This window comes from Pholcus phalangioides, unplaced genomic scaffold (assembly GCF_987345545.1).
Source record: "Pholcus phalangioides strain wild (caught in Gottingen) unplaced genomic scaffold, Ppha-v1.0 ptg000001l_1, whole genome shotgun sequence".
NCBI lineage: Eukaryota > Metazoa > Arthropoda > Arachnida > Araneae > Pholcidae > Pholcus > Pholcus phalangioides.
This window is the reverse complement of record NW_028301594.1, coordinates 26,477,679-26,598,526: the sequence shown is the minus strand read 5'-3', so window position 1 is coordinate 26,598,526 and position 120,848 is coordinate 26,477,679. Positions and strand designations below refer to the sequence as shown.

At 35.1% G+C, this 120,848-nt stretch overlaps 7 protein-coding genes across 10 annotated transcripts; 3 read left to right on the top strand and 4 right to left on the bottom strand.

Moving 5' to 3' along the window:
- The first annotated feature begins 1,446 nt into the window (after positions 1–1,446).
- Positions 1,447–9,223, top strand: LOC149090225 (muscle-specific protein 20-like). Its single transcript, XM_089232987.1, has 4 exons — positions 1,447–1,700; positions 5,731–5,840; positions 6,039–6,246; positions 8,732–9,223. Exons 1-4 carry the CDS (start codon positions 1,656–1,658, stop codon positions 8,930–8,932), a joined length of 564 nt encoding a protein of 187 aa, XP_089089113.1. The 5' UTR covers positions 1,447–1,655; the 3' UTR covers positions 8,933–9,223.
- A 5,918-nt stretch (positions 9,224–15,141) lies between these two features.
- On the bottom strand, positions 15,142–29,124 carry LOC149090224 (uncharacterized). 2 transcript variants are annotated; one of them, XM_089232973.1, is made up of 5 exons: positions 28,895–29,124; positions 21,019–21,782; positions 18,585–18,673; positions 16,850–17,063; positions 15,142–16,662 (listed from the first exon to the last, which is right to left on the bottom strand). In XM_089232973.1, the coding sequence occupies exons 2-5, from the start codon at positions 21,773–21,775 to the stop codon at positions 16,349–16,351; spliced, it is 1,374 nt and encodes a 457-aa protein (XP_089089099.1). In that variant the 5' UTR covers positions 21,776–21,782; positions 28,895–29,124; the 3' UTR covers positions 15,142–16,348. The 2 variants fall into 2 exon arrangements, with proteins under 2 accessions (XP_089089099.1, XP_089089091.1); XM_089232965.1 differs by lacking the exon at positions 28,895–29,124 and having other exon boundaries at positions 21,019–21,869.
- Positions 29,125–37,392: 8,268 nt separating this feature from the next.
- LOC149090223 (D-aspartate oxidase-like) lies at positions 37,393–49,907 on the top strand. Its single transcript, XM_089232904.1, has 10 exons — positions 37,393–37,745; positions 39,169–39,292; positions 39,816–39,895; positions 41,229–41,294; positions 42,441–42,495; positions 43,681–43,782; positions 45,713–45,771; positions 46,210–46,327; positions 48,996–49,094; positions 49,199–49,907. The coding sequence occupies exons 1-10, from the start codon at positions 37,546–37,548 to the stop codon at positions 49,316–49,318; spliced, it is 1,023 nt and encodes a 340-aa protein (XP_089089030.1). The 5' UTR covers positions 37,393–37,545; the 3' UTR covers positions 49,319–49,907.
- A 1,325-nt stretch (positions 49,908–51,232) lies between these two features.
- LOC149090222 (protein C19orf12 homolog) lies at positions 51,233–66,541 on the bottom strand. The gene is made up of 3 exons (XM_089232952.1): positions 66,365–66,541; positions 64,403–64,569; positions 51,233–58,090 (listed from the first exon to the last, which is right to left on the bottom strand). The coding sequence occupies exons 2-3, from the start codon at positions 64,560–64,562 to the stop codon at positions 57,825–57,827; spliced, it is 426 nt and encodes a 141-aa protein (XP_089089078.1). The 5' UTR covers positions 64,563–64,569; positions 66,365–66,541; the 3' UTR covers positions 51,233–57,824.
- Positions 66,542–66,610: 69 nt separating this feature from the next.
- TP53INP (Tumor protein p53 inducible nuclear protein) lies at positions 66,611–79,904 on the top strand. 3 transcript variants are annotated; one of them, XM_089232919.1, is made up of 4 exons: positions 66,611–66,859; positions 73,460–73,583; positions 74,144–74,653; positions 75,998–79,904. In XM_089232919.1, exons 2-4 carry the CDS (start codon positions 73,469–73,471, stop codon positions 76,180–76,182), a joined length of 810 nt encoding a protein of 269 aa, XP_089089045.1. In that variant the 5' UTR covers positions 66,611–66,859; positions 73,460–73,468; the 3' UTR covers positions 76,183–79,904. The 3 variants fall into 3 exon arrangements, with proteins under 3 accessions (XP_089089045.1, XP_089089054.1, XP_089089063.1); XM_089232928.1 differs by lacking the exon at positions 66,611–66,859 and adding an exon at positions 66,873–67,101; XM_089232937.1 differs by lacking the exon at positions 66,611–66,859 and adding an exon at positions 71,294–71,444.
- Positions 79,905–80,939: 1,035 nt separating this feature from the next.
- LOC149090220 (uncharacterized protein F13E9.13, mitochondrial) lies at positions 80,940–96,749 on the bottom strand. Its single transcript, XM_089242044.1, has 7 exons — positions 96,729–96,749; positions 95,867–95,936; positions 86,456–86,538; positions 83,732–83,918; positions 82,758–82,908; positions 82,139–82,266; positions 80,940–81,280 (listed from the first exon to the last, which is right to left on the bottom strand). Exons 1-7 carry the CDS (start codon positions 96,747–96,749, stop codon positions 81,087–81,089), a joined length of 834 nt encoding a protein of 277 aa, XP_089098170.1. The 3' UTR covers positions 80,940–81,086.
- Positions 96,750–109,733: 12,984 nt separating this feature from the next.
- On the bottom strand, positions 109,734–119,811 carry RpS13 (ribosomal protein S13). Its single transcript, XM_089232893.1, has 5 exons — positions 119,678–119,811; positions 114,807–114,855; positions 114,309–114,387; positions 113,873–114,143; positions 109,734–109,814 (listed from the first exon to the last, which is right to left on the bottom strand). The coding sequence occupies exons 1-5, from the start codon at positions 119,698–119,700 to the stop codon at positions 109,781–109,783; spliced, it is 456 nt and encodes a 151-aa protein (XP_089089019.1). The 5' UTR covers positions 119,701–119,811; the 3' UTR covers positions 109,734–109,780.
- Positions 119,812–120,848: the final 1,037 nt, after the last annotated feature.

Sequence of the window (120,848 nt, the reverse complement as noted above, 5' to 3'; positions counted from 1 at the left end):
CTCTGCGACGAACGGGTGAAGATGTTCCCCCTCCCCCCGCCACCCCGATAGCATCTTTATCAGGAAAAGACATCGAAAATATCCAAAATTACTTTTGGGGGGTAAAACGTGAAGATGAAGCGTAATAATGAGAAAAAAAAGATGGAGGAAATTTCATCTCCCCATTTTTTTTTTCATTCAATCCATTATTAAATGCATAGCTTAGCATATGTGTGTGCGAATGATTCTTTAACCCTTTATATCCGACATTGTGAAAAGTTAAATAAGAAAATTGTAATAACTTAAAATAAAAGTATAAATGTAATGATAACAATAAATAGTAATCACGTAAATTATTTGGTAAGTCATTTTAGTTCTAATTGAAGACAAAAACAAAGCAAAAACCATGTTTTTGAAACGATTAGTTCGAAACAAATTATCTAACCTGGTACTTTAAAGTACCGTCATAAAGGGTTAAAATTCACTACTGCAGCCAGTTTGAAGATAAAACATTCATTATCGCCTTTGCCAAAGGCGTACGCAGGATTTTCTCAAGGAGAGGGAGGGGGGTATTCAAAATTTTTTTTTTCTGGGGGGGGGGGAGAATAACGTTTTTTCGCCCAAAATAACGCTATAATCTTTGCTCAAAGAGGGGGTATAATCCCTTAACCCGCCCCCCCCCCTCTTTGTGAACGCCAATGACCTTTGCACATAAGATGAAGTCATATTCTATAAAATTTATGTTTCGAGTTTGCGGGTAGATGTCCCAATTAACGACAACTCTTTGTTTGTTGCAGAGCACGTGCGGCTGTGATTTCACTAATTTGTTAAATAAAAAATGTTTGCATTTCTTTTCTTCTTTTTTTTTTAATCTTCAATTCTGCAACCCGAATTTTTTTTTTCTTACTGTAGTTTGAATCACAAAGAAGGTAACTATACATTTGGAAAGTAATATTACTCCGATAAGTTCATTTCATATGCGATTTTTGAGGCTTTGCATGTCTTCAGTAAGGCCCTGTATAAACAGTACAATTCAAAATGGATTTTTTAAATGATTTTTTAGGCTTTCTATACGCGTGTCATTAACTATGAAAAAATATCATCAGCTCGAAAAAGAAATTTAGTGTTTAGGATTTAAAAACTTTAACTCAAAAAATTAATTAATAACTTTTAAATTTTCTATAAAATGTCTTGATGTGGGACTTATATCCTCAAGTTATTTGCAGTTTTTAAAATTACTATCAGTGCGAAAAGTTCTTTTTTGTCATTTCTCCAGCCACCCAATCAGCTAATACTAACGGTCAATTCACAAATATCGATCTTCACACCACAAAAACAAAGTGTGAGGGGAATAATATGAATATCACTCCATAAGAAGCCAAATAGTAAATGGAAACGAATTTAGACGATAGTCCCCGCCATCAAACATCACGAAGAGCTGAAAAAGATCAGCGTTTCTTTTTTCTCGTTATTTTTCTCGGGTATCCTAAACTTATCACGTCTTCGTGTTTTTCCACCCTGTTTATCCCGGGTATATCCTAAAGTTTTTTCGCTCACACAAGGCAAGACAAACACACAGATACCCCGAAAGAGCTCGAACGTACATACACTGCGACTAGTTGTGCCGTTTTGTATTACTCTGGTGGCCATCGGAGATAGATTGACATTCATTCTAAATGTCGGAAGACAAAGACGCTGTTCATAAACTTCTCCCACACGAGGTAATCGTATTCAATTCCTTGTTAATGCAGTCAAAGTGCGTATAATCCTAAACGTGCTTATTTTTTATGTATATATTTTCCAAAGGTTGTCTTAAAAGAGTTAATTATGAGCTCAGACATCAGCAAATATTTAGAATTCATGTCATGGATTCGAAAACTTCAACCCTCTATAGTTCACCCCGTAATGTATTTTTTATGGAGGGTGATTTCATCCGCGTTTATTTAAAAAATAAACCCGGATTTTTTTTTCACAAACGGATGTAAACTGATGCTATTGTCATATTTTTAGTTAAAGCAATTCACAGCTATTTAATTAATAAGAGTGTAATTTTTAAATAAATGAAATTTCTAATTAAGAGTGATATTTTGTCAGTGAAGCTTACTTTAATTTATAATCTTCACTAAAATCGGGGATGAAGCTAATTACTGTAGTTTATGAATTGTTATATAATGAATAAGTCACGGTAAAAATGTGATAAACCTGGTTATTATGCATAATAACGAATGAAGATCTGCTTTGCTCTCTGCGGAGACTTAGCTGGATATAGCTACATACAACATATCCTTACTCTTGAAAATCATAGTACCGGATCTCATCATGTAGGCTCCCCCATGCTCCCCCCCCCCCACATCCTGCCGCAGAGGTCCCAGAACTGGGATCTTTGGCGGGCGCTTGGCCAGACTTCTATAGTGAATTTATACCGCGAAAAAAAATTGATGAGAATGTAGGCCCTCCCCAGGGATGGAACCCTGTCATTCCGACCCTTGTGGCCCCCTTTGGGCACGAGTCATATGAAATAAATCATGGATGGTTCTACTGGGTTTTGAAAATGATCACGCTTTCCCACCCACCATATTTCACTTTATTCATTCAGAAAACTTAATTCACATCTGATTTTTTTTTCATGGTTCCCCTTTCCACTTAATTTTCACCCGTGGCCCCCTCCCCCCTTAGAATAACCCAGGCCCCACAAAGTCAATAATCACTGACGTAGCATATGAAATGTGTATGGAATAAAATTCGAAAAGGTTGAAACCTTTCTAGTGGAAAAGGTTGATCAGCCATTCGAGGGAAGAAGGAAAGATTAAATTAAGATTATTACATTTTGTTGGTGCATGAACTTCAAAGAGAAAAAAAAAATGTATTGAAACTTTGGTTTTTTGAAAAACAGATTAGGTTATGTGCTTGAGAAAACACCTGAATCTTTTGTTTTTTTTCAATTTCCTTATTTTTTTTTTTTTGCTGTGGTGTGTAGGTGGATGATTCCATTAAGATCCACAATTTCCGGGATCACAATTTCTTTTTGGTTTTTCATCGCGTTCGTCGCTTACGAGGCAGACAGACGTTCGATGCCTCCATCCAGTACTAAAAATATAACTCAAGCATACAAATGGGAAGTGAAGTAAAAGAAGAGTGACTGCCAAAGGAATTATAGTGTCAACAAACAAAAAAAAAACCAGCATAGTAAGCATCACGTCATTGAATATAGAGGGAGCTAGTTTTTTGGAAAAACTAACAGAGATCGGGAAGGAGAGTTTTTCGAGATCTTCCAGGGATCGTAGACTAAAATGTAAATGACGTAAATTTCGATATCGAACATCACGAGTTCAGCACCGAAGTGCAACTTCGATCTAAATGCGGCTAATCTTGGCACTAATTATTTTCCTAAATACGCGTATGATTACAAAATGGATTATTGTATTTATTTTCCTACAACTCGCGATTATAAGAAAGCTTCACCTATATAAATTTTCAAGATTTCAATTAATAACGCACCAGAGCTGCTGCTACTACTACTACTGCTACTTTACGACACACAAACCCCTATCATATCACCATGCAGCAATTTGCTACCGATCGAGTTGGGTCAAAAATCTTTCTCTCCAGAAAAAGTCATGGTCCACTTCTGTCCTTGTCTTCCATGGAGGGGGTTTCCAGCGATAGCATATCGAATCACCCTATATTGGTGAAGGCTTCAGATATGGTAGGGAAAAAACTTGTCTATGTCCTTCCCCGCGGACCTTACGTTAGACTATGTGGTGGTAGACGAGCATCTTAACCACTGCACCACTCGCACCCCAGCAACGCACCAGGGCCTACTTACTTACCGAACACAGCCAGACTCTGTCCCTTGCGCAATTTAAGCACATTGTCCTGTGGAGGGCTGGACAATAGGCAAATATTTTACCCAACATGCCCGGGCATATGAAATTTTTTGCTGGACATGTTTATTTCTCATCCACATGCCCAACGAGGGCATATTAAAAAATAATAATAATTAAACTTTTTTGATGCGAATACGTCTTTTAAATCATCTGACAATTCTTTGAAGACCGGACACACCCCGTTTCACATCTCAGTAAAAAATACAGTGACAATACTGGATGCATCCCCCAAAACTTTGCGTAATGAAATCCTAGAAACGCTCAGATTTCAGGAAGCATTTAGAATACATTTAGAGTTTTTGATGCCTGTATTTAAGATCTCGTTAAAAAAAACCAATGATACCCTATCGGTGTCAGTACCTTTTTTGGTCTGGGCACCAGCCCACGACCCGCATTCGTAACGAATTTGTTTTACGTTATATATATATATATATACATACCACACACGGTATACTCTATACAACTACCACACGATTCAAGGTACGAAGAACGTATATACGTCTGAACTTGCGGCCGTGTCTATGACAGTCTACTCGAGTTTTTCTTTTTACTCATCGGCAGCGATGCAAGTGTTCCTCAGGCATCCCTTTATTGGGAAAGTTGAAGAATGTCACAACCCCTGAAGTTGTGAAAAAATGACTTTGAAAAATATTTATTCGTTTGCAAATCAAATGCAAAGCATTTCGTGGCAATCGGTTAGTTTGTTCTTTTAAAATAAAAGAAAAAAGTAATTAATAACAAAGTTAAATAATTTTTAATTTGATTTGCAATTGAATGATTCAAAGTTTGAAAAAATATGTATATAAATTTCATATCACATATTATAAATTTTCATCATCATCTTATGTATGTATGTTTGTTTGTTCTTTACACAAATCCACACCGTTGATCGTATCACTCCAAATTTTTTTTAGGATTCTTTGTTAATGTATGAAAGGGGCCGTAAATGCATCAAAAAATATTTTTATAAAAATTTTTTTATTGCATAAATTTCTCGAAAAAAAAAAAATTTTATTTTTTCACTATTTTTCCATGTTTTCAATCAGATGTAACAATTTTTTCCCAAATTTTTCCTACACAAAAGATGCGCATTTCAATGGGTCTTCCATTTCAATCAGAATTTTAAAAACCGGTCAACGAATAATGGCGACAAATAGGTTTTTGTTCAGCGCCAAATTTATGAGTGCAAGTGTTGATGCGATCAATGTCTTTTTTTTAAAAAAACATAAACAAGTGATGCTGCTTTGCTTAGAAAATAATTAATAAAAACAAATCAATTTTTGAACTTCAAAATTATTAAACTTTATTGTCACTCTTAACAATACTGAATCACTTTCAGATGAGCCTGGAAAATACCGGCTAATTGAGCTACAGATACTTGAATTTTTTACTGGGCAGGCAACGTCACTGGGTATCAGCTAGTATATTATAAATTTCAAAAATCTGAACCTTTTTATATTAGGCAATTGAGAAATTGAAAAAGTCATTTTTGAAAAATTGACTTCAGGAGTAGTGACAACCCTTAAAACAAATATTTTTTTTTCGTTCTGAAATTACCGTAACAAGGCCGACATCAGCCCTTTTCGTGGCCCACCACTAAAGTTGATAAGTATAGATCACTCAAGTAGCTTTGACACGTTTCGAAGCCAATGAAATAGTCCGCACTCTGGAAAAAATTGAGCACATTTGCCTTGCTTAAACCAATAAGGATCTTGATTGTCAACATCGATGCAGATGCAAATCTGGATAAAAATAAAGTGTAAATAAACATATAACACATACATGATGTCAAAATTAATACCATTACACAAAAAGATGCACGATTTCGTTTATTTATTTATTTTTTTCTACAACTATATTGTAGCGTGACTGGACGAAGGAGAGCCAAATCTTGCTATGGATTTGGAATTGCCTCGGAGAAAATAGTAACTTCGATTTTGAGCAGTATGTAAGAGATGGAGTCCTGTTTTGCAGGTAAATATTCATTTAAAAAAGCACTTGTTTCGGCCAAATTCCGAAATCCGGCCAATCCGTGGTGTGCCTAGACTTTCGAGGTTGTCTGTAACACATACATTATAGGATAAATTTTTAAAAAAGAATGCTGAAGAATTTTTTCTATTTAAAAGAAGATAAAATACTTATTTCGATCAATCCTTCCGTTTGTTTACGAAGACTGATGAATTATATAAAACCCGGATCCATACCAGGAGAGATCACAGCCGGAATTGACCTTAAGCACAAGCGGAAGAACATTTCGAACTTCCTGAAAGCGATCAAGGAATATGGTGTGTCCAAGGAATTGCTCTTCGAACCCGATGACTTGTTGCTCCTACAGAACTTACCCAACGTCACGCGGTGCATGTTCGCACTCGGAAAATTGGTAATAATTGATTGACAGTTTCATTTTTATTATACCATTACGCATAGAAGTATCCGTAATTAATCGTTTATTGAATTCAATATACAGGGTGTCCTATTAGTTCGTAAATATAATTTAAAAATTCATGAAAATTGAAGGAGTTGGTATATTTGAATGTGGTTTTGCGAAAAAGTTATTCTCATGAAGGAGGATTTTTTTTGTACAGAAAACAATTTCATTCAAATTTTTGTCGATAGAGGGTACTGCATTAAAGTCCAACTGGAGTGATTGGACCTGAACCTTTTTTCAATATCTTCTTCTATGTACGGAACGTTCGTAAAGCTTTAGCCGGCGATTCATGGGCTGAAATGAAACAACTTCATCAATAGCGCTTTATCTACCAATATCGACATCCTCAGGAAAACCTTATGTAGACACCCATAACAGGGAAATTCAGAAATGAGCTGTTGATCGTGCAGCCTACGTTTCATAGGACTCTGATTTTACATATTGCCTGGGACTTTTTTTTTTACGCATCGCCCTTTATCGAAAAACATTGATCTTGACTTCTTGCCTATCTAAAATACGGTATATATATATATGTATCTCTCTCCGTTAGAATAACTTTTTCGCAGATGCATTCAAATACACAAGATTCTTTGAGTTTTTATAAATGTTTACACTGTTTATGAATTTATGAAACACTTTACTTTTCAAGTACAGTTATTTAAAATGGCTAAAAAGCAAAAGTTTCCAACGCATGGCATCCGGGCCATATTTCGCCCTCGGAGCATCGAAAAAATAAATCTGTGCGAGAACGATGTAATTTCTGATAGAAATTATTTCGCAATGAATTAAAGAGTAACTGCATTATTATTGTAAGAAATGATTTCAAAATATATTAAGAAGGAAAATAATTCCAGAATTATACCCCAACGAATAATTACAGAATCGTTTAAAATGATTTCAGATTAAAATTAGTCACAGGTATAATTAATTTAACCAGAAATTAATTAAAAACTTTTAAAATTAGTGAAAAAATTAATTTCAGAACTAATCGAAATTTATAACTAATAAAGAAAACAATTTTAGAGTAAATAAAAGTCTAATTTTTTTTTTGTCCCTCTTTGACTCGGGGCCCTTCTATTAAGATGTCACATGAGTTGGTGACCCTAAAAGTGTGACCCTAAAAGTGGTGACCCCTAAAGTTAAACAGAAAAAACATTAGTTCAATTTTTGTCGATAGAGAGCGCTGCACAAAAAGCAAATCACTGAAAACATGCAAAGCAGTCTCATAAATGCAGGGTGAAATCCAAAAATTCCATCTGGCAACAGTTCATATTTCCTGTTACTGGAGCTTACAAAAGGTTTTTATTGTGAGTGATGTTGTTATTGGTAGATAAAGCATTATTGGTGTGAAGTTGCTTTACCTCAGCCCCGGAACACCGGCCTTTACGATCGTTTGGACACACAAGAAATTGATGAAAGGTTCAAAATTCTGTGATTTGCTTTTGTGCAGCGTTGCATACCTCTATCGGCAAAAGTTTAACTAAATTTCATTTGTCCCAAAAAAAAAAGTTTTTCCCCTTCGTTCCTAACTTTTTCGCAAACCTCATTCAAATACACCAATTCTTTTAATTTTTTTATGAATTTTTAAACTATTTACGTAGTTACGGGGCACCCTGTATTTAACATTTTTGTAATTCGCAAGTTTACTTTATTAGAAAATTTCTAGTAATATAAATAAGTATACATAGCATAGAACAGGGATCTTGAACACATGGACTGCGGGCCGAATGTGGCCCACGGAGGTATTTGCCACGGCCTGCCGACTATTTTGAGAAAGTATCGATTCAATAGTTAAAAACGAATAATAGTAAATGAAAAAATTATTCGATAATTCAGCAGATCACTGGTAGGTTATACTGCGGTATTTAGAACTATAAGAGATGTTTCTAGATTCACCAGTAACGTTGTATATTCAATAAAATCCCAGAGCCGTTCAAAAAAGTGAATTTTTATGTTTCAGAAAAGTCGGCATCCAAAGAGGTATATGCTTTCAGAGATTTTATCGAAACATTGAGATACAACTTCATGTAAGAAATTATTTCAGAGTTTTTTAAAGAATCATAAATGATAAAAAATTTCATATTCGATGAAAAAATATTTCTAGAATTTTTACTGAAAAAAAAATAACTACAGAATTAATGATACTTCATATTTAATGAATGAAATAATTTCAGAATAAATAAAAGTCTTCAATAATTTAGGACCTCCCCCCCCCCCCTGTTTAACTCGGGGCCCGTTAGCCTGAAGACGTCACTGTACATGACATCAAGTCCTTCGAATCTTAACAGTTTTAAATATGCATTGTAGAGTTATATGACTGCCCGCGGGCTTCACGGAAAGCTTTAATTTGTCCCTCAACGCGCTTGAAATGTTTGAAGACTCTTAGCACTAGTGTAATGTATAATTGTAATAATCGCAACTTTATCCTTTCGTGCAGGCCGAGAGAGATTCGAACTTCAAAGGGCCTTATTTGGGAGATGAGCCGTACGAGGCGGCCAACAAGTCCGGCCGTCGACGCGGTGGAATGCCGATAGGAGACGACATTTACGTCGCGCACGTCAACTTACAAAATGTCATCAAGCAGCTACATACACCCCCGAAGAAAATTGTCGAGTTCTATAGGCCACTTATATTTTAGACATAGATGATTACGATTGTGTGATCTGGAGATTCACACTTCATCGAAAGAAAATAGATGCCGGGAACAGCCGAGGTCCGATTCCCATCACACACACACACAACAACGGAAATATGTGTTTTAATATTTTACGCGGTTGAAAAAGAATCCTCTTCATAAAAACCATTCATATTCACCAAAAATGCAGGCTATTCAATGCAATCGATAAAAAAAAATATCGGTGATTTTGCCGTTGGAGCGAAACTTCTATGAACAGAATATGAATAAAGAAATTTTGTGAGTGTTTTTGAATTAGGAATGAAATTTTGTTGTTCATTGTGTCTAATAATTTCCTGATGCAGTTTTACAAAGAACTAGAAAATTTTTGTATGTATATGTTACGGTACGAGGCGGCCAACAATTAACCACTTCATGATCAAAGGACGTAATATTGCGTCCTAACGCTTATGGAATGAATTCAAACAAGAGCTTTTCTTTCCTCTCGCTTTATCATCCCAAAGCTTTTTTGCATAACTTTACAATTTTTTTTTTCTTTTCGGTTTTTTGTACACCCGGATAGTGATTTTTTTCCTCACATATGATGTATCTTTCTTATAAGAGTGAAAGAGAACAGGTAGGGTGTGTATGTGTGAGGATGTGAAAGGAAATCTAAAAAACTTGTACCAACATTCTTATCTCACCTTATCTTTTATACTGTCTTACTCTTTTATTTGTGTTTTTTTTCTTCCCTTTTTCTAATGTTCGGTTAGGTTAGAGCACAAGGTTACTACATTCCCCCTGTCGAATTTCCCCTGCCGAATCTTACTGGCGAACTGTTGATCCTAGAGGCATACTTTCAATTACATATTCAATCCCTGCGTCATTCATGTTGCAAAAAGGGTTGTATTAGTTATGAAAATATAAAAATCTACTTTTTTATGCGGTCACCCTATCCTCAAAAACTCAATTAAAAAGGTGTTGTCCTGTCTCTCCTGAGGACAACAAAAAAATTTCTAAGTGCAGTATTCGCTGAGATATTTGAATTCAAAAATTCGGAGAAAAGTTGGGGGGGGTGGGGAAATAACAGCGTAAATTAACGGACACTGCTTCTTTCTCTTGTTTAGGCTGTTCTTTGCCCAACTTTTCTCAGATCTTTGAATTCAAAAATCTTAGCGATTTTTTTTTTATTTGGCTTAGGAGAGACACCAAACATGGCCCCTGCTCTGTCCCTTGAAGGATATAAGCAGATCACCTTGCGGCTGGGCCATGCTGGCCAAAAACACTCCCGGTATCCAGGCCCAGCTGGCATTTCGATTCAAGAGCCACAGGGCGCAACCCCGCAGGGGGCGGTGGTCCCCTACGGGGAGAGACAGAGCAACAACTTTCTAATTGGGTTTTTAAGGACAGAGTGTCCGTGTATTGTTAATTTCTTTTTAGTTTTGACTAGCTGATACCCGGCGACGTTGCCCGCCCCGTAAAAAATTTATATATGTATAGCTTATTAATTATTTCTTACTCAAAAAAATTTCTGCATCAAGTAAGAAAAAATTACTTTTATTTTTAAATATTTTAATTAAAATCTTCAGGCAATCGCTTGTGGATACACAATATTTTTGTTTGTCCATCTGGTGTGTAGATGTACAAATTTTTGCTATTACCAACACGTGAACAGGTGACGAAAAGGTGTCCGTGTGAAAAACAGGGCTCAAGTAGGTTGATACCTGCCACTGCTAACGACTGGCCTTGCGCTTTGTTGATTGTCATGGCAAAAGCTAAATGAATCGGGAACTGTGATCGCTTGAAAGTGAATGGCATTTCTTCAGTGATAATTGGGATACGTGGAACGAAGACGTCTTCTCTCCTTTGGCACATCCAGTTAGAATCGTCGCTTCAATGATGCAATTGTGCAATTTCTTCACGCAGAGTCTGGTGCCATTGCAGAGTCTCGGTGTGTCCAAATTTCTTAAAAGCATTATAGGTGCTCCGACTTTGAGGGTCAAATTGTGTGGTGGCACACCCGGAATATCCAAAGGAGTTCAGAAATTCTGCAGGATACAGAGCTAAATGTCTGCGCTGTGTCTGTGACAGTGTCAACCGAATTGTAAGATGTGGAGTCTCCTGGAATAATTTTTAGGATTTTTTCGTTGATCTTGTTCACACTGTCATTTTTCGGTGCCAGAATCGCTCTCAGAAAGCCACTCATGGTTTTGGTAATTTTTGGAAAGACTTTGTCTGCAAGTTCTTGAACTGAGTTTAACAACTGGCAAAATCCATTTGGGAACGTAATCGGTCCAGTGCTTGGGGTCTACTGATTGGTCAACTGATGTGAAAATGATAGCGGTGCTGAGTCATTTTGCAGTTGAACTCGCATGTTGGTGGATAATGATAATTTTTTAACTTCGTGCCAGAGTGCTGATGATTTGAGGCAAGCATTGAGTTCATCAGTTGGCGTTGAACATTTTTATTCCCAGTTTTGTCAGCGTAGTTGTTGTTCTCTGTTGTTAGCGACGTCATACGTCCAGCTTGTGCAGCGAATATTATTCAAACGCCTTTTACGCATTTTTTAAATTGAAACTATACCTATACGATGGGCGGTTGATGAGATAAAGGCCGCATTATCACTTACAGGATTACAGAACAACCTGTATATATGCTAGCAGAAATACCCGGCGCTTCCCGGGTTTTCTGCAATTAAATTGGAAAAGTGACAAACCGTTATAAAAGAATAAACTGTTATAATAACAGAATTAAAGGTGTGACAAACCATTGTAAAGGCATATATTCCCGTCTGAAACGCATTGTTGGAAACCACGGTAACCAAAGTAAACGTTCCGAAAGTGATTGTTGAGGCCCCAAAACCATTGTTGCCCGACAGTTTTTTGCCCATTTCGGGCATTTGCCCAGCTCTGACGAACTTTTAAAGTAGCCTACGGTTCAATCCCGGACCTGTTTGGTATATATGCAAAATCTGGCGACGATCGGTCTAAAACTGTAGATTTGTATAAAGAGCATACATACATACATACATACATACATACATACATACATACATACTTTCACATTTATATATAAGATAACTATGCAACCCCTTGCAACCTTGCAATATGAATGACGTGTCTGAAATCTGCGCGTTTATTTGGATAATTTTGTAATTGGAAATGTGAATCTAGAACGGTGATTCTCAACGTGGGACCAAGCTCCACAAGAGGACAATTTGATTTTTTAGGGTGGCAATATGAGAATGATTTATGTTTTGTTAAGAGTTAGAACTCTGAAGAACCCCTACCATTTTTACATCAGTTCAAATTTATACTTTTTAAACAATTTATTTTTGATTACTTCTTTCTTTTAATTTCTCTCTCAGTATTTTCTTTGAAAATGGTTTAACCAAGGGTACTTAACGTTTTGTATTCCACGGACCCCCTGTGACAATAAAAGGAAGTAATATGCAAGCCATGGACCCATTTACAAAATAATATTCTGTATGTAGCAATATATGGAAACAATGAGTTAATTGTTATCTCATCCAAGCTCACGAAACCCCCCATACCCCAAGTCTTTTAACTACATAAATAATTTTTTGCCTACCTCAACGTGAATAGGACTACTTTTAGAGCAACTGGAATTACAAGATATGGGGGGAAAGACAGAACTAGAGAGGAGGGGGCAGAACTAAAAACCCCGGATTCAAAATTTGATGATGTAAAGCAAAAACATTTTCTACCTAACACGAAACTTTGTCATGGAACTATGAATTTTCAAGGGGGTGGGTACCTCTCCTGACCAAAGTTCTAGTTATGACCCTGACGGGAGGATATCAGGATTTCAGATTGTCTTTGGTGGGGGCATAGCCTAAAGATTGGAACCACTGCTCTGGACTGCTCTCTAGACTCAACGGTTCGCCAATAAAATGCGGCAAGAGGCATCAATTAATCACCCCATAATATAGGTAATTACTAGATTCCTCTTGCCGCATTTTAATTATGTAAAATTGATTTTCCGTCTTGTCTATATTTTCAATACAAATCTATAATTTTTAGACCGATCTTCCCCAAATTTTGCATGTATACCATAACAGGGAGTACCCGACTTGAACGATAGACTACTTCAAAGTTCCTAAGAGCTGAGCAAATGCTCGAAATGGGCGGAAAACTGTCGGGCAAAAATGGTTTGCGAGCCTCAACAATGATTTTTGGAATGTTTAATTTAGTTACTGTGATTCCCTAACAATGCGTTTCAGACACGTTTACAATGTTTTGTCATGTCTTCTATGTTCTTAGCATATGGAGGAAACCTGCTTGCCGGTTATTGTCAAACGCAAGGAAATTGATAATCATAGGTAAAATATTGCTAAAACAATTTTTGATGGGCGGGAAACAGAAAAGCTACCGGCTCATTAAAATGTACTTCACGAAAACAAAACACGCCGAATATACGACAAATATGCGAAATTGTTATTTGTATTTATAGCCATAATTATCAAGTTATATGAAAATAATTTTCGTCCTTGATTTCAATAAAGAACAAACGGGAAAATTCGGGAACATCATTAATACATGAAACAATCGTTAATTAATAATAAATGAGAGCAAACGATCTCGTACTATAACAAACAACAATATTTTCTTGTTTTAATTCGCGAATAATGTACTTAGATACGTATAACATTCAGACACGCAAAGAACGGTTCTTTCTTCCATGGAAAAGGAAACATTTTCTTGCTATCAGGATACGACTTTTTTTCTCCTTTCTGTCAAAAACATGTATATTAAGTATATATATAGTAAAAAAAGAAAAAAAAACACACACACAGGAATATAGCCTGACAATTAAAAAAATTGACACATGCGACAACTTGAACGATACCAACAGCATTCTTGTATCCGTACGCAATGATTAGTAGATTGGTCTTAATTCGGTGTATTTTTCAAGAGAGTGTGTGTGTGTTTATATAGTCGACTGCGGTGCGATACAAAAACGTCTATCATGTGCTCAATACACAATTATACCGATTATAAGCAAGGGTTACGGGGATTTTTATATTCTTAATTTTTAAATAATATTACCTATGGAAATTTTATAAGTTCTTGATTTGAAAAAAAAAACAACTAAATTTATAGGGTGTCTATATTACCACCGTATTTTCATGCGTATAATCCACGAAATAATATGTTAAGAAACATCGGAATTTCTTAGTGCGGATTATATAGGTCTACTGTTGTGTCTTATCTGAAGCTTTTCTTTTTTGAGATTGGAATAGAAATAAATAATTTTAAAATGAATTTGTGAAAAGTAATTTTCAAAATTATAGATGTATAGGTTTTGGATGGAAATTTTCACGTGTGGATTATAAAGGAAATTACATTTGTTTGAGTTAGAGTGTTCTGAGCTGCGATCGGCTTTAACGATCCACCAGAAAATTTTTGGAGAATTTAGGAACGTGTTAACCTCTTTACGTACAGGGACGAAATACCTCGCCCCGAGCTCAGGGGGCGTAAGCAGGGCGACCTTTGGAGGAGGCACAAAAGGCTTGGGGGGGGGGGAGGCGCACAAAAATTTTCTTCCTGTTGAAATTTCGAGTTACTACCTTTCAAAAAGCATTTAAATTAACAGAAATTAGTAAGGGTGTGTTCTTTCGATATTCCAGTTGTTTCACCGAAACATCATTGGTCGGCTTGAGGGAACACGTTTTCCCTGAGTACCCTCCCCCCCTGTATACGCCTCTGCCCTAACTAGATGGAAGAAAGCTCGAGTTCTCCTTCCTTTCTTATCCTCTTATTCGCAATCCTCAATCCTATTCACTGGAATCTCTTTTTTCTTCTTTTACCTCAGTATTACAGTATTATTGTTTTTCTTCTCCCGCTTGCTACTTACTACCAGTACTTGACCGTACATGCACGTCGTACGTGTTCCTCTCCGGAATTTCTAACGAATCAGTACATGATGGAACATGTTGTGTATGTATATGCGGGGCCCTAACTTATTTACATTGTCGAGCTTGTTTCGTGTTCTTGCTAGTGCTGCCACCTGTCTTCCATGCGTTCAAGTAAAGATGGTGAACGCTTGAATTTTCTCTCGTTTGCTACAGTTTGATGAGGGAAAAACAATATACTATCACATATTTCTTTGGAGTAAAATAGGCTGGGGTGGGAGGAAGAATGGCAAACCTGTGTGTGTTCAATGCATACCCCCCCCCCCCCCCGATTTCTTCAATTTCAATAATTGTGACTTTCATAATTTCTTAGATTGGTATTTCAATGGTATTTCGCTGGTATTTCAATTGTATATCGTTCAGATTTGTTGCCAAAAGTCTCTACGTAAAGGTGTTAATGAAGGGATGGCGAAAACTTTGTAAACTCTTTGAAAGACCGAAAATTTGGAGCAGAATCCATTTTCGTGTAGATGTTTTTAATAGCAAAGCATGTTCTTGCGTTACATTTGAAGACATACTCTATTTAATGAAGAAATCAGAATGTGGGAACGGTTCGGCTGGAGATGTTCAGATACCCTGCCAAGAAGCTTGATCACTCAGCATGTTTTGCCTGTTTGCAATAAAACCGCGTGTATACCACGATTTGCATAGGAAACACCCTCTCGTGGTGAGTGACGGAATTGATTTTTTCTTTGCTCTCGATTTATTTTTCTCATCCCTTTATTAAGATGTTGCCTAAGAGTTTCATAGCTTTCTTCTGATGGGTAGTTAATGCTGCGTAGACAGCTCGGAACATCCCAATTTCAATCATGGGCACTCTGTATCTAAGGAAGTACGCGTAGTAAAGTTAAGGTTAATTCTCAAAAATTAAGAATAAATAAATAGTTGAAGAAGTAAATAATTTTTCATTGCAGTCAGACTTTTTTAACTACCTATTTAAAACGATTTGTGGACTGCTCGCGGATAACAAGATTAGCGAGTTTCGAGATAGTCAACTGAGTGGATAATCGGAAGAGATATTAAAGTATAGAAGTAAAGACGAGAAGAACAATCTATGCTGAAAGCATGTCAGACAAATTGGAAGTAAACCAGTTGATGGTGGTGGCTTGAATGCAACTATCAGTATGCATTTTGGACGTGGCTCGAGGGAACATAATCGCGCAAAATTGCTATTACAAATCCTTTTATAGGAGCAGCTTTGGCTTCACACCATTCAAAAATCCAATAATTCCCACCAACGCGAATACAAATCGTATCAAAGCAGTTAACAAATAGCTAATGGAAGGTTTAAAGAGATTTCGGACTATCTCTTTTTGCATATTTAATGTTCTACTACGGAGAGATATATAATTATTCTTTGGTGCATAGCCATCATGTTAATTATGTTATTGGTCGTGGTGCTTTCGTTAATTGATTTTCTATCATGGAAGCATTTCCAAACACGTAAAGCTAATTCGGATTCGTTTGATAACAAAACTTGCGGTTTGTGTGGAAGCGTTTTTTTTTTATAAAACATTTAGATTGTCACACGACTTTGTCTTCAGGTCGCATTTCTGCAGGAACCTGTCCATGAGATCCCTGGCTTTGCTGGTCGTGAAGCGGAGAGACCTCGCTATTATATTCTTGCTGCTACTGCTGGTATTTGTGCCACCCAGCGGTCGATTATCTGGGCGATGCTGATCGACGTTCTCGGTCTTCTTCTTTTGTAAGAGTCTTAGTTGCGTAACTATCCCCACCAGTAGCTCGTCGACGTTATGGTTGAAACCGACTGAAGTTTCGATGTACTTGACGTTGTAACGATCAGCCAAACATCGTCCTTCTGCAAAGAAAAAAGTTTCAAAATTTTGTGCTGCTTGTTTTATTCGTAAGTCATTAAAATAGGAAAAATAGTTATATAACCATCCTCTAAAGAATATTCGTTACAAAACCCCATTAACAATTAAAAGTTTTTTAATTAACTCTTACTATCAGTAGTTTAAGTTGAATAGCATATGCAGAGTACTTACCTTCAGTGGATATAAGACGACATCTTGCGAGATCAATCTTATTGGCGACTAGGATCACGGTCTTAATTGGCATCACAGAACGAAGGAAGTTAGATTTGCTCTTCATCTTCCGCAGCGTCCTCAAAACTTTCTCCGCAAACTGAAAGCTCCTTTCGTCTGTCACAGCGTAAACGACTACGAACGCGTCGATGGAAGAGTAAACTGATTCGTCCACCTGCAATTAAAAGATTTTTTTAAATAGTGGAGAGTATAGTCGAAAATAAATTAATATAGTGAAATTGTCTAAATTAATTTCTTTTAAAATATTCGCATTCATTTAAAATATTCTTTTCAGAAAATCGAGTGAGAGCCGAGAGCGATTAAGATTAGTCGGACATCGAATCCACTTTTTTGGCCATCCATTAGCGCAGTGTTCCGAAATTGGGCAATATTGTCTTTTCGGGGGGGGGGGGGGTGGTTGGAACAGATTAGGGGGAAATAGTAGAAACTACAGATACGTGATGGAATCCTATGAATGTTGGCCTAGCAGGGGCGGAGGGAAGGGGCGATGGGAAAAAATTTGTGTGATAGGGGTGAAACAAATAAGTTTGGAAGACTGATTTAGCAGCTCATTCCACGTTGTAGGAGGAGCCCCCAAAATTGAAGCTTGCCCCGACTGTCCAAGTATCTAGTTGCTGAAACCCCAGAGCAATATTCCTTCTAAGCTGCACGTATGCGCATACAAAATCTTAGAGAGAGAGCGAGAGAATCAACCTAAAATTAAATTAGTGTTCCGATATATATATATATATATATATATATATATATATATATATATATATATATATATATATATATATATATATATATATATATATATATATATATATGACAGATAAACATGCCGAGTATAGAAAAAAAATAAGTTCACGCAGGTAACACAAAAAACAAAAAGAGGAAGGAAAGTATGTTCAGAGCACTTGAAACTCCTGTTAACCATTATTTATTCGAAAAAGTTAATTTTTGGAATATATTACTGATACATGAGGATATTTGTCATCTTTGATTGGATATCCAGATTGGGCCAATAATAAAAATTAATCGATGTGTGAAAATTCATATGCAGTCCTCTACCACAGTGTTATCAGCCACTAGTTCGCGAAACATTTCGCCAAATTCTTGAAGGATCCTATATGCTTCTCTCTCCTGTTCCGATATTTTTGTACAGAACAGAAATACACATAAATACGTACTGATTGAAATAGAGAAACTATGAAAATAAAAACATATTAATGAAAATAAAAACTATATCATACTTTTCATTTTCACGCTGCTCACCGGTTTAAAACCAACACTCAATTTTACTTTGCAAATTTTTTTTGCTCTGTACGTCGAAAATATATCTAAATTATCTGCATAAAAACATAGTGATCGGTATTATGACACATAAAATTTACACCAGTATGCATCATGGAAATAAAGTATATGGTATCGGGTATATGGTATCATACCATATACTATTCATTGTCATGCTGCACACTGGTTGAAAACCAACAACCAATTTTACTTGAAGAAATATAACAAATGTAGTTTTGTTTTTATTTGGTAGGTGGCAGCAGGCATCCCAGCTCAACGCGATGGTTCTCACATGATAAATTATATAATGAGTTGAAAAGCTAGAAAAAATTTTCCTTCTACTTTTTTTTCATCGGTTTTTCGCCAATAATTTGCAGAATTTCGGCCACCGTCAACTTACCTCATACGAGTAATAGGTGGGATCTTCACAAACAAGTTCAGATTCCTCATCATCCACTAGTAAACAGACTGTCCTCTCCTCCGTTCCATCTATAAGAATATAAAGAAGATCAAAATGTCTACCTTTTTAAATGGTTTCATGAAGGAAATCACGTCAATCACTGTTGCATAATAAATGTCTGGTCAATGGTCTCACTAGGTTCTAGACTAACTCTGCTGCCTGCAGGCTAATAAAAATCCATTCTACAGTGATTTGCACGTATCGCGAATTGTTCGAACCTAGCTCATTTTTCATTCTTGTTGATTGCACACGTGGTTTTTTTCAGCTACAATATCGTGGTGCGTCGACTTGAGGCTTTTAGTACGAGCCGCCAAAGGCAAGGTGGACAACAACCTCGAATGCGTCAAAGCTCCTTTTACGGCTTTCGTAATGCCCTCAGTTTGGGGCCATTTTTATGTTCAACCTCACGACATTTCATGATACTATTCCAATCATTATAGTCGAAACGGTGAAATCAATTCTACACTGAGGTTTTACTCAGAGGGCATTTATCCCTTCTTTTGGGGAAATCCTCAATCTTTGATTCTTTTCTGCTGCAGGCATCACCTCAGAAAGCTCAGACTTCATAATTACAAGTGGTGTGTGTGTCTGTGATTGCGGTTAAATTGAATTTTGTCCTTGCAAATCCATTTCCGCAGCCGTTTGGGAATGAGAGATAGAAAATACATGATGCCTAACAGTGTCAGAGAGAGACCGAAAGGTAGGCGTCTAAACCAAGTTCCTAAATTTGCTGCCCTGTGATATATCCCATCTTGTCCCCTGTAAAAACGCCTCTGAACTAAAGACGTGCAAGACCCACCATAACTGTTTATTTGGCAACATGTATTGGAAAAGAAATCGTAATAATAATTGCTCGGCTTTAAATTGGCACCGATATGCTGGATTGGGTGGTTTGTGCAGCAGACATGTTTTTTTTTCCGAGGCTTTACTAACCAAACTCAGTCCTAGTCTATCACCACTGATTCGATTTACTGCATATTACCTCCGAAGAGGTGGCTATGTCGGAATTAGTTTCAGCGGGACCCAACTGTGCATTCATGTAGGCCTATGTGATTCCTTGCGTGTATGTGTAAAGGTATGTTGCCATCTGTCTTCTAAAGATTAAATTCACAATGTATAAATATTTTTATGTGTGCAATTTAAATGTTGTGTGGTCGGTAGTTGCGTGGCGATTTTTTTCGAAGGGGGAAACCGGCTCGCATTCATACCTCGAAGTTTGGAAGCCATGGAGAACCGACTTCAGCCGGTCAGCACTCGGCCGCCTGCAGGGATCGAACCTAGGACCTCGCGATGCGAATCCAGATCACGTTCTCGCACTAAAGCACAGCAGTTGCTTTTAAAGGCTAATTATAGAGCCGACTTCTAAATAAATTCGGTGACAGACAAGAGTTTGAAGTTCACGCTGATTCCTAGCTATTGTTCGAAATTCGGATATTGGCCAACCAGTTTGCGAGGTGGCTGGTGATCCCTGGCTAAAGTCCGATAGCAAAAGACATGAATCGGGACCAGTCAAGTTGGCGTATTTTTTCGTGATAATTATGTACGCGTTAGTTATGGCAACCCATTAAACCACAGTCACGATGCGATAATCATTTTTTTTTTCATATGATTCTTTTTTAATGTATGTTTTTTATATAATAATTTTTATAGTTTTTCTCTCAAATTACCACTCTTTTTTTTCCTCTCGTCACATGAAGCTAATCCAATGTACAGCTGCTATGTATAGACATGTATCACACGTTGTCGATATAAAGAAATGGATTTGTCTCCTACCGGGCTGTCTTATAAGGGGTCATTCAAGTATTACGTCAGCATCGAGAGGGGGGGGGGAGGAAGTTTCGGATTTGCTGACTTTTGGTGACGGGGGAGGGGGGAGGTTTGAAGTTTGCTTACGTCATCAACCACCCCTTTTTGAAAATATGAAATATTCTAAGCTGCTGACGAGGGGGGGGGGGTCAAAAATGGCTGAAAATCTGCTTACATAATACTTGAATGGCCCCTAACAGCAAATCGAGCTTTAGCCATGGATCTTCGGCCACTTTGCAAAATGGCCAGTCAAAGTCCGAATCATTTCTGCAATTCGGACCTTGGCTAAGTTCGCAAAGTCACCGTCGCGAATTGGCCGCTTTGTCAGTAACATATATAAGGGATAAAACACATACGGGAGGGTGTGGGATATGGTTGATAAAAAAAAAAAGAAATCTACTGTACTCATCCCCCCCCCCTTGCATTTCTAACATGCGATCAAGGAAACCAGTTTTAGAGATTTATCACCAATACTTCAAATACAGATCGCCCACATTTTTTGCCAAAAGCCTGTAAGCGAAGAGATTAAGAAATTAGTGATATAAAATAAAACTATATAATGGCGTACCGATCGACGCTTGTGGATCCGTCATGCTGGTCAAGCTCTCTGAGGTCATGAATTGAGCCAATATGGAAGTTTTTCCAACTCCCTCGTCTCCCAAGAGAAGGACCCTGTACTTGTTTCTGGACTCCTCTTCGGCGCCAACATCCAGTATGTCATCGTCGACCATTTCGGGCGGAACTGTGGCATCGGAATAAGATCGGGCTTTCAGGAAATCGCCGAGGTTGACGACACCTCTGGACGTGACGCTGAAACTGCGCAGCCTGTAGCAACCCTCGGGCGTATCGGTGTTATCCGCTATGCTACCCGCCGCCACTTGCCTGTTTCTGTTCGGGGACACGGGCTTCAGGTACTTGTTGCGGAATTCGGACCACGGATCCTTCTCGCTCTCGAGCCACAGCGAACTTCGCCGGTATTTCCCGGGGGAGGCCGAGGGGTGAGTTGCGCGCCTCGGCGTTGTGTTGTAGTATCCGGTAGCGACGCTGTCGGTGCTGCTGCCTCCATAACTGCTGGTGGAGCTGAGCCTCCTGTACTTGATGGCACCAGTCCTCCTCGACGAATCTTGTTTCGACGGGCTCGAAGAAGGAGTCTTTTTCGTGGCGACGGGACTTCGACCCGGAGAGGGACTAGAACCGGCATTCCTCAAATCCGGAGCACTTTTGGTTGATTTCTTGGGGCTCCGTTTAGTTTTTAGTAAAATATCGCTATTGGTTGAATATGGAGCAGGATCGGAATGGCGTTTAGGAAAGGGCAAATATATCATCTTCACGCTGTAATTAAACAAGGAGGTTTCATTAAAACAGGTTGGCATGTAGAAAAAGTGTTGAAGAATAAATCAAATAACACGAAATATATAACTGAAAATCTAATAGGACGGCGACATGACCGCACAAAAAAGATTTCTACCGCACGGAGTCCCACACCGAAGGGTTAGAGCGCCAACCTCTCGGTGAATATGTAAAAGGCTGCCGTTCGGAATCGGCAATAAATTGTGGGTCCCGGTCTAATTAGCCCTCGTGTGCAGAAAATGACCGCGGTGCGACAAAAATGATCAAAAAGATCAAATTTTCTTCGAGTGGCAAGGAAATCACAGAAGCAGGTATTAATATGCTTTTATTTTATTCAAATTTTTGAACCAAGGATTGCGAAAGGCCGATTGACCTGATCTGTCATTTTTTTTTTAAATTATATCAATGGTTTCTTTCATTAGTCAATGATAAACTGCTATTTGCTATTCAGGAAGATTCCAATTCGATATTGAAATCTAAAGAATGAAGGGGATTCCAATTTTTTCCACTAGATTTTTTTCGGATTTGTCATTCACGAGAATCCGCACTTGTTATACAACAGGATTCAGTTTGATATTCAGGAGGATTCGGATTCACCATTCACGAGAATTCGGACTTGCTATACAACAGGATTTCAATTTCCCATTCATGAGGATTCGAATTTTTTATACAGAAATATTTTGATTTGCTATACATGCAGAAGGGGTCTGATTTGATATACAGAATGACTCCTATTCAATAATCAGGAGGGTTCGAATCGGGTTTTACTGAAGGATCAGTCATGTAAATCAGGAAGAGAGAGAGAGAGAGATTCGAGTTGACCTTTTCCGAAGTATCCGTAATCTAAATCAGGGGAGTTCGAGTGGGCTTTACTGCAGGATCCGTATTCAATTCGATGTTCAGTAGCATTCGGATTCGCCATTCACGAGAATCTGGAACTGCTAAACAGCAGGATTCCAATTTCCTATTTACGAGAATTCGAATTTGCAAAAAAGAAGAATTCTGATTTGCTATGCAGAAGAATTCTGATCTGATATGCAGAATGATTCTGATTTGCTATGCAGAAGAATTCTGATCTGATATGCAGAATGATTCTGATTTGCTATGCAGAAGGATTCTGATTTACTATACAGAAGGGCCAAATTCAATAATCCGTAAGGTTCGAGTTGGCCGTACTGAAGGATCAGTCATTTAAATCAAGAGGATTCGAGTTGGCTTTATTGAAGGATCCATATTCAAAAATCAGGAGAATTTGACATGGCTTTACTGAGGGATCCATATTCAATTCGATATTCAGGAGCATTCACATTCGACATTCACGGGAATCTGCACTTGCTATACAGAAGGATTCCAATTTCTTATTCACGAAGATTCAAATTTGCAGAACAAAAGGATTCTGATTTGCCATCCAGAAGGATTCTGATTTGCCATGAAAAGAAGGATTCTGATTTGCCATAAAAAAGAAGGATTCTGATTTGCCATGAAAAGAAGGATTCTGATTTGCCATAAAAAAGAAGGATTCTGATTTACTATACAGAAAGACTTCAATTCAATAATCAGAAAGGTTCGAGTTGTCTTTATTGAAAGATCAGTCATCTAAATCAGGAGGATTCGAGTTGACTTTTTGGCTTTGCTGAAGTTATCCCTATTCAGTAATCAAAAAGATTCGAGTTGCCTTTACTCAATCCTTCCAAATTTATCCCTAGTCAATGATAAAGAAGATTCGTGTTTATCTCACTGAAGGATTCCAGGGCAATATTCAGGAGCATTCCAATCCAATACTCAGGTGGACCCTTGATTTGCTATTCTAAGGATAGATTTAATTGAGGCGGAGGTTTGCTTTAGCTTAGCCAGTAGTAATTGAGAAAGAGTGAATAATGATTAATTATTTTTTATAAGTATTTCGTTTTTACATTATAAACATTTTGTCTCATTCACTCAGTAACCAGATTTCTCAATACAAAAGGAAAAAAAAAATTTAAGCAAAGCAACCCAATCAATGTTAGATCGTGGAAACTTTGTTTTGGGATGAAAAGTGTGGGCATTTTTTTGCAGACACGATTTCCTAGCTTTGCAGAATCCGAGAAGGAGGGGGGGGGGATGATTTCATGATGCAAGGCGTATGAATAAAGCTTTTTTTCCACGGTATCAAACTTGGTTTAAATCAGAGCCGCACTCTGGTGTCGACAGGTGTGGCCACACAGAGCTCCGCGGTTTGAGATAGCCCCGCACTCATCACTCATGGTAGTAGAAGTAAAAAAAATACAAATGTATCAAAAATACAGTTCATGCAAAAAAAAAAGGTTTCTCAACTTCTGGATGTTCATCATTTCTGGACTTCATTACTTCTTTCAAAAGTTCTGGGGGAATCACTTCTTTATCAATTCTAGAAATATTTCTTTCATAAATTCTTAATTTCCATCCATTCTGAAAATGTTTCTCTCATTAATTCTGAATTTTTATCGATTCTAGAAATTTTTTCTCTCATTAATTCTGCATTTTCATCAGTTCTGAGGTTTTTCTCTCATTAATTCTAAAATTTTATCAATTCTGAGATTCTTTTTTTCATTGATTCTGAATTTTGATCAATGGCAATATTTTTCTCCCATTAATTCTGAAATTCGATCAGTTCTGAGATTTTTTTTTTTTTGTGTGACTACTCCTTCATTAGTGGATGCTAGAAATATTTCCCATTTTTAATTCCTCAATTTTAAATCAAGTGCAATCAATTTTTTTCGAGTGCCAAAATCTCATAAACCATTATATAAAGAGAGTTTTTCCTACATTGCCCCTAAAATATTAAACGTTTTTCACACTGAAAATCAACTTAATAATAATAAAAACATAGATCATATAATACATGATTTCGTTAGAAGCACAGATTACGAAACAATTTCGATGAATGTCTTGTAAGAATATATGACAGCAATATTGAACAGAGCACAATAAAGAGTACAATAATAAAAAAAAGAAATGATGCATGATAATTATATTATATTGAGCTTTATTATAAGTAACTTAATTCTGAACTTTATTCAAAATATACACAAAAAGGCAATACATATGAACACATATCTAATAAATATAATAACGCTGTTGCTAAAAAAAATATTTACTAACTAATTCCTTTAGACCTGCTGGAAGGACTTTTCAGTCCCTTGAGACTACAAAGTGTTTATATGAATTGTGCATGTTATGCATTTGTTTATTATGTATTGGTATTTGTGTCTTATGTGCTTACATTTGTGTATTATATGTTTGTATTTGTGTATTATATGTTTGTATTGTGTATTATATTGTGTATTATATATATTTTTACATTGTGTATTATATGTTTGCCGCTGTGGTGGTCGAGTGGTTACAGTGCCGGACTCGTGATGCGAGGATCCGGGTTCGAACCCCACAGTGGTGGTCGGCTGAAGTTGGTTTTCTGTGGTTCCCAACTTCAAGGCGCAAATGCGAGCCGATCTCCCCGTTAAAAAGTCTCGCCACAGAGAGCAACAGTCCTACAACGGTAAATCATTCAACCATAACACTTCACTCATAGTTAGTAAAACTGGGGGCAGATGACAGCACTACACATAACAAGCATTACACAGAAAAAACAAAAAACTTTACGTCAGGTTGCACTACGCGTACACGCACATTCCCGCATGTATCGATTCGTTGGGGGGTTCCGCGGGGGGGGTGTGGTGTAGCAGTAGTAGGTAGGGGCTCGGGGATCTTTGATGCAGCCACCTCGTTGGGCAATTTGCCTGTTGTGGCGTTGTATTTGTGTATTATATGTTTGTATTTGTGTATTATATGTTTGTATTTGTGTATTATATGTTTGTATTTGTGTATTATATGTTTGTATTTGTGTATTATATGTTTGTATTTGTGTATTATATGTTTGTATTTGTGTATTATATGTTCGCATTTGTGCAAAATATGTTGAATTTGAATAAATTATAATTATTACGCGGATCCTTAGGCCTTAATATTCGTTAGTTTGGAATAATTTCAGTTTAAAATTTCCTTTTTTTTGTTCTGAATTTTCATAAATTCAAAATTTTCATTAATTTTTGGATTAATTCACATTTAATTGTGTCTATAATTTTTTTTTTTTTTTTTTGAGTGGATTTTTTTCAGCATTCATGAATGTTTTTTGATAATGTATGAATCTATGGATGCCGTCCCCCCTTCCACAAAATATATGAAATTAGGGTTAAAGAGCCCCGAAATTATTTTCACACCGGGCCCCCCCCATGTCTGATGAGGACTACCCTGGTTTAAATAAAAAGCATGACTGTAAAATAGTGAAGATATGAACATGCGCGCTGTTGGAGGCATTAATGATTTTTTCTCGATCGTTATTTTTTTATAATATATGCGGATATATTATAAAAATAATAATAATAATAAATGATATACCTGAAATTATTTACTATTTTTAGTTATAACTCTCAACTATCATGTTAATTAAAACGGGTAACTTCTTGAAGTCTGGTCGATATTGTGATACGAAATGAACGTCCCTTATAAAATTGGAATTCTCTTATAAAAGTCTCAAGTAAACAATTATATTGATTAGTTTCTAACGATATCACTGTTGCTAGCGATATTGTTGGAATATAACGGAATGTCGGAATATGTCGTCGCTCACGTCTATCGCTAGCAGGTTTACGCACGGGTTTTCCATTCTATTGATATTTCATTGAGGAAATTCTCAACCCCCCCCCCCCCCCCCCCCCACCACCGACGTCACAACGTTGGTCTCCAATGAATAATTCATGGCATATACAAGTGAAAGTCCAATATAACTATCATCTCGCTATAATGAGTGATTGTCAGAGAGCTGACGCTGAACATAAAAATATTCGGTTATAACGAGTTAAAAATTACGAAGCTTTCGGTATAACGTAGAAAACATTCTCCAAGAAAGGTCAGTTTTTCGCTGTTTCCTTTGAAGAATTGAACTAGAAGGATGAGGATTACTATCGCGTTTACGATCCCACACGCTTCTTGTAAACATTACTTTGAGAAGTACAGTACTTCTAACAAAAGATGGACTCGGAAAGTCACATTTTCACCCCCTCCCCCACCTCACCCTTTTCATATTTTTAGGCTTTGGCTTTCCCAGTAACCAAGAGACCGACGGTCACTGCCAGGGCTTATTTGACCCGAATTTGATGTTAAAGTCATTTCGGAGCGGCCGGACAAATCATGCTAAAAAAACTTCCGATAAGCATAACAAATATTAACGAGTCCATAAAGCCACGGAATTGAGAAGTTAAAATTCTAATTGTTCGGTCAGTCCACTAAATCGTTTTTTTATAACGGTTTCTTGGACGTCGTTATAACCAAGTTCAGCTATGTTCAAAAAAATCACTAAAAGAATTAATTAAAAATGTGAAAGTTGATCATTTAAAATTCTTCCATGTAAGGCAAGGGTGTTCAACCTCCAGGGGAGTGCGGGACAGTTCGTTGATGTGGAAATTTGTCACGGGACGCCTAATTAAGAGATCTGGAACAGCGCTGCTAATTAATCAAGTGATCTATGAATGTGCCACGGGTGATATGGAACTGTGCGGTGGTCCACTCAAGTGATCTGGAAATTTGTTGCGGGCCATTTGAATGATCTGGAACGGTGCCGTAGGTCACTTAAGAGATTCTGGAACTGTGCCGCAGTACTTAAGGGATCTGCAAATGTGGCCGGACGCTTAAGTGCTCTAGACATGATTAGAACTGAGCCGTGGGTCTTTCAAGTAATCTGTAAATATGCCGCGGATCATTTAAGTCAGTGTTTCCCAAAGTGGGCAATATCGCCCCCAGGGATAATGGAATAGTCCAAGGGGGCGATAGAAGCTACGGCTAGGATCCTATGGGTACGCTTGAGTTGAGAGGCGATGAGAGAAAAAATTTTCTGAAAAAGGAGGGGGGGTGATGGAACAAAGAATTTTTGGGAAACTATGATTTAAGTGATCTGGAAATATGCTGTGGAACACTTGAGTAATCTGAAGATGTGCTGTCGGCCACTCTCAAGTGCTCTGGAACTGTGCCACAGGTCACTCAAGTGATCTGTGAATATGCCGCGCGTCACTTAAGTGATCAGGAAATGTGCCGCTTAGTGCATTTTTACAAAATTAGGTTTGAGGTCCCTCATCGTTTCTAGATCATGTCCCGCCGCTCCGTCTCAATGCAGTGATGTTAGCAGGTGGTCGAAGAAGACATGGGCCATGCTGGAAAATGCGCGTGTATGTTTGTGAACCTGACGTGAAATGTGTTTCTGAGTGATGATTTATTCCTGGTGATAATGAAATTTAGTACAATGAGGAGAGAGAAAAACATTAGGGTGAAAGTTAGGTCTGAGGTCATTAGATGACTTCGAGGGTGCATTTCACCCGTGAGCCATAGGTTGAGCATGCATGATTTAAGGAAATCCTGTAAAAATAGAATAAAATGCCGTGATTTCCTTTAAAAAAAAAAAAAAAGAGTCGTTACGCGATTGTGATCTTCTGTATGTACGACATTGACTTTTTCAGGTGCGCCGCTTTAAAAAAAAAGGGTAAAATATACGATACAGGTAATGGCAAGTGTGCTCTTTGCAGAACGTCATTGATAATTTCCAGTAGCATCGAGATTAAACATGGTCCGAGCAAAAGGGAGGAAACAGAGACGACGAATGCCGGGAAATCCGATGCTAAATATGGAAAGATTAATCCCAATGCCGTCATTACCGGGATTGGATACCTTCCCACGCTAACATTACACAAGGAAAATTGATAAAAAATCGAAACTTTAATTATATAGATACTCCCCTCCCCGACCTTATTAACAAAGAAAATAATTTATAAACACATGTCATGCGAAATAAAAAACTAATTTCTTTTCAATATAAACAGAGATTATTAAAACTAGATAAATTTTTCAAGAATAGTATTCAAAACACGAAATTTTATGTTCACAAAGCCAAAAATTATCAGGAAATTTGTCTTCCACAGTTCGATATTAAATATAGTTGTAACGTTGAAACTTTATTAAAGTTTTAAGTGGAATTAACGAGAAAACTTTAAATAATGTTGCAAGAAGTTGTTCTTAATGGTACTACTTACCGGTGTCAAACTCCAGGGCTCATAGAAAAGCAAGGAGAAAGATGGCGAGAGAGAGAGATGGAAATTTGCTCCTTTTAAATTTATTTGTGTGGATACTTCAACCTCCGCAAAGAGACGGGAAGATATTCATACATATGCTTGCGTGTATGTAATGTCCTAAAAAGAAAGACACACACGCTTATACTGTATGAAATGCAAGTTGTCGCTATCGCCACCGCCAAGTTGCGGCTCGCTTGGCTCCTCATCGAATGACGGAAGCCCGGGACTTTCCCAGGATATTTATAAATCCCCACAACCTTTTCACGGCCGATCGATGGATTCCAGGACTTTTTTTTTCTTTCCGAAATGAAACGCTGCCTGCTGAGTAAAGATGATGCTGTGGCACGTGGCGAGTTTGAGAGTCACAAAACTTTCACGAAAATCCTCTTAATCTTTTTTTTTTGAAAAAGCTTCTCGTCTTGCTTTAGGTAAAAAGAGAAAAATTGGAAAACATCAGTACACATTCGCGAAAATGTTTTCCCTCTTCCCCCTCTGGACTTCGTATCGACTTTTGTCGTCTTCGTCTTCTTTCCCCAGCCGATGTCGCCAATACAACGTTTGCAACCTGTTGCAGCCTGAGTAACTTTTTCCGCTAGACATGAGTTTTAAGAAATGCAGTACAAGTCCTTTATATAACGAGCATGGCTTAAACGAGGATCTCGCAATAACGAGGGATAAAGTGATGATTGTCGAATAGCTAATATTACATATGCAAAAAATATTCGTTATAAGGAATTGAAAATTAAGAGGCATTCGCTATAACATCAAAAAAAATCTTAAAAATGCTAAATGTTTTCCTTCTCTCTCTCTTCAAGAACTGAACATGGTGACACACTTATCATTGCATATGTTCCTCATAAAAACCCCTCTGGGGTATATGAAACAAAGAATGGGCACAGAAAAGTCAAATTGTTTTAATCCCCCCTCCCTTCCTATTTTTGGGCTTCCCCACTATACACATTGGGGTTTTTTGGGCAAGACCAAGCAACCACAGAATTTGCAGTTTGAAGTAATTTCTGAATGAATGACTTGAACAGTGATACTAAAAAACTTTCCGATTATTGGGCAACGTTGATTGACGAGTCCAAAAAAAAGCTAAGTACGAGAATGCTTTCGAGATATTCGTCACAAATTGATTTATATCACTCATGGGTTTGAGTTTTTAAGGATCTTCATTTCAGTCAGTCACAAATCAGTCATTTTTTAAAATAACATTATAGGGTATTTCACAACTAAATCCTTTAAAATTCCTTACAAATTTTTCTTGATTCCTAATTTTGGATTTCAGAATTTCTCAGTAAGTAGCGTTGTTTTAAATTGGTGTATGATATATTTTTCGCTCATTAAACTCAGTAGATATTATCTACTTATATATATATAGTTCGGCAAATACTTGACACAGGGTGTCCAAAAAATGACTACTCAACAGAGAAGGTGAACATCGGATAAATAGTTAGCGATAGAAAATAGATAAGGTTTTCGTGGCCGTTATTAGATAAAAATTGGATATTTGGGATAGAAGCCCTCTCGTTTATTCGAAGGTCTCACCGTTTCGCCAACACTAGTGGTTGGCATCTTAAAGAGAAATAGTATTACTGGATTAACTTTGTTTCATTTCTCCTTAAGATGCCGCCCACTAGTGCAGGCCAACACAACCCTTGGTCTCTTGGGGGTCTCGCAGAACCTTTGATAGTTATAAGGCTATTCTGCGGAACCCTTGATGATAATGAAGCTGTCATATGGAACTCAAACAAATTTTTGAATATTTATCCAAAAAAAGTATCTCTCTATTGCCGTCTAACGGCATCATATCCAGTGCAAAATGAAAGACGGCTTTGTCACCACCTCTTCTTAATATACATATTTATTGTCATTAATCATTGCACCGAATCTTATTATGGAAGCCCCAATTCAACTGAAGTCACAGAATACCCCCCCCCCCCACAGGGGAGTGGGGGCTGACAGGGTTCCAGCCCGAAGGCAAGAGATGATTTCGTCATTTTTGTTTTTTAATCACTATAAATTCTTAATAGAGGACCAGTGAAAGAATTTGACCTGGGGTCTCACCAATAATTTCAGCCTAGGGTCCCTACTGCGGGATGTGGAACCATGGGTCTCTTTGTGCCGTGGCCATTTGAACTCATAGTTGGCACTCACGAGGTTGGAGCCCTGGCAGACTATTGAAGGAGTATATTCACACGAATCAAAAGCTTTGATTATAAACATTAGCACATACAAGAACTCTGCTACATGCTTTAACTGAAATAATCATTATGCTAATCATTGTATCATAGGGTGTTCATCTGGCGCCGGCGTTGTATATCTTAAGTACGAAATTAGCATCTATTCCGAATGTTTTAAATGAGCACCATGAACCCTACAATAGCAGAGGACCAGAGAAAAATTTCATTATTATTACTTTTTTTACACCATAACTTCAATATAGAGGTGAACCCCACCACAGATAGTAGTCCATGGAACCCGGCTCCAGGATGAGGGGTGGGGGAAGCATGATGAGCATCGAAATGCTCGCGCGGAAAGGAAAAAAATTTATTCCAACTTATGAAATGTGCTGCCCTCTGACGTTTTTTTCCAGATGGGGGCGCGTTGTCTTTTATTTAATCTGCATAGACCTATTGCTCTGCGCACAGAATTTCGATATCTGTGCGGAATGGCAAAATAACCAGCTACCTTATACAATATAAGGAATTTGCTTCTGCGCAGCAAAAAAAATCTTTGTACAGGGATTCATTCTCGGTCATTCTCAGACTCTAAACGTCCGTATTTTTTAACGTTATTCATCATGAAAAAATGATGCCTTTCTTAGTTACTTTTACCCATAACCAATAAATGAGTAAAAATAAAATTTTATAAGCAAAGATATACGCCTTATTATTTAAAATAACTGCACTGTACAGCATAATATCACATGTATCAAACGCCATTGAACTGGAACTCCTGCTATCACCTATAAAAAAAATACGACTGTTCTAATTCTTGGATTGAATTTGGTGACCGGTTTTCGATTAATGTACCGCATAGAGAAAAGAATATGGTATGATATTAATAAATATTTTATGAGCACAGTAACATTAGTTAAATTGTTGAGTTTACCATGAAATTTTAACAGTTGTTGTTTTTTTGCTGTAAAATAAAACAAGTAAAATCCACCAACAGTCTTACTATGCATTTTGTAAATGTTTTCGAAGAGGATGCAGACAAGAATCAAAGTGTTCCTCACCTGGACACTCTTTCACGACAAATAAAAAAAGCCAAATGAGAATTTGGGAACTTACTTCCATCTTTGGGAATTTACTTACATTATTTTACTGCAAAGAAACAACAACTATTGAAATTTCGTGGCAGATTTGACAATTCAATTTATATTATTACTCAAAAAATATTTATTAATATCATATCATATTGTCTTTTTATGCGGCGCGATAATTAAAGAGTGGTCTCCAATTTCAGTCGAAGAATTATAACAGCTGTGTTTTTTATTTGATAGGTAATAGTAGGAGCTCTAGTTCAATGATTTTTTTTACATGTAATATAATACTGTATTGAGGGGGGGGGGGGGGTCTTTAACGCATGACACGCCGGTCAAATGTGAGCCTCACAGCTTTTTGCAGTGGCCCGCGAAAAAAATTACTACTTAACATTGAAAGGGAGGATTAAATTAAGATCCGTTATTGAGAGCTGTACTGTGGTATTTATAACTCTCTGTAATATGCTCTTCATACCATGCTCGTAGCCAGAAATTTCGTTCGGGGGGGGGGGGGTCACTTTCATTTTGGGGGAGACCAAAGTGATAGAACAATAGATTTGGCCATCTTTTCCTTTTTTTTTGGTCATTTTCTCACATTTCGGGGGGGGGGGGGAGAGGGGAACCAGATCCCCAAGTCCCCACCCCCCTCGCTACGGCCGTGTTTGATACGCTAATAGAGCGCCGTACTAACGAATTCGGAGGGTTCGAGGCCCAACCCCTTTTGAAGATCCTGATTTCATATACTACTAGGGGGGCTCTGCCCCCCCCCCCTGTCGCCTTTGCCGGCCAACCCCCACTTCTCTTCACAACATATCTTGTTTATTTCGTCCCACTTCATCCGCGTGCTATGGAAAGGGACATGTGAAAGCACCAGCTTACTGAAAAAGCGAATTTTGCAATAATAGAGCAACAAAAAACAAATGTGATTCATCAAGTACCCCCAGAAAACTTGCCCATGGGATCCCCAGACTCCAATTCGCTGAATTTTAGTGGGGCCCCTGACAGGATTTATCTCAGGCTACCGATGTGTTGTAAATTTTACAATGTTAAACAACAAAAATCAATGAGATTCATCAAAGGACACCCAAAATGAAACATGTCAACATTTCCATGGGGCGCCGACCTGGAGGCTTGTCGGACATCTCCTCGGTGAGGGGCCACAAAAATTTAAAATTTTTATCAATTTTACAACGATTGAAATCCAAGGCCCCATCCAGTAGCGGGGACCCAATACTCAGATATTTAGTGGGGAATCCAGAGTGGATTTATCTCGGTGTTCCACTGTTGCAAATTCTACAAGTTAAACAAAAAAAAAAATCAGATTCATCCACGGCCCCCAAAATGAAACCTGTAAACATGGGGTCCCCCCGACTTGGAAGCTTGTCGGTCATCCTCCGCTGCGAGTGCCATGAAAAATTTTCATTCGCATTTGTTTTTCCAACGAATAAAACCCAGGGCCCCAACCAATTACCCGGGACACCAATTCGCATACTTTTAGTGGGGCCCCAGACTGGCTTTATCTCGGGCTTCCGCTGTTGCAAATTCTACAACAGAAAAGAATGAGATTCATCCAGGGCCCCCAAAATGAAACCTGTAAACATGGGGGCCCCCGACTTGGAAGCTTGTCGGTCATCCTCCGCTGCGAGTGCCGGAACGATTCTTATCACTTTTTGATTTTTCACACTATAAATTAACCACAGAGGAGGGGGGGGGGGCCCTTGAAAAGCTGGTTTGGGGGCTCGCCATCTAAATTCCAGCCTAGGGGCCCTGCTGTAGGATGTGGTAGCCTCTCGGTACATGCACATAACATGATCCCGATGGGTCAAATGGGTCAAGATATATGCTAGAGTTAAATGAATACTTGACCCAAAATCGTAACCGACTTCCGTAACACAAAAACGTAACAGATTTCCTTCACTCAAAAAACGTCACCCACTTCCGTAACATAAAATCGTGACTAATTTCGGTTGTTTAGAAACAGGCCCTTTTTGAGTTTGTGATTTTATACTATAGAGTAGATTTCGGGAGGGAAATTCAGAATCCAAAAGGTATAAATAACAACAGAATTGCGGAAAATCACCTTGATTGAAGGAATGAGTTTTAGAATTATAGTATTTTTTCGAAGTATTTTAAATATAAATGCGAAAAGAAATGATTTTATGATTAATTTTACGGAAAATCTTTAAAGTTATTGAAAAAATAATTTCTGACTTGCTTTTAGAAATAGATTCAGACTTGAGAGAGAGAGAAAGAAACAGTTTCATAAATTACTTTCTAGATGCGATTTCATGATTACTTTTAAAAATTATTTCACGATTACTTTTAAAAATTATTTCACGATTACTTTTAAAAATTATTTCACGATTACTTTTAAAAATTATTTCACGATTACTTTTAAAAATTATTTCACGATTACTTTTAAAAATTATTTCACGATTACTTTTAAAAATTATTTCACGATTACTTTTAAAAATTATTCTGTAATCACTCTTAGAAATGATTTCCTAATAACTCTCAAAATTAACTTCAGATATCTTGAAAAAAATAATTTCATAATTACTTTCATAAATAATTTCAGAGTTTTTGTGCTAGAAAATTTTTTTTTCTAATTGTAAATTTTCACATTTCACAATTGTGAAATTTCATGAGTAATTTTCGAATTACGTAACCGAAGATAGAAAAATCCAGAACCGGTGAGAGAAATAATTTCAGTTTTGTTGAAAATTCATATTTAATGGAAGAAATTCTTTGACAATAAAACTAAGAATTGCTTAGTTTTATTGCTAAATCAGAATAAATTTCAGAGTAAATTCTTCACTAATTCAGGGGCCGCTTGCCCATCCATTTACACGCCACTGTATATTACATTAAATTCTGTACACTGTGTTTCTGCCACCGTACATTCACTACAGACAAGAGTCTGTATGCCATCTTACAAGTAAATATCATGGTATGACTTAATGGAAATTTTTCATTTCGCCTGTCTGAAACGTTGAAGACCCCCTTCTGTACTGTATAGTTATTTCCAATATTTTCTAGAGGGAATATTTTTTGCTAATATAGAATTTTATTTTCACCCGTTTATTGGTTGTGGCAAAAATAACTAAGAAAGACCATTTTTTCATGGTGAATGAGTTTACAAAATATGGACGTTTAGAAACTGAGAATGACTGAGAATGCTTCCCAGTACAGAGTTTTTTTGCTGAGCAGGAAAAATTTCCTTATATTGTATAAGGTAGTATGTTAATTTGGTCAGTCCACACAGATATCGAAATTCTGTGAGCAGAGGAACAACAGGTGTGTGCAGATGAAATAAGAAAGAATGTGCCCCATCTAGGAAAAAAAGGGGGAACTTTTTGGTACCTCTTAAATAACAAAATTTTTGGTACCTGAAATAACAAAAAAATAATAATAATTACAACTCAGCAAGATATTTTAAGCAGGCTGATGTGTTTATTATTTTTTATGATTCATAGATGACAGCAGAGGTTCCAATGTATTGATATTATTTATCATTTACTTTCTTAATATGCGAGAGAACTCAATATGCGGTGAAGTAGGGCAGGGCCGTAATTAGAACTTTTGCCCCCCACCCTACACAACTTCAAAAATTTATAATTTTATAAGGGCGTTCTTTGTTCCCACCTAAAACTGCCGCCCAAGGCAGTTGCCCACCCCCTCTAGATCCGGCCCTGAAGTGATCCGGTGAACAGAAATTTCTAAACGTGGACATTCTGTTTCAAGAATGGCCTCGAGGAAAAGTCTGCCGTAAGGACTCGAAAAGGCGCACTACGGCCTTGCCCCCACCTCAAAAAGTCGATCCTGCGTATGCCCCTGCCACAGTGTATATATATATTCGGACCAATATTAAAGAATATCCCCCAAAATGTTAAGAAAAAATTGCTTTAAGCAATGTCGGAATTTAAGGGGGGAAGGGGGACAACTGCTACGTTCAGCAAAATTTAGGGAGCAGTAAATTTTAGGTGGAACAAAAATACCGTTATAAAATTTTATAATCATCGAATTTTATGTCTTTTAATCTTGTTTACAGTAGGAAGGAGGCCAGTGCCGTCTTAACGCATGAGCCCACCCGCGAAGGAGGTCGTGACAGGGGCCGGTTATATAGGAGGTCGTGGTCCGGGTCAAAGCTCTTGAAGAGAAGCAAGCGCTTTGGTCCGGGTGGGCTCATGCGTTAATGCCACACTGCTATTACCTAATAAGGAAATACGGTATTGACCTCCCAATTTATAAATAATGACTCTGGAAAAAAAATCTAGATCTATAGATCTCATGGGCGGAGATACGGGGAAAGGACTGCCCCCCCCCCCATGTCAAAGGCAAAGCCGACTGATCTAATGTGTATGCGTATATACGAAATGACATCCTCATCATCATGCTCCCCCCCCCCCCCCAGCAATCATCCTCGTCATGGGCGGAGATACGGGGGGGCGTGGGGGGCATTGCCCCCCCCCAGCACCAAAGGTGAAGTCGACTGATCTAATGTATATATGTATAGATGAATCAACATCATCATCATCTTGCCCCCCCCCAGCAATAATGACAGTGCCCCCCCCAGACTTCCAAGTCTATTCCGCCCATGATCCTCGTACCCCCACTCCCGCAGACTTTCAGGTCTACCTCCACCTATGGTAAATCTCATTATCATGAGCCTTCCTCTGCACTCGACGCTTCTCAGCATTGCCTGGGTAGGCCCATGCGTTAAGGCGGCGCTACTGTTTCTTTCCTGCCATTCGGAATTGACTGGAAACCACAGTGCTACTTTCATTGCAAACGCTATTTAAAAAAAGTTGAATCGGTTATTGTTTATTCTGTGCTTTTATAACATTTTTTTGTAAGCAAAAAAAGTTTAGTAGTAACAGTCAGTCTCTCAGTACGGAAAGCGTAGTGAAAAATACCGTTATCGTTGTGGCGCCATCTGTTAAAAACAGAAGTAAGTGGGTTTTGTAAGATCTAATCAATTCACAGGAATATGTGTTCTGATTTGTGCTGCCATCTACATGTTAAATTTGGACTCTTCAAAAATATCTGTTTCCTTTCCCCCCCCCCTCCCCCATAAATGTAACAACCCACTCTGATTGGATATCCCGGTCAAAAAAAACAGTGATTGCAAAAGATCAATGTGCAAAGTCACGTGGTCCCAAAATCCTTAGTAATCATGAAACGTAAGTTCAGGCCGTCCATATCAAAACGTAAACAAAAACAGCTAGATCTGGAAGTAGATAATATTCGTTGATTTCGCGAAGAGGGGTTTTTTTTTTAACTTTTTCACTTGATAAACGTGTAATTAAAAGAGAGCTGCTTATAATTAGTTTTGAAAAAAAAAATGGAGATTAAACGGGACAAAATAGCCGTGATTGGGGCTGGCGTCATCGGTTTATCTACAGCTGTTTGTATCAAGGATCGCATTCCCGATGCATCGATCACTATATTCGCGGACAAGTTCGAGAGCGAAACTCTCAGTGACGGCGCGGGCGGATTGTTTCGACCTGAGGCAAGCATCGATCCTGATCTATCCAAAACTCGGTAAAAGTCCAGGTTTTACTCCACACATGCTCGGCCTGTGGGCCAAATGCGGCCCTCGGAGTTATATAATGTGCCCCTTTACCAAAAATCAAATTTTGTAAAAATTAACTAAGCGGAATAATACCAAATCCCCCTAAGTGACGCATTCTCATAACAATTGAGTGGTCTACGTCACATCACTCAAACGATCTGGGGCACATTTACACTTCAATGACCTGTGAAAAATTCTAACTTCAATTTATTTGCCTTGGCAATTTATCTCTTCAATTAAGTGCCCGCAGAACAGTTCGAGATCACCTAAGTGATTACTGCGACACATTATCAAACTGATGAAGTGGCCCACACTCTTCAAAGCACCCTTGTTTTATTCTGTATATGCTCATCCCATAACCTAAGGGCCAAATGGTCCTTGGAATCATCTGATGTGGCCAAGGGCGTAGCGAGGGGGGGGGGGGGAACTTGGGGGTCTGGTCCCCTCCCCCCGAACGAAATTTCTGGCTACGCCCCTGGATGTGGCCCATGACCGCAAACCTAATTTTGTAAAAATGAATTACAGAATGGACAAAAATAAACTTGGTTCCAGACTGCTATAGTGACTCGGGCACAGTTCCAGATCATTTAAGTGACCAGTGGCATTTTTACAGATCACCACAGTACTCTTCCAGAGCACATAAGCAACCCGCAACACATTTATTCATCATTTGAGTGACCTACAATGCTGTTTCAGATCACTCAAATGACCTGTGACATGTTTTAAAATCAAAGAAATGGCCATGCACTCTCCTGAAAGTTGAACAAATTAATATTTCTTTCGACTTTTCCAGGACATAGTGGCCCCCCTACCATGGGGGTAGATATTCTGATATAAATTTCAAGTTTTTGTGTTCCTCCGACTCTTAATTCACTAACCACACATAGAAAATGGTGACCTGGTACCTGAAATTCATCAACACCCCTGTTATAAAATAACATACAGTCGACACTCGTTATAACTACCCGACATCATAGCTACTGTTCCATTACAACAACCAGTAAGGTAAGTCCCAAATGCTTTCCATGTAAGAAATATCCTATATGTATACCTTTTGATAAACACCTGTTTTCGATGGAATGGGGGGGGGGGGGGCGGGGTGTCATAACAAGTGTCGGCTGTATATGTATAAGAAATCATTATAGATCAATGATATATATGTGCTATATCAGGGTTTAACTGTATCTGTTCCATTGTATCTACTCTCTAGGGGGAATATAGGAATATATATATAGGATTCAAAAAATTATTCACATGATAAAACTTATGTCAAGACTTCTACGTCTTCTATATCACAGCATTATAGGCCTATATATCACTTTGATCAGTCTGTCATAAACTTAGAATCTATGAAATGTCATTTTGGTCTTTTTTCTTTTCTTTTCCTTCCAGCAAGTGGTGCGAATCTTCTCTAAAACATTTCCAAGCGATTGCATCTTCTGATGAAGCTGGTATTGCTGGTGTGCAAAATGTATCTGGTTATTACCTTTCCAGTACTGGCAAAACTGTTCGAAGGGTGAATTTTGTTATAATATCAATTTGAATGAAAATGTCTTCATTTTATTTTTTAATTAGACAATTTTTCATCAATTTAATACTATAAAAGCAAATCATTTCACACGCACACATACTTATTTCTATGAGAATTTTCATGTAAAGCATCAAATTCCCCCCCCCCCCATTGATGCTAACATAATACTTGAATATCCCTATGATAATAACAAACATGTGCCGTTTTTTAGGACGAAATATTTTGCAAGATTTTTACAACCTATTTTGGCAATACATCTTGGTCACTTGACTTGATTGTCACTAAAACAAGGTAACAAGGAAGTACCTTATTTGCATTAATAGTTTTTGTCCTTTCGTCATAGTTAAACAGCATATTCATGTCAAAAACAGACAATAGATTCCCCAAATGACTGAATGTTGTGTTTTTCAATGGTTTGGGGTCATGAGCTGTCTTTGATCCTATTTGACCAATTAATTATCAATACATTTTACTGATTCTCTCGCAATAATTTCCTTTTCCATTCTAGAATGACTTCCTTCAAAGTTTGCTTCCTGATTATAGAGGTCTTACAGAAAAAGAAATGGAGAAGTTTCCTGGAAAATTCAAGTAAGTTGTGTTAGGGTGAATCTCATTTTCATAGGTGCTAAATTTCAGACTTGAAAAATCTGTAAATTATCACATAAGGAAATATTTTGCTGCAAAAGAAAACATGTTGTACAAATAAAGGGAAAGATTGGGGGATTTTTTTTTCAGGACATTCCTGTATTTTCCCCCATAATATTCACCATCCTAACTTTTTATAATTTTTTTTTCATATTTTTCCCTGTATCTTCAACGGAGCCTACTTGAATTTTTATTCTGCACTAAAATCAAGGATTAAAATCATTTTGCCCGTTTATAAACTATATTATAATAATGAGAGAACATGAAAACATATCTCACATATTTGTCATGTTAAGCAGTTTTGGTTTTTTTATAGAATTCATTTTAACCCACTGTGATTTACAGTAGAGCTTCATTTCTTGCCATTAGAGCGATTATAATTGTAATTGGCTTTGCTAACTTTTGGCATTATATTTGGTGGCAATTCGCAATATAAACATATTTAGATTCCTAACTTCCCGTATTTTTCTTGAAGAAACAGGGTCAACCTAGGATTGCAAACACCAAGGGATTTTCTAGGGAATTTTTTCATTAATGAAAAATCATACATAATTTGAGGATTAAGTACAATCGAGGACCAAAAATCAGAAGAATCTAGTTTCCTACCAGAAGATTTTAATAAGGCTAAAAAATCTTAAGTATTTGCACCTATGCATTTTAACAGAAAATGGGGGGGGGGGGGAGAAGAAACTAGCCTATAGTTGTTATTCTCATTGATTTCAAATTTTTAGTTCATTTTTTAAAATTCAGATTACATTACTGTGTATATTGGCAGAGAAATTCAAAGGCTTTTGTTCATTGGTTTTGGAATCGGAAGACAAATGGCATTGGGAGACGTGCAACATGCATAACTCTGACATAATTAACTCATTACGTCTACTTATATGTACACACATTAAGGCATACACTGATTCGCTAAAATTTCTTCTTGGGAATGTTCACAAGGTACATTAAATTTACATACATAAATTTTCAACTGATTGCCTGGTGTGTATGTGTGCAGTAATTAATTGCATTGGACTGTGCATTGATTGCTACTGCAGGGAGTCTCCCATCGAGGGGTTAGCCCACCAACCTCTCGATGAGTATAAAAAACAAGCCTGCCGTTCGGAATCGGCAATAAATTGTAGGTCCTGGGGTCTAATTAGCCCTTGTGTGCAGAAAATGGCTGTGGTGCGACAAAAATGATCAAATGACTCTGCATTGTGACTATTATGTTGGCTCTGCTAGAGTTGCATGCTTTTTACTACAATTTCTCCTTTTTTTCATATGACAGAGATGGAGCATTCTTCACAACAGTTGTAGCTGATTGCAGATATTATTTACCATGGCTAAGAAAGAAGTGGGTATACATCTTTGAAATTGTGTATACATAGTCTTTTTTTTTTTTTTCGATAATGAAACATTTTTTTTGTAACAAATTTCTTACCACAACCTTCACATTATTTTTGTTACCTTAACCCTTTAACCCCTTCTTGGTCAGATTTTTTTTGAATTTCTAATCCAAAAAATCATTTTTTTTATTGCTTAAAATTAATTACATTCTATATTGAATTTTAAAATGCAAAATATTGTTGTCAGTAAGCAGTTTTTTGCTTGACCTGCTGGTAGTTAGTTGTACATGTAATATCCCAGTCACTGATCTCCAGTTTTTCTGAGATATCTTGGGATTGTCATTTTAAGGGTGCATTTACTGCATATAATCTGTAGATGCGAATGTCGTTACTTTGAGAGAAAATTTTATCCTATAGTCCACAGCAGTGTATAATCGTCATGTGCAAATGCTTTTCGTCGATAATAAAATCTTGAGGAATTTGTCAGTTCTGTTTTGAAAAAATTCCAATTTTTATATCTGCATTTGCTAATCTTTGAAAAATCATTTTTTATATTCATTTTTAAAATATTTATTCCTATCACAGCCTCTCAGGAAAAAAAAGATGCAAATAATTTACAGTTTTATTCACTAAGCCAATGTTGATTCACTTGCCGATTAACAAATCAGCAATTTGTATTTGGCAAAACAACACAAGCATGTGCCCGCATGCTCACACACAGGGTTTTCCTCTTTTTTCTTTTTCAAACATTCTGAAATCTGAAAGAAAACAGTAGAAACTTGTTAAGATGGAAATCAATAAGAATTAAATATTTTTTTATGCTGGACATAATCAAATTTCTACTTTGTCAGTTAATTACAGAATTCAGTATAAAATATTTTTGGTGCTTTTTCATCATAAAATGAAGCTTGATTATATTTCTATTTTTCTGCTTAATCCCCTTACATAATCATATATTTCCAAATTGTTTTTAGACTCAATTGTTCATTTTCAACTGTCATAATTAGTCATATGCTTCATAAGTTGTGTTCTTATGCAGTAATAGATGTAATATCATAGTTAATTTATCTTTGAAATCTTACTTATCTTGTTAATTTATCTTTGTTCATTCATCTCTAGTAGTTGGGTAATTGATTTGAATATTTATAATTTAGATTTGAAAAATCTGGTGGATTGATTGAAAGGATGCATTTATCAAGGTTGAATGAAGTAAATTTTTTAATTTTGTGGTAGTTTAGTGTTTTGTTTGAAGATGATTAAATAAATCTCTAGAGCAATGTTTCCTGAAATCTGTGATATAATTCCCTCAGTATAAATTTTCCAGAGTTTAGAGCAGTGGTTCTCTAACTTTTCTCAATCCTGGCTCCCTTGAACTGGTCAATATTCAACCAAAACTCCTCATAATAATCTAACAAAGAACCACTTCAAAGTACCAAACCAGCACATATGAATATCACCAAATCACAGCAGCACACACTTTCAGAACCAATGTTTTAGAGGAAATAATCTCTCAAAGATATGTGAGAGCCTCAGTGGCAAAGAATATTAAAATGAAATTTCAAGTGAAAATATAGTGATTTTTAAATTGTAATGAACAATTTTCCAGTTTCAAAAAGTTTATAGCTATTTTCATATTTTTTAAAATATAGGTGAATGACATTATTTTAAGATAGTGATGGACAAATTACGGCCTGCTTAGAGGTTCTGTCTGGCTTGCCGGAGATTTAAAAATAATAGTATAGAAATTTTCAATTTCTGTGTTTAAAAAAATTCATTTAAAAGGGTGTTCCATGTATAATAGTGAAAATTTGAATAGAAATTGATTAAAAACTTTTGTATATGCAAAAAATTTGACATGCCCTGATAAATATGCATTAAGTTATCAAAATATGTTTATTTATTTTCACGGTTGTAAAGGATATATCATTGTGTCTCATTTACAGTGAAACCGTGGTAGTGTTTAAAGAATGTGTCTTTCCACTTCACTTCTAAACATAGAAATTCCAATTATGAATCAATTACAGAATATGTCCGGCCTACCAAATTTTTTTGTTTTTCGACCCGCGTCTAAAAAAGTTTGCTCATTAGTGTTTTAAGAGATCTGCATCAGCTAAGAATAAATTAGGGTCAGTTATAAAAACATCCAGGTCTAATCAGAATTCAAAGCAAGATCTTCATAGATGAAAATGAATAGATTCAAGCCCACAGACCTACATTAAATGTGTTACACTTGCAAAGCTGAAGATTAGCGTATTGGCCACTTGACTGCCAGGCAGCCATTTTGATGTTTAACTCGTATAATAGTTTGTTTTTGTTTATCATCCCACAAAGAATGTATTAGATACACATAAATATATACATAAATCTAATTGTGTTCATTGTTTCTATGATTAGGTCCCCGATTCTTTCGATGTTATAATCAATTGCACTGGATTGGGTGCAAAGGATCTACTTGAGGATAACCAGCTTGTTCCAGTTCGTGGCCAAACAATAAAAGTAATAAGAAAATATCTACCATTTTCAAAATTGGTATTTATTAGCAAAAGAAATACCAGAAATTTTACATGAATTGTGTATGTTTCTATGCATATAATACAGAGTGAGAGAGAGAGAGGAAGAGAGATTGATTTTTAAGGCCTATTTATTTAGTTAGAGAAAGATCAGGTTTAAAAAGGGCCGGGTGTTTTAGACTGGTTTCTCTCATTGTACAGGGCCACAACTGAGAGTGGCTGGGGAAGGCAGGTACACTAGACCCAGGAAGGTAACTGTGCTTACTCTTTTTCCATTAAAATATGCTATAAACTGGTACACAATAGGGTATATTTACCTTCTGATAACTCTTTTCAAAATTTTGGACAGACGCCCTAACCTCTGCAGACGCAGTCTTCAATTGAAAACTCCAGTGGCCAGAAGCGACTGCTATTTTTATAGCTTTAGATGCTGTTTAGCTAGACTGTGGAACAGTCTTCCACATGATCACGTTTCTGCCCCTTATGCTGGATTCGTTTCTTCCTTGAACGATTTTGACCAGTGTAAGTGCAATCTTGCCTACTGGGTTGTGTGATAAAATAAATAAAATAAAAGCTATGGGAATGGGCATGTTGAAATAGATATTAGCCCCAGGCGACATAAATTTTTTTTTTTTAGTTGCAACCCTGTCACTGCATTTCAGTTAGTAATTTCTGTGCGAATTGAAAATACTGAAATATGTACAACATAACTTTCAAATAAATTTTCTTTAATTGTTTGTTTCTGCCTTTCAAGCATTTATTGTTATATCCTTTAAATCTAACGAATGCAAAACTTGAGATTTGAAGTATCACAGGCAATGATATTTTGAGTCCGTTACAAGTTTATTTGCCCTATTTGTAGGCTCTGATTTTACAATTGAGCCCATTTGTAACAAAGTCAGAAAAAACAGTGAAACTTTGTTATATCCATACCGACTTGGAGAATGATGCATTTTTAAGCAAAATAAATCATTTTACATGCACAATACATATTTTTCAATAACCTGCTCATTCTTAAAATAAAGAGATTAAAATAATATATTTTAATGGGGATTAAAAATTTGATTAAAACTAACTTTACGTAATTGAACATTAACACAAAAGCAAGCATCAACAAAAATATGGCAATCAATGTTTTTTTTTCTTGATATTTGTGTGGACTTGAGCGTTTTGCATTTAAATAATTTTGATCAAATAGGCATGCAAAATACAATGCCTTTTCTTTTAGTAAGAGCACAGACACTGAGAAAAAATTTTTGTTTCATATTTTCAAACCATTTAAAAAAAAATAAATTTTGAGTAATCCATAATTTTTTTTTGCTACCTCACTTTTCCCCATTTTTGGCTCTCAACCAACTGTATAGCTGTATAATTTTTGAAACAATGAATAACATTTTGCAAGTGGACATCCTCAAAATTAATTTGCACATGATGAAATCACCAAAACTAGCAACAGAATCTTTGTAGATTGAGAATGGCAAATGTGCACTAAAGTTGGTTTGGAGGTTAACTTCCTTGGAATAAATAACCTCAATTCTTTCTTTCTCTAATAAGGTTTCCTCCAAACAAAATAAGATTTAACAAAAAAAGTAGAAAAAAGAAGCAAAATAGGATTTTACAGTACCCAAAACATCCCTACTAGAATGTCTTCTAAGGAAAGAAAGAAGGCATTTTTTATCAGTTGCATAAAGGTAAATTTACAGATAAGAGAAGATTTTGATTACAAAAAAAAAATTGTGTCAGTTCTATGTTTGACAATCGGCTGAAAATTTGTTTTAATTGTACTTTGCTTAAATCTGTGTTCGTTATAAGCAATACAAAATTTGCAGGACATGGAAAAAGTTTGTTATATGTAAAAATTTTTAATACCCTTGTTCATTATAAGCAGGTTCGTATAAAGACTTTTTTATTCACAGGTGAAGGCACCATGGATCAAGCATTTTTACTATGGTGACAGTGTATATGTAATTCCAGGGTATGTTTCTCTTTATATATACATATATTTTTTTATTTAATAAACAATTATCACAACTGCTTATGACAGCGGCTATTTAGTACGCCAAGTACAACAAAAAGAAAATCAGTTGGCCATGTATATGCTGCAACCCATGTCAGAAGTCTAGGTTCTTTTCAAAGTAGTCAGTAAGTCTGGGCATCATGCAAAGTGGCTAGCTTCTTTGCAAAGGTACTAGACTTCACACTTGCACCATAATATATGTAACCAACTTAGTTTCATCATCATATATCAGAGTTTCACTTAAACTTTCTTGTAAAATCACCCAACTCTAAGTGAAACTCCAATATGTAGTAATAAAACTAGGTTAATTACATATGCATCTACTATAACTGTAGATTGTAGATACTGAAACGTACAATGATTAATTTATGAAAGAAAACAATGTCTTTCTTTCAGTTGTGATTATGTGACTCTTGGTGGCATAAAAGACTATGGGAGCTGGGACATGACTGTAAATCCATATCAAAAACAGTTCATTTGGGAGAGATGTTTGCAGTTGGTTCCAAGTTTGCAAGTAAATTATTTTTTAAAAATAAATTGCAACACACTTTTTTTCCTTTCTTAGATTATTTCATTTCACGAACAAAGTTTATATGTATGTTTTATCAATGCATAATTATCACATCGTTATTCAGTTAATGCTCATTATAATGAACCCCCGTCATTCCGTCAAAAATGGTTATAATATTGGGTGGTTATTGAAAGAAAAATATATGGGATAATCGCTTACAAAAAATTTTAGGACTTACTGGCAGCGGCGACTCGTAATGAAGGTGCACCCCCCACCCCAGGAGAATTTCTAGGCACAAGTTTGATGCCATAAGTTTTCTGAATATTAATTCAATTTCTCAAAACTGATATATATCTGGTGGGTTTATTACTGTTTGATTTAAAAAATATTCTGAAACAAAATATAGTTTTCATTTTTTAGGAAAATTATTTAGAACTTGTAGCAAAAGATTGAATTAAACGACAAGTTCAGTTCATATTTTTGGCACTGCACTTTAGGAGTAGCGCCTTGTTCCTCAGAGCTCTGTAAGTAAAGATATAGCAGCAGAGAGGAAAAGAAAAGTTCCATGCAGTTTGTTATGCCTTCCGCAGTGCGTTAGATCCCACACCCCAATGAAGGTAACTAGTGATAAATTTCCCATATACATGAAAAAAAACTGGCTAAAATTGCTATACGTAGGAATTTGCTTGACATTTGTGGAAATTTTAAGTTCATCAAACAAAAACAAAAATATATATATACATATTTTTTTAATTATACATGCAGTTCAATATTTTACTAGGGTACTTGACTACATATTTTCATCAATAGGTGGTAGCACATCTTTGAAAATGCATGTAAAAAAAGTTTCCTCTAAAGGGAAATTTTTGTTCACTTAATATCCAAAAAGTAACAAAAAAAGGTAAAAATTCAATAATTTGAAAAACATGAATGATTTAGTTTGCACAGAAAGACAAGATTTTATTAAATAACAAAATTTTGTTGTCGGAATAGTTACGTTTATTGCCAACAGATGGTGATAAAGATGAAAATATTTTCATGATGTTATCTGTCAATGACAACTGTAACTATGCAGCTATTTCATCATTGAAACTTTTCGTTATTGAAACTATTATTTTTTTGTAAGAAAACGTTACAATATGCACATACAATGAATGTTATACAAATATGTCTGTTTTACACGTATTTAATAATATCCAAATTACAAATTATTTTCTTTGGTTTACCTGATTTGTTTTTCTTCTTTGGTTAAGCTAGTGATGGGCTAACTAAGGCCTGTGGGGCAGATGTGGCCAATTAGAGGTGCTATCCGGCCTGCCGCAGATTTCAAAATAATAGTATAAAAGTTTTGAATTTCAGTGTTTTTTTCAAAAAATTCATTCAAGGGGGTTCTTCCATTTTTTACATATAGAAAATATGGTATAGAAATAATTACGTAATATTAAGTAGTTTAAATAAAAATTGATTTAAAAATCTTTGTGTATGCTACAAAAAATTGAACATAATATGCAGTTCAGCTAGATTGAGCGTGAATTTTTCTCTACTTGAACAGACATGTTGAAAACAAAATTTCAATACACAAATTATCTAATTAATTAGAATAAAAAAATTACATAAATTATATGTATATTTGTGAAAATTGACTACTGTTATCTTTGAAATTTTGTTTTGCCCCCCCCCCCAGAATATTCTACCCCCAAGCTGCCACTGCTTACTGGTCGTTGTAATGGAATGGTTGCTATAATGTGGCATCATTATAATAAGCATCGACTGTACAAAGATGTGAAGCAGCAAGTGGTTCCCAAATATTCATTGCAAACTTTGCTATGGGTACCACAATGAGGCAAGGATATTGTTTCTAATAAAATAGAAGAAACTGGAGTTAATTTGACACACAGAATTCTGATTGCCTAAGGTAGTAAGGTGCATAACTTTTTCTGTCCGTTTGCCAGATATGGCAAGATGATTACCTCTTGTAGGTCCCTTGCCTATAGCAAATATTTATTCACTGATAATTTGCCAAAATGTGTGATGGAAAAATAAAGATTCGAGTTCATTTTATTAAATTTAAAATTCACTGCATAGAAATATTTTATATTTTTCAACAATATGCAAGCCTGTGGTGATTTGTAGCAATTCCCCATGCAATTTTGTTCAGGGAAAGCACTTTAATGTAAAACCATCCATTATGAACTCTGTATCATAGACACAAATTAGTGTCACCATTTGTTTATGATCTACAATCAGGATGGGGAAATTAACCCTTCAAGCCCGTTCAGAAATTTAAATGCCAAGGCCCTATTCAAAATATTGAATTTAAAAATAAATTGAACTTTGTGCAGCTATGTTGAAAATAATTTATATCTTCAATTGTAAAATTCTTAAATTATAAAAAACAGTTATGTTATTGTGTCTATCTACTCTATGCAATAAAAATTTTACTGTGATTATTTTGAAAAAAAATTAAGGCAGTAAAAAATTTCCCTTGCCTGTGACATACCAAATACTGAGATCTGTGCAGAAGGAATAACTTTTCCAGTTATTTTTAAGGTTACAACCATGACATTTTAACATTAGTAACTGTATGGATGTAGTGTTTTTCAATATTGTACCATCAATTATCAAGATTAATAACAAATTGCAATACACAATATTTCTGTGCTGTTTTCAGAATGCTGAAGTAAAGTGGGACTGGGTGGGACTACGTCCACATCGTGCATCTATCTGCTTAAATGCTACAATCATTGAAGATTCTGGGAAATTTTTGAAGGTCAGTCAAGTGTATTGCCTTTCAATTTGTTTTCTTTTTTAATTTACTAAATAAACTATAACATCAAGAATGAATCTTGAGTGAAATGCCTCTTCTCATAACAGGTTATAAACAATTATGGTCATGGAGGCCATGGTGTTTCATTATCTTGGGGTACAGGACTGGAAGCAGCTGAATTTGCAGAGAAAATGCTCAAAGATTCGTTGATTATTTCCAGACTTTAAGGGAAAAAAAATCTAATTTTTAAAACATATGGAATTTTTAGATGTAAAAATATTTATAACGCAAAATATTTTTTATCTTGTCAGGGAAATAGATATGTACATTTTATGACCAATGTATGAAGTCTGGCTAGTGTGTGAATTGGAAGGCCAAAACTTGTAATAGTCCCAGCTTTCTGTGTAATTTGGATTTCAGCCAACACATAAACTGGCCATACTTCAAACATTGGTAAAGTTTGATATTAATATTGGTATACGTTTGGACTGGATGTTTTTCTCCTGTAAATCCTGCTTAGGTTTATAGTATTTAAAATGAATTTAGTAATTTTATATATATATATAAGACTTTGTTTCAAACTTTCTTGCCCCCCCCCCAAAAAAAAGCCTGTAGCATAACAACCTCTCTAAACAAATCTAACAATAGCAACAATTCTTTCCCCCCCCCACAAACAAATAAGCCCTGAATATATGATATTTTGTCTTTCTTTACCAATTTGTTTCAAGAAGTTTTTTTTATCAAACATGTATGTGCATGTAATATACAAAGATAAATTTATGTTAAATGTATTGAAGTAAATTTCATGTAAAATACTGTTGTGCATTGTATAAATTTTCAATACACATAGTGAATTCTCAAAAGTTTAGAGTAGTTAAGAGTTAGATATGGGTCATTGTCACAAAATTGGACAAAAAATTATCAAAAGTAAATGTCAATCTAAAAACCATCCTTAGGGATACTTCTTTACCTGCTGATAAATAAAATATAGTCAGCAGCAAAATTTATTCTTAAACTTAATTTTTTCACCATGTTAAGAGATAGGCAAATCTCATGTGGCATCATCCCATGGGGAAAATTTTAATTTAAATGTAAGTTATTGATAAAAAAAAAAGATGAGAAATATGAAGGTATACAGGTCCTAAAAATATATATTTTCGTTTTAAGGTAGGAAGTTATCATTGTAAAATTTACAAAATGTGGGCTGGGGACAGCCAAGAGGACACTTAAGAAATAAAAATTTGCTTGAGCGAATTCTGATGAAAACATTATATAGTGGTGACTTGTCAGAAACAGGAATAAAATGGAAAGTGAAGGAATAAAAAGTTTATGCCAAATATATTTAACATTAACTGCTGGGGGGGGGGGGGGACGACACAATTTAAGCCAATTTTCTAAAAATGGCCCATATATGAAATTGAATGTCATTGAAATGTGAATGTTTTCCCTCTAAATTTTTGTCCTTTTTTTATCATTTGATATAAAGAGTGGATCATGTGGCATTACCGTGGATTTTTTGGATGCTATAATATAGCTCTGTGCCTTGCTCAGCAGGGTTTCCCCTCCTGTTTAATAAGTGCTATCTGAAAATTTGATTTATATTCTTTAAAGGTGACTGGGTTTAGTATTAGAAGTCTTACCAAGGCTACATGTTAGTTGATTGCAAATTTTTGAATGTGTCAGAGACGTGAAAGTGTACTTTTGATTGTTGTCGAGACAAAGCTTCAAGAAACTGGTAAAAGAAAGGCAGGTTACAAGATGTCCATAATCTATCACCATACTTGTATAAGAAAGCATGGTCAGAGCTATTGTTATGTGTTGTAGTACTTTGTAAACCAGTTCATAGCAGTGTTGGGCATTTTGTCAGTTGTTCCAATGCACCTAATTTTTAAAATCAGTTTATGAAAAGTATCTCGGATAACCTGAAACTTGGTTAGTTAAAGCTTAGATAATCAAATTCCTACTCTAAATAAAATCAAACAAATTTTTTAAAAAAAATGCATTCCATCATTACCACACACATAAAATTAATCATACATAATTACCCAATAATGTTTGTGAGAGTTATTCCACAATAAGATAGAAAATTCTTATCTATGCTTTTTCCATTCAAATAACTTGAAAGCCATTAAAATAATTAATGGAAGTATGCGCAAAGTTTATTAGTATAAAACAAGAGATATATTCAAGTTTTATGCATCACAAACATTGTTTACATACATTTATAGATGTATTTACAAGCTAGAGATCTAAATCTTTTCTAAAAATCATTTTCATATCTTTGGACACATTCATTAAACACAACAATACAAGGGATTCAGAAATTCTGATACAATACCGAAAATAGAGGGAGAAATCAAACATATTCAGACAACCCATGAAGAGGGGAAAAAAAAACATTCAGCTTATCTGATGTTTGTTATCTCAAAAAAACTAGTATATGACTCCATCCATTTGTAATGAAACCTTAGCTTTGTCTCAATTAATTTTCTAGACTAAAACCAACCAATAGAAACAGCAAATAGCTAATAATCAACTGTTTGATCTTGCTGATTTAGCAATCCCCTTGAGGACTCAGGGCCATCTTAAGAGCATCATGGGCCCCTGGGCTGTGTTTTTCTAAGGCCCTACCTGGCAAATGTACCTGTTTGCTCCAAAATTTTCAATTACATCTCATTTTTGTGAAACCCCCGGGTGGGCTCATGTGTTAAGACCGCAATGCGAGGACTAGCCCAACACTTCACATATTGCTTAGCGAATAGAATTATCAAGTTAGATACTAAGGTAAAAATTCATGTTATATTCACTTGATCACACACAGACATGTAATCATTCTATCTGCTGAGCAACTGTTTAGAAGTATCTGGCTTGTCCTGACGGGAAACCCCAAGTAAGTGGGATCATATAGTCAATTATTAACTATTTTTTGTACTCTTAAGACAACGCTCATAGCATGATCCTAATGAGTGTTGACACATAGCAGGTCAAAACATATTAGAATTTAAAAAAACTTTTATTTGTCATTTCTCTTAGTTGTAGATTTAAAAGCCTTAGCTTCATCCAATTATTATTTTTTGTAGCGAAAATGCTCATATTTCATTAAACCATGTTGCGACCAGGATTGAAAAAAATTTGGGCATCAGCCAAATTTCTTAGTAGCCAAGGATATTTTTTTAGAGTTTTTCAAGAAAAAGGGCCAATATATATATATATATATATTTGCATTTCTGGGCCTTGGTGGCTTTTTCCCCCACACATGTTGGCACTTACATAAATTCCAAAATTTTTTTTTTGTATTCTGATTCCAATTTCATCACACATTTTTAAGGAACATTTTAGGCAGCATGGGATTTGTCAAGCCATGATCTAAAATGCTATCTTAACCTCGCCAAAACTGACTATTAAACACAAATTTTTTTATTGATTTCATCCTATGTCAAAATGCCTTTAAAATTGTTTTTCAAATTAGTTAATTGCGGTCAATATCTTTACTAGGACCAAATTAATTAGGTACCCTTACATATACCTCAATCCTTAACGTGAAAAAAGACTAATTAAAACCATTAAAAATAAGTTATATGTATACCTCTGGAACGAAGAGGTTAAGCTATCAGAAGAAAAGAAAATATTTCCTATTTTTTATTTCATTATAGATTTTAAGGAAGAATACCCCAACCCCTTTGTAGTAGGGGGGGGGGGAGATCTGTTTGTATTTATCCCAACATCGAAAAGTTGAAAAGTGTCAATGAAATTGGAATCTGAAAAAAAAAATTATGCAGACATGATTGGATTTTGTACTTCAATTCTCAAAACTTTCAACTCTCCCTTCATACATTATATTCACAGAATTCTGAGATTTCTTCATCCATCAAGGAACAATATCAGGATAATCAAAATAGTGCAAAATAATGACTAGAACGTAATCATACATTTCCCACAATTTTCAATTATGAATTGAAATTTTCTTAAACATAAGTAAGACAAAACAACTTTCAAAGAAATGGCATTATACAATAAATTACAGCCATAAGAGCATCGATGAACACACAAATTGAATAAAGGAAAAGTTATTACAAAAAAGTTTATAAACATCAAAACTAGCTAATTAAGCAAGTGTCATTGATTTCATTAATTTTTTATTTTGAATAGTTGACGGCTTCATTAGCATAAAATGCTCTGTTCAGTATATTTTTAAAAAATCACAACATTTTTTTTAAACAATGTCCTCCCTCAACATTAATTGGTAGAATCAACTGCTGTGCAATTGTGTAAAAATCTGAATTGTTTTGCATTCAGAAAGCTGGGTTTGAGCGCCATAATTGCACAGTGGTAATCAACTTAAATTAGTTTTTTTTTTAAACTTAGGAGCTAATGCAAGCTTGCTGAAGTTTTCCAAAAGTTCTTGACACGATGAGCATACCCTGCTGCATAAAAAATATAGCTATCAGAGCAGAGGTTTCCATCGCTTTCAATTGTGAATAACTCCAAATAGTTATGGGGGTTGTTTCATAGAATCCAAACAGACGAATATTTCTCTTTAAAGAATTTTGTTTTATTACAATGAAAATTTTCACAGCTTCTGATACTGCAGAATGCTGAAAGACTTGAGGAACCCCAAAGTTCCATGGAGCACTAGTTGGAAACCTTATGCATTAGCCAGCGGTTCTCAACCTTTTTTTGACTCACTGAGCCCTTTTTAATAAAAAAATTTCTATGGTGGTAAGATACCGATTTATTTTTATGATTCAAAAATATTTATATATTTTTTCAAATTTACTGTTTTTTATTTTCCTCGAGCGGCTGCATTAAGCATTCACCCATTGCTGTTTTGTTTCTAATCTGGAAGATAGATAACAGCATCTATATACTGAACACACAACAAACTTACATCACTGTTAGGTTTAACAAAGAAATATTCTGAAGCAGCTCACCTCTAGAGAGATTAAAATGCAGTAGATTGTTTTATTGTCAACAGACTGGAGTAGCGGATGGATGGTGGAAGAAAGAGCAAGAAATGGATACTATTAAATTAGGATGGATACTTTGAGAATTTTATGCATTCATTTCAGAACGAATGGTTACTATAAATATAAGATACAGTTTAAAGCAGATTATGAACATCTACTACATCATACATTTTATTAAACCAGATACAAAAATTATATTAAAAGTACTCAACTTTGTTTATTGATTGACAGGGCTTGACAAATAAAAAAAAATTGGTGGCAAACTTTTTTCTATATTTTGGAGTAAATGTAAGGCTTTCCAAAACTTAGTGAACCTTTCCCACAGTGGTGGAAACAGTTACACAATTTTCCAAAAACTTTGCATGGTATCCAGATTCCAATTTTGTCTCACACATAAAAAATTTCTGTGCCAACGCCACTTATTTTTTACTCACCATGGTGAATGGAATTTGTCAAGACTTATTAATCGATATCAAGCATTCAAAAAAATTAGCTAATATTGATGAAATGCAATCTTCTACAGATATTAAATGGCAACATATATTAAGAAAAATGACGAGATTTATTGAAACAATATACCTTGTTTATAATTTTGACCTTTGAAAAAGAAAATACTAATAATTAGAGCCCGGAAATTCAGGCAAAATGCCATAAATGCCTTTTTGTGCCTATTTTCACACTTTTTTGGTAAAATTCCTTTTTTGGGATTTTTCTGCCGCAAATGCCTATGTTGACATTGTTTTATGTTCATTCGTAAATTTTAGAGGCATTCTCTGTAGACTTCAGATATTTTTAGATTGAGAACTTGGAATTTTTGTTAAAAATCTTAATTTCCATCAGAAAGCCTTCTTCCCCTGGCCCTATATAAACACAAATAGGCATAAGTGCCTGAGAGATTGTAACTTTTATACCTTACACCAATTTTCCTAAGATTTTTCATCTCTGCTATATATATACACGTTGCTTTAATACTGTTGAATTGGCATCTAGGTATTAAGAGTTCTAGATGAAAGCAGCCCATGTACAGTATAAGAAAAGTTACGAATAAATTAGAAGTTTGTTTCTCCACATGTATTGCTCATGCATTTGTACAGCATCGTAGTCGAATAGCTGACCAGTAACTGTCCTAATACCCCTTTAGTTGACATCATACTACAAAATATCAGGATGAGAGGTGACAGGGCTCTAGCTGTAGAGCCCATGTTATTTTGATTTCGTTTTTTTACACCATAGATAAATGAACTGCAAACAAATATGGCAAGTTATTTCAGATATGCAAAAATCATGTCCAAAATTAGAGACCTTTTTTAAAATCAATGCAGACCGACCAAAATACAAAGCTTAATCTTTGAAAAATTTGAGAAAAATATCATTATTATGAATTTTTTTTTAATAATTCCATTTCAAAATGACTTTGATATAATTATTCTTTAATTTTGGCAAGCACTATTTTTGCATATTAGCCACTTATGCATCAAGTATTCGATTGAATCAAACTCCGACTTAACCTTTAGAGACCACAAACACTTTTTCTTTGGCATGATAAAATCAAATTAACCTGACAAAAAATGAAATTTTCATAATCTATTGTTGAAACAGTAGAGATTGAGTGAGTGTAGCCCAAGATTTTAGTTAGTTTTCAGACCTTTAATATCGTAGCTTTCAGTCACTTTTCTTTTTAACCAATAAATGCCTTTTTGCCTGTCTATTTTGACTATTTTTACTGCCTAAACCCCCCCCCCCCCACCGGGCTCTACTAATAATAAATCTAATTAAACAATCTAGACTGTTTGTACAAAATTTTATGTTTCTGACCAATAGAAAGACCAATATGGCATTTTTACAGAATAAGGAAACGTGTAAAGATGCTTTCAAGTAATACTTAAAAAAAAAATTAAAATTTTGACACATGACATTTTACACCAACAGAGATGATAATTTAGAAACATTGCCACTTCATTCTTCTACATGAATATGAATGAGAGCATATGTATGAGTATATATGATATAATTTTTTTTAAAGAATTTATTCCAAATAAAGTAATATTTTAAATAATAACCAGTTCTTGGTTCATTCATAAAAAATGAACTGCATCACACACAAGAAAATTAAGTAGAAAAATATCCTTAGTGAAATGAGAGACATAAATTATAGGCTTCCAATTAATTATCCCATCGAAGTGTAAACTCAATCCTGAAACGAGCTAAAATTTCAACATATCAAATAATGATGGTGGTGGTTGCATTGCGCCACAATTGAACACAAAAAAATTTAACATTGCACAAGTTTCTTTGTATCAATCACAGAAAAGCCTGAATTAACCCTCAGTACAATTGGTAGTAGCTGGCATTTAATTCAAAAAGCAGAAAAATAGAATATTTAGAATATATAGAAAGCCATATTTCTTGAAATAGATGTATATCACAATTTTTTTTTCAATTACTTGTAAGAGCTTAATGCATTGATAGAATATGCATCACATCTTTTCATGATAAAAACTTTCATGCAATGTTAGTTTTATGTCACAAACAAGTATTTGCCACAGTGCTTCTCAAAGCGTGGATTTCAGCTCCTGGGATGTCGCAAATGAGAGAGGCAGTAATGAGTGTCTGTTCAGTACTTTGAGGGAGTTCTTTTTTTCTTTTAAACTATTCAGGGAAGCTGCAGATAAACACTGTCATAGCAAAGGAGCTGCAGGTGGCCACAGTTTGAGAACTATTGATTTTTTTTTCTACTGACAAGAAAATACTTGTTAATGATCAATGAGTACCACATTTCTAGTGGTAGCCTCTGCCACAGCACTTGTGAGTTCAAACATATAATTTTAGAGAGGATTACAGAACTTTCACATCAATTTTTGTTTAAAAAAATCTCTAAGAAACTGAAAATGAATATTATACAATTGATGCTTCTTATAACAACCATGTGCTAAAATGACCGTTCTGTTACAACAACTGGTTTGATAAGTCCCAAATTTTTTCATATAAGAACTTTTGTTTATATATTCTCCTTTCTATATACAGTTCATTTTAAACAAAATGACAGGGGTCGTTATAATGAGCGTCAACTGTAGTGTACAATTCCAGCATCAACTAAACGGGCATTTAGCCAGTATTTTCTAACAAATACAAAAAAAATTAATAATTATATTAGAAAGGTGTGGAATTTGCATCGAACACTTATTTTATAATTTTCACCCAATTTCGGTTTTTTGTGGAAACAAAACATGGTACCGCTTACAAATATTATAATCATAACTCTTTGAACAGAAACACAAAAGCAATAAGTTAGGCTACTATTAATTAGTACTTTTAGCACTTATTTTTTAAATTGTCTTGGAAATAAGAAATCTAACATACACATCACATCAGCACAAGCATTGTAAGCTCTAAAATTGTTTTAGAAACAAGCATTACAGCACTTATTCCAAGAAATATGTTGACATGTTACTGCAGAATTAATATGAGAAAAATAAAACAAAAGAAACATATCTTTGGTGAAAATATTCTTTGAATTTATGCTACAAAATTTTCATTTCATCAAAATAAGTAATTGTTCCTTTCAGGGTATTAAGAAATTCAAGAATGTATGTGAGTGTGGATTAGAAAATATTTATTAACACACACACATTTAAAAGAATTATTTTTCACAAAATAACAATAATTACATTTTTCTCACTTAAAACAGTGAGTATGTGCAGTCCAAAGTAGTTACAATCCATGCTTTCAACATGTGTCATATCAAGATTTCATAACAAACATATCCTCAGAGATGATCAACTAAAGTCATACTCATCTCGTGTCTCAAATGATCAAATAATGTCTCAAGAACTCTTCGCCTCACAGATAGGTCTCCGGTAACCATGGCAGCAAAACAAGCAATATCAGTGACATCGAAACTTGTCATAATCCTCCTAACTTTATTCGCTAGTATGGTGCGTTTTTCTGGTTGCATCGTTGCTATTATTTGTACAGCAGGCTGATATTTACCTTGAGAAAATAAATAAGCTATACATCCACCTACTGTCCCACCTGCAAATAAAAAAAAAATCATGTTTTTTTTTATAAATTCAAAATAGAACAAAACTATGCAATAAGCCAGGGTCGTCATTTCAACTTTTTCCAGCGGGGGCAAAGCACACATGCTCAATGTATGTATATTTGCATATATATACCATCTCTAGTGTATTTTCAAAGTCGGGGGGGGGGGGCCCTAAATGATAGGCCTGCAATAAGCCATAGATTTTTTAACACTCTTTTGTGATATATTTTCAATATTCTTCTCCCCCTTTTCTTTTCATTTAAGCATGGGAGCCGTTCAAGTATTACGTAAGCAAACATTTTTAGCCATTTTTGACCCCCCCCCCCTCGTCAGCAAAATTTCGTCATCAGCTCTGCCCCTCTGAATCCTAACTCATATTTTCATAAGGAACGGTTGATTACGTAAGCATTATCCAAACCCCCCTCCCCCCTTGTCATCCAAAAGTCAGCAAATCGGAACCCCCCCCCCATCGATGATGATGTAACACTTGAACGGGTGCATGGCAAATGTACTCTGCACCATCAGTTTTTTATAGCCCTGGGTGAAGAAAAAGACAATTAACATTTGCACCATCATGGTATAGTGTCACTGAATTATTGTGCACCCTGATATACCATCAATTTCATGTGAAAATTTCTTTCTCTCCCAATTAAACCAGTGCATATAAAAGACCAAAAATTTTTTTTAGCAGAAGCTAAATTTCTTAAGAGGGAGGTGAGCATAGTTTTATTCTGAAAGAAAATTCCCAAGATATTCTCCAAACATTTTGTGCTTCCTCAGACTCAGTAATATTTGCACATAGAAAATTTAAGGCATACTATCAATTTTTCAGTCACCACGGCACCTGGGATTTGTAAATCCCTGTATTAAACCAAAATTTTCTCTTTAACTAAAATATTTTGAGTCTTGGAGAAAGTCAGTCTTTTTTACCTATGAATATTTATGAATGTAATCTAGGAATCAAGGGGAAACACATTTTCCTAGATATCATGCTGAGGTGAACTCATCTTGTCTCTGCTGAGACTCGAACCAGGCCCTCTTGCATATTGAGCAAGCATGCTACCATCTACATCACTGGAGACACAACCCTGCCTTCCTTATTTCACGCACTGTGGCGCGAGACACTGAAGTAGAGATATTAGTAGTCAGTAGTGTATTTGTGGGGGGGGGGGGGGGCTAAGCGGGCTATAGCCCAGGGCAGCAAAAATTGAGAAAAAAAAACTTTTTTTTTTAATTCATGTTTCGTAAATGAATGGAAGTGTCATTGCCATTTCTATCGTAAATAATAAGTAATTATAAAAGCACATTGTTCATTTTTATTTTTTTGTGGTTCCCCACACACATATGTGTGTTCCTCTCTCTCCTGTTGAAGTAAAAAAGTACATGATTATATCTAACCTACATATTTACAGTGTTATTCATCGTCTTCCCAAATAATATTGTCACAAGTAACAGTGGGAGGGTGAGTAGGTGTCCAGCGAAGCAAACAACACTCGTTTCAGATTAGCCTATGAGGTGTTCGAAAAAAAGACTAAGTTCAGCTGACATCCCTTAAGAAGGAGTGGGGGGGGGGGGGGTATCTTCATTGGAGGGTGTTGGTGCAATGGTCTGGAAGGAAAAAAGAAAGGGGTGCTCTTTCAACACCTCCAAGTTTTCTGAATACGAGGGACAAAAATATCCTCTTTTTCGGTCCTAAAAAATGTCCTCCTGTAGAATGAGTAGACAGGAAAATAAGAATCTTCTGCAAGAAAGTTTCTTTTATCTGCACCGGTTGGAGCTTTGGTGAAAGTCTTTGGGACAAGTTAACCATATGGGAAAATAGGATACGGGTGAACACCAATAAAACAGTGTTAAGTGGCTATAAATCGAATGGATGAACTCAATTACAATACAGTTTTTTTAACTTGTTTGGGAACCAAAATGTGAAGAAGCTGATCAATCCAGAACAACATCCATTTGCAGTCACTAATTGGAATATAAAGAAATCATGATACAGAATGGTAGGCAGGGTCGCATGATTCCGTTTACTGGTCCTATAAGGATAACGGGCAGCTCTGCTGTCGTGTAAAGTTTTTTTGAAAACAAAAAAAAAAGGGGGGGGGGGAACAAATGTGGAACGTGGCAGAAATAAAATTTTTATGCATTGTATACAATAATAAAAAACTACATTCGGTTTATAAACGTAGGATTACCAACAATAAAAATGGAAAAAGCTCCTCATCATTATACACTTTCCTGACGAGCACAAAGTAAGCAAATGTCAAATACAGCTACCCATTTCTGGTAAGTTCATGCATTTTGTATTTTGCGAGAGTTTTCTTTAATGATAATTTACGAACAATCACCACAATTCAATCTTAAATAATTTGGATTGCTCTGTAATATATGTATTCAATAAGGCGTAAGACGCACATGTTTTTATATGATACATCAATAAATTGAAAAAAGTTTGAGCTAGTACTCTTTTAAGAAACTGAAGTAAAAGAGGAATATTTCTTGCATTTTTAGTTTCATTTTGGGTGCAAAGCCACATGAAATTGACTCATCCTGGTCTTAATATGGTTAAATCGTGTTTTCTCTGCAATCTTTATATTGCTTTCTTACTTGCTTTTCAGATGTGTGACAAGGTGAAGTTTACATTTTAATTTGCAGTTTTAAATATTTCTGTATATTGGAGATAAAACCATATGCAAAAAGGAAATTTTCTGAAAGCCGTTTGAAGTGTTTTCAAAGTGGATATCACTATTATTTATTGAAACAGGATTTCATGCCCTATATACCTATGTATACATACAGGATGTTCTGTTAATGGACCGACAAACACAGAGGGTTGTTTGTTTATCAGTCATCATGAGGAACAAAAATTGCAATGGAACATGGTGTCGCAAACCACGTTGAGAGGGTGAAAATCTCGATAGTCCAGCCACCACCACTCATGTACTTATCAAGGGTAATCGCAAACCGTTGCAGCACGGTTTCTTCCATTTGAGGAGTGCGTACATTGAGTGACTCCCTGCATCACACCGTGCTAGATAGACGTCCCCGTCTCCCGTAGTAATCGATTGATCATGACGAAGGAGTATGGGTGCAGACACCTCATCGGATACTGCTCTGTTGGGTTCATCTGCTGTTATAAACGCCTATTGCAGATGTATACCACTGTACTCCTCGTTCGTGTAGTCAGCCATCACGAATTGAAACAGACAACTAACTGCCACACATGCTTACTACCGCAAGAGTGCGAATTTACATCATCCGCAGCGAGTGATCCTGCCCCAGTGCATGCATTTCATGACGCTGCTTACGTCAGATATAGTGAGCGAACGCATTCAGCGATCAACTGAAATCCACCTTTCGTCTCCTCTGGACTCAGAGCCTGCATGTATTTTTTTGGTGATTTTCACCCTTTCAACATAGTTTGCGACACCATCTTCCATTACAATTTTTATTCCTCTTGATGCTTACTAACAACCCTCTGAGTTTGTTGTCCCATTAACAGAACGCCCTGTATAGTGTAATGAAAATACAGCAAATTAATAGTGTTATTTTAATATACACAAAAATGGACATAGTGGCTTTTACATATACACAGTAAATTAATTGCAATGTTATATTATTCCCCTTATTTCATGGAATGAGCATCCCGTTGCTTACACTTTGAAAAACATGATTTTAGAGACTGGTGGTGGTATGAATGCTCATTTTCGTTTCAAGAAACACAATTTCTAAGATATTGGCCTACTGCATTATGTGATATTCAACTGTCAATTAACCGAGTAGCATTTTTAAAATGGGCAATTTAGGAAGCACTGCCGAAATTAAAAACGTGCATTAAATAAATTTTATATCAAAAATGTATGGTGGATGTGGGCCATGCGTGCTAAAGTTCATAAACAAAATGTCACATTTTGATGGGGGTTCTTTTCCCGATACAGCAACACATACGTTCATGTTGTTGTCCGACATGCCCGGGGTATGTAAAAATTTGAAGCAGACTTGTTTGTTTTTTTTTACCACATGGCTACGTAGGCATGTAAAAAAAAAAAAAATTCAAACACTATTTTTTTTATAGTTTTTTAATCAACATTTATATGAGTAATTAGAATGTGAAATAAATGTGATGACACATGTATTTGCAGAATAATTAATTACGTCCGGAAAAAAAATGAATCTTTCACAGAGATTATTCTCATAGGCCTATTGTATCAACTCTCTGCCCAGTCCCTTTCTCAGAATTACCCCATACCTCGTAATAGAGCTCAATTAAAACTTTTCGTTACAGACCCCTCCCCTCTGCAGAAGGGGTTTAGGGGTCCATCTTCTTGTCTGCGTTGGCGACAAATTTTAGTTTGTCATTCCTCACAAGTCAAAAAAGGGCGGAAAGATATTGCTCCAAGACGACACAGAATTCTTGAAGAGAGACTGCATAATCCACATTCGCAAACGTTGGGTTTCCTAGGCCCATCATTTGGTGACAGAGATTTGAAATCCTAGCCATGCCCACGTGAGTGCCCAGGAGCAACTTTACAAGTGCGTCCTGTGGCTGAAACAAATTTCAATATCATCCCCTTTTATAATAATTTTATCTATTACACTGCTATTGTTGAGATTTCAACAATGAAATTTAGTACTAAACAACAATATTTTCAACAATAAACCTGATGAACTGAAACAACAACGTTAGTATTCTTGCAACAGATTACTGCTATGATGAAAGGGAAAGATGCCATTTCAATGTAGATTTATTTTCTTACGCAGAGATATTTGTCAATAAGTTTTATGATTACCTGAAAAGACTACTTTTCTTTTTTTCATGCAATCATGTCAGATAACTGATTGCATGAAATCAATGTGATTCTATGGGGTTGTGGAATATCAGGTAAATATCACTGTATAAGTCTTGCGAATTTAGTAAATTTAATATACAGTGATACCTCAGCTAATAAATATAATTCATTCCAGAATCACGTTTGTTAGCCGAAATGCGATTTCCCATAGGTTTATATGAAAAATTGTTTGTTTAAGGTACTACCCACAATTTAAAGATAACTTTTATAAAACACTAAAAGGCATTTTGAAAAACATAAAAACTAATCGAAGAAGGCTGAGATGACAAATCAATCCGCTTTTTCAAATGCATTTTCTCTAACTTTAATCTTTAATTTCACGATGAGAATATCTAATAGGCGTCCAAATACCAATATTGAAAACAGAAAATAGTACATCGAAACTTTCTAAGAAATAATGGTTTAGAATACATAAGGGGTGTTCTGTTAATGGACCGACAAACATGGCAATTGACACCATGGCAATCATTATATTGGAATAGAATATGAATACAGGACAGAAAAATTTAGGCGCAAACTGTATATTCAAAAGTATATCCTTTTTTATACAATCATGTACAGTATATACTTTTTTCTTTTGTTCGTTTATGATTTATAAGTAATGGCATGGGAGGAGTGTAGGGAGGATAATAAAAGTTAGTCTGAAATGGGAGGGGGGCAGCAAAATTTGTATAGTACGCAGACGGCAAAAACATAAATATGGCCTTGTTAGTAGCTTTTCTTAGATTCAGGAAATGCCCCCCCCCCCCTTCCGGTGGGACAGTAGAGATAATATATGGCTTTTCTTTACGAGTTCACCTTGGCACAATATCCAGAAAATATGTTTTTCCTTGATATTTTGGGCTGAGGAAAAAAAGCTGTAATCTAGGAGTGTTTATCAGATGCATGTGCAATGCAGAAGTAGCCTTTTAAAACTATTCCTAAGCTCATATGTTAAAATTTGAACCTTCTTCTAAAAGGCATACAAACACATGAACACCATCTCAAAGTCATCACATATTATCAGCTCTTTCAAATGCTTCGATTAGATGTCGTTCTGTTTTTCTCATTACCTTCTTTCAACTAATAAGCAGTAGACCTATTTTTCGTAGAAAAGGTGACCAGTGGTTATTTGTCTTTTCTTAATTATTTTCTGTGTGCAAAGATTCAAAATGTCAACACTGCTTACTTGAATGTGACACACTGGGGCTCAAAATGTAGAAAATTCCCAAAACCCCTCTTTAGAGAAAAGGTCTGGGAATTACAAGCTGAATTACCCTCTCAAAATCACAATATTTGATTAAATTTAATCATTAATTTCTTGTACTCTCATTCCACTTATAAGGCCATTTTTCAAGGGTGACAGTATGAAGGAAGAAAAACAGAAACTTTCATAATACATATAACTGAATTAATCTAAGTCCAGGTAGCACTGCGATAAAAAAAAATATTCAGCAATAGGAAATAGCATCTTACCAATTGCAAGTCCAATGGGACCCATCAAGATACCACCTGCCACTGCACTTACACCAGTCATAACACCTCCTTTCAAAGATTCCTTGAATGCGACTCTCAATTTTTCCTCTTCCGCAAGAGTACAAAGTAACTCTATGATTTCTCTTTCATTGACAGGCATTTTTTCACTGCAAATAATAATTAGAAAAAAATGTGCTTACAATTTCATGAATCCAGACTTAATTTTTCATTTTTAATAGTACAATTTACATATGAAATATGTCCTCAATACACTATTTCTTCTTTGATTTAAAAAAAAAATGGAAAGTGTAAACTTCAATGAATTCATCTACCACTCCATCAGGAATATATGAACCCTCCAATGGGTATGGAAAAGCAATTTTAGGGGTTGGGACCTGTTTTTGCCTACAATGTCGCACAATATCTATATTACATCCCACCGTTTTATCTTGTAAGGCCTAGTTTGCCAATAATATTGTATATAAATAATCATTATTTTTTGTGAAACTTCTTAAAACCCTGATTAGTCAAAACTATATATTTTGGGAAATCTTGTTTCGGCTAAAAAATGTTATTCCGAAATAAATTATCTTTGTTAGCTGAGGTATGACGGTACTCTGTTTTCTGTAAGAGTCTGAGTCTTTTTGTAACACAATCACCATTTGGTCTACTCTAAAGTATGTTCATACAAAATGTTTCTGGTACCCTCTTCAAGCAATGGTTTTCATCACAAGGGGGAAGGGGGGGGGGGCAATGGCTGTATAAGCATATGCAGAATTTTCTCAAGGGGGATTTATGTTTCTTCCTGCAAAATAACACTATAATCTCAGCTTGAGGGGGTTGGGGTTCTAACCTCCCTCAAGTACGCCAATGCCCTTGTGATCCAGGATATTCTAGTATGTGATACAAGCCACTGTGAAGTTGTGTGGGCATTGTGCCAGACTCTCATTGTGAGGATCCGGGTTTGGGCCTCGTTAATACCACAGTGGTAGTCAGCTGAAGCTGGTCTCTTGCGGTTTTCTAGTTTGCGATGGAAATGTATTTCCCATTTGGTAAAGTCTCTATGCAGAGAGCCAGCTGACATTCAATGCGATACTTGAACATAAAATGCAAGAATTTACCTTATTTATTTTCAAAATACCAATGACAGATGGCAGCACTATCAAGAACACAATACATTCGGAGCTACACATATACGCAGATTCATTAGAAATTCCGCAGAGGGACGTGTACTAGATGTATGTACAGTTAAGTAACAATAGTATGGGATGGGATATAGGTAGGGCCGCAACTAGATACTGCGTAAGCCGGGAAGGGAGGAGCAGGCATCTTGGCCCTCCCATAACGTAGAAGCTTTAAAAGAGTAAATTTGATGCCCTTTTTAATCCAATGCTCAGGGCACCAGCCTCGCCCGCTCTCTCCAAGTTGCAGCCTTGGAGAATAGGATAATGAAAATCAAGTAGTAGGAAAGATATAAATTTACTATGAGAAATCAACATAACAAGAGAAAGAATCTCACACCTGGATCTTGGGGGGTTAAGAGAAGGGGTCAGGATTTTTGCTTACCATCAGGATATCTATCGAGTCAGTCTAAACGCACGGGTCTAAGCGTTAAATTTAATATTATGATTTTCGATAGTAAATGAATATGTGAATTAGTAGGGGCCCCACAGACCATCATTTCGCCTGGGTGGGTGGGGGGGGTATGGTGCCATTAAGGGCACGACCCTGCATCTAATTCTTCATAATTTCCAGCGATTCTCAGAGCAATCTTTTCTTAGGCCCCACGACTGAACTGTCACAAAATTTTTATCGTAATAAAATAGCAATATGTTAAATCGCAATTCAAGATCATGACCGTAAAAAATTTCGTTTCTACAACATAAAAAAAAAGATGACAGATCAACAACAAACAATCACAATTCTAGAGCATTTTTTAAAAAAATTAATTAATAATCGTACCTATATTCCGAATAAAGCTTCTACTTAACAAACCCCCGTCGCTTTCGTACACTTAAAATTTAATAATACAAAAAAAAAAATAATAATATAATACTTTTTTTTTCCCCCTTCTCAGTTTACAAACCGTGATATCGAGCATGAAACACGTGTGGCCATCACGTGATCGATATCACCCCACTCTTCACCAGCATGACTCGGTACGTGATTGGTCAGGCTGTCCAGCCAACCAAGCACCCCCGTCACATAAACAACAATGGCGTCACCCAGCTGATTGCGAGCTGGAAAAGGTCCCAGATCTGACGTTTCAGCCCCCCATATAATTAATATTTATTTTTCTTTCTCTCTCTCTCTCTCGATATAACTTTTATTTCAAATAACCGATTAAGATCGGAATTAATTTTAAAATAAGTTAATTAATTTTAACGAAATGAAGCAGCTTTTGTCGTCGTCGAACACACCCTTGGAAAGCTTCCTCCTCCTCCTCTTCTTTCACTGGTAAGTTTTTTTTCCCCCTCCCGTTGACATTAAAATAAGATATTTTGTTGTTTACATCATGTCGTAACATGTTTATGCACTTTAGTGCATGGCACCTGTAGATGTGAGTCACAGATCGATGGCTGATTGTTTCCATTATAATGCGTACTAGGTTTTACTCGCGAAAAATAATGTGAGAGAGAAAAAAGCTCATATGAAAGTGCATTATATATAGCAAGATCTACTGTCTAAAAAAAAAAGAGGTAGCTATCACATAATATAATACGCACAAGCTATATATATCGCGCAACTCTCGCTAAAATATGCATCTAAAATGTGCCGTTATTGGCTTTTCTATTGTAATCTTTATAAATGTTTTGTAATATTGATAGCTTTGCAATAACTTAATAATTAAACATTATTATACTCATTGGCGTATCCTGCCCATGTGCCAGAGCCCCCTCCACATTTGCTACCATTTCCGTAAATTGTATCCAACATCTTTGTTGGTATAAATTTATTTTATAGAGTTTAAACATTTTTTTTTAAAATTGATATATATATTTTTTAATTTTTCTGAAATGAAAGAGCTTTTGTTGTCGAAGAAAGTCCCTTGTAAAGGAAACTGATTTGTTCTGGGTATTATGCCGAGGTGAACTCTGAAAAAAAAGTAATCTGCTGGAGCTCGAACCCAGGCTTTCTTGCATACCAGGCAAGCATGATACCATTTACTCCACTTGAAACACGACCTTACATTTCTTATTTCACGTATGAGGTGCCGAAGTAGAGGCATCAGTAACCTCTCTTAACTTCAGCAAATGGCCCCAAGAGTGCGGTAGAGAGAGAGATAGGCGGATTTTTTTCTCAGCCCAAGATATCAAGGAAATATATTTTCTGGATATTATGCTGAAGTGAACTCGCACACTGTGGCTGCGCATGCCGCAGTGCATGAAATAAGGAAGGCAGGGTCATGTCTCCAGTGGTGTAGATAGTAACATGTTTGCCTGAGTTTGCCAACATATTTGCCAAGTCCCGGCAGAGACCAGATGACTTTTCTTTTGAGTTCACCTTGGCATAATTTCCAGAAAATATCTGTTTCCTTGATATTGGGGTGAGAAAAAAGCTATACATTTCCCACACCCTTACAAAGTTTCCCCTTCTTTCACTGGTAAACCAGGTGGTTTTCCTATTAGTTTTCTGTGCAATGTGAATCACCCAGCGCGACACTCCATTTATTCACCAATAGAAAAAGCAATATGACGGTTTTCCTACAAAGCACAGCATGCCTGACGCCAGCAATTTGCATTAGGCATGACTGGCCAACTACTTCTGGAGGAGTCAAATGTGCCGTGCATTTTGCTGATCTATCCTTTATTTCTGTTTTCTCATCGAAATCAACATGAATATGCAGACAACAGAACAGCTGATGCACCACACTAGGAAACACAAATGTGTTATGTAACAAAGTTGCACGTTTCATCAGATGCAAAATGGTCCTAATCAGTTCACGACACACAAAAAACCTACTCCTATGAAAACCCAGCTTTACGTTTTTCTTTTCTGCTCTGTTGACATTAAAATAAGTTTTTTGTTGTTTGTATCATGTCGAATAAACATGTTTATTCACTTCAATTCAGGGCACCTGTAGATGTGAGTTACAAATTGATCGCTGATTGTTTCTGTTATAATGAGTACTGGTTTTATTCGTGAGCAATGTTTTGAAGGGGGAAAAAACTCATTTTAAAATCTGGTATACAGTGAAACCTTTGTATAACAATACTGTCTGTAACGATATTTCCTTTGGTCCCAGCGGGTTTCATATATAATAGAAAATAACACAAATGTTAAAACTGTCTACAACAGTGACTTGCATATAACAGTATTTTTTCTAGGTCCCTTGAGTTTCTGTATAGACAGGTTTTACTGTATAGCAAGATCTATCAAGATAGCGATTACATAAAAAATATGAACAAGCTATATAGCAAAAATCAACAAATGCTAATGAAATTTGAGATATACCACATTTTAATGTATAAAAAAAACCCTCGTGTATACGGAACCCCCTAATTTTTTGAGTTTAAAATTTGGAGAAAAAAAGTTAAAAGGGTACTGAGTTTTGGAAAATTTTAAAAAGAGCAATTATTTTGATTTCTGAATGCGCAAAATATCCAAGTTTTATATATTATGGCCTCTGAAATTCACTAATGAACTTAGACTTAGAACTATGTTAAAATAAGCATTTATGGTGCAAAAATTTGAAAAAAGGCGTTTTTATCAAAAAGTTTGAAAATAGGCAAAAAGAGGCATTTATGGCATTTTGCCTGAACTTCCGGGCTCTTTTGAAAAAATATCATTGCAGAGGGTTTCTCAGCATTATATCAAGTATCATCGTAGAAAGGTTTCACTGTACCCGCAGTGCATTTATGAAAAAAAAAATTAAGAGTCTGATGTGTATGTGTTACAGTAAATGCAATAAATCATTGACTATCAATAATTTTTAGTTATGCACAATCACCAATCATCTCAATAAGTTTGATAAATTTTCCAGTGATTATGCATAATTCCCAAATGAAATTGATAGTATGATAAATATGCATAAATATCACTTAAATTCAACCACTTATCAGTTTCTCCCATACCTACATGACGTGGTGCACTACACATGTATTCTCATGTCAGTGCAAATAAAAAATTAAGTGCTATAATCAGGGTTGGCAGGTTTTTGACACATGGCAGTCTTTGACGGTTTAAATCACATCAAAAATCCTTTGTCAAAAACCTCAAATATTATTTTTCAATATAAAAATTCTCATTGGGAATGCAATCATTAATTGCATGTAATGTTTAAAGTAACTATGTTATACAAAGAATAAATATTTAATATGATTCTAAAATAATTTTCTACTCTCTACAGAATTATTTTGGACAAAAATATATATGGTTTTTTCCTTATAAAATATACAATTTGAATAAAGCATAGCACTGAAGGGAAAGCTATGGAATGATTTGGCATTCTTTGATTCAAGATGATTCTTGACCTTCCAAAATTTCTTCAGCTGTTTATATATGCGTGCATTGATATAAACCATCTGCTGTACTCTTTTTGCAACAGATAAGTGTTTGAAAAAGTTTATTGCATTATATATGTAATGTTATTATTATAGTAATTATAATTCTGAATGTAAAACCCTTTAATCTACATAAAAGTAAGTTTTTTTTATTTAGCATATCTATCAAGTTAAAAAAATTATTTGACAATGAGTTTTTACTGTTTTAATACCGATTTATAGTTTCTGAAGTCTAAACGTATTTCTGTGATGCCCCTATCATATATATTATCAATAAGCAGCTCTATTTCACTTTAGCAAATTGAACATAGGTAATTAGCTTAGATAAAATGAACCACAAAACTAAATTTTATATATTCTAGACTCATGTTGAAAGATTCGAAATTGCAAATTAGAATTAATATTTTGTTTTAATTATTGTAATAAATTAATGTTTAAAAATAAAACATTGTAATATGCAAAAAAGTAAATTTTCCATCATGTTATATACCTATTGTGTTCAAAACATTATCAAAAAGCATTCATTTAGGTTTTTGATGATTTTCAACAGTTTTTGATGTTTAAACCCATTTTTGACGCTTTGTCATGTCAAAAACCCAACCCCGGCTATAATGATAAAAACTTATAAATTATTATCATTCTTGTAATACCTTCACATTTATCAATATTTTTACACATGAACAACATCCCTGATAGAATCTATCATTCCAAGCTGGTTTGAGCAAAATGGCAGGTAAATTTAAGTAATTCATTAACAATTTGTCATATTTACCAATACCAGCTGAAGAAAAAGCAATGATTGGTAAACGTAATAAAATTTGTGAAATTTATTAAACTTACCAAAATGGTCAGTGATTATGCATAATAACTGGCAGTTATGCATAATACTCAGATTCATCACATTAACTGTAACATTATGTGCATTTATATGTTATAACATTTACAAAATTGCCATTTTTCTATTCACTGCTCCTGTGATTCAAATGTGCTTCTACAATTCAATTCAAACAATTGTGCAAAAGTGATTTTCACTTGATTGTTTATGATATCTCAATGAAAATAATTATATATCTTTCAGGTGCCATAAATTCATTCCTCATTATAGCGATTTTTATATATCTGTGACTAAATAAAGCCCAAAAATGTGCAGTGTTTATTTTTTTTTTAGATACATTCACTCTTGTAAGAGTAGCCTGTTGCTAATTCTGTTATTGATTTTTAAATCAATGTGGTGATTGGTTGCTAAGGAAAGGGTAATGACATTTGTATGGAGCTGAAATACTAGTACTATAGAATCTCTCTTTTCCAGTCTGCCTGGGACTGAGCTACACAACTGTAATAAGGGGTTAAGGTCATTTCTGTCCACTGCTTCACTGTAAAAGTGAATGTTCTGATGGTAGGCCTAATGTTTTTTGTTTGCCCTGCTTCCCTAAAATTTGCCACCCTTATTTCTGCCTTACCTCACAGTTCTAGTCTTGGTGAGCCATTCTAGAAGAAATCTAATTCATGAAAGAAGATTGAACCCTGTGCAAAATTAAGTATGTATGCATGTATAATCAGTCTGTTTTGAACTTCATGTAGAGCAGGGCTTGAAAAATCCAAAAGAATTTAGGCACCAAGCATTTTTTTTCACTGAAAAAAAAAAATTGTCCAAAATCAGTTTCCCCCACCTCCTCAAGGTTTGATTACTTTTTTCCTGATGACCTGTTAATAGGCACACTGGCATGAATTCTGAAAAATCTGTGTTGCCCTCAAAAGTTCCAATTTAATCACACATGAAATCTCCTTTTGTACACCAATTCTATTTCTATTTTTTTATTCTGTGGAAGCCTTGTGCTTCTTAAGCCCTGGTGTGGAAATATTGCATCATTCAAGTACTATGAAAGAAAATTTAGGCTAAAAATTGTAATTTATAGTTAAATTACAGCTAATTTTAATTAAAAATCAAAAGATTAGAAAGAGAACCAGTATAAAAAGTTTTTTTTGTGCCCGAGTGGCATGGTGGTAAGATGCTCATCTACCATTGTGAAGGTTATTGTCAGAGTCCCGGGTTCGAACCCAAGGGAGGATATGGATAAGATATTTTCCCTAACGAACTCGAGGCGACCACCGATAGACAGTGCCTTCACTTCCAACCCATCTCACTAATAGCAGTAAATTGCAATATAGCGATATGGCCAGAGTTAGTGTTTGGTGAAGTAGTATAAAAGGTTTTGACCATGACATTAGGATATGTCACATTCAAGTTACTTCAGATATAAGGGGAGAATGTATATATGCTCTTACGTACAGTCGAACCCTGATATAATGAACTGATATAAACCCTGATTCAGTAAATTCCTCAATTAACAATTTTTTTTTAATTTTGGCAAAAACAAAGGTCAACCCTCGATTTAATGAATAAACCCCATTGGATTAAAAAAAAATAATTTTTTTTTATCCATTCTACATTTTTTCCCCTTATTTCTTGTCACCCAAAACATCAATCCATGGATTTGACTTTCCAGGATTTTAACTTCAGTTCTTTAGAGACAACCAAACAAAAGTGGGCAGCATGAGTAAAAGAGGAAAAGAACAGATTACTGCTACCCACTTTTTTTTGAGTAAAGGAGGGAAACAGTCATTTAGAGCAGCGGTTCTCAACCGGGGCTCCGTGTGCACTTCCCAGGGGCTTCGAGGCCACTCGAGAATAATAACATCATTAAATTTGATAAACGAACAAAAAAAAAAGAGGCCTAAAGGGTACTGCCAAATAAATAATATACTAAAAAGGGCTCCTCAAGTTAAGCAGGGCTCCGGCAGAGAAATTATTCACTGAAAAGGGCTCTGTAAGTCAGAAAAGGTTGAGAACCGCTGATTTAGAGTATGTGTGGGAAAGTTTGTGGTCAATTGGTGCACACCAATGCCATAAAAAATTATGTTGTCCACTTGTTTAGAATCAGTAAAGAAATAAAATTGCTTTAAAAGTTTGTGCTCTGTCTTGATTAGCAAAGAATGGCTGGTCATCTGAAGAACATGTTTTTCGATTAGCAAAAAAAATTACAGTTTCAACAGAATTTGATAAAAGCATCATACGTACCAAACAAACTTCTATCAAGTAATTTTTCATACATCCCGATTCTATTCTTGAGTTTATATATACATTTTTTTCCACTGGTGTCAAAAATGAATTGCAACAGCAACACATTTCAGGTGTGTTTATGCTCCTGATAAATTTGTACCCGATTTAACGATTTCTTCGATTTAACAAATAAAATTGAGTTTCTTTCAATTCATTAAATCAGGGTTTGACTGTATATCAAAGAAAAAATGTGAATTTTCTACTGTTATTTACTGTATTTATGCATAGCAGCAACTGCCCTACACATCCCACTGTCCCTGACCTCTTCACTAGTGCCAGAAATTTTATTCTTTCTAAGAATAGTGATGCCTTCTGTTTCATAATTTTATGTCTAAGAGATATTTTTCATGACTGTATTTCTGTTACTGTATTTTTTCCCCAAGGATGTTCACAATTATCAATTTGCTTATTTCAAAATCTTTATCTCTATAGATTCTTGCAATGTTTTCCAATATCATTTCCTATTTTACAAGCCCAAATAATGACCGTCCAATTACTTCCCTTGATACAAAGAAGAAAGATTCCATTGGTGACTGGGTTTTTATTGATAGTTCAGGTATGTTTAATATCATTAATTTGCTCGAGCTCAGGTAATGACTTCAATAATTTATTGTGTATGCAGTGATATCTTGGCTAACAAACACAAATTTGTTACAACAAAAACTTGGCTACAAATTTTTTGGCTAACATATTTTTTTAAATAGTTCTACCTTGACTAACCAATACAGATTCGGCTAAAATCTAAAATCTATTACTTGTTTTCAATTATGTTGAATAAAGTTCTTAATTATGGGTATCATGTACAGACATCAATTAATCTTATTACAAAATACTACAATTTGACATTACTTACCATGACCACTATACTAAACATAGTTTGCAAAACCAAGGATTTCTTTGGTAAATCTGATCATCAAGTCTGGTTTACCAGACAATGAGTATTTTTCTTCAGTGATGTTTGCATCTATTTATTGAAAAAATTTTATTATTTTGAAATTGGCTTCTTGCAGAATGTTTCATACAAATCACTTTAAGTTTTTTTTAAGGACAAAAACTTTTTTTGACAATTTATGTGGCTATATCTTTCAATGACTATTTTTTCCTCATTTTTTGTAGGGCATGAAATGTCAAAGGAAGCAGTGGTGGAGCTTGGAGAACATGAGGAAACTACAGAGGATAGTGACAGTGACAGCGATTTGAAACCTGTTGTTTCCATTTTTGACATGAATAGTTTGGAAAGCAGCAGTGCTTTTGTTGATACATTATCTTTCACAAATCCAGAGGATGCTTGGTGCATGACACCCCCACCATGTTTCACTTTGAATTGTCCTACTAAATTAGAGATATCGCCTCTAGAAAACTTGCTGATTGAACATCCTAGCATGAGCGTTTATAGTTTGCTGCCATGCAATGTTCCAGCAACATTCAATCCAGTCAAGTCAAAGAGCATGGAAACATCTGCTCTAATTGACGAAGAAGTGCAGACGGAAGATAGTGTATCTGAATCGAAATCCCAATCACTGCCTCTTGATTCTGAAAAGCAAAGTGATGAGAATGTATTGCGTGGCAATATGCTATGGAAAAATGCTGTCATATCTACCTTTGACAAAACAAAGAAAAAGAAATGTAATTATAAATTCCTCTCTTATTCCTTATACATTGAATCATCCTTTTTTTTAATTAATGATTAATTATTGAACCTTTAAGCACAATTGTAAGATTCATACTGCATTTTGGTCAGGGCTTGACAAAAAAAAGAAATTTAGATGGCAGTCAAATTTCTTGAGAGCCAAGAAAGATTTTAATCAAAATGAAATCATCTCTTGCATTTCTGATGTGGTCAGTGGTTGGGCGCTGATCTAAAGCTGTGAGTTTAGAGGGAGCGATTTATTTTGCAGGTTCATAGGATCACTCTGTTTTTTACAGAATACAAATTTTTCCCATATTATCCAGCTTTTGGAAGGGACAATAAACCCCATTGCACCCCACCCTGGATCCGCACTTGCCAGTGGTTTGAAGTTGGAAGCAGAAAAATTTCATGCAGTTTGATTCTTATCTGTCAGAGACATTTACAAATACAAATACAACGCCACAACAGGCAAAATGAAAATTTATAATTTTTTTTTTTTTTAAAATTTCACTTCTTGGTCTTCAAAAGGTTTAATAAATATTTTAGTATAATTTTTTTTGTCTAAAAGGGAAGAAAAGTATCTGAAGCAGTGAGCAATGGAAAACATTTATATTTCAAACCCACAATAACATAATATCAATAAAATAACCAATAGTTGAGATTATTCCATTTGTGTCAGTCCCTAAAAATGAAAATTTTCTTACCAACACAGCGATAAATTGCCAAAACATAATAATTTTCTATCTTTGAATATCACAATGAATATTACATGTAAAATTGTGAATTTTTTGCAAATGACTTTTCAAAGCAGGTTCCATATTTCACTAATTCCAAGTTTTAGAACACTGGGAATGTATAGAACGTTTATGTTTTATGTATATGATTCCCTCAGAAAAATTACATTTTAAGAAACCACATTTGCTATTTAAAAACTTTTTGCAATTGGAAAATACTTTTAAAGTCAGTAGTTGCAGACATAGTCCTGTGGACAAACAATTTAAATCACTCTGGTTTATGGTAATATTTTTTATCAATAATTTAATGCATGAAATAACTTAATCATATAATACAAATTGTATTATAGATTGTTTAGTTGTATTTTTATAAAACATTTTCTTCAGACGCATAGATAAAAATTAGATTCATTATTTTTTTTAATGTTTTTAATTCTTTTCCTGACTCCTGTCTATAATTTTCTGCATCAGCTCATTAGTTTTAGAAATAAACTTTCTTTATGCTATATTTATGTAAAACATTAAAAGAATAAAATCACCTATTTATGAAAACATTTTTTTAATATTAGTATTTCACTTGTGATATTTGCATTGTTCATCATGTAGATTCTGTGGAATTGATCGGAAAATTCAAGTCAACTGAGATAACAAGTTTCAGTAAAGATCGCTACAAGTTGAGACCGTCTTTCATTCGAAGACAGAATCTGTATACGCTTTCTCAGTGTAGCTTGGGTTCAAGAAATAGATTTGTCGTTAAACCTTTTGGTGAAAAATGCAGGCGCAGTCTTTAATCAGACAATCAGGCAATGTGTTTGTCATATAATATCAATATTACTATTATTGGATAATGATTTCACTATGTATATACATGTATGCTGTGCACTTTTACAGTATGGGAATCAAAATGCAATATTATCGAATATAATCGATAGGCTGGATGGACACAATTTGTCTCTTAAACATTCCAGTTCTTTCTCTTTTTTTCAATCAAAAATTTAAAATCGCTGGTTTTTTTTTGTTTTTTCATTTACATGTCTCAGTATTTTGATGTCATTATGCTTTTGATTCAATTCTCTTTGGGTTTGAATCTTATACTGATTTTGACCATATTACAAATATTGTTTACCTTGCAATGATGGTTTCAATTTTTTTTCTATCAGCTTTAAAAAAAGTGTCATAATCGCAAATCATGGGTTTTTTTATATAGTAGAAATTATCATTTACAAAAGGAAAGCAATTTTCACACATTAAAATTATTTTTAAATTCCCATAAGTTTTTTAAAATTTACACTATATTATCATGATATGTATGCTGCACTATAAATATTGATATATTCAAAATTTATAATTTTACTCATCTGTTTTAATTTCAATTGATTTAAATATCAATTGCTAAGAATTATTAAAATGCAAAACATTCAGCATTTATTTGCATTTTGAATATATTTTAGTTTCAAATAAATCACAGCATAAATATATTGACTAATTTGACTGAGGAGAAAGAATCTGACAAAGCTATGCAATTATAACTCAATCTTAATCTATTTTTCCTTGTTGAATATTATAATTCATGCTACATAGATTTTAAATATACATAGCATTAAAAAAATTATTAAATCTATTTTTATATATTTATTTGGAAAAAAAGAGAGAAAACCAGTAACTCTCTTATTTCTTAATCTGAAATTTATATTTTAAATATCTTTGTGTTTTTTGTCTTTTCTTTTAGAATTAAATGACATGACATATGTCACTCAAATGTGTTTTCAAAATAAAAACTTAAAAGAAATGTGTATTGCTATCATTAAGTAGATGAATGAAAAGGTATCAATTCGTATACACGTGTGCATTATGTAGCTTGATTTCAACAATTATTATAATTGTTGGATTAGATTGGAAAAAAACATTTTTGTTAAATTACAATGAAAATGATGAATCTGATTAACATATGTGGAAGATAAACATTGCTTCAGTTGTGATGCATTTGATGACTTCTACGAAGAAATTATATACACAGACTGCTTCACTTATCTAATACAGACTTCTTCATATGATCTCGACAATTATCTTGGTATAAGCTTTTTTTTAAATGTTTCAACCAGTGCCTGTCTTAGCGCATGGGCTCCCACTCCTCATGATAATATCTGGTTAAGATTTTTGAGATTAAGCATGTAAATTTGTATGCAGAGGAATTTTGAGGCGGGTAGAGGGCCTCAGAAAAATCATTTCACCCTGGGGGCCAATGATATCCTTAAGACAGCTTTGTTTCTCACCCATTCTCATATTTTAACACAAAAAAGGTTATAAGCATTAAAAAATTAATTTTATTCCTGAGCAAAAAGAAACACATTTTATGATAAATTGGCTTGTGGTTAACTTAAATGAAAAAAAATATATATATTAGTATTATCTTTACATAATAAAAACATTCATCATCTATACTTCTGAAATTTCTCATGGCTGTTCCTCATTATGGGCATTGTCAAATCTTGCATTTATTCTGCTCAATCTGCATTTCCATTTGATTCCAATACACTGTATTTACGTGTATGTGTGAGTTTGGTAAATATTATATATATAAGGGTGTGTTTGTCACGACTAAAATATATAACAATTATGTATATTAATTGTGGTTTTTGGCTATTTGTTAAATGAATATTTGTTTCACGATGGCATTATATTCGACCCTTTCACACTACTTTCACCATTTAAAAGAAAATATAATGTATCAGTATTTTCATTTTCAATGATCTGGGACTTCAATTTGAAAAAAATTTAGTGAGAAAAATTTGAGATCTAACTTTTTATATATTGTCATATTTTGAAGTAAGTTTCTTCACACACGCATAACTCTGAATTTTTTTTACAACTAACTTTCAACCACATATGTTGGATACATATTGCTTGTTTGTATTTTTCTAATGTAGTTTTTATAGCTATTATTTAGTATCTCTGATAACAAAATGTAATGGTATTTTATTGAAAAAAGCCTATTGTAAAAATCAGATCTGTCTGATTAAACTTGTTCTCTGTTGCAAGTGGGAGCCACTATAGATGATATTCATGAAAGATAGCTTTTCCAACGCACAAAATGATTGGAAGTTTTTCTTGAGTTCTAAAATCTAAGCAGTAACTGCTCGAGCATTTTCCAGTATTCCAAAGTATTTTTTTAAAAATTTGAATATGAACCGGTTTCAATATTTCAACTGTATTCTAGGCATACCACGTATACACTGCACAAAGATAAAAAATTAAAGTAACATTGAGGATATATATATATGTGAAAAATAGAGAAGTGGGAAAACTGGATATAGACAACCCCCAATGATTCACTTTCTCCAGCACTGTAGTCTCGCATAAGTGCCCTTATTCTAGGTGCGAATTCATCCCAATAAATGTGATAGCCTCACAAACCTTAACAAATTCTTGAAATCAGATGCATTAGATCTTGTTTGATATTAGTTTAGCCATGATGTAGTAATAGCCACTGGCAGTTAATAGTTTAAAACAGAAGTGAAAAGAGGAAAAAAGTGAGGGATAATTGATTTAATTATTTTCTCCGCTGAATTGGGTTCAGGTTGTTTAGTATTTTTTCTTTGATGATAATACAAGCCATACTCTGTTTATCCCATTAGCAGAATAGATTTATTTATTTGTATATTTCATTTCCTCTGAGTGATAAGGGTTTTCCCATTCATATTTGTTTTTGTCTTTTATTTTTATTTTATTTTTAAGAAACTGAATGAATCGACTTGTGATTTTCAAGTGCATGATACCTTATGTGTTTTTCAATTGCAAATATTGATTGAATGTGTAATATTTCTTTGGAAAAATGTGTTTTTGTTTCTGTGTGAGTAGTGTGTGCATGAATATTCAATTTGTAAGCTTTTCAAGCTTTGTAAGTGAGAAAATGAAACATTTATTCAACCATACATGAATAAAATCAAATACTTCTAGTTGATATTCTACTTTTTATACCATCATTATCCAAGCATTTGCAAACCATGACGAAAAAGGTTTTTTTTAGTACTAATTACTGTGTTTTTATTTAGATGCTTCTCTCAGTGCATTTTACAATACGAAAAATATCTTAACTATCTAACAGTAGATTATAATTTATTAGGAGAGTTGTTTCTAATCTGGGTATTTGTGCTATAGATTTGTTGTATGATTGTCACCTGTTGTCTCTGTATCTTATGAGTTCGCACAATTTTTTGTTCTCCGTATTTAAACTTGTTTTATAGTTTATCGTACTGTTGAAATTGTTTTGTTCACGCCATCCCTTTTTTAAATCATTTTTTTAAACGAACTGTAAATATATGAAAAAGTATATATATAGTTGTATAATATCTCTTAAGATCTCAGGATGAAACTGCATCATCAGTGCCTTCCTCAATAGTACTTTGTAATTGAGTTTGTGTGTCTGTTATGTGATCTGGTTCATGCACATACGTACATGCCAAGCTGTTTTATGTGTGAGGTATTGAATAATAATGAAGTCATTTTTATGAAATGTCTGATATCAGTGTGATTATTTATACTGTGAGGATTTGAATTTTCATAACTATTTCATACCAAGAAAAAAATTATACTACATTCGTCGCTTTATGCAATCAACTGGTTCCACAAAATAATCGCCTAAAATGAAATCACATATAGGGATGAGGGGTTGTCTTCAGAAAAATAAAAAATAAACGTAACTTTTTCGGCAGCAAAATACACACACTTTTTGGTTGAATGAATTTATTATTCAAACTTTTAAGTAAATCTCATAAATTTAAGATATATGAATGAATTTAATTAGTCTTTTTTACTTATCTTCAGCACTTCTAATTAACCAGTCATCTAGCCAATTAATTTTTCCTTTTTTTTAACAGTTTGAAGCTAATAAAATATATTTTGCTAACTAAAATTTTTTATGAATACGTGACTTCATCATGTTCTTAACTGTGTTTTTAAATATTCAACAACAAAAAATTACAATATTTGAAATAAGTAGTAATTAGTTTTCAAAAATTTAAATAATTAGATTAAAAATTGGAACAATGGCATATGCAGTCATAACCAGGTGACTGGTTAATTCCAGTGTGTGTGGACGTTTTCTTTCCTGAAGAACCTGGTATGGCCTGATAACTTTTTTCAACGAAACAGTCTAGATTCAGACAACAAGCAGCATTCTTTGTATGAAAACTTCAGTAGCAAAAGAATTGCCAGAGAATTATTAACATCCCTCACAAGTACAACAATTCTACTAGTTCCATTAGGATCTGTTTTTTTTTTTATTAACATTTTTACAGCACTGCCAATGTTATCAAAAGATGTTGATTAATGAGATCTGGTGAATTGGATTTGATTTAAGCATTTGCCTCATCTAATTTTGTCATTTTAAATATGTTATATCTTTAATTTGCCAGCCAATTTTCAGGATTAGCATCAAACACCGGTCTAAATTTCGCAGGTTGCGATCGATTAAATCAACTTTTCAAAATCGTGTTGTAGTTGAAATCATGTAAAGTAAGGTATACCTGTAATCAAAGAGTCAAACATATTCAAGACAAGAACAATCATAAATATTTATTATATCGCAAAATATATCTAAAAAAATGCAATCAGGTATAAGAATATTCATCAAAATGAAGCAAATTACCATTTGCTTGATTATTAGCTTCCAGTTAGGTTAATTGGAATCTAATAATCATTTGTTTCTTAATCCATCCACTTCATCAATAAATGCAGCTATTCTCTCGGGCTGCAAATCTTTTTGCCACAGTCCACAGCTTTTAAAGTAAGATCCGACTATCGCTCCATCCAAGAAAAAAAAGTCCCTTACATTTTCTGTAGTTATTCCTGAACCTGCGATGACTGGCAGGCTTATGGCAGTGTGAACAGCTTTGAAAAGAAAAAGAGTGGGTTTAAAAACTTTCTCTGAATAGGAAATTCACTACTGTCAAAACATTAAATCTAATACAAAGAATTTCTTGGCTACACATATATGATTGATTTCACTCATAAAAAATAAAGACAAGGGGGAAACACACAAAATTGTTGATTGTATAATTAAAATCAAATTATGTATTCAACAACTTTGTTTTTCCTTTGTTATTATTGTCCATGGTGACATTTCTTTCAATCTGTGGTTTGAAAGTTGTTCAAGCCCCGGTCAAAAATTAATGAGAATGATTATATAAACCATATGATCTCTAATTGGTTACAGTACACCTTTTTCTTTTGTTATTATCATTAGATGGTAAACAGTTTGATATGGTATTTTCTCGAAAGGGTAACAACCCCATTAACTTATGGGGTTGCTAGATTCAAAAACTAAAAATTGCGGAGGCAAGCCTCCTTGTTAACATCAATTTTCCTGATTTCCACAACAGATGGTGCCATTGTACTAACACAAAATTCTGCCACCACAATTTTTCGTAACTAAATCATGGAGTATATTAACATTAAGGAAAGTGCATCAGGACCAGAGAGTAATATTATACAGGAAATTTTATCATTATAGTGGATATTATTATACAGGATTTTCACTGCATTTTGCAATATCTAAGCTCTATTTCATTTTAAATAAATGATGGAAAAAAATTATTGATAAAATTGTATAATTTTCTTATTACATCGAGTTTGTTTTAGTGATATCATGGTAAAACCACTAAAAGTGTGTGTGTGTGTGTGACAAAAAATTTATAAATGCAAAATTTGTAGGTATTATTTTAAAGTTGAAGCATAATGTGTACTGACCCCTTGCATGAGCTGCTGATGGAGCATCTCCTGTTGCGCTACCAGTCACAATAACTCCATCGCTCAAGAAAAATTCTGCTGCTTTAGCAGTTTGGACCAAATCCATGTCTTTAGTTATTGCATGGGAGCTGAAATTAAAAAAAAAAACTGATCAAAAGTCAGGCTTATTCAAACTTGTAGAATAAAAATAAAAATTGCACTTTTAAGCCAAAAAAAAATAAATAAAATGATTCTTTAGATATAAAAGAGAATATTACATTGGGTGAATGAAAAATGGTAAAATCTTTTAAGTATTCTGCATATAATCATGACAATAAGCAATTACAGTGAAACCTGTCTAAGACGGACACTGTATGAGATGGAAACCATGTCTTAAATGGAATCAAAATATAGTGTGTTCAATGATTAGTGCCTTTATTTGCACCTTTATAAAATAGAAATCTAAAACAGAATATTATTTAAGTTTATTGACGTTTTGTTTCATACACGTTTCACTGTATTTCTGCATGATAGATCAAATAATGATAATAAATAAATCTTATTGCTGTATTTTCTTCATCCTGAAAGATTTTTTGAACATTTCATGCAGCATCAATTTCAAATTTACATATCTATATACCTGTGCTTCTTTTTTATATCAGTTAGCACAAGTATATCTTCAGCATCAATATTCCTTCTGTATCTCAATAACGGACCAGCACATGCTTCTATCATACCTTCATCAGCAACATGGGCAAATACGAACCCTTCAGCTCTTACGAACTGATATCCTAGTAAGTAAAAAATATTATAATCAGTATAATTTGGAAGGGGGATTGTCTGTCTAGGAATGGCTGAAGGAAAAACAGTGCATCCGGTGGAAATTTTGAGATTTAACTCATTTAAAAATTAACACTCAAAAATTATGTATGGTAAAATTTTATTTAACTGATGACTGAGCCCATAAGATGGGAATCAAAATGTTCGTATAAGTGAATAATTGAAAATGTTAATTTCTATCAACTATAACCATCGATTCTCACGGTGCCATCTTAATACACGGCCTGGGGACTCAATTGAAGAGAAGCCTCATGAAAATTTGATCTGTTTAAAGTTTTCGACAGTAAGCATACAAATTGGTAGGCAGACATTTCTAGCCAAATAGCAGCCTTAGGAAAACCACTTTGCCCGAGGCCATGATGCTCTTGAGACAGAGGGCCCTGGATTCTCAACCTCACAGACAGACTTGAAAATGTAATTCTGATTAAATGAAATTTTATGCCACAAATGTTAGTAATATTCAAATAAGTTAAACTGAAAATTAGACCCAGATACTCAAGTTAATAGAAAATATGTTTGACAAAACAGAATTTACAAAATCTTTAGAATTGTCATTACAGAAATAAGAGGCTTTTAAAGAGGTGGAACATCTTGGCTTACCAAAATTCAAGACATCAGGATAAGCAAGAGATCAATTAAAATGCCGAAGAGAACTTTAACAGGGTCTATTTTCCCAATAAAATAAGGGTTTATATTGCATATATCATCTATACTATACATCATGATAATGTTTGATTTATCAATTATGTTAATCATCATAACACATTGACCGACCTGCTGCTGATGCAACTGCTAGAGCTGCAAAGTTATTTCCAGCCAAAATCTGAACTCCACATGGCATTTGAGGAACAACCTTCTTAACTTCTGAGCAAACTCTGGTCATGACTGCTGTCAGCTCTGGTCCAGCATCTGAAGCTTTCAAATATGGTATATCAAACATATTTTCTACCAGAATTCCATCCTTCCTTGCCATTTATGTTTGAAGAAAAATATTAAGATGACACAAAACTGCATATGATTTTTTTAAATTTTAAAATAAGCAAATGTTATTTTGGGCAGATTATATTAATGAAATCTTATTTTTACCTGTTAACTTTAAACTAAAGGCCCATTTACATGTGCCAAGTGATTTAGGAAACTAAATTTTAAGTTGTTAAGTGCTCAAAAAACATGTCCACACGTTTAAATGATTTAGTAAATGTTCATTGGATAATATGAGACCACTAGCACATGTGCATCATGCTTACTTAAAAAAATAGATCAGACTCTATTTTACTTAGCCACTGAATTATTAAATCACTTACTAACTAAACCAGTGTAAACAGCCCTTATCATCTGCATACATTTTAAAGTACTTCACAACTTAAAATTTAGTTATAAATATAAAATATTATAATAAAATTTTAATTATAACTGCTTAATTACTCATTGGGTGTAAACAGGCTTTAATTTTTGGGGGGTTACATTTCCCTAGATTTTAGAAGCTAACTAAAATAAAAAACTTGCATAATAAAATATAGAAATCTGCATAAACTACATAAGTTTTTTATTATTCAACATATCTATCAGGTTAAAAGAAAACTATTCGACAACATAGACAGTAAGTTTTTGACTGTTTTAATACTGGACTAGTTTCTGAGGTCAAAAATCTAACCACCTCTCTGATCTCCTATAACACACATTTTAAATAAACAGCTTTATTTTGGTTAGTAAATTGAACACAGGTAATCAGTAGTTTAGATAAAATGGACCGTAAAATTATCTGTTCTAGATTCTTTGTATGTTGAGAAATTTAAAATTGCAAATTATAATTATTATTTTGTTTTAATTATTGTAATAAATTAGTGTTTAAAAAACATAATGAACAAAACAGCAAGATTCTCATGTTATATACCTATTGTATTTAAAAAAAATTTCTATCTTTTAGATGGCTAACTCTATGTACAACCAACTTTTGGACTTGAGGTTGTCTTGGTGAATACTAAGGTGTATAAATTGTGGCAGTGGGCTGGTGTGGCACCTTAATATGACTCAAGTTGGCTGGTTCTTGCGATATTCTGTTAACTAGGAAAGGGGGAGAGGTGGGATAGCTTCTCGAAGCTATGTCAGAATGAACCAGTGAGATTCTTGAGTCGAAAGCTGGTTTTGCATGGTTAGCCACAGCAATTGTAGTTGCATTTAAAGTCATGCGCTTCAATATGAAAAAGTAAACTTGGACAGAGTTGTGGGAGTCCAGAGGCGGGTGCGGGACATTACAAATCCTATGATTCAGTGTATAAAATAAATTTTTCTGGGCTTTGGTGGCAGTTGTGTTGCATCAAACCATTACACTCATGAACCATTGGCCTACATGAAGAAATAACGATATGCTCTCACAAAAGCAAATTAGACGTGCCACAGTCTCAAATCCCGAGTCCACAATTAATCAATCATTACACTTCACTCATGGTTAGAAAAATTGATGGCAGCACTACACATAACAAGCATTACACAGAAACAAACTTCATGTTAGGTTCACAACATGTACACACACATTTTACCATGAACCAATTCGTTAGAAGTTCCATAGAGGAATGTGTACAAGATGCATGTACAGTTAAGTAGTAGTAATCTCACACAAATCCTGAAAAAATATAATGAAGGGATAGGTGGTATATTGATGCTATAGACAAACATCTCGGAAGTTATAGACGCAACTAAAAGTCAATAAATGGTAGGAGAAGTTGTTCAGCAATGCTTTGAGAATATGCTATTTATGCCATCTTACGTAATTTTGATTTGTTTATTTTTTTATATGTTTGAAATATTTATTAAATAAAAGTGTTCAAGAGGTACCCATGTCCGTAATGGCAGTGGCTGATATTGTTGTAAGGTGATGTGGTCTGGGTGCGTCCTGGCTCCAAAGTGGATTCAGGTCCAGAGAGCATGCAGGCCATGCCACTGGTCCACTACAACCAATCCACTGCCCTGGATATATTGCGTGGAGAAATTGTTGCACTGGCAGTTCGCCTGGTGCTGATTAAATAACAGTTTTCCAACCCAAGGTTCCATTGCAAATGTTATTTGTTTTAATGTGCATGCAGTGCTGTTTTAACACATGGGCCCACCCGGTATGGTCGGTGGCCTCAAGTGCAGGGAGCTTATCAAAATCAGATGTGATTAACAATTTCTAGAGTAAGCATGCAAATTGGAAGGCAGGCATTTCTAACCAGGTGGGGCATCATAAAAATCACTTTTTTCATGATGCTCTTAAGATGGCTCTGCATGTACGATCACCCCTAGCAGTTTGTCTGTGGAATTCCGGACCACTTAGTATAACTTACACATTTTCTAGATATCTTACACATTTTACCTGTATCACACAAATCAATGGGTATAATGGCAAAACACTTGAGTTTATAATCACACTATGGAAAAATAAAAAAATACACTTATAGTCCACATAACTTTCAAACATACTGCTCAAAAATGAATGGTATTTCAATTAAAATGATTTACCACTCTGTGTTTCTCATACACTGTAGCCTCTGTGCAAGCAGTGTCTACAAGCTGTTGAATAGAGTATCTGGACTTTGGAGACCCTGTTAAAAAACAGTAGGATAATTTAACGTTAATAAGATTGGTATAGGTTTAATCAAGTGAGGGCAATGGTTTTTATTTTAAAAAAAATTATGAAAATTGTATCGTGCAAAAAAAGCAAATGAAAATAAGTTGGCCTGTACTCAGAGCATTATATATTACATATTCATTCTACAGTGGTTTATTCAAAAGCCAGATTGGAGTACCGAAATTTGTATAAATACTATCAACAATTTTGCACATAAAGAAAAACACTTTTTTCAAAATCACCCAATAGAGGGTGTTTTTGGTCTAGTTGCCACTGCTAGTGAAATAGAATACTGGGTTACCCTGCACCTTCTTTTCCTCATTAAACTCTATGAGCCTTGGCAACTAGAATTTGCTTTTGTATTTCTGACAGGTCTATAGCTGCAAAAACTTTGAGAAAAGTATGTAAGACAAAAAGTAACACTCTTGAAAGGGAGAAAAGAAAATATGTCAGTGCATCTACTGTCAACTACATCATTGATGTTGAACTAGAGCCACATTCGCATGTGGGTCTAGTGTGAGTTCACATCCACATTCATCCTGACACCTTTAAAGGAATTAATGCCAAAGGTATTAACACATGCAACTTTTGCGGGGGTGATGTACTGATGGTATATCATCAAAAGCTTTCACCAATTTTTAACTTATATCTTGCATTTATTGTGAATTTTCATTGGTTTTTTTTTTACCGTTAATTTTGTGTATATATATATTTTTTCCCCATCAATTCTTGAAAACATTTCTTTTATTAATTTTGAATTTTCATCAATTCTGGAACCATCACTCTTATTAATTCTGGATTTTCTCATCAAATCTGGAATTTTTCTTCCATCAATTCAGGAAACTTTTCTTTAATTCTGAATTTTCATTTCATTCTGGAATTATCACTTCCATTAAATCTGAATTTTTATCCATTTGGAAATTTTTTTTTCCCCCACAAATTCTGAATTTTCATCAATGTTGGAGTTATTTCATTCAATTATTTTTCATTTATCAATTCTAAAATTTTATTAGTTTCAGAAATTGCTTTTCTCATTAATTTAAAATTACCTTCAGTGCTGAATTTTAATCAATTTTTGTGTTGAATTACATTTAATTGTGTTTAAACTTTTTTGTTTGGATATCTCTCCTGAAATAATGGATGAGGATTCCCCTTTCCCACGAAATATATCAAATCATGATGAAAGGGGGGGGGGGGGGGAGCGTAAAAATTTTTGCTGCTCCAAAATTGTTGAGATGCTTCTGGCCTCACTATTATTTCCACACTAGGCCCTGCATATGGTAAAGGCGGCCCTGGCTCTTTCTCCTCATTTGGAAATTTTTTAAATTTTGTGTCAACACACATTTTACTGATTTCGTCATTAGTTGCTCTTGTTTGGCTCATCCTTAATTTTCCCGGACCTGCAATACTTGGCTTGAGCTTCATGAGGGATATATTTTGGCACTCGTGATGGTAAAAGTTTTGCAATTTATCCTGGAGGGTGCTTCTCCCTGGCCAAAAAAAATAAAAGTACACAACTGCTTGACTGTATATGTATTTGTACATATTCTTCTGCAGAATGAATCAGTCCATGACAGAATGTGTATTCTGAGAGTATGTGTGGCTTTGAATGTATTTAGGGTTTCCAGATTCAAAAACTTAGGAGGACGCCTGCATATGCACCCTCTATAATGTCCCTTTGTCCCAATTTTTACAACAGATGGCACCACTATACCAATAAAAATGACCATCACAAAATTTTTCTCAATCAAAACTGAACCGCTAAAAAATTAAGAGAACAGAAAATATATATATATGTTTCCCATCACCTTTATGAATTGTTCCTACCATCTGGTCAGTTTCATTGCTTTGCATTTTTGCCTGAAGCATGGATTTCTTTGGTCAAGAGCCTTGTCTTTTGTTAAATTTATTGGTATTTGTGAAAAATTCCATAGCCTTGTTAACCTTTTGTAGCAACAGCCTTATTTCCATAGCCTTTACGCTAAGGTTTTTTTTCCTTTCTGGAATGTTGAGCATGTATGCTCTAGCACCTTCATCTCACACGCTGCTGCTCAAAACTGTGAGAACTTTTCTTTGTTGTCAATTGATGGATCTTAAAAAAACTCTTTGGTTATCAAAGTCAGTGCTAGCTACCATAGAGATCGGTTGTTGGGGTTATTGAGAATGGTGTTACTCAAGTTCATTGCTAAACTGAGATTAGCATAATCAGTGGCATCAGAACAAGGGTACTTTCACATATGGTCCCATGAAAGATTTTTTTTTTCAAGATTTTTCCAGAAAACTTTTTCTTGTGTTGTCCTGCAATTTTTAGTCTAGAAATTAAAAAAAAATAATTTCAGTTTCAAATAAAATTAAATGGGGGGAGAATCTATAAGTGCTGAAAGTTTCAGTTACAGTTTAGGGCCATTTGTCGGAGATGCAGGAAAGAAAATTAAGCTTTGAAGATTATTTCATGTTAGTTAGTATTGCCATCACTAAGTTAATAACTCTCGAATAAAATATATATCCGGTATTTAGAGTTTCGAAATTCTGCATTCGTGGTAAGCGATAATGGTGATCAAGGTTATAGCTGGTTGATGCTTGGTTTCAGTTGGGTGTAAGTGTGCTACACCTGGAATGTAAAATAAATATTATTTACATCTTTTCATTGCAGCGTATGGCTTCAAAAGCACACTTTATTGAGATTTTATTGAACTTCAGAGATGAATTTTTTTTCACCCTTTCATAGTATGTGTATGTCGATTTCAACACAATAGCTCGGGGTTATAGCTCCAGAGAATGCTCTGAGCAGAGGCAGATTTATGGTTTTGCCACCAGTGGACTACATAAATTTTGCCACCCTTTACCTAGTTCTTTTACTTTAGTCTAATTTTCTTGAATACTCATTCCTGAAATTACCTGTTTCTCCTCAGACCCTGCCCTTTCAAAAAATATGTCCCTGTCTCTAAGTCACTCTTATGGTCACTCCCGTGCTTACACGCACTCTCTAGATAGAAGGGGGTCTTCAACCTTTTTCGAGTCACAAGCATTGCCTATACCTATCTTCAAACAAGACAACTTTTGACAATTTCACATATGTGTGACTTAAATCTACATAACTGTAATCCTTGAATGCTATTTCTACAGGGTGTATAATGGAAGCTTTGAAGTGCCCACGAACATGAATTCGAATACGACCATTGAGCACTCTTGTTGCTTCAGGAGCAACAGGTTGAAAGTAGCTGCTCTAGGTCATTCTTTCGATCACTCACAGATCTGGCACTCTCTTTGTTTTGGACACTTCCATGCCCGCACACTCTCTAGATCACCCTTTTGGTTGCACACATTCTTTCACCCTTTCTAAATTGATATTTTCATCTCACACTCACTGGGTCACTCCCATACTCATACACTCTCTAGGTCAATCTTTTGGTTGCTCAATGACATGCTTCCTCACTCTCTAGGTCACTTACTGACCTGGCTCCTCACTGTCTAGGTCACTCTTTCAATCACTCACTGATCATGCACCTCACTCTTTAGGCCACTCACATGCTTGCACACTCCTTTGGTTGCTCACTGATCTGTCCTCTGCTTTCCAGGCCAGAAGTCTTCAACCATTTTCCAGTCGCAAGCACTGCCTTTTACACTGCAAAAGAAGAGCACCCCCTTTCGGCAAATTTGACATGTGAATGCATAAAATCGGGATGATTTTAACCCTTGAATGCAATTTGTACAAGGTGTTTAATCGGGACATCGGTGCATGTGAGCACAAAATCGTACACGTTCATAGAATACTATGTGTGTTTCACAGCATGGGTTCCACATCATGGTCTTCATCATAGGCTGGGAAATTTTACAGGGTAGGCTAAGATTCCATAAGCGGGGTTGCACCAAATGTAGCAATTATTTTTTTGTCGCCAACTGATTAAATAAGTGCTTTGGCCTTTTCAAGACTTTTCATTGGCAACAAAATAATGTTTTTGCAAGCGAACGTGCTATCCTTATCTATTTTAGCATCATTTACATTTCTTATTGTCATTATTATCACCAAAACTTCCTAGGTCTCATTATTATTGAAATTTATTAAACGATAGGCTGAAGCCCTGCTCTTCATCATGCATCCTGTGCTTGTGAATTTTTCAATTTTTTATGTATGAGCACTCTTCTGTCAGACGAAAAACTCTCGTTTTTTGCAGAATTTGGCATGATACCTGCAAAAGGAATTAGTTTCATGGCTGAAATATGCCACTGTCATGGTTTTGAGCAGCAATCTCACCAAGAAATGAGATTTGCTTTTTGCCGGAATGGGAACACAAAATCCAAATGTAATGAGTCTGTAAGAATCCTGGAACCAATGCTTTCTTTATTGGTTTCAGAATTTTTCCTTGCCATGTTCTATCTTGCCGAAAAAATTGCAGAATTTTATTTCTGTTGACCATCTTGATTTTCACAATGTTGAAGATGTTTTGTGAACAAAAGAAATTCTAGGTCGTCAAGGGGCAAAAACTGATGAAATTGGAACTGGCCAAAATTAATGCAACCCTGCCTACAGATCTTGGCCGCAGGCTTCTCCCCACCCCAGTCAGACTTTTTGTGGGTCCTTCTATAGTTAATGTGTAGCGTGAAAAAGCAAAAATTTATGAGAATTGTAATGGGCCTCAGGGATAGAGCCTTATAAGTCCCATGTGGGGACCATGATTCAGCAGAGCACTGTGGTACTCGCGAGCAACAGGTTGAAGATGTATTCTTTTCTTTCAAACTGAGCACAACTCAGGTCTATCTCATGGGCAGTTTACTACCATTTAAGTTGCGTCGGAAGTATAAGTGCATGCACCTAACAGTCTGAGCTCATATGTAGTATTGTCTGTGTCTGATTTTCCAGTGCTGCCATCTATATTTCCAGAAGTGAAGTGTAATGATTGAATATTTGCACTGTTTGTAGGTCTGTGGCGAGACTTTTTAACGGGGAGATCAGCTCGCATTTGCGCCTCGAAGTTGGGAACCACAGAAAACCAATTTCAGGTTTAAGATGTCTGCTCTAGGCAGAGGTGGATTCATGGTTTTGCCACTCATGTCCCCCATTCACTCAAATTTGTGCCCACCCCGAATTTACTGCCCTGGACTAATTGCCCGCTTAGTCCCACCCTGTAAATATACCTCTAGACGCGTAATTTTATTTCATTCCTCACCTGGAAGAGCTTTGACGTGTATCATGCCTATTACGGGAAACTTTATCGAGGGAAACAATTTTTTTAAACGTGACATTGTACTTTCCTCTTTTCGTTTTTATCTCTCACCACTAATTAAAATATTAGACTAATTTCTTTTATTAGCTTAACGATTACAATATCCTTATCTCCCCCTTGTTGGTGATGTTTACAAACAAAGCACGTTTTTCATCACACTGTTGCGCCATCTGTGAATGACTGTACATTTCACAAATGGTCATTGATATTTTACGATTTCTTTTTCTATCTTTTCACAAAGTACGATGTTTTGAAAGAAAAGAAATATAACAATAAATCCGATGGATAAACATCTTGAATTTCAATTTTACAATTCAAATTTAGTTACAACAATTTGATTTCAACGATAAGACGAAGTCGTTACAAAGGCTGAAAAAGCAACATTTTTCAAATGGGGATTTATTTGTAAACATTGAATGGAAAATTCGATCCCTCTTCTATATTGAGTTTATTTTTTTCCATGTGAATTTACTGTTTGATGTAAAGAAGAGTTTTTAAATTTCTATAGGCATTTAAAAAGCACAGTTCACTAATAAGGTACTGATGTTAGTTATATTATAATTTTATAACTAATATAATCGATGATTTGAGTAACGAAAATTTCCGACCCCTCAAAAAAAAGTGATATCTTGGTATCTATCGACTAAGATCCTATAAGTTTACCGCCAAATTGGCGATTTTATGATTTCGCCATTGTCCTGGCCCCTTGGTGACTAAAAAAAAAATTTTTTTCACTAAATATATCTTCGAAATCGTAGAAATTGAATATTTAATTTCACAACATTCAAATACCTACAAAATAAACAATAACCAAAATACAAAAACAAACCCACCAAAAGTCAATCAACACCACCCAAATTATTTGTGTTGATCTGTGTTTGAAGGCATTTTAGCGGCACATTTTGTGCAAGAAACTAGGCTCTCTCTTCCATTGGTACAAGACCAATAAATTCGGAACAGCTATAGTGTAATCCCTTCTGGCGATGCTTTGGTAATTTCTTTTCTTTTGCAAAAAAATTCCCAAAAGCATGACAAGAAATTGCCAAGAGTGAAACGAAGTCTTTCCGACATCTTTGTTGTCAAAGGAAAAAAATGTCAAGCACATCTCCGAAAAGGGATAACACTATGACTATTAAAATGGAAAAAAAGCAATGACAAAAACAAGATTCTCAGAATAAACAAAGAATCAAAATTAAAAATTTAACATCCTAGTCCAGATATGGGATAGAAAATAATAAACAGTGATTCTCTTTTGAATGATACAACCATCCCTCCTAATATATAGTGAAACCTCAATATAATGATAATCTGTGATCTGTGAACCAAGAAAAAATATTGTTGTAGAGGGGTTATTGTTATATCGAGAGGTAACATTATATATATATATATATAATGGCCGCTGTGGTGGTCGAGTGGTTATAGTGACGGACTCACGATGCGAGGATCCGGGTTCGAACCCCACAGTGGTGGTCGGCTGAAGTTGGTTTTCTGTGGTTCCCAACTTCAAGGCGCAAATACGAGCCGATCTCCCCGTTAAAAAGTCTCGCCACAGAGAGCAACAGTCCTACAACGATAAATCATTCAATCATAACACTTCACTCATAGTTAGAAAAACTGGTGGCAGATGGCAGCACTACACATAACAAGCATAACAGAGAAACAAAAAATTTCACGTCAGGTTTCACTATACGTACACGCACATTCCCGTATGTACCGATTCGTTGGGGGTTCCGCGGGGGGGGTGTGGGCGGGGTGCATGTGTGGTATAGCAGTAGTAGGTAGGGCCTCCAAAAAATGGTTCGGGGATCCATGATGTTCTTAAGTCAGCCACCTCGTTGGGCAGTTTGCCTGTTGTGGCGTTGTATTGTATTTGTATATCATGTGCCACCAAATTTATGCTACTGTTGTTGACATCTTTTTTAAATTGCCATTGTTAGCACCATCATAGAGAGCTTTTAAGTATTTTAGTAGCCACAAAGAATTGTAATTGGTCCATTGATTCATAAAATTCAGTTAAATGCTATTCCCCTGTAAAGTTTACTGCATTGCTTCTATATCTTATACAGAAAACAGCAACACAGACAACTTCATTATCACTTTCAGGGATCATGAGGTGCAAGATAATGATGTTATTAGGCACCCTCAGAAGAACAAAAACTAGTTACAAAGTTAAAATTAAATTCATGACAATTTTGAGCGAAATATAAAAAGTATTTTCAAAAGCGGTTTCAAAATCTCTTAAAAAGTATCATTATGGAAGTACTTGTCGTGGTAAGTATATTGTTTTACTGGGAGGTGTTTAACATTACACCATAGACAATTCCAAACAAGAGGCAAAAAATATCATTGTAGAGGGATTTATAATTTTATCGAGTATAGTTGTACCGTATGAATAAATGTTCTCTGGAATATAAATATAAAGTTGGACTCTCTTTTAAACAATACAATTGATAGCAAAAAAAGCTCCCTTGGTTCAAAACATGATTGCTGGATTAATATTACAACAGTTAGTATGTGAAAAGTTCTTTGAGAACAAATCCTGATTCTGTATTAAAACTGAAGTATTTTCTTTATCATGTTGGATATCATTCACCCACGAAAGAAATCTGAAAAGTTAATGAGCCAAGGATGCATGTTTGAGTAATACAAATACAAGGCCGTAACAGGCAAAATGCCCAACGAGGTGGCTGAGAAAAAGATGCCCATATCAAGTATGGATGTCAACACTATGAACGCTATAATGCAAGAGGACTAAAGGCTGATGACAAAAAAGGTGTTGAAAATGGGATTAAGAAGATAAGGATATCATCACATTGGCTTGAGAAACATTCTGATGGCCAATGAAAATTTTTGAAAGAGCCAAAGCGTCAAGATAAACAAACCAATGGCATAGGAAAAAACCTGTCAATTAGGCTATGATTCTGTAAGCTAGGTTTCAGCCAATATCTTGTGTGTCTCTATGCAGTTATCTTTAATATTTTTTTTTTTGGAATTTTCAAGTATTTTATATCCCCCCCCCCCCTAATGTGAGTATTTCTAAAATCAAATGAAATCAATTCTAACACACAATGTTCATTTGAAGCATTTGTTTGGGAATCCATCAAAACAAATTCGAAGCTTCTCAGTAAGAGGTTACACTGTGCCTACCTCCTTCGTGTTGATTGTCTAATGTTCTATTACTATGTAATTAAAAAATTTTCCCGATCTCTGTTATGTGGATTAGCAAACTTCCTGTTTTTCTCACTGAGAGAGTGCAGTTGATTGCAGAGAGTGCTACAGTTGATTTAAAAAAAGAAAAAAATCACATCTTTAATGTATGTGGTCATTTGGTCATTAAACGTTAGGGGAGTGGGGACCCTCCCATTTATCTATAAAAAAAATAAAGAATGAATACATGATTTTTGTTTTTCAATACCAGTTTGTGCAAATGACACAATTTTGCAAATAAATAACATTCTCACATTTAAAAAGCTTTTCCCACCAAGAGCAAGCAGACTCACAAACGCGAAAATTATTTCAGTCACAATACCTCACTTTTTCAACTCAACACTTCAGACATCATAGCAATAAGTTAGAGACACACACATATAAATTGCATCCAAAATACTTGCCCCATGTGTAGCAATTCATGATTTCCTTATAGGAATGTTTATGAGGTCCATGTTTGTTGTAGCAGTATGATGAAAACAAGAAATTATCTGTGCTTTATTATTTTTCCCATTTATCTACATAAATGTAAGGGTTGATAGGCACATCTATGACTGATTTGACGTTAGTACCGTACATCAGTGGTTCTCAAACTCACTCATGGCTCCCTTGTTCTAGGCAACTTTCATCCCTGGCTCCCCAGAATAGTCTAAGAGCCTCTTCAAAGCATCCAATGTGATGAACACTTTGAAAACCTGTGCCCTATTTCATCAAACTACTGTACTCTCTGGTCTAGCAAGTATATATACCCCCGTTTCTTCAAGCTTGCTGAATCTTCTCTACCCTTGATGATTGATGGTCCTGTACGTAAATTTTTAATTAAGTAATTTTTGTCTCAATATAAATCTGTCTTAATGAAAGTTCACTTACATTTTTTTTCAGGAAGATGCCTTTCTTCACCAAAAAATTCAGCGTTAAGAAGACTCCACAAAGGAAGTCTCTTTCTATGTCGTCACTCTGCAGAGACATGGATATAACTACGAAAAACAGAGAATTTGGTTTAAACTATGGGCCCATCACAATGAAACTTGGAGATGTTGAAGCATGCTTTCAGGATGGGAAATGGATAGAAGGTTTGTTTAATTTATGAATGTCTGTAAAGTATAAATATGTCCATATATACCTCATTGATATGCTAAAGTAAAAGAAAGAGATAAACCAGTAATTAAGTTGGTATCAGTGACTAAATATTAGAGATAGAATGAATATTCAGCTGCTATTCTGTGTTTGGCTCAGTCGAATATCTGTGTAAATCTAAACACAACAAACTAATTTTAAAAAATTATATTAATTGGAATTTTTTGCATAAATTAAAAATTTACTGATTATATTTTATGGTGTGTGTGTATTCCTTTCTGTGAGAAAAGGTTACATCAGGGTGAATTTCTAGGATAAGTAAAACATGAAACTGGGAATACAATCCTACTGCAATAAGGTGGAAGTAAGAGCAGACTATATTTATGTAAAAAATATATATACAATATTTATAAGATACAATGAAGTCTTTACGTGCTCTATTTTATTTATAAGGTACTGGTACATCAATTGACAAGTCAATGGAAGACTTACGAAAATCTCTCAAAGAAAAAAAAGAAGAGAATAATTATTTGAGAATAAAAATTGAAGTTCTTCTGAACATGGTAAGCCAAATTGTGTTTTCATAAAAAGAATTCTAGAATAGTCTATTTTATATAATTGTTGGAACATTGTTTTTGGGTCATTCAAGTTTTACATCAGGAAGATTTTCAACCATTTTTGACCCCACATCCTACCACATATTCAATTGGAATCACAAGCCTACACAGAGGAAGGAGGCATTGAGTGGCAGGGGGGGCCTTATATTCCCCCCCAAGATAATCAAAAATTTATTTTTAATGCAGAATATTTTTGTAAAAAAAAAATAATTTAAATTTGTCGAAAGAAAATACCTTTGTATGGCTATTATATAATCAATGTATGTTAATTTCAATGCTATATGAAGACTTATAACTCAAAATTTCTCTTTAAGAAATTTTTAGTGCCCCATCTTCCAACCCTTTTGTGTCCCTTCAAAAGTTTGACCCTGTATACACCCCCGATTAGAATTGCCCTTTGAGAATATACATAGTGAACCTCACCACCACTGTCGGACACTGCTGTAATGAAATTTGCTATGTATGCTCTGAGATAATTTTTCACATGAGCACAGACTGCACACTATATTTTTAGCTTGCGTTTTCAGTTTTGAGCATTACTTCATAATCATTCAATCCCCCCCCCCCCCACTCTTGTCATCAAAATTTCAGTAGATTCGAAATTCACCCCCCCCCCCTCCCCCATGCTGACATAATACTTGAAAATAGCCCCTTAACCACAACTTTTCTGTCTCATTTATAATGTGTTATACGTGTTCTGTTTTTTATCCTTAAATTGTTGTTTCATCACTACTGGAGAATTAGTTGAAAATTTGTGTGAAGAGTTTAAAGATGCAATTGCCATAGTGCATATCGATAGGCTAATGCAGAAGGTCTTCAACGTATGGCCTGCGGGCCACATTTGGCACTCGTAGCTTTTTGTTTGAAACGATTAATTCTAGCATAAATAAAAGAAATACAAGTAGTTCCGGAAGAAATGAAAGAAATAATTTCATAATAAATGAAGGAAATTCCAGAACAAATTGATGAAACCCCAGAATTAATGAAAGAAATAATTCCAAAATAGATGAAAATTCAGAACTACTGAAAGAAATTATTTTTGAAACAAATAGTTTCAGAAATAGTGGGAAAAAAATCATGAACCAATGAGAGAAATAATTTCTAAATAATTTAGTTATTTACTGATAAAAATTATTTTGTGATATTTTATTGAATAAAAAAATAATTGTATAACTATTGAGAGAAATGATTCGAGGATGTATTGAGAATGACAATAATTTCAGAATCACCAAAATAATTAAAGAATCATTTAAAGTGATTTTAGCTTAAAATTTAATATCAGAATTAATTTATTTATTCAGTAATTAATCAAAAACCTTTCCAGAATTAGTGTTAAAAATGTTTTCAGAACAAATCAAAATTGATAAGAATTTCAGAATAAATGAAAATCTTCAATTATATTTTTGGTCACTGTTTAACTAGAGTCCTGCATTGGTCACTTCCTATTAAGATATGACTGAATTACATGAGTTGGTGGCCTACAGGCCTAGTGAGAAGTTTTAATTTGGCTCGTCGTGTTTGAATGGTTGACGACCCCGACCTAGTGTGAAAACTGCATACCTCAATTTTTTAACGAAAGTAAGGTTTTGTGTTTACGGGAAGTAGACTTCTGTATCTCATCAACTAGGCAAAACTCATGATCACTAATGAACATAGGGTCAATCAGGGCCATAACTAGAATTTTTGCCGCTCTGGGTAAACATGATATTGCCGCCCCCCACAACTTCAAAATTCAATAATTGTATAATGTTCTTTGTTCAAACCTAAAACTGCTATCCCCATAATTTTTTCCTCCTGGGGTAGTTGCCCCCCCCCCCCATAGTTCTGGCCATGAGAGGCCATGTATTGCCAAAATTGAAAACCTCATAGTTCACTCCAGCAATTTTTGCTTCTCCTGAAAAATTTAAGCAAACTCACTTGCAAGGTTTTCACACTGGGTCATCGATATAGAACACTCAGTTGTCTTATATTCTGTTATTTTGCATATTAACAGTACAGAAACACTCAGCTGTGTTGTTTGCTGCTATTTGAAGATTTAGATTGTGTCAGAATTCGGAGTCATATTAAGCATTTATTATGTCTTTTGTTAATGTTTAAGGTGATGGAAAAAAGTTTAAGGAAAACCGAAAAATTCCCATATATATATTATCTTGAAAACCTGTTGGTGCAAATACATGAACATTTTAGAATGATAATTACAAGTAGACATAAACATTTTCAAGTGAAAAAAAAATTATTGACGAATGCTATACACCTCAAAAAAAAAAAATTAAATTTTTATAGTAAAGGTCAAAATCTGGAAAAAAGGATGAGGACACTAGAAAATTATGCACAAAATCATTTTAATAACCAAGAAAATCACCCGTTTTGCCTATAATATTTATCATTCTGGATGTCATCTATCGAGATAAGTTCAGTCATAAATAACTTGCTGTGGAACCTTCTTGGAAGCCTGTTTGATTGCTCTACCATAAGGTTATATTTATTTTCATAGTGCGTACCATTGCTATACACTTCTCGTGCCAAAATGCGCCACAAGTTCTCTACAGGATTAGATCGGGATTTTAAACCAATACTTTGTAGATTTTGATTTGATATTTGTTCAGCATAATTGTCCTGTTCAAACAAATACTGTCCAGAAGTGTCTCAGGTAGTATATCAAGAAGGGGTGCCTCGGGTAGTATATTTTTCTCCAGAATGTCTTGATATGCCTCTGAGTTGATTTTGCAGCTTATGAATGTGATTGGAGGTTTTCCTTGGGATGCCAAACCTCCACAAACCTTCACTGATCCACTTCCAAATTGAAATTTCAAAGATATGATTCTGTCACGGCATACGGCAAGCCAGTAATATTTAAAACCATCAGGTCCATCCAAACTGAACTTCTTATCAGAGAAAACAACATCATTATACTTGCCACCAAAAGATACATGCTTTTTTGGCAAATTGAACTCACTTTTGAAAGTGCTATTTTGTAAAGGAAGTTTGTTCTTTGGATTTGCATGCCACGCATTCAAATTTTAAAAAAAATCATATTAGGCGCAGTTCAACATGTGCAAGGCAAGTTATATTTCTTTTGAATTATACAGAACATTTTTTTCTCGTAAAAACTAAGTAATCTTTTTTTGAAAAAAATGAATGGTAAGAGAAAGAATCCTTCTTGTGGGTGCAAGCTTTCAGTCCATAATAATTGGCAGGTTGATTTACGAAACTTTTATCAACAGTCTTCAATTTTTTTAATCCTATTCGAAATTTTATGACTAGGCATCACAGTTTTCCTAAGAGCAAGTGGGCCATTTTCACACTTTCATAAAAAAATTTGATTTCACAGTGCATGACTGATCAAAGTAGACTTGGCTGTTAGGCCAACCTGAGAAAAATTCGAATTTCTTTATTCGATGCCAGAAACCACACGTGCCCTTATACTTTTTTCCAGGTTTTGATCTTTACCATAATTTCAACAATTTTTGTCTGAAAAAGTACTTTACTTATCAAAATTACTTTTAGCGGAAAATGTTTAGTTCCACTTGTAATTATTGCTCTGAAATTTTTCCAACAGAAACTTTTCATTCCATCGCCCCCGTCTTCAGAAATATTTTTCTCTCATCGCCCCCCAACTCAATTGAACCCATAGGATCCTATGTTAAATCCGTAGCTTCTATCGCCCCCCAGGACCATTCCATCACCCACTTTGGGAAACACTGGTCTAGACCTATTTCTATTTTTCAGTTGTCCTTGCAATGGTAGTAAAGCACTAATTGTTTCCTAGCTGGAAATTCCATTATTATGAGTGTTCATGTAAAATTTCATTTCATTGGTTCTGGATGCTGAAAAACCCACCCTTACTTCTCTCAATTCAGATATTCAATTTTTTTTTTTTGAATGATCAATGCTACTCATAACTTATAATGACACTTCAGTTATAATGACAAAATTTTGCGGAATCTTTGATGTTGTTATAACCAAGTTTGACCATATTTACAAATTGTTTGAAAAAGTCTTCTGCAATCTTGTAGTAGTCTGTAGAGACAAAAAAAACAAATTCTATTCATTGTTTCTTTTCAGGTTTTTCTTATTTTGGTTGAAAGTTAATCTGAAAATTTTTGTTATGTTGTACATTTTATATTCTTAGCTCACAGAGATTACAGCACAGTCACAAATTCAAGACAAAGAACTTGAAGATTTGAAGGCGAAATTGGAACTGTACTGTGGCAATACTGAAAACTGCTCAGATCAATCCAAGAAATCACAATTTGTCAAGAAAAAACAGACTCACTATTATAAATAGATGTGCAGACCGTATGAGATGTACTGGAACAACACCAACCAGTTTATATCAAACTTTAGGCAAATGTCCATACAAAGCAACGATCGTCATTATGATTGATATTCAATTTTTCCGACCGAAGTAAAAAAAACAAAGCAGCCAAGTCAAACTGCCATTTAGCTTTTAATCCCTGTGAGAATTGTGATTTCACATCTGTAGTCATTTTATTTTTGTTATAAATTTATTTGAAAATGTTTTGATTCTTTTTCCTGTTCATTCATTTTGCCAACTAATATGTACAGTATACAGGGTGTCTCCAAAACATTGGGATAAATGTGTAAGGGAGGTAAATATCTTCTTAAGGAATGAGAAATGCACAGGGATCTATTACCGGAAACATCACACAAAAATAGCAGAAGCATCAATTCTGATAACAAATATGTTAGGGGCATGCATATTGTATACATACAACACGTTCTGGCATTTACCTATTCATCAGAAATTCTGCACAGAAATTTTTACAAGATGCATGTGCAGTTAAGTAGTAGTGTTAGCAGAGACAAGAGAAGCTGAAATGGTGCAACACAGTGATCAGTGGGAAAATCTCAATAGGCTATAATTGCGGTAAAACCTCGATATAACAATAAATCCCCTTTATATTGATATTTTTTGAAGTCTTGCTTGGAAATGCCTATTGTCTAACGTAAAATTGCTGCCCCTTGATATGATAATCCTACAATATTTTCTCTTGGTCCACAGAGTATTGTTATATCAAGATCTCATTTGTACTACAAATGGAGTACTAGATACCTTTAAATGCCCTATAATCACACAAATTTTTATTCACGAATGCTAAGTGTCCTGGTACATGTTAGTATGGGAAGTGTTTGCGACCAATTCATTGAGCGGCACATCCATCGCTCTCAGAAATTCCATAAATTAGTTGCATATCTGTGAGCCAGTGTGTATGGTGACTATCGCTCAAAATGAGAAAACCAGAAATTTACCCAATAAAGTACTGATGAACAATGCTGCCTCAAAGCTTACGCTGACATTTCCAGGATATGGGTTCCTATGTAAATCTCAGGTATCACCAAAAGGAATGAGATTTATCACCAAATATTTTTCAGATGCCATGTATATAGTGCAGATCAGAGTATTTTTATTGCGAACATTTGGCAAATACACTCACTTCCAAAAGTTAAGCATGAGACAGCTTATATAACATAACATATCGCTTTAACCGTGTCCTTCTGGATTGGGCAGTTAATGGAACACAAATGTGTGTACTCTGCCACATAGTCCCTTCACGTGGAGCTATCGGCACACAGTACTGGCAAATATTGTCTTGTGATGATGTAACAGTGGTGAGTCATTTGTGGATTCCGCTTGAGTACTGTAGCAATGTACCAATCATCAGATGGGGTTAGTAACCCTGGTTGACTGGATCCATCTCCAGTCAGCTGTTTGACTTGCGTGGGCATTGTTTTCATAATCTGTATATTGCTATAGTAGCTAAGTAGAATCAATGAGCAACCTACACAACTGTTACTTCCAAGGTTGCAATATCACTTGGTAAGACACTATCTGCTGGTACTGAGTGAAGATGGCTCCACATGACGGGATTGTATGCGAGAGTACCACACGTTTGTGTTCCACTAACCGTGCAATCTAGAGGGACAAGACTAAAGTGGTGTGTCATAATATTTATATAAGCTATAGCATGCTTAACCTTTGGGAGCAAGTATATGTAAATGCTATTTATGAACTGCCTTTAATTAATGTGTTTATTATTTGTGGGATATCTGAAAAGTATATGCAAGGGGAATGTGCACATTGTTTGAGGAACTAAAAGGAATAACAGAGTACAGTAATCCCCGCTTACACAATAGGTGGGACTGACATTAACCACATAAGTTGAATTCTCATGTGCCAGGGTATGATTTCACAGGATAATATATATACATATTGGTTAATTGGGACCAAAATTTAAGAAAAAGCTTGTCATAGCGTGGTTCTTACCACGTTCTGATATAATCACAAAAGACAACAAAAAGGCAAATACACAGAAAAATTTCTAATACATTTTGACACAATATGGGTGCTGCTTTCAGAGGATAAATATGATAACCACTATTACACTGACCGGGGATCCTACTTGGACTGGATACCAAATCTTAACTACCATTTTGCTCAGCTGAAAAATATACATCATTAAAGTCAACGTTTCTGACCACAGCGTTTGATTTGTACAGATATATATTTTTTCACTGAGCAACAGGGACTTAAGATTTGGTATTCAATCCAAGTGGGATCTTTGGTCAGCGTGATAATGGTCATTATATTTATCTTCTGAAGACTACACTCATAGTGTGTAAAAATGCATTAGGAACTTTTAATATTTTTTGGTGCATTTGCCTTTTTGTTGGTCATCTTTAGTGAAATAAGTTTGTGCAAAAATCTGTAGAAAAACAGTGATTGAACCAGGGTGGTCAGATGAGGGACCCATGAAATCGGGACAAATCCAGGAATCTGTTAAAAACCAAGACATTTTCAAAACCTCATTTGGTGGACATTACAGTGTAAAATTGCCAACTTACAATGTGATACAAAATATTATAGCGCTATGCCTACACAAGTAAAACATGAGGATTTGAGTGTCCCATTATACAGGATCAAAGAGCATACACCATGAAGGGGGATGGGTATGTTACATATTCTCATAAATTACTTGGGCTGGGAACTTAAAGTATCCGACTACGTTGAAAACGTCATTTTGGAAGAAAATATGGATTTTCATTTTTTTTATAAAAGCCATGTTTGTTGTGATTCGAAAACGGGTCTTGTTTTGTTTATATGATGCTTAGAATCAAAGTTACGTTCACTTTAGTGTTGCGTTTTTATATACAAGTAATACGCGAATAAAGACTTTAAACGTGTTTTACGAAGAATGCTATTTTTGACATTTTACTTGACTTTGTGACATGATTTGTAAAAATTGGTGCATTATATCCTTACGAAATTTTAATGTGACATTTTGCTATATATTGTTGAGGTTATGAACCAAAATCTAAGGTCTATCACATATGTTTTTTGTATTACAGTGTTTTATAGACAAAATGTAGGATGAAATTTCAAAAAATTCACACATACTTAAACATATTTTGGTGTAACTTACGAACATATCGTGCAATCCTTTAAATTTTGGTTCATAACCTGCAACATTACTAGCTAAATGCACTGTGAAAATTACAAAGCATTTCATTAATAAAATTTTTTGCAATCGTGTTTCGAATATCACATGAATTTTGCCTAAAATTTGACATAAAAACGACTTCTTCATAGGAAATATAATAGATAGACCAAAATTTGTCACTGTTTTCAAAATTTCGAGATACTTTTTATCAAAAAATGTATTTAAAGTTCACTCCAGAACCATTTTAAAGAAAAGTGACAAGAAAGGTTGTTGGATACCTTAAGTACTCTGTGTGTGTGTGAGTCCTATATGCTACCACTCGTTTAATTACAGTGAAACCTCACTATGCAATGATAAAGCCAACTTTCACATCATCATATATCTTCACTTTTAGAATCTTATTCTAGAGTTCTTTTTCACTGCTGTTGCTTCTTTATTCAAACTTCTCGCAGGAAGAAAAAAAAAATTGTCCATAAAAGAGGGGTGACTGTATCAGAGGGGCTTTTTAATTATATTACATAGCATTAAAAATAACTGAAATGGTTCTATATTTGAATATGTGAATAAATTCTGACAATGAGACACGTTTAAAGCCATGAAATACATAACTACTGCATATATACAAAATTAAAATTGCAAAAGAAATATAAAAAGTTTATTTTACTGAATTAACATCCTTTGAAAAAACTGATCAATCACAGTTTGGTGGGTTTTGCTGAGTTTATTTCAACACCTTCAAAATATATTTTGAGTTAAGAGATTAAATCCAATGATTTTCCATCATTGCATTTTTACAGGAAAATGAAATCAATGCATTGAATTCATTTGGAATAACACAAATTCCAATTTCACGTTTTCATTGTATTTGAGACAAATTTTTCTCTTCGTGATAGAGCTGGCCATATTAAACAATGTGGAATAATGTAAAATATAGGAGCAAAACCAGTGGCACACGATTTCAGATTTTAAAGAAATCAGAGGGGTGCTAAACATTAACAACCTCCAAGAAAAATTTCATTCAAAAAAGTAGCTAAATATAACTTTATCAAATAGTTAAACTTTTGCTGCCATATAGGAATTATTTAAACCAAAATTACAACTATTGGCATCCGTATAGCGGTTTCATCCCAATGGAACAAATGGTGAAGATTGTGTCAGTGACTGTATCTAAGGCTGACCGTTAAACAGGGATTCAAAACACATTTAAATAGGCTTTTGACAGGATATTTTTATTTGGGCGTAAAATGGGTGACCATTAGATGGGTTTACTGTATAACCGTGAATAAAGCAGACACAACAGTAAAATATCTAACTGGTCAAAATATCTAACATAGCTAAAAGTTTGATTATAAATAATAAACCATGTAAAATATTGATTTAACACAATTCTCTCTCTCATGTAAGATACAGTATATGGAAACTTATGTGATCTAGCAAGCTATACACCCCAAAGAAGAATGTTTAGCACTGTTCTGCGACAAGCCCTCAGCTGACTGGAAATCTTCTGCGGTAAAAATCCCCATACACGTAATAATGTTTTTTCGCACTTTTTCTTAAAATTCTTCCAAATTGTTCTGCAGTAGCGCTAATTGTTCTGCAACGTACGTCGCAGATTTTGGCACATTATGTGTGTGCTTTGGGGGCTATACATATATTAGAAGTTGATGGAACACTTGAGAGTATATATATATATATATATATATATATAATTGTTGAATTTCTTTTTGCAACACTGTATATATCTCGAGAGAGTGCAGGTACCACCTATACAAGATTGCCCTCAATTAAAAAATATGCATATAGTTTTGAAATTTAAGAAGTAAATAGTTTCTGTCCAAAAAATATGGAAAAATTCATTTTTTTTAAATCTTTCATTGTTCGCCGATGGGACAAACAGCATCTCGAAAGCCTATTTCAGGACAGTGAATTAATTTAATAGCGATTAACCAGGACATCTAGCCATCCTAAACTGAACTGGTGGCACTTCATGGAAATACTCTACTCCTAGGCGACACACATAACTTGTAAACTCTGAGAATTTCTATTGAATTGGTACGTGCCAGAAAGCACAGCATGTAGACCAGTTTCCGAAGCTAAGAAATGAGGATGCGTGCATGCCCGTCATTGGCAAAACAGATGATACCACTATATGTGCAAAGAAAAATACGCCAAAACAGAACTGCTTTTAATATGTAAGTGGGAAGTTTTTTCAGGGGGGACGGACTATTTTTTTGTAATAGAGAGGTATTTATAAAGGAAAGCTTTGAAGCTTTGAGTGGTGTCCCTCCCTGAACTTGCGGCTGTATTGATGACCGTCCACTACTGATTCGAAGCTAAAAATCATGTGGTTAGTTTGAAATTCCATAATAACTGTTCTGCCAACTAAATATTGAAAGTAATTTGATGTGAATTCAAAACAAGACAAACTGGCATTCCAAAAGCATTTTTCAAGACAGTGCATTTTATTAGCCAAAAACTTCAAACCTACATCAAGAACCTGCACTATTCTGCCCAGATAGAAGCAGAGACTTATGAGCTCTGAGCTAACCAATATATGGAGATCTTTCTCTCATTATGTCTTTAAAAAAAATTACGTTTATTGGTCAAACTAAAAAAAGATGAATATCCAACCCGTCTATCAACATCTGCACTTTGGGTATCAGCAAGAAAAAGCAGAAGGGGATCTTCTATACCCTGATATTGCATCTGCTATTCGACAGATTCCACTCTGAGCAACACCCAATTCCCATGTTTAATGGTTTTGGCTCATCGGAAGAAGAGACTGAGTAATATCAGCAAATGTGTGTGGTGTGTTAAGTGATATCCAGCTTCCAGAAATGGTTTCAACATCTCAAGACTCCACATCTTCTTGTAGCAAGAATTCATCAGACCCTCTGCAGTTTAGTCAACCAGAACTGAATAATGAGCGCATGATTTGGCCCCTTTCTAAAAACTGCTGAAGTATTAGCCTCCAAGAAAAAAAAAATCTATTTGATTCCTCTACAAAAGTTTATTTTCCAAAAAATAGACAAGGATTTTGTCCTTTTTGGAAAATAAGCTTGTTTACTGCCACGATATCACAGCTCTTCTCAGAAAATTAGGTGTCACCTTCTATATTGCAACATAGTGGAGGTTATTTTGGATAGTAAGCACAGACTAAAATATGTACTATTGCATAATAAGTATGGAGCAGTACCAGTCAGTCGTTCAATGTATTTGCGAGAAGTGAATGATGACACAAAAATGGTCATTGATTTACTGAAAATTACGAGCATAATTGGATCATTTGTGTAGACCTAAAAATGGTTAGCATACTACTGGGCCAACATTAAGGATTCACAAAATTTCTATGCTATTTTTGTATAAGGGACAGCTGAGCTCTCTCAAGACAAACTAGGCCTAGAAGGAGTGGCCTATCCGTTAAACTCTGGAAGCAGGCATACCAAATATAGTGAGTGATTCAATCGTCAGCTGGGAGACGAGTTTTTCACCCCACTTCTCTCAAGCTTGGATTGATGTTTGTCAAGGCATTGAATATGATGGTGAATGCTTTCAATACTTCTATCTACAGCTTACATGAAAAAAAAACAAAAAACTAAATTCTCAGATTTCAAATCAGCAAACTTGAATAAGGTAAGATCAAGTGCTTGTATGAGAATGAAATAAAAATTTTGTTCCGCAGTGTTATTGTTCACTGAAATCAAGTCGATTAATATGACTAAATATTCATCTCATTTTTTTTGTTTAGTGATTCTTTCGGGGAATGCATTTAAATCCACCAATTTCTAATAGCACTTCATTTCCTGCCATTGACGATTTTTTTGGATATTTCAACAATTGGAGACATTGCTCTGTTTTCGTATCATTTGAGAGAACTGGCAATTTCCATTTTTTTTTTTTCTCGAGAAAACAGGATCACTGTGTTTGCAAGGACAGCAATTTTCTTCAGAAATTTCTAATTTCTGCTAAAATGTAATGTAACAGTAAAATGTAAGGTCTGAATGAAATTTTTGCCATTACCCTCAAAAGAAACATGAATTGATAATTTAGCAAATCAGAAAAAAGTATTAAATAATGTCCTTCCCTGGTTGTTTCTTTCTCTGCAAAATATCAATTAAAAAAAATCATTTTGCCACATGAAGGAGTCTACAGCATTTCTAAAAAGCAAATTTTCAACATTAGTTCATAAAGTGTTACAAAATTAATAGTTGGGAAAAAAAAATCCACATGTCCTGGTTACAAAGATGTTACATATACAACATAAAGTAAATGTTTCATCTAAAGACTGGTTTGAGCATTTCTTGTGTACAAACCAATTACAGAGGTAGGAAGTGACGAAGTCCATTTCGGAGCAGCAAAATATAGGATTCAGAGCAGATGTTTATAAATTAGAACAGCGAAATGAACAATATTTTCGTTAACCCCTCACCCTCTTTCAAAATAAAACAACTGCAGTCTTTTTTTATCAAACATCTTTTCATCAGCTTGTTTTTTGTTGTTTCAGGCTTTTGACACCTTGTTTGAAAGAGCGGCTGTCATAAAATTTTTTGCACCAGTCTATTAAGATGAATTTTGTTTACTTAGGGCACTATTTGCTGTCTGGAACAGCCGCCCTTCAAATGAGCTAAAAATTTTCTATAGAAGTTTTCAATTTTTTCATACTCGTTAAGAAATTGTTGCAAAATGGGAGAGAATTTCGGAAGTATCAACACGTTTGGCGATCTGACACTCGTTGCTTGGCGATTTAATACCCGTTATTTGGCACCATTGGCAATTTAACGCTTATTATTTGGCAGTTTCTAAATCAGCAATCGACAGACATACACTTTTTACTCCCGGAATGAACATTTTTTTCACGAAACATTGGGATTTGACGCAATGACAATCGACTACAGTAATTTCTGCTGCTTCCAGTGGCGACTTTTTTTAAACGTCAACTGATAAAGCTGAAAGACCATAGCAAACCATCTTCAGTTGCACGATCACGGATAATATCGGGGTTTCGCGATGGAAAGCCTGAGAGTTTAAATAAGGTGATAGCTCAAGTACAGTGGAATAAAACACGCTCTTCTCTGAAAGAATTCTTTCGCAGCAAGCAGGACCAAAAAATTTTTGGTGTCCTTTCCGAAATTCCGGGTGTACTGAAGCAAAATCCGCTATTTGGCACAGAAAAATACGAAATTACACTAGGATGGCGCAAGATGTTAATTTTGGCGCAGTTTTCCCACCCTTGCAATTAGAAATGTCATGAGAAAACAGACAAAAGAAAAAAATTTAACGGTTCAGTGATTGTATCCCAGGTTGTAAACTAGCTGCTAGAAAATAGCTGATCCATATTACAAATGTCAAGAATAAAATTCACAAGATTTTTCTCCTATATCTTCATATGCGTAAACTACACTCTGGAAAAGACTAATTTTCCACTGTGAATTTTAAAACAAACTTCAGCACTATATTTTATTTATAAGCAAGTTTAGAATTATGCAATCTTTTTGGTTGACATTTCAGGTTTTCTTTTTGTTAATTTTGTGTGAAAGATAATAAACAACTACACAAAACATTTCAGAAATAACACTAAAATTGACACCAAACAAATTTTATTCAAAAATGTCCATATTTTCACATTTTTAAGCAACCATGGCAGAGGCTGTGGATGATTCACTGAAAAGAAAATAAAAAAATTAGCAGAAAACTCATCATGGCATGCAATTATAACTGAACTACGGTTCACTCATGTACACATCAAAGTTTTATATACCTAAATACTGGTCAGTTTCAAATATGTGACTCGCCACTAAGCTGAGAATTACAGCGATATCTCGCCTCCCAAAGATAATTTGTTCCCGAATTTATTTTGTTAGCCAAAATGCAAGTTCATACAAGTTCCTAAACAAAAACATTTAATTCATCCCAAGTTTTGCCTAAAATTTGGAGTTCTATAAGAAAAACTGACAAGTTGTAAAAAATACTGGATGGCTGAAATGAACAGATTCACAATTGGATAAATGAGAATTCATAGGAATTTGAGACGTTGAAGATCTTTGTATTTCATGCGATGTACATAACCCAGTCACGTTCATAGATGTCCCCATATACGATATGGAAAGTCCTGTTTGTTAGAAAAATTAAAATTTCCATTGCATGGTCCTGTTTGGCATATATGTGCTCCAATGAAGGAAAACGTATCTCCCCTGTACCTTAATGATGAGAGCATTCGTCCAGCAAATGAGGGACCCGGGTTCGACTCCCGGTAGAGGCAGAGATGAGTTTTTTTTCTTCCTTAAAAAATCAACATCTCAATATCTCCACAACACCTAGTTTTCTGTATAATTTAAATTGCAAAAATTAAAATTGTTAGCTGAGGCATCACTACCATAAATTCCTGTGTGTAATCAGATTATATAATAAATATTGAAAGTTCTATACCGTTGAGTCTTATCTACAGCATTTTTCTTGCATGGTTGAAATTATGGGATATTCTGTCAAACTAGCAAAATTTATATCTGCAGATTACATGCAAGAAATTATGGTATGTTGTGCTGGATTCGCTTCACCATTTTCATATGAGCGCTGTTATGCTAATTCACAGAGAAGGCACATGTAGCTTGTTAAATATGAAATTTTTTTAAAAGATTTAATATCTCTTTCTTAAAACCATATTTCAGCAAGGATTGGAGAAATTCAATTCCTCCCCCTTCCCCTAAGCTGTCAAATAAATTGCCAGTTGATAGCAGCTTTGTTAACATTTTGTATGATTGTATGCAAATTTGCAAAGCTTATTTCTCAATAGAACACATTTCTATATTTCTCACTTTACTATGAACCTGCCAGAAAATAGGAAGAATCCTACTACTCACCATAAAAAATGGTGACATTTTAAAAGGGGTGTAGTGATTCCTATGTTTGTTAACAGGTGTAATTGCGCTATTATAAATTCAAAAAATTTAATGTCCTTGGACTCGGATTAAATAACCAAATGAAGACAATTTTGGAAGCAAATACAAATTTTCTGGTTGACACGACCCAAAACCAGAAATTTACCAAGATTCGACATGCATGTTTGTCCCACGGTAATGTTTGAAGGCCACACACTTTGAGGAAAACATGTCATACATCAAACAAAAGGAGAAATCCTAGATTTTTTTGGAGGAAGGAATTGCATAGGTGACCATGACTCCATTTTTTTCCAACCTATAAATAATATTAGGATTGTGACTACAAATGAATATCCATCTCAAATATTTGTCATCCTTTTTATTTTTGTGAAATTTATTCAAATCCACTGTGATTTACATTGATGTTACATTTCCTGATTTTAGCAATTTTTCAGAGGTTTCAGTGTAAATTAGTAAACTCTGCTCACTCTTGGCATCATATTTTGTGCCAACTGGTAATTTCCCATATTTTTTAAAATCAAATTTCCCATATTTTTCCGAGAAAACATGGACAGCCTAGGAATGCAAGGACTAAGGAAGCATAATATGAGGACTTTTCATAAACAAAAAATGAATATGGTTTCCGACTGGAAGATTTCAAAGAGGGGATTTGTCAATTAGATTTCAATTAGATTCAAAAAGGCAAAAGGCTTTGTGTAAATTAGAAGCATTGGCACCTATAGACACATGGTATATCAATATATATAAACTACCATAAACGTGGCTTTGGCCTCAAAACGATAAAATAAAGCACTAATTACTGTAGAAAAAATTTCCAAAACTAGTTTTTGTAGTTTATGCCAAGTAGCTGTAACATGTTAGAAACACAATTTGTTTTTTCAACTGTAGTATGATCAAAACTTCTAGTTCAATCTTCGATTTCCCCAAAAACATTAATTGAAAATTTAAGCTGTGTGGCAACTTGAAAATACACCTTACTTTGACCCATTTCAAAGCAGATTATATTTTTGCAAACCTGAGAAATTTAAGAGTGCATTTAAAAACATAATTATGCATTGAATAATTTTATTTTTTAAATGGCTAACATATTTCAAGTTTTTGTTTCCAGACTGGAAAGATGACATAAATACAAGCGTTACCCTGGAAGTAGAAGTTATGCAGACTACAGCAATGACCACATTCAAAACTTTAGATGTAATTAGATCTGGTGAAATGATCCAAACTGCAGATAACTTTAAAATACCTTGAAGCAACATTTAAAGCAGTGTTTTTCAACGCGGGCAATGGAATGGTTCAGAAACTACGGGTATAGCGTAGGATCCTATAGATTAGTACGAGTTGCTTGCGTTGGGGGCAATGGGACAAAAAAGGTTGGAAAAACAGATTTAAAACAAACTTGAAAATTTGGTTTCTAGCAAACCAGGTCATCCCAAGGTTGGTTAATTTGTCAGCCATAAGACTTAAGGTATCCGACTACGTTGAAAACGTCATTTTGGAAGAAAATATAGATTTTTATTTTTTTATAAAAGCCCTATTTGTTGAGATTCCAAAACAGGCCTTATTTTATTTATATGATGCCTAGAATCAAAGTTACATTCACTTTAGTGTTACGTTTTTGCACAGAAGTAATAGGCGAATAAAGATTTTAAACGTGTTTTACGAAGAATGCTATTTCTGACATTTTACTTGACTTTGTGACATGATTTGTAAAAATTGATGCATTGAATCCTTACAAAATTTTAATGTGGTATTTTGCTATATATTGTTGAGGTTATGAACCAAAATCTAAGATCTATCACTTATATTTTTTTAATTACAGTGTTTTATAGACAAAATGTAGGATGAAATTTCAAAAAATTCACACGTACTTAAACATATTTTGATGTAACTTATGAACATATCATGCAATCCTTTAAATTTTGGTTCATAACCTGCAACATTACTAGCTAAATGCACTATGAAAGTCACAAAGCATTTCATTAAACTAATTTTTTGCAATCGTGTTTCAAATATCACATGAATTTTGCCTAAAATTTGACATAAAAACATCTTTTTCATAGAAAATATAATAGACCAAAATTTGTCACTGTTTTCAGCATTTCGAGACACTTTCTATCAAAAAATGTATTTGAAGTTCACTCGAGAACCATTTTAAAGAAAAGAGACAAGAAAGGTAGTCGGATACCTTAAGTAAAAGTTTTTAAAAACAAAAAAGTATGTAGATATTACTATTTTTATGATCAATATCAGTTGAAATTTTAGTTTTGTTCAAAAATTAAAGTTTTATAACGAGCCTGAACTCAAGAAATATCCTAGTTTTTCAGTTAATGCTTTAAGATAGGAAGAATGGGTAAGAAAGTGGGATACAAAGGTATAAAACGAAAACATTTTTGACCAATACTAAAATTTTTGAAAAAGTGTAGTTAGGTTGTGATCATGGTAGTGAAGTCTTCAACATTGTATTTCTTATTAATATTTCAATCTTACATTATAGCCCCGTTCACACGTGCAAATACTGCACTATCATTGGGAGTTCTAGCACCCGCTTGACGACTCTTTTCCTTCGTAAGGAAAGAAATAGGGAGCAGTCATTGGTGAAAATTCTCAAAGCAGGTTTTAAACCTTTTTCTATTCCCCATGCAAACGGGGCTTATATAAGAGCTTCTTTAACAAGTAAACTAACCTTCTAAATTCCTCCAACTTTTTAAACAATTTAGAACTTTTTAGACAATTTTTTAAATGATCTGTAAATTTCTCATTTTTCCCCATAGAAGAGCAAGGAAAAAAATTAAGCACAAGGAAAATGGTCATGAAAAAACTCACTATTTCCAGTTAGGTGCCAGAACTCGCTTGGTCTTGTAATAGCGGGCAAGCCTGTGGATCCTGCTTTCAATCAAGATGAGCCTGAACTTAGAGTCTTTGTCCTTGCGGTTTCTTTCCAAATGTTTTCGAACTGCAACAGCCTTTTTGATCAGATGATACAGATCTTCTGGAAGGTCCGGTGCAAATCCCTTTGCTTTCAGAATTCTGAGGATCTTGTTGCCTGTCACCCACCTCACTTGAGCAACTCCATGCGAATCCCGAAGAATCACACCTGTGTGAAAACCATACGATATATAAGTCTACGTGTTTTCTTACACACCTTGAAATCATCAATACAATTACACTACATTTGAAAGCTTAAATAGCCAGTTTCAAATAAATGAGAAGTATACATTTTCTACATGGCACATAAAAAAATCTTTCAAATGATTCTTACCTATTTGGGAAGGGGTCAGACCTTTCTTTGCCAATTTACATATTTGCTCTGTGACATCTTCAGCTGACAATTTCAACCACTAGAAAATAAACGTGCAGATATTAGATATTAATATGCAATCAAATAAAATGAATTTAACAACGGTGAAATACAGGCAATTGAATGAACATAAAAAAAGAATGAAATTTGTATTGTCGACATAAATTCAAGATGGTAAACAGTTGGTGTTTTAAATATCATTTCTCAAAGAGAATATTTTGGAATAGAATATTCAAGGAAAAAAGAAATAGAGATCTAAAAACCAACTTCTGATACAGGTAGTCCTCATCCAAGAGAACCAAAGTACAGCAAAAGATTTAATAATCACACATTCGAATTTTCAGAAGCCAATACTTTAAATGAGCATGGCTATCAAGCATTTTCAAAGTCACGCTCAAATAAATTAGAATAAAGATCTCAAACCATCCTTGGGAATAAAAATATCAATGTGTCACTTACTGTAGGAACGCTCCTCCTGTACGGCAATGATGACTGGGATATACCCTTTCTGAAAAAATAATTTAATAATGCTCAAATTATCATTTGTAGATGGCAAAGTTGACTCCAAAAAATCAAAAAAAAAATCTAGGTATCACACAAAAGAATGTCAAGATACAGCCAATTTGCCAAAATCGAAAGTCCATGCCAGTCTTATGAACATGAGAATAATCACAGGAGAATATTCATGAATTGAAATCTGTCACTAAAAGTTACTTGATCATTTTGTCTTTGATAATTTTTTTCCAAACTACTTAACCATATATGCACCTTGTACATATTCCCCTGCAGAATTTCTCATTAACTGATACATGTAGGGATGTATAGTGTTTGTTTGAGAATGCACATAGCCCTAATGCATTAATGTAGACAGAAATCTAGTAAAGAGCCACGAGACGTGTTTTCAGACGTCTTTCTGACCTAATCAGGTATCAATTAATACTTTCTTGCCAAGCAGATTCTGGATAATACGCAAGAATAATACAGTTCTGGATAATACAATATCTCCCCCTTTTCTACGGTTTTTTTTATTTGATAAGAAAGAAGTCTGATAGAACGACTCCATTTAATGGCGACTTCTTGTCATGCTTTCAGACATATTCCTCGCCAATCCATCAACAAAAAAAGGGTTATAAACTATAGCTGTTCCAAATACTTAAATTTCAAAATGTTGGGCAACGTGCAATCAGGCACAGTGAGTCTAGCACAGAGCCATAACTAGAATTTTTGCCATTTATTTAAATAACCCCAGAAGGCATGAAATGCACTTATACTGGAAGAAAATAATAATAATAATAATAGTCAGTACTGGAAGCACTTCGTATACGGAGCCAGGTCGAAATCCCCAATAGTGGAAGCAAATCTTGCGTAGGAGGCACATACAAGTTCTGATGGAAGACTGTTCCATATTCTTGCCACACGGCATCTATATCCGTGGAAAAAGCAATCCCTTCTAGCCATTGGTATTCTTATTTGGAAGCGATGCCTACGTAGGTTAACTCGCCTGTCTATGATCTCAAAGAAAGGCTCTCTCGATGGTAGATAAACATTTTGGTGGACTAGTTTGTAGCACATCTTCAGATCTGCAGCGATTCTACGCCATTCCAGTGAGTGTAAACCCAGAAATTGAAGTCTCTGGCAATAAGATAGACCGCTCATGCCAGGTATTCGTTTAGTAAACGACCTCTGTGGCTTTTCGAGGAGCTGTATGTCCTTGATTTTGTAAGGGCCCCATACTTGCGAACAGAACTCCAGGGTCGGGCGAACGCACACACAGAAAGCATATGACAACATATGTGCATCACACTTACGGTATGCCGTACGTAACATAAATTCTATTAGCTTTGCAGACTATGCCATGATAATGATCAGTGAAATCCAGAATGCGGCTCATTGCAATACCTAAATCCACGCATGTATCCAATTGCTGTAACGTTTCATTACCTAGTTGGTAATATTCAGGATCGGTGCGTCTACCTAAATGCATTGATCCACTTTTTGATGATGAAATAGGTAGCTTATACTGACAACTCCACTGGAAAAGTTGTTGGCATGCAATTCTTAAGCCCCTAGTGTTTTCCACTGGAGAGAATAACTTCACGTCATCAGCGAATTGTAATAGAGAGGTGGGTGACACAGCCTGAGTAATATTGTAAGTGATATCGCCATCCCCACAACTTTAAAAACTTGATAATTTCATAAGTGTTCCCTGGAAAGTTGCCCACTCTAGATCTGGCCCTTGTCTAACAGATTACTTAGGCATTACTTTACCCATGTTCAGTAAGGTTTTAAGTGAACCGACAAATTCAAACTTGACTAAATAAGAGACAGCAACTAATGCCAACTAAGAAAGTAAAAAGAAGAGAAAATTCAAAGGCTGTGTACTTTAGATCAGTTGCGCCTGGAAGAGGCTTAAACTCCATTAAGAAAGGAGAGCGTTAGTTGTCACTAACCATAGTAACTAATTTCTCAACGCCAACATAGAGTTTAAGCTACGGTAGAATCTTAAAATGCAAATAAAGTAATAGCCACTTTTGTAAAAAATACAAACAGGAGGTAAGAAATAGATAGACATAAATCATTAGCATTTTATGGCCACCTCGTTGGGCAATTTGCCTGTTGTGGCGTTGTATTTGTATTGTATTGTATTTTCAGAGTTGCCAACTACTATGGATTATCCATAGTCTATACAGACAGCCACAGTAAATTACGAAGCTATTGGAGACTCATCACTGTGACAATCTCTTTAAAAAAAAATTGGGTCTGAGCAGTGTGCTTTACTCTTATTTTTTTAAATTCAATCTTTACCATAATGATAAATTCATGTACATATGAGAGAGGTCGCGTGAACCGATCTGTTTTGACTGTGCGAAAAGCACAGTCAAAAAAGTAAAGCTGCGTCACACTACTCAATACCCAAAACACCAAATATATATATCTATGTTTTCCATCAAGGCGTGGGCTAAAACCAGGTTTTTGAGTGATTCAAAATGGTGAAGTGGACAGGGTCCGGCTTCATTTGCATAGTCAAGCTCACGAAACTTACATCAAATACTTCATCGTATCGCTGTAAGAGCTCTGATATGAAAAAAACGGTAATATGTGTATAGGGTTACACATGACGCCCGTATATACAGCCCACAAGGACGTATGCAGGTTGGGATTGTATTGAATATCCATGAATTATGGGACTCTGTGACCTCGGGAAGTTGCTTTAGGATATTGGGGGGGGGGGGGAACATGTGGCCTGAGCCTTCTAGGTTAGTGTCAATGAGATGCTGTATTTAATGAGTTTTAAATTAAACTAGATTTTTATGTTTATTTTTAATTGCACTATGATTATGTTGTCCTAGGGCAGAGGTCGGCAAAACATGAGCCACATGCGGCTCTTTGGCCCCTAGAATGTGGCTCTTCCACAAAATACCCCGTGCGAGCACACAAAAACTCCAGATTTTTGAAAAATCATGTTTAGAGAGACACTCACTTCGGGCATTTTGTTCTTGCTTCTTTCCCCTCCATAGTGAGTAATCCTTTTCGCAAGCTTTTGCTGAAAGCCTGACGCTGCTGTCATATGACACTTCCGCAACCAATCAGGTGGGTTGAAACTAGGAAGTTCGGGAAAAAGTTGTCGAAAAAGAGACTTTTTTCTTAAGGTTCTCGGGGGCGGGCAGATAGACGCAAAAGAAGAGTCTCCTCTCGGAACATAAGAGGGGGGGGGGGGGCAGGAATGTTTTCCATACCAAAGGAACGTTAACTTCTACCCGGCCAGATCATAGAAGACGACGCTCTTGAACCACCACCTCTCATGATGACTCCCGTGGCCACTTCTCCCCATCCACATCCAACATTGGTTATAAGGATGCCTTTGTAACGGCCAGCACCGCAACACCGGTGCCTCTTCTCATCGTAGTTAACTTCTTTTGCTATGCCACTGCATTGGCAGTGCTTTCGTGTCATTCACGATTTTTTCCTTGTCAGATGGTCTTATGTTTAGACCGAGTCTAAAAGCAACACATTCATCGACATCTGGAGGCTCGTGTAAGTACATTTAGCAGCGTGACAATTCAGGACAGTGTAATAGGATGTGTTCTATGGTTTCCTCGTTCATCCTGCAGAGAGGGCATGTAGCGTCCATGTTCACAGTGAACTTAGCAAGTCCGTGGTTTGTCTCCAGTGAGCGAGTTCGAGCTTTGAAGAAGAGCGTTGATGGAAGAGATCCATCATATGCACTCTCCCAGGAATAGGCTAACTTCCTGTAATAATAGTTCAATGATGATTTCTTTAGTACTTCTTGCCTCCACAATTTGTGGGCCTTCTTGCGAATCGATGTTTTAATTGCTCGACCTGGTCGCTGGATGCTTTGTAGCACTGCCGTGTTAAGATACTTTTTACCGAGGAAGTTGGTCCTACGCCACCAGGATATACTTTGGAGGCAATAGTAAGAGAAGATGAGTTTTTTCACCACTCTACGATCATCCAGTGACCAAAGTTAGGCGACGTATGATAGTTTTGATCTTGCTTCAAAAGGTGGAGATACCAACTTCACCCTGAATTGCACACGTTGCTCTGAGGGCAAATCTACAAACCGAGGTCTGAGCAGCTTCCAGAGCCCTTCTGGTTGTTTGGTTCAAGACCAGAACTGCATCTGCACAAGAAAGAGATGGTACCGCCACGGTCGCTCATATACAAGACGAGTATGGATGGGAGAGTCTGACAGGGTTGACCTCAGCAAACGTATAAAATCGAGGACGTTTTTAGCAAAGGCCAGCTTAGGAGTAACCTAATTAAGTTAATAACAATGTACCTACTTATATAATTCAAGTTCAGAAAAATTCGGCTCTCGAAAGAAATTTCAATCGTTGTACTGTTGATATATGGCTCTATTGACTGAGTTTGCCCTTTCCCCCCCCCACCCCATGGCAAAGCTGAACACACATTCATCACTACTGACAAGCCAATGTTGGCATGTCTGCATGGATGAAATTCAGTTGAAATTTTCGAGAAGTGGGAATGTAAACTTTGCAAAGTAGGGCCACAAGAATCCAATGACCATGACTCAAAACACCTCAATTTTCTAATATTGTCCCGATTCAACATGTTATCGAATTTACTCTACTCACGTGTAACGATAATGTCGAACTTTTCATGTGCTGATGAAAACAATAAAACTAATGATCTAACCATACCGCATGCTTAGAAGAGCATGAGTATGCTATCCCGGCCACGTTTCATGATCGATAGGCTTAAACTTTGTGTCGGCATAATATGGAAGAAATTTAACATGTACTGACGTGGTGTTTGTTTTGACTGAAGAATAAAAGCATTTCACTCACCCTGGTGCGTGCATACGACCCATTTCTGCTTATTTAAGGAAATAATTCCGCTCAACTTATATCTCACTCCGTAATTACGGGCTGGTAATGGCGACGACACGTGCTAAGACTGCGTGGCAGTTGTTTACTTCAAAAATTTAGGGCTAGTTATTCCACGCAGTAGCGACATCTAGTGAAAATTAAGAAAAGGTATCAAAGGGTGTACATAACACCTGAATAAAAATTTAAAAATCGACACTATAAAAAATAGAAGAATATTAAATATAACAGAATATTTTTTGTTTTTCGACACTATAAATTTACTATTGAGGAAGCAGTAGCATGGAGGAATGAATAACAGGAGGTGACGCGACCAGCGCCTCCGTTGAGAAAGCATGGGGAATCTGGGTTGCCAGATGAAGCCAGTGATCGATCTATTAAAGGGACCAAGTAAGCCCAAACAAACCGTGGTTTCCCATGCTTTCCTATGAGAAACATCCCCGTTTTTAAAAATCATTTAAAAATTTACTATTCACTTTAGGAACTCGATTTTTTTTTCTCAAATTCTTTGGATATATTTATACAATTGAACGAGAGCTTTTACAATTTTAGTTGTTCGAATATTAACTTCAACAACATGGAACCTTTTGCAAAAATAACCAAAATTTACCCATATCTTGTGCCCTAAAATTCCTTCTCGGCATTTTAATTTTAAAAAAATTATGCCAAAGCATGTAATACCTCAGTGCTGAGAGTGACACAATGTTTAAAGACACTTGAACAAGTGGTGTTTGAAAAAATCTGACTTTTTTTTTTGCGAAAAACATTATATATGCAAAACATTAGCATATATAATGCCTTTCAGCTGTTTATATTAAAATATTGTAGAAATACTTCCAGTCTAGGTAGAACAACAACAACAATTTTAGATTTCAAATTCAATTCGAAACTGTTTTTTTTTTTTTTCAAGTTTTCGTACACATGCCACTTTAAAAGCAAAGTAATAGGTACAAAATGAAGAGGGGGGGGGGATCAGCCCAAGTGATTATTTTCCTAAATACTATAGGCCAGAGAGATGACTTACCGCGGCTCGTAAAAAAAGTTTTTTTTATTTTTAATATTTTTTTTCTCAATACTACATCTACTGTACATAGAGGAAAGTTCGGATGGGCGGCATATATTTCAATCATAC

Bases quoted from the DNA above. Each gene is read 5' to 3' on its own strand.
- LOC149090220 (XM_089242044.1), bottom strand. From the start codon at position 96,749: ATGGTTGAAAATCTTCCTGAT. The intron at 83,919-86,455 runs GTAAATCATTTT...ATGGCAAGGAAG, and splicing joins TGTATGAGAAACACAGAGTG to GATGGAATTCTGGTAGAAAA. The intron at 82,909-83,731 runs GTCGGTCAATGT...TTTACTTACTAG, and splicing joins AGCAGTTGCATCAGCAGCAG to GATATCAGTTCGTAAGAGCT.
- LOC149090222 (XM_089232952.1), bottom strand. From the start codon at position 64,562: ATGCCTGTCAATGAAAGAGAAATCATAGAGTTACTTTGTACTCTTGCG. The intron at 58,091-64,402 runs GTAAGATGCTAT...TTTTATTTGCAG, and splicing joins TCCCATTGGACTTGCAATTG to GTGGGACAGTAGGTGGATGT.
- LOC149090223 (XM_089232904.1), top strand. From the start codon at position 37,546: ATGGAGATTAAACGGGACAAAATAGCCGTGATTGGGGCTGGCGTCATC. The intron at 39,896-41,228 runs GTAAGTTGTGTT...TTCATATGACAG, and splicing joins AAGTTTCCTGGAAAATTCAA to AGATGGAGCATTCTTCACAA. The intron at 43,783-45,712 runs GTAATAAGAAAA...TTTTATTCACAG, and splicing joins TTCGTGGCCAAACAATAAAA to GTGAAGGCACCATGGATCAA.
- LOC149090225 (XM_089232987.1), top strand. From the start codon at position 1,656: ATGTCGGAAGACAAAGACGCTGTTCATAAACTTCTCCCACACGAG. The intron at 5,841-6,038 runs GTAAATATTCAT...TTGTTTACGAAG, and splicing joins GATGGAGTCCTGTTTTGCAG to ACTGATGAATTATATAAAAC. The intron at 6,247-8,731 runs GTAATAATTGAT...CCTTTCGTGCAG, and splicing joins TGTTCGCACTCGGAAAATTG to GCCGAGAGAGATTCGAACTT.
- TP53INP (XM_089232919.1), top strand. From the start codon at position 73,469: ATGTTTTCCAATATCATTTCCTATTTTACAAGCCCAAATAATGACCGT. The intron at 73,584-74,143 runs GTATGTTTAATA...CATTTTTTGTAG, and splicing joins GGTTTTTATTGATAGTTCAG to GGCATGAAATGTCAAAGGAA. The intron at 74,654-75,997 runs GTAATTATAAAT...TTCATCATGTAG, and splicing joins CAAAACAAAGAAAAAGAAAT to ATTCTGTGGAATTGATCGGA.
- LOC149090224 (XM_089232965.1), bottom strand. From the start codon at position 21,823: ATGCCAACCTGTTTTAATGAAACCTCCTTGTTTAATTACAGCGTGAAG. The intron at 17,064-18,584 runs GTAAGTTGACGG...TTTTAATTGCAG, and splicing joins CCACCTATTACTCGTATGAG to GTGGACGAATCAGTTTACTC. The intron at 16,663-16,849 runs GTAAGTACTCTG...TTTTCTTTGCAG, and splicing joins TCGTCTTATATCCACTGAAG to AAGGACGATGTTTGGCTGAT.
- RpS13 (XM_089232893.1), bottom strand. From the start codon at position 119,700: ATGGGTCGTATGCACGCACCAGG. The intron at 114,856-119,677 runs GTGAGTGAAATG...TTATTTTTTCAG, and splicing joins GGTCGTATGCACGCACCAGG to AAAGGGTATATCCCAGTCAT. The intron at 114,144-114,308 runs GTAAGAATCATT...GTTTTCACACAG, and splicing joins TCTGACCCCTTCCCAAATAG to GTGTGATTCTTCGGGATTCG.